Raw genomic sequence first — 143,200 nt, 5'->3', positions numbered from 1 at the left:
GCTCTGAGTGTGAGCTCTGCAGGTCAGTCTGCCATAAAGCAACTTTAACCCCCCCTCCCCACCCTCCTGAATGCAGCCCATAACCAGAAGAGGTCTAATGGGCCACGCTGTAACAATAATCCAGTGTAACAATATCTCATGGGTCTTATGATGCCAGGAATGGCTTCTCAATTCATTGTGAGCCAAATCTCCTCGGAACAAAAATGTGCGAATCGTTTCGTTAAAGCGACAGCAGTTCCAAGGGTTAATGCAGCTCAGCCTTGATGCTGTTTGTGAATGGCTTATTGTACAGCCTGTTATTGAGTCCTTGTGTTAAAACTCCACTCCCCTTTCTATGGCCCCAGCACTGAACATGACCGCTAGTAACCCCCCTCCCTTTCTCCCTCCTCTCTCTCCATGCCTGGCTCCTACTGTCAACATTCTCACCATAACAGCGCAGGAAAATCACATGCAGAAATAGCTGCACTCCCAACCCTCTCTCCCCGCAGCAGAGTGTACAGCAGCCCCAGCCCAGCCAGCCAAGGTCCCTGCATCCCTGCTAAACTGCTATTTGGGCTATTAAAAGAGTCACAGCCACTATATACAATCCAACAGTTTACACAGCCATTAGCAGGTGCTTTAAGTGCCGCTAAATAAAAAAAAGCCAAATACATACAGAACTACTGCAATTTTTGTTGATTGTAAGCTCTTGGGATCAACACCGTCTATATACTTCAGTTTGCTACAATGACATCTATCTGACAGTGTAGAGCTTTAGTATAAAATTCCAGCACAAACCAATCCAACATTCAGCTGTAGTTCAACTATAACTCTCAGCAGCCCCCAACAGGCTGTATTTGTAGCTGATAAGTAGCCAGGGGGCTGTAGTTTGGACATCTGAGATCTAGTGTAATAGAAATATACAGCTAAGAGTGATCAGATTCACAAGGGTACAGAGAGAGATATATACATCATACAGAAAGATATATAGATGACAGATATATGATATTCATTATACATAAAAGTGACAGAACTGAGCAAGGTAAGGAAGGTAAGGAAGGTAGGGGAAAGGGAAAGTAGGTCGCATTACATAGGGTGCGGGTAGGAGGGATAGACAACATTCCTCTCTCCATTCTGTGAAATCTATAGAAAAGAGTCGCAGCTCACAGCAGAAGAAAGACACGCAAAAGTCGCAGTTGCACACTTGCAACCCACTCAGCCCAGAGGCATATGATAAAGGCAGTACAAGGTGCCATATAGCAGATCCTGCGTCTCAGAACAAAGTGCATATAAATAAGGCTGAGCAATAATATCATATGCAGTTATATCAATCATCATCAATTTCTTATTTAACAAACAGGTTGCTATGGGTTACTAGACTAGTAGCAAACTTAGCACTAGTCACTGCATTACCGCTAGAGAATAGCGTTTAACATGTAAACAACATGGATGACATGTCACCATATGGCAAGGGCAGCGCTGGCTGCTGGCTACACTGGAGCCCATATGGCGCAGAGCAGGGTTGATGGTACATACCCGGTGCAGGGGTGCAGGGTCCCGGGCAATAGCTCACGCAGTGTTAGTAGCTGTCTCCTTGGTGCCCTTGGGTTACGGGAGCGCAGTGAGCAGCAGTGGGAGTCCGAGTCTGTGCCTGCCCGCAGCTCAGCAGTACTACTAAGGGGCATCACATGATCCGTGTGTGGAACAGGGGAAGGCTGGAGGGAGGCTCGACCACTTCTCGTCCGCTCATTGGCCCTGGAGAGGAAAGAGGCGTGGCCTACATTTTTTTGTCGTCAATGGGAGTATCCTAGGCTCTCCCTGTCAATCTGCCCTGCCAACAAAATGTACGGGAATGTTTCCTTAGCCCGTACCGCTGGGTTTAACCCCTCGCTGAGCGGGTACGTCTTTGTAGCACTCGCTGCTACTGTGCAAGTCACATTCAGTGCATGCAGCAGCCGATCCTGTTACTGAGAGAACTGTTAGATCGTCTGTCTGTGAGTAGTCGATTCGAATTAGTGGATTATAACACGGCTGATATGGGTGGTTGTACGGGGCAAAGTCACCAAAATCGCACCAATGCTAGTGATGAGCGAATTGTTTCGACAGGCATGGATTCGCAGCGAATTTCCGCATTTCGCCATTGGCGAACTTCTGTGAAAAGTCGGCGTGGAAAAAATCATCGCGCATCAAAAAAAGTTGCGGTTGCGTCAAAATTGGGCGCAGTTGCTTAAAAAAATGTGGGCAACAAAAAAATCGAGTGACAAATGCGTTTTGCACATTTTTCGCCGTTTCACAAATTTTCTTGCCATTTCGTGAATTTCATGGCGAAGTGAAACGGGACAGGTTCACTCATTACTAACCAATGCACAAAAGTGACATATACATTTCCCACCAGTGTCCGTGGGGGGCTCTCCCATGCCTCTTACACCCTTTTCTACTTGCGGATTTCTGCCTCTATTCCTGCACCTACCTGTGGGTCACCGTCTGACGGGCAACATGAGCTTGGGTGCAAGACTCTCCTTCCTCTCACTTACTATATATAATGTATTTGGGGGGCAAACACCCCCTATCTCTCACTACCTGGAGTGCCAGGGCCAAAGTCTTGCACTGTGTATAGGGGATATTGTGGTGCCATACCTGGCTGTCTCTCACAAAGTATAATAAATATCTGGGGTGTCAGGACCCTTTGCCTCTCATGGAATATAAGGAACTTTGGGGTGCCTGCCCATGTTGCATTCAGGCAGGGCTGCTATCAGTGATCATGGGCCCCCATAGCTTTAAAACCCACACATAAAAAGCTGTTTAATAAAAGTCCTACGGGGCAGGCAATATATGATTGACAGCTCAGATTTTTAATTACAATTACTTTATCTTCACATTCAGCACTTCCTAGATGGCAAATGCATAAGATTTTGGGGCGATACAAAGCTTGCCTTAATAACAGTGTACCCAAAATGGCGCCGGCCTGCTGGCTGTGACTGTTAATTCCAAGACTAAAGGGAAATAAAAAACATGTAATTTATATAGTGTAAGTAAAGTTTATTTTGCTCAACTAACATAATAGAAAAGGATTTGGAATTATTTCTTAGGGTGACAGGTCCCCTTTACACCAAACTCTGCTCCCCCTAAAGCCCTGCCCCCGTTGCGACTGGTGAATTGCATCCTTCCATTTCACACTCCGGCTGCCATAGGGCTCCTGACTGCCGTAGTTCTGTATACACTGTATATTTTGGGGTGCCAGAATCCACTTGGGCTCATTTTGCACCTGGACAGTAACCCATAGCAACCAATCAGTGATAAGCTTTTTTCAACCAGCTGCAAGGTGAACAATGAAACCAAATATTTCATTGGTTGCCATGGGGTACTGCCCAGGTGCATATATGGCCAGTGTTTATAAATGACCCCCACTGTCTTTTAGTTTATATGACATATATTGGGTCAGTGCTGGTGCTTTCAGGTATCTAATGCTACGGGCAGCAAGAAGGGGGGGGGTTATAGGCATCAAAGCTCTGCTGGGTAGGTGAACTGTTGTTGTATGAACTGTTGTATGTTTTTGATGGGTTGATGTCTATCAACTATTCTTGTATTTGAATGAGCATTGCCAGCTTGGGTGCTGTGATGCAAAATTGGTCTCTTCATGGGATGCCTGGGCTCAACCCACACAATGCAATCCATAGCTAGAAGGAACCAAAAAATATGATAAAAGAACGTAGCCTTGCCATAACTGTGTTCGTATTTAAAATGTCAGTGGTAACTGTGTCAGTTTTAACATATCAGCAGGAGATGAGGTATCAGTTACACAAAATATGTAGATGCAGGAAAAGGTGATGTACCGTGTTAGCCAGTCAAAAATGTTTACAGGGTAACCCTTTGAAATAAAAAATAACAAAAGTGGTATAAAGGTGATACCTTTATTGGCTAACTAAGATAACCATAGCAAGCTTTCAGAACATTTTAGTTCCTTTTTCAAAATATGTATTAATACCATCTGGAAACATTAACACTGACCACTTCAACATGAACACTAAAGAATGGCAAGGCTGCTTTTTTTACCCATTCTGTTTCTGGCTGTGGGCATTGGCATGTGGAAATGATGAGTGGGCAAAATCCCCTCAGGGTGACAATGCTTGTATCACAGATCTAAAATCTGCAGATGATTTAGCATAGCTCAACAAGGAGAGCTTGGAGGCAATGGTTAGTAAAATTGGGCTGGAAGGTAATGCACGTTGGTAATGCTCATAAGGATGTCAAACCTCAACTTATCAAGGATGTACATCAATTAATCTGGTAGCACAAAGTCTAGCAGGTAAGGTGTTGGTTCAGATGTCCACTGTAACCAGTGTTCCAACAACTGCACCCAACCCCACAATCAAGGGCAGAACCTATAGCACTATTATTTTGCCAACTGCAATCTATGCCAGCAAACCTGGAACCAAAAGAGCAGAAAAACAATGTGCTCTACCAGCAAAGTCTAAAGCTGGCCATACACGCACCAATGATATTGTAAGAAACCTCATTTAGTACGATATTCGGTGCGTGTATGGCGGCTCGACAAGGCGACCGATATCGCAAAAGGCTGCAGATATCGGGTGACTCGTCAATCGGCCAGGTTAAAAGATTTTGATGGAGCACCATTGAAGGCGCCTGAGCAAAATCTACTTTCAGGGCTGAATCAGCAGAAGGAGGTAGAATTCCTATTGTTTCTACCCCCATATGTGACGATTCAGCCCTGAACGTCATTGAAGGGTGGGAACGATTTTTTGTGCGACCAATGGTTGCATGAAAGATCGAAAATTGCTACGTGTATGGCCATCTTAAGAAGGACACTAAAGTCACTGTGTTACCAACAACAAGATCCTAGTTCCTTGCCCAGTCTGCAGGACATTGTGTTAGAACCCAGGATACACCTGTAATGGAGACCACCTGGAGGAAAGAAAACATTAGGCAGGTCACCTTGCACATGGTACATGACATACAAGTAAGACTTGAAAAACATTGGCAGAAACTGTTGCAGCTGACAGAATCCATCAGAGGACATTTAGTTCCCATAGTGCCATGCTGAAACTTAGTCTAAGTACCACCTGGAGCATTGGTGACACTTTTTATTTTGATGATAGTGTATCTTTGACAAAGGCAGCTGCATTATCCCTGATACACCTTTTGGGTACTGCAAGCTGAACGGAGGGGCACACCAACTGTATTTGCCCTAAGGTCATCTATCGTCGTTTTGAATCCACCCCCCCTGTCTTCATACACTATGCAGAGGGTACTGAAATCATTTAGGGCAGAATGTTATCCACCATGCGCAGGGGCAGCTGTAGGGGTAGCACTAACTGAAACACAGAAAAGTATCTGAAGTTACTGTGTAAGCCACAGTTACCATTTGTGCTGCAACAACGCAGAGATAATATTCTGTCCTAGGTGATTTAATATCCACTGTGTCGTCAGGTGACCGGTCGGTGAGTGACCTGTAAAAGCTGCACAATGCAATGTGCTGGGGATAACCTATAAAGCTCATGTTAATGGGTCCTCTTAGAGAAGGAAAAGTCACATGTGTGTTCCTGTAGAATAAACAACTTGTCTCTAGTGCCTTAACATCAATTAATTGGATCCCACAGAACAACCGCTTTAAGGGGCCCCACCCTATCCCATAAACCTTGGGGAAAATTATGAGATATAATGAATGAAATATTATGCAAAAACCCCATCAACCTCCCACTTCCAGTAGCCACTGAATCTGATATGTCTGTTGTTACACCCTTGCTTTTCCTGTCATCCTCAGTCATGCTTCTATGTGCAGCAGTGGCCGGGAACCTCCCAAATTACCACATTTAAGGATTATCAAACAACATCCAAAAATACAAATCTACATCCCATTGTGCCTACACTGATTTTACCTACTTCATGTTCCATACTCTTGTATGTAGAGTCCATTTTTCTTGCCATTACCTTCACAGAGCAATTTAAAACCTCTGAAATTGTCTAAAAACGAAAACTTGTTAAACAGCTTTGTTTATTCTAAACATAACCATAACAGGGAGCCACAGCTGTAGATAGTAAGCATTGGGGAATAGGAGGCAAGATGTAGTACAGCAGGACAATATGGTAACAGTACGGAAAGGAGGTAATAGCAATAGAAGATGGTGACAGTAGGAAAAAATGGTGGCAATAGGGCAAGTTGGTGATAGTAGAACATGTTGGTGATAGTAGAACATGTTGGTGATAGCAGGACAAGATTGTGACCGTAGGGGAAGATGGTAAGAGCAGGGCAAGATGGTAATAGCAGCAAGGTGGTGATAGTAGAACATGTTGGTGATAGCAGGACAAGATTGTGACCGTAGGGGAAGATGGTAAGAGCAGGGCAAGATGGTAATAGCAGCAAGGTGGTGATAGTAGAACATGTTGGTGATAGCAGGACAAGATTGTGACCGTAAGGGAAGATGGTAAGAGCAGGGCAAGATGGTAATAGCAGCAAGGTGGTGATAGTAGAACATGTTGGTGATAGCAGGACAAGATTGTGACCTTAGGGGAAGATGGTAAGAGCAGGGCAAGATGGTAATAGCAGGACAAAGTGGTGACAGTAGGGAAAGATGGCGAGAGCAGGACAACATTTTGACAGTAGGACATGATGGTAAAAGCAGGACAAAATGGTGACAGTAGGGCAAGATGATAGTAGGACAAGATTGTGACAGTAGGGGAAGATGGTAAGAGCAGGGCAAGATGGCGATAGCAGGACAAGATTGTGACAGTAGGGGAAGATGGTAATAGCAGGACAAAGTGGTGACAGTAGGGAAAGATGGCGAGAGCAGGACAACATTTTGACAGTAGGACATGATGGTAAAAGCAGGACAAAATGGTGACAGTAGGGCAAGATGATAGTAGGACAAGATTGTGACAGTAGGGGAAGATGGTAAGAGCAGGGCAAGATGGCGATAGCAGGACAAGATTGTGACAGTAGGGGAAGATGGTAAGAGCAGGGCAAAGTGGTGACAGTAGGGAAAGATGGCAAGAGCAGGACAACATTTTGACAGTAGGACATGATGGTAAAAGCAGGACAAAATGGTGACAGTAGGGCAAGATGATAGTAGGACAAGATTGTGACAGTAGGGGAAGATGGTAAGAGCAGGGCAAGATGGCGATAGCAGGACAAGATTGTGACAGTAGGGGAAGATGGTAAGAGCAGGGCAAGATGGCGATAGCAGGACAAGATTGTGACAGTAGGGTGTGAGGAGGGCAAAATGGTAACAGTAGGGCAACACAGGAAAAACAACACTTTCTATACTGTATGCAGCCTGTAGCCCTTAAGTTGTTGTTAAACCACAATCGCTAAAGAGATAACAGGAGACAACGTTCCCCCAAAGGCTGTTTTTCCTTGGCCTCCTTACAACAAAAGATAGTCCTGTCTGGCATCCCTGCCTCATCGTATATATAAAAAAAGGCCAAATGTCTTTGGCAACCTACTAATAAAGCATTTCCATGTTTCTTACGCCATACTCCCTTTTTGCGGCATCGCAGAGTTACATTGTTTGCCAGCTCCTGTGTTGGGCAAGAGTGCAGGGCACTGATTTCATAACCCACTATGGCTTCAGCAAATAAGGATGAGTCTGGTTTTTATTTACACAGCAGTAAATGAATGACAGCATTGTATGCTCAGGCCAATATGATATATAAGGCAGATGTATATACAGTGTAGTGGAGATGCAGAAGAGAAGGTATAAGAGCTTGCAGCCTATAAAGAATAGAACAATATACACTTAAAGCACAGGGAGTATGTGGGAAATATAAGCAGACATATTGCTTTATACAGAAGTGTATAAACAGAGACATATCCTGAAGCCAATGGGTCCTGGTGCAAAATTCAGCATAGGGTCCCCCCCCTCTTACCACCTCCAAACATCTATAGATCCCAGATTACCCTCACACAGAATTTTCAGTTTGTCTTTTTTTATAAATATAGTTTCTTCCTTTCTGGGGTTAAATATGTAATTGCTTCCATAGCAGTTGAGTCTGGGTATGGTTGCAACCCTTGTAGCTAGGGCTTGGATATAAAGCTATCCAGGGCTGGTTTAGATCAGGGAACAGATTGTATTTGTACTGGGCCTATGAAATTAGAGCGATCAGTGCCTGGACCTAAGGGAGGCCCTTGGGAAGAAATTGGCTTTCTAAAAATACAAATTAAACACTACTACATTAGCTAGACTTTACAGTTTTGTATTGCCTAGTGCTTAGAAGAGCTATTGCATTTGACCACCACTGTGTTCTCAGGCACAACTATGGAAGTCCAGGACTGAAGACACTTCCTTTGAACAAAAAGGTCTTTTATTAATGTAAAGTGCTGTGTAAATTGCTGGCGTTATATAAATAATGATGATGGCTCTGGCAGAAGCTGCAAGTGGAGATCAACCAAAAACATAGCAAATTTCCGTTTCAAACTGGAAATGGCAGCACGAAGAAAGGGTGTCTCAGTCAAAATGTGTCGTGTGGTATTAGCTTGAGCATAGGCAGGAGAAAGGATCTCTCACTTGGGCTCCAACCATGGAGAAGGTGGGTGCACTTGTAAAGACCAGTACAGGAGGCTCAGTTTTGCAAGTATTAGCTTGAGCATAGGCAGGAGAAAGGATCTCTTACTGGGGCTCCAACCATGGAGAAGGTGGGTGCACTTGTAAAGACCAGTACAGGAGGCTCAGTTTTGCAAGTATTAGCTTGAGCATAGGCAGGAGAAAGGATCTCTTACTTGGGCTCTAACCATGGAGAAGGTGGGTGCACTTGTAAAGACCAGTACAGGAGGCTCAGTTTTGCAAGTATTAGCTTGAGCATAGGCAGGAGAAAGGATCTCTTACTTGGGCTCCAACCATGGAGAAGGTGGGTGCACTTGTAAAGACCAGTACAGGAGGCTCAGTTTTGCAAGTATTAGCTTGAGCATAGGCAGGAGAAAGGATCTCTTACTTGGGCTCCAACCATGGAGAAGGTGGGTGCACTTGTAAAGACCAGTACAGGAGGCTCAGTTTTGCAAGTATTAGCTTGAGCATAGGCAGGAGAAAGGATCTCTTACTTGGGCTCCAACCATGGAGAAGGTGGGTGCACTTGTAAAGACCAGTACAGGAGGCTCAGTTTTGCAAGTAAGCTGAAACTGGTGAAACGGAGATCCGACAGGAAATCCATTTGTTCCAGAGTAAATGCCTAAAAATAAATCAGTTTGGTGGTGTTCTGGGTTTTTAGGCCTACCATATGTTCCTGTCAAGGCTTAATCATAGCAGAACAATGTTTTGCAAATCTTAATGTCAGTTACTATGTTGACATCCGTTGTAAAAATACAAAAATGTTCTGCAACAGATTTAAGAGGTTCCAGATGCTGAACAATTCTGTTAACAGAAAAATCTACCTGTACCCTTATGGAGGTCTCAGATAGAGCCCGGGGCTCAGTAAAGGTAGGCAGCAAAAGAAAACAAGGAGAGTAGAGTTGCTTCCTAGTGTTATGGCCTGTGAAGGAACCCACATATTATAAGGGGTCTCAGCAAACCTGGACTGTGTTTCAAAATGATTTGGATATTTTAAGTACACTGAGTCCCAAGCAGCCCCCACCAGCCCAATAAATACTGACTATGGCATCTTACAGCAGCCCCTCTGGCATTTGCCAGAACCCATAGATTGCCAGGACTGGGCCTAGGTGCCAGTCAGTGTTGGTAATGGTTTTCTAAGGCTGATTGCCATGATCAGAGCAAATTGCTTCTCCTGTTTGGTACCTGTAAGATCCAATTTCTCAGTGCTGAGACTCGTCTGTGTTACTGAGCTAAGAAGCAGCTTCTATAACGGCGCCAATAAATAAGTGTGCAGATTAAGTGTTCTGAACTGTGTTCTGCTCTACCTGCCCTGGGCAGCTGTGCTAGAGAAGCAATTGACAGGGGTCCTCTGTAATTGGCAATTCCATTTTTAATAAACAAGTCAACTGTTACAGGATCTCTGGCACTCAGCCATTTGGGTGCGATAGGAGTTAAGTGTGCAATACAGAACTTCATATTAGAGTCCTATGCAGCCACTTACCCACTTTCCTATCCCCGTGGAAGCCCACCCGACCCACTCCCGCAGTAAGCGCCACACTGACCTGAAGTGATGCCACATAAACTAATCACACGTCAATCATTTTTACATTTCAAAAAGTAGATTTTAATTTGTTATTCTGTAAATGGCCACCCCACTGCAGCGGGTCAGGTACCCGACCCAACTTGATGCAGGACTCTACTTCATATTCACTCATCAGATGGAAGTAGTTAAATATGGCACAGTCAGGTGTGGAATGCCACAGAGTATAGCCATATAGAGGTACCCTAGTCCCTCGAAAAGTATTTGTTTCCTGGAAGAACCAACCCTATGAATGTACTCTAATGTATAAATAGAGGATATGGATATAGTATAGACTTGCAGAATGTGATGTATCTATCTATACTGTTATAGAGATTCTGGGGAACAGAGAACCAGAAAGGGGCCGCCAACTTTCCTGGAAAAGCCATCCTTCCTATCCCTGTTGTGTTTCTTCTCTATGAACAACATTGGCACCAAGTACCGTTTTTGCTGGCTAGGCCAGGAAAGTACCAGCCAGGTGACAACCCTAATCCGCACAATTCTACAAGGAACTAATAGATGATGTGCTAAAATACAAAAAAGATTGCTTAATTCCAGCTTGGTTGAACAGACACAAAACAACGTCTGTTTCCATCATTTTGAGTCATTTATTTTTGAAGGATTATCCTCTGATGATGGTTCCAGCCTTCTTAATGTGCTGAGATGCAAAGCTGCCAAACTCAAACGTCCAACTTAATCTACCTGCAGTTTTTTCCTGTTTTTAGAATAAGCCAAAGGATTTTTCATGCCATTGTACAGAGGGTAACATTCAGTGCCATATTTTGTAGACATAAATCAGTGTTTCCCTAATTGTGGGACCCCTGGGGGTGGGGGGCTTGGAGCAGTGGCGGGGGGTTCAGCCTGAAAGTCATTTACAGTAAACTTCGGCAATAATGCCTATTTCTTCTCCTAGTTAAACCTGAAAACCCAGCTTAAAAGACATTTACAGTAAGATTTGGAGCAAAAATCATATATATGATATAATAATCATATATGATGTTGTAGATATTCTTGTAATTATTGATGAATGACCAATACAGTGATATTTTTTTCCAACACCAATAACCTTGTTATCAGGTAATGGCTGAACCACCAAGGGTGGCTTGAAGCGAACACAAGTGCCATAGCCTATTACATGCAAGAGAAGAACAGTGTAGCCAATTGCTTGTAGAAGCAGCCATAGTAAATATAGAGGGTACAAATAAAACTCTGATTTTTGCTGCTGCTTTGTGCAGCACTGAGCAGCACCCACTTATAAGATTAGATAGATATAAGTGGATAAATTACATGCCCAATGCCAACATGTTTCACTGGACATTTACAGAAAAATAAAGTGACTATAAACCTTCCGATACATATTAGCCTAAGGCCCCTACCACATTCACACACAGAGTAGGGTCAGTTTAGTCAGAAGCCAATTAATCTACCTGTATGTCATTAGTCATTTATCTACCTGTATGCTTTAAGGAGTGTGTTTGGAAACCAAAGTACCCAGAGGATACCCACGCAGACACAGGGAAAACATATAAACTGCTTGCAGATAGAGACCTGGCTAGAATTGAACTCAAGACCCCAGGAGGGAAATAGGTCCACTGGGCTCCTTTCAATTTCAATGAATGATTACCTAACGGAGCATCTTTTGTGATGTTGATGTTTTGTGTGTCCTAAAATGATTTTCTGTGTGGTCCAGCAACACCACTGATTCTGGCTTCTTCCTATTTTTTTCCCAAAATGGTGCCTAATGATGTCATCAGTCCCAGTCAGTGCTTAGTGATGTCAGTTGCGTTCCCAGGATGGATAGCAGTGGTTGGCAAATGGGCACTTAAAGCCGGCCTGTGGTCCTGAGCCAGTGCGTGCTTTTGGTTGCCAGTAGCCTGAGGGCCACAGTTAAGTTAAAATGTAGATAAGAACCTTTTTTTTTTTTTTTAACCTGAAGCAGAGCTGGGCCAAGTAGTAATGGCACCTGAGGTAACTCATACCACCACCGTCACTTGCTCACCCCCAAGAACCTCCCCCACATTCAGTCTGCACATAATCATCATCCCAGGTCCCCTCACCTTCTCCCGGTCAAGATCTCCTATTACCCTCCCATAACATCCCATCCCAATTGCACTCTGAGCCATGTGCCTCTTATGCCTAGCCCTAGTACCAGCCCTAATACCAGTCCTAATACCAGCCCTAATACCAAACCTAGTACCAGCCCTAATACCAGCCCTAGTACCAGCCCTAATACCAGCCCTAGTACCAGCCCTAATACCAGTCCTAATACCAGCCCTAGTAACAGCCCTAATACCAGTCCTAATACCATCCCTAGTACCAGCACTAGTAACAGCCCTAATACCAGCCCTAGTAACAGCCCTAATACCAGTCCTAATACCATCCCTAGTACCAGCACTAGTAACAGCCCTAATACCAGCCCTAGTACCAGCCCTAATAACAGCCCTAATACCAGTCCTAATACCAGCCCTAGTACCAGCCCTAGTAACAGCCCTAATACCAGTCCTAATACCAGCCCTTGTACCAGCCCTAGTAACAGCCATAATACCATTCCTAATACCAGCCCTAGTACCAGCCCTAGTAACAGCCCTAATACCAGCCCTAGTACCAGGATGCACAAATAAGTTTTAGCGCAACAGTGTCCATATTAGGGAGTGGGCTCCATTCTGGGACAGGTCTCATCAGTCCTTTTAAATTTCCACCATGAGCCTACATGGGCCCTAGAGGTCAAGGTGTGACACCTCCCAGTAACAGCTGGAGGGCTGCAAGATACAATGTTGGCTCTATATAAATAAAAAAAAATAATTATAATTCAAACCCCTCAAACAGCATTCTACCAGGGGGCCTGACTACCCCCTGAACAGAGGACATAGACTTGCCACAAGGACACTGCTGCTGAGGAATGTGTGTAGCATCTGTGCTAAGGTATTTGCTGCCCTCCCAGAATGGCGAGCATGCCTTTTTACTAGATACTTCCAAAGGGGCCCTGTGACAGAAGCATGCACAGCACTCGGGGATTATGTAATGCTCTATATTACCCTATCTATGGCCCAGCACAGGTCACATAAATCAGCATAACATTCACTGAATAAATGGGCACTTCCTGGCACTTCCTATAATGCTATGCAACCCTGCACTGACAGCCCACCTATAATATAAAACACCTGTCATGGAGACACCTGGGTATAATAAACATATATAATGTAAATGCATATACAAAATTATAATAATAGGTGGCATATTCTAATATTAGAACAGGTATGGGACCTGTTATCTTGAATGCTCAGGACCTGGGGTTTTCCAATAAGAGGGGCTTGGATGAGTTCTTGAACAAGCATAGTATCCAAGGCTATTGTGATACTAAAATCTAGTTAGTTTTGATGTTGGTATATATGGTTTATGTGTGGGTCTGTATGTGAGTGGATAGATAGGTCAGTGTGGGTCTGTATGCGAGTATATAGATAGGTCAGTGTGGGTCTGTATGTGAGTGTATAGATAGGTCAGTGTGGGTCTGTATGTGAGTGGATAGATAGGTCAGTATGGGTCTGTATGTGAGTGGATAGGTCAGTATGGGTCTGTATGTGAGTGGATAGATAGGTCAGTGTGGGTCTGTATGTGAGTGGATAGATAGGTCAGTATTGGTCTGTATGTGAGTGTATAGATAGGTCAGTGTGGGTCTGTATGTGAGTGTATAGATAGGTCAGTATAGGTCTGTATGTGAGTGGATAGATAGGTCAGTATGGGTCTGTATGTGAGTGGATAGGTAGGTCAATATGGGTCTGTATGTGAGTGGATAGATAGGTCAGTGTGGGTCTGTATGTGAGTGTATAGATAGGTCAGTATGGGTCTGTATGTGAGTGGATAGATAGGTCAGTATGGGTCTGTATGTGAGTGTATAGATAGGTCAGTATGGATCTGTATGTGAGTGGATAGATAGGTCAGTATGGGTTTGTATGTGAGTGGATAGATAGGTCAGTGTGGGTCTGTATGTGAGTGGATAGATAGGTCAGTGTGGGTCTGTATGTGAGTGGATAGATAGGTCAGTGTGGGTCTGTATGTGAGTGGATAGATAGGTCAGTATGGGTCTGTATGTGAGTGGATAGATAGGTCAGTGTGGGTCTGTATGTGAGTGGATAGATAGGTCAGTATGGGTCTGTATGTGAGTGGATAGATAGGTCAGTATGGGTCTGTATGTGAGTGGATAGATAGGTCAGTATGGGTCTGTATGTGAGTGGATAGATAGGTCAGTGTGGGTCTGTATGTGAGTGGATAGATAGGTCAGTATGGGTCTGTATGTGAGTGGATAGATAGGTCAGTATGGGTCTGTATGTGAGTGGATAGATAGGTCAGTGTGGGTCTGTATGTGAGTGGATAGATAGGTCAGTATGGGTCTGTATGTGAGTGGATAGATAGGTCAGTATGGGTCTGTATGTGAGTGGATAGATAGGTCAGTATGGGTCTGTATGTGAGTGGATAGATAGGTCAGTATGGGTCTGTATGTGAGTGGATAGATAGGTCAGTGTGGGTCTGTATGTGAGTGTATAGATAGGTCAGTATGGGTCTGTATGTGAGTGTATAGACAGGTCAGTATGGGTCTGTATGTGAGTGTATAGATAGGTCAGTGTGGGTCTGTATGTGAGTGGATAGATAGGTCAGTGTGGGTCTGTATGTGAGTGGATAGATAGGTCAGTGTGGGTCTGTATGTGAGTGGATAGATAGGTCAGTGTGGGTCTGTATGTGAGTGTATAGATAGGTCAGTGTGGGTCTGTATGTGAGTGGATAGATAGGTCAGTGTGGGTCTGTATGGGAGTGGATAGATAGGTCAGTGTGGGTCTGTATGTGAGTGGATAGATAGGTCAGTATGGGTCTGTATGTGAGTGTATAGATAGGTCAGTATGGATCTGTATGTGAGTGTATAGACAGGTCAGTATAGGCTGTAGGTGCTGGGTTTACTTGGAAGAGTTGAACTTGATGGACTCGTCTTTTTTCAACCCTTTATAACTATGTAACTATGATAAATCATAGATAGAGCCAAATTATGAATCTTTTTGACTGATCTAAAAATAAATTCAGTATTTAAATGGCGGTATATTTTCCCATAAAATAAGATGAGCTATAAAGAATATCTAACCAGTCACAGAATACAGAATCTGTGGAGTGCGGAGCTACGTGTCTGTAATGCATCTTAGCTGTGATCTGGAGAATTACAGCAGTTTATAAATAATTTATAATAAACATCTCAAAGTCCTAAAATAGCCGGGCAGCAAAGATTGTAAGCCAGCTAGACCATGCGCAGACTGAACCTCATTGTACCCTGAACATGAATATACAGGTATCGGACCCCTTATCTGGAAACCCATTATCCAGAAAGTTCCGAATTACAGACAGCCCATCTCCCATAGACTCCATTTTAATCAAATAATTCACATTTTTAAACATTATTTTGTTTTTCTCTGTAATAATAAAACAGTACCTGTACTTGATCCCAACTAAGATATAATTACCCCTTATTGGGGGCAGAACAGCCCTATTGGGTTTATTTAATGGTTAAATGATTCCCTTTTCTCTGTAATAATAAAACAGTACCTGTACTTGATCCCAACTAAGATATAATTACCCCTTATTGGGGGCAGAACAGCCCTATTGGGTTTATTTAATGGTTAAATGATTCCCTTTTCTCTGTAATAATAAAACAGTACCTGTACTTGATCCCAACTAAGATATAATTAATCCTTATTGTAGGCTAAACAATCCTATTGGGTTTAATTACTGTTTAAATAATGCTTTTAGGTAGGAGATCCGAATTACGGAAAGACCCCTTATCTGGAAAACCTCAGGTCCCAAGTATTCTGGATAATGGGTCCCATACTGTACGAGCTCTAAAGCAGGCAGGCCCAAGCATTGAGTTTCCACACACCAGTGAGCTGCAGTTACATCAGCACCCAGAATGATGCAAAGCAGTCAGACAGCTGATGCAAAGTTTTAGGGCAGTTACAGGGGAACAGTGGTCAGGCCAGACATAGCAGTCCCACGCACGGATTCCAGGTCTGGAAAGGAAATTAATAAACAAGGAGGAATGTAGAAAGATACATAATCCCACGGCAGACATTCCCTGACAGTTCTAATACTGCCACTGGGGCTGCCGCCCTAGGGGCCCCCACACCCCCCAGCGTATACAATATAGTTTCATTCGCAGTAAGATCAGCAGCCGGGGGAATGCAGGGGGATCAGTCTGGGCAGCCCAGATTATATGGGCATCAGTGCCCAAGAGCTAAAGGATGCAGTTACCAAGAAGGTTATTGTCCATGTTTCAGTAGCCATTGCCTGCATGTGGGTATAAGGTAGGAGACAGAATAAACCCTAAGGTTCTACTACAGACTCTCCCATAGGATCTTGTGAGCCAGCTTGTTATGTAACAAGAATCTATTGGGCCCTACAGCAAAATCCATATAGGTGCCACCCCCACCAGCCTTAAAGAAGCTGATGAAGTTGAGAAACGTGCTTCTGGTAGCACTTTGCCAAAAAAACACCCATGGAAACATTAATGGGGTTATGTAATAAAAGGCACTAAGTTTGCCCAGGTGCAGTAACCCATAGCAGCCAACAGAATTTACTGGTCACCTGTTTGAAAGCAATAATTTTATTGGTTGCTATGGGTTACTGCTCCTGGGCAAATGTAGTGCCTTTTATTAGTGTGGAATTTCTAGAAATTCTTGCCAGTTAGTGTAGAACAGCAAAATGACGCTTTCTATCCCACCCCCCTGCCCTATACCAAGCGCAGGAAAGGTAAGTGTCTGTAGGTCTCTATTGTTAAAGGGTTTCTGTTATGATTTTTATGGTGTAGTTGTAATGACACTGTGTACATTGTAAATAAATTATCATGTCATTTAAAATTTTATTCTTGAACCAACAAATGTATTTTTTTAGCTGTAATATTAGTGTGTAGGCGCCATCTCAGTGCATTGTGCCTGAGTCTGAGCTTTCAGAAGGAGCCAGCGCTACACATTAGAACTGCTTTAAGCTAACCTATTGTTTCTCCTACTCCCATGTAACTGGAGCAGTCCCAAGCCGGACTTGGATTTCTTACTATTGAGTGCTATTCTGATACCTACTGGGAGCTGCTATCTTGGTCCTTTCCCGTTGTTCTGCTCAGCAGTAAAGTGAGTCATTTTTGTTGGATTTTCCATAAGCTCCTTCGAAATTAGCAAATAACCTGAGTGCGCAGATTTTGCTGTCAGACCCCCATGGAATGCAGTTAGACAGTCAGACTCCCTGGGAGGTGAGAACCAATTTCCCAAAACACTCGCTCTGTTTAATCACTTGCAGTCAGTGTTCGGGACCACTAAAAATGTATTTCTCTAAACACCATCAAGACTCTATGTGCCATATGCAACACCTCGGAGGGTTACATGATTTCTCAGAATATTTCCGTAACTCTCATAGAAATTCTCTTTCTAGGGCTCATTTACATTTTCTGCAGAAACCTAATATTGGAGTCACTGAAACGAAAGCCTATAGCGTCGTGCTGCATCCTCTGCTGACAGCTGCATCCGCTCATGTTATCAGTCACAGGGAGAATCCCTCTCATCTCCAGCCTTCAGGGCAGGGGTTTATGCAAGTACCACAGTCACCTAAGGGGAGGTTGGTGTAACAATGGGTTCTTCTAAATATAAATTATGAAGAAATCCCAGTACAGATCTACTTCCTTAAAAGAACTTGGATTCTGGCAGACATATAATGCAAATACTGTATTGCACATTAAATATGTTGAAAATATGCTGAGTGTTGATATCTTCTTCTTTTATTTAATTTAAGTATATAAATATATATCCCACAGAAATGGACCTGGTTTCTTCCTGTAGAGGCTATGGACTAACTTTGGGGTATGGGGTTTGTTCCTGCTGCTGTACAGCAACTCTTTCTGACTGTCCAGCTCTATCATCTCATGTCCCCAGGCAGATCCTTTCATCTCCAAACTGTGCAGAGTGCCCCACTAGGGGATCCAAAGCATTGCATTGGGGGAACCCAGTCTATATACCAGTTGGGTGAAACTGGGAATATAGAAAAATATTGGTCCAACAGTCATTCAAACTTTGTTTTAGGAATATCCCCAATTATTATCCTAACTGGCCTTGATGATGTATGTATTTATGTATGTATGTATGTATAACTTTATTTATAAAGCGCCATAAGGGTACCCAGCTCTGTACAATCTTACAGAATACAAAATTACACACAAGGAGGACAAGTGTTATAATAAATACAATAAATATATATAAATGCACAGGGAATAAGTGCCATGTGGTATGAGACACAGTAGGAAGGAGGTCCCTGCCCCGTAGAGCTTACAATCTAAGTGATGATAGGCGTTCTAGGATAGCAGAGAGCCATTCTCCTCAGTTCTTGCCCAAACTGGTCTTCAGGCTGAGCCCTGCTGCCAAATCAGATTCGCAGCGATTTTTTGTTAGGCTGCAAATTGGTGGAAATTTCTCCTACACTGACTTCAATGATAATTACCTGAACCACTGGCATACCTTTAGATCAGTGATCCCCAACCAGTGGCTCGGGGGCAACATGTTGCTCACCAACCCCTTGGATGTTGCTCTCAGTGCCCCCAAACCAGGGAGTTATTTTTGAATTCCTGACTTGGTGGCAAGTTTTGGTTGAATAAAAACAAGATTTCCTACCAAATAAAGCCCCTGTAAGCTGATAGTGTGAATAGAGGCCCCTAATAGCCAATCTTAGCCCTTATTTGGCTCCTCCATGAACTTTTATGGTGCTTGTGTTGCTCTCCAAGTCTTTTTACATTTGACTGTGGCTCACGAGTAAGAAAGGTTGGGGACCCCTGCTTTAGAGGAACAGGGGTCTGCTTCCTCTACAATTGTTGGAAATCTCCAACCCCCCCCCAAGCCTCTCTCCTACCCACTGCGGCACAAGCAAATAGGGGACACACGAGCAGATGGGTAGGTAGTAGGGGCTGAGTAAAGCTTGCTGAGTGCACCAGCCTCCTCTGAAATATTTTTGCAGGGGGGGTGCCCAGCACATTGTAGTTATGCTACTGACCTGGACCATGCTAGTGGACTCAAGGGTCAGGCGATTATTAGTTAGAAACACTCACTGTCACATTTCCGAGTGATTATTCGTAGGGTCTGGGGGTTACCATAAAAGTCATTGGAGGGGCAATCTCCGTGCTGTCCACATACCTACCTGGATATTGTGCTAGGAATCTCCCTGACCTTAGGAATGAGGCTTTTCAACAAAAACTAAAACAATTGTGCGCCATGTACCTTAACGCTCTTTAATGAATAACAGTCTATTATAGTGCTATCCTCTGCAGTCTATGGAGACCCCAGGCATTAGAAGAGACAGGCAAAATGGCTGCCGTCGCTTATGGCTATACATCCAAGTGCAATGTTCTGTGAGCAGGCTAAGCAGTGCCCTCTGTTTGTATAAGGGAAAGTAAATATAAAGATAAGCTTGGCTTGTAAACAGCAAATGAATTCTCTCTGTAAAGCTCTGAATACACATGGAACAAGCCGAGGGCAGGATTGTGTTTCACAGTCATTGTGTGAGTGAAAGGAAGAGTAACCTGACACGGTGTATTATTTATTCACATGACTGTATTTACTCACTGCACGGAGATAAGAAGCAGAATAAAAGAAATATAGGTGAGAATCCAAATAAATCCAGCAGGTCCCAGTACTGGGGAGCTGATAGCCGGACTGAAGAGCCCATACTGTGCAGCTCCCTCTGTGTGTATTGGGACTGACCATGATGCAGCACACTGTACCTGCACTCTGCCCCGCTGCTGTGTTGTAATACATGTCATTTCAATAGATAGCAGCTTAAAGGAACAGTATCACCATAAATTATATACCTATTAAATGAGAAGTTAACCTTGAAATTTATTTTAGTATGGTGCAACCTGTGCAATATAGCCTAGCTGTGCAGCTTGCTATATGCTTTAACAATTTGACTACATCCCTAGTCAAGTTCAAACCAGGGCCGGATTTCAATACCCCCTCCCCTCTACCATACGCAATCTCTCTCACACAATCGATCACTTTCCCTAGGCCCATCGCATGATCTCTGCCCTCACCCCCTCCCTGCCACTCACAAGCTCTCTCACCGAATGTCAGAGCTTCCTATTCTGTTGATCACTTCCACTGGGGACTGAGTGGACAGGAGATTCAAATAGCTGTAAAAATCTACTGCCCAGTCCAATTAGCCCCCCCAAAACATGCATCATATGAAAAAAAATTGTCACCTTCAGTTGTCTTGTGGTGTAAAGTCCCATATTAAAGGGTACCCTAAAACTGTTTCCCCCACCAGTGGTCTGCAACCTGGACCCTCTTGTACAAGCTACCCAACCTGAGCAGCAACTGCCTTATCCACGACCGGCTGACCGCCATGAAACAGGAAGGCCTGTTGTTTTTAAACTGGAAGTGACATCATCAGAAGTGGGCAAAGGTAGAAAAAATGTCTAAAGTCTAAAGGCATTCTATTTAAGTACTTACTGCATATCTAAATTCCCAGATCTCTGCTTGCTTCTCTGAGATATGGTGCTGGCAGCCTACAGCAGTGTGAAGCCTACAGTGACATCACTGAAATCTCTCTCCCCTTCCTGTAGGTGCCAGCGGCAGCCTTCCTATTCTCTGAGCATGTGTGTAACTTGATCCTGTCTCCTGTTCTGAGCTACACATGCCCACCAGCCAATCAGAAGCGGATCTGCCAGAGGGGAGGGGGGGGGAGGGAATGAAACACATGTGCAGTATGAAGCAAGGAGGGAAAGGAAGGGAGAATACCTTTTTAGAGATGGCTGCCTGTTCTAGAAAATGTGAAGTAAGTGTGACTGAGTAAATATATGATTAGGTGAGCCAAAAGTGTGGCGTTTTTACTAAACAATAGGAGGACTATTGGGCAGTATGCTTTTTACATTTTGACTTGCATTCTCCTTTAAAGGGATATTATACATATAAGAAATATAGACAAGACCCGCAACACAACCTGTATCTATACCCCCATCCGAAAATTCTACCCAAAACCCACAGGGTACCTACCTTTCTTGCAGGTAACCCAACCTGTTGCTGGCCCTTACCAGAAGCTCCCTCTCAGTGCGGTCGGCCTAGTGCTCACAGAGGGCAACTGGAGGGTGGGCTCTATTCACCTGCACCTCTGGTGGGGGAAACAATTCTAGTGCAACAGGTGCCCTTTAAAGATTGAGAATTGGTTCAGTCAGGATTCTGAAACCCAAGCAGAATATGGGATTTGGTGCATCCCTAGATTTATACAATTAGGGTACTGCTTAAGCAAACCATCTCCTATGAAGAATGGCAAGGCTCTCGATTAATCCTCTTGTTGGATTTCAGAACCTGATGGTTTTGGAGGCGGCGTGCAACTAAATTCTCTCTGCTCATTAACAATAGAGTTGTTTATATATTGCAGCACTCAATATCCTGATGTGGTGCCTGGGGAGCAAGCAGTACGGGATCAGCATTCACGCTCTCGGGTTACTGTGTGATTTATTGGGCTATAAGAGAATAGGGGCTAAAAGTGAAATGAATTCTTGTGGGTTTTAATAACGGCCTACACGCTGTCCCTAACTGTACAAATACCGTGCCAGTGACGTCACAAGCCACAAAGAAAGATAAAGAACAGCTTGGACAAATTCAGGCTCCTGTGGGCGAACGTCAGCGCAGGAGAGGCCCGTAAATTGGGACAAACAGGAAAGAACGCATGTAAAAATCCTGTAGCCGCTATAATGAAAGCCATGTTGAAAGCAGCACAGAGCATGGTATTTAAAAGTGAAATAAAGTCTTAATTAAAGACATGAATGTCCTGCGAAACACATGGGATTTTGAGATCTGGATGAGTTTGTTTGTATTTTTTAAAGGGTAAGTATAATAGTGAATTGATCTTGATACAGGGGAACCTTCAGCTGAAAACATCTACAATAACATGAGACAATGCCAAATACTTTTTAGGGGGCGGTTTATCAATGTGTGAATTTACATTTTTTCCATGATCTAAATTTTCTTGATCTAAAACTGCCACAATTTAAAATATGATTCAAAAACTTGAATGTTCAATATTTATTGAGTGCAAAAAAAAGCTTACATAGAAGTGTACATAGAAGGCAATAGGAGTTGTCCTAGGCAAAATCAAGCAATATTTTCAATTCAAAATTATCAAGTATTTTGAGTTTTTTTCAGGTTTTAAACTCACAAATTCTAGGTATTCAAGTTTTTTTTTATTCTAATGATTTTTCCATATTTGAATTTTTTTTTAATAAATAAGCAAACATTCAAGTTTTTTTTCAAATGCAAGTTTATTCAAAGTAGAAAAAAAACTCTCCAATGCCAAAGCCCATAAATGTAGGTTAGAGGGATTATTAGTCTCGGGCTCCCAGTTCCAAAGGGGTCCATGTAGGGGGCAAAATATCATATGGGCTTATTTACTGGAAATAGTTGCACAAATAACATATGTACTCACCCATGTTTTAACGTAAGAAATAAACCTATAAAATAAGTTAATGTAAAATTCATGAATGTGCATATTGTAAGCATGTATATTAACTGTTCACTTTAATATGTACCGGATAGAATATAAGTGTTGTGTTTTATTTCTTTATGCAGAAATCCCATTTAATATTCAGTCATACCCTCCTTCATTTCTGTTTTCCCTATCCCTTTGAAACACGCCATTGCTTTGTTTAATATTTACTGCCCGCTCATATGAACCCATTCAAACATCTTTCAGTAATTGCCCTGACATCATATCCCCCCCCTTCCCGTGCCATTATATCAAGCTCCGGCGGTCACGCTTCTACATTGTTTACATATGTCAGTTGTGCAGCTCTAAGCTCTGACTTCTGGGCCTCCCTATGTGTACTAACAACATCCAGCGCTCCACTTTCATTTCCCCTGCTCTTCCCAAGCCTTATCTAACCTATCATATCTCCCATACTATGTATTATCCCCACTTGCCCATTATTATATCTCCCTCAATATTCTAGCCATCCTCTCCCCAAAACAGCTGCACCATCATCACTGACGCACAACCCATCCCCGCGCAGGAAAATGAGCCCAATTCTCAAAAACAAACAAACATTTTTATTAATACTAGAAGTCTATTTAAATGTCACATTCAGGACTGAAATCAATTTTACATATTTTTGAGTCAATATATTATGATCCCCAGTTCACTATATTCTGTAAAATTGTAGAATTCAGTGAAAAAAAAGTGAAAAAAGTGAATACAAGAGAACTATCAAGTCCAAAAGCCAAATAGAGAAATTGTAACTAATTCTATTTCTAGATCCTCAGCATGTATATTTTTCCTTTACAATATGTGCCTGCTAACCTTTCTCCTGTTTCACTACTATCACTTGTTTAGAATGTTACTGCAGTAAACAAGCTGTAATCTCAAGGGCAAGTGTCTCCCAGGGCTCAGCCCACCTACTGATGTGTTTCATATGCCACCTAGTGGCTGCTTCCAATAACGCATATTGGGTCATACTGTAGCGCAGTACTGTACTGTGTATATATGGAACTTGGGACACAACCCATAACAATCCAATAAACTTTTGCATGGGATTTACAATACAAATACTGAGTTGTACATTGTAGGTTTTTGGTTATCTCGGAAAATGGGGTTTTAAGTAATGGAGAGAATTGACGTTGGGGTACAAACAAGGAAGGATCCAGTCCAGTAATACTTGGAGCAATGACTCACTGTAATGTTAGACTAATGCCACACTGGGCTGCAATTGCAATAAAAGCTTTTCAGGTTCAGTTGGCATCATTTTCTGGTGTTGGGTGCCAGCAGGTGTGCTGCACCTAGTAACACAAGGCCCTCAGAGGTGGCGGTATATCAAGGGTTTCTCTGTTTCAATAGGTTCAACTACACTCAATTTGGAACCAGAGGCTGAATGGACAGAGCAGACTGTACTTTTCATGCTCGCAACTGACTGCGAGGGAAATCTGCATGAATGCAACTGCACTTACAGTCATATATGACCCCTACAGTCTGTCATTAGCATCTCCTTCATTCCCACCATGCAGCTCATTTTGCTAAACCCCATGTACACAATAGATTTTTTTCCAGGTATGAGTGGGTGACTCAGTGCAGCGACAAATATCTTATAATGCTATTGTCTATGGCTATGCAATACAAAATGTTACTTTTATGGTGAACTTACCCTTTAACCATTTAAACATGCACTCCTTCAACTAAATCTATGCATATGATTAGTACTGATTTCAAATTGCTTCAGCCAAGAACAGCTTCTTTCTAGTGGCTATTCCTTCTACTGCTTCCTTTGAAATTTACATTATTATTTTCGAGATATTAGCACTTTTTAACACTTCTAGTTTAATTAATTTGAAACAACAGCACAATTTATAGTCTTTTTCACAATGTACAATGAAAAACTTGAACTGGAAACCAGTTTTGAATGAGCCTGTAAAATCTCATTTTTATCTTTGATACTTGAATAATACAGAAGGATGAAATTTCAAAATATACCTGTACTTATATTAGAAAACTCAAATTAAAAAAATATTTACAATTGAATCACAGAAAAAACCTGATCTTGAATTTTATTAAATCAGCCCCTATGGAAACTGTAATGCACTTTCCTATTGGGGTCTCTAAGGCTACATGCATAGATTAGGTCATCTCGGTAATGTCAAATGCTCGGTAATGTTATATCTTTGTACCCAAGAACACGGGTTTTTAAGTCAATTTGTGGAAATCATTTTACGAAAGATTTGAAGTTTGGCAGTTTCCAGTTGAAAGACATTTTACCCATTTTGAACTCTTCAAAATGTGTAGGTTCCTAAAATATATGGGATTTTTGGGTAAACTTGCTGTTAGGGGCTTCTACGAGACATGAATTCAGGCAATGTGTATTGTTTGTGGAGGGTTTGTGTGCAATATTTATATTTTGTGGTCTCTACCCGCCAAATATTTGGATATATATAATATCCTGACTTCAGGTCAGGGCTGTCCAAATGGAATCCTAGGGGCTTGATGTAACCCCATAAAAGACAGATATGGCCCCAGGCTCCTAACAAGCACCATAAACTTCTTTGTATGACATCCTCAGTTTACTATAATCTGACCCAAGTACGTGGGGTGTGCCAAACACTCTGCCCACCAGGCCCGGACTGGCAATGTGTGGGTTCAGGCAAATGCCAGAGGGGCTGCTGTAAGATGCCATAGATCAGCGGTCCCCACACTACGGCCTGCGACCCCCTAGAGGAATTTACCCCCCCCCCCCACACTGCGTCCTCACCCCTGGCAGTGGACAGAGAGGACTCAGGGGAGGACGGACTGCAGACTGGGGTGGAACTGGTACAGGTAGGGTGCAGCACTAATGAACGAAGCGCCGGGGGTAGGGGTTGGGGGGTAATGCGAACAGTCGGGGCCACAGTTTGATGGTGGCGGGGGGCGTGCGGTATATGAAAGAGGATTTCCACAGCAACAGTCTGCTGACCGGGTGGGGGGGTGCTGGTGATGGCATTCCGGAACAGTCTGAGGGGCCCTTGATACACCCCTTGGGTCAGAAGTTTGAGGACCCCTGCCATAGACAGTCACTATTTATTGGGCTGGTGGGGGGGCTGTTTGGGCCTCTGGGTACTTGGAATGCCTGAAATCTCATATTGAACCTCCTGCCCTCTGCCTAACAAGACTTTTAGCAGTGTGATTTTGGAAGAAGGCCAATCCCACCCCTTTCATAGTCGTCCTACATCTAAATATATCCTGCAGATCTGTTGCCCTATTAAAAAAAAATAACCTGCAGGGAAAGATGTTCTTAACTGCAATCAGCCATAGGATGCTACTTTTACTTCAGTAACCCATATGACTGAAGGTCCGCACAGCCCACTGGGATAATTACAAGTAGTCAATTAGATTGACTACTTGACTCCCTTCAGCACCCAGACGCCCTTTTAGCGCCTCACTTTCCCCACCCCTAGTCCCTTCCGTGTGCGACCCCTGTCCCCCCAGCTCCGTAACCCACACCTCACCCTTATCATTCCCCCCAGCATCTCCCCAATCCCGCCGCTTTACGCACGACAGGGGCGGGGCCTGTGCGATTCTGGAACGCCCCGTTACCGTGGAGACGGGAATAGCGGTCTCCTTAGTGATGCAAACACTGTAACCGTGTGAGTGCGCTGCACATGTGGGGGTCAGTGTGTAAGTGCAGGTAAGTGGCACACTGTAGGCAGGAATGGGCTCTTTATATTGTGTGGGCACTGGCACCACATACAGAAGGTGAGTGTAGGAATGGGGCATTGCTGGAAGGGGAGGGTACAGACACTGTGAATGCTGCTGTGTATAATGTGCATACAGGCACTGTATATGAGTGTGAGGGTGTATAAAGGCTTACTACTGGCTGCCTGCAGTGAGTATGCGCATAGGTACAGTCTATGCATCCTTTGGTTCAACTTCAGGTTAACTTTTAGTTGTCATAGAATGGCCTATTCCTAGCACCTTTTCAACTGGTCTTCATTTTTTTATTGTTTATCGTTTATGAATTATTTGCCTTCAACCTCTGATTCCTTCCAACTTTCAAACAGGGGTCACTGACCCCAGTAGTCAAAAACTATTGCTCTGGGAGGCTACAATTATTTTTGCCATTGTTACTTTGCATTACCTGGCCTGGTTGCTAGGTTAAATTGGACCCTAGCAACCATATAGCCGCTGAAAGTCCCAACCCAGAGAGCGGCTGAACAAAATAATTCAGAAATTGCAAATAATAAAAAATAAAGACCAATTGCAAATTGTCTTAGAATAGCACTCTCGACATCATACTAAAAGTTAATTTAAAGGAGAACAATGCCCCGAAGGCCAATTATAGCTATCACAGCAAATCAATGTTCACCCTCAGTCTCACGCTAAAGGTTTTAAGGCAACAAAATAGGAATTCACCCAAATCTCAATAACACATGGTTTGTAGCTGCCCCCCTACGGGCCCAGCACCACAGTTCGGGGCACCACTGCAATAGATTATTGGAGAAGTTGCATCTCCTTTTAACTTGTGAACTGGGTAGAATTACTGTGTGTGAATGAGGCCATCTGATTCCCTTCAGGCTCAGACTGGAAACCTGTGGATTCAGGCAAATGCCAGAGGGGCTGCTCTAAGATGCCATAGACACTCACTATTTATTGGGCTGGGGGGGGGCTCTTTGGGCTTCCCTTTAACATTAATGGGTACAATGGTGATCAGAGTAATCAGTTTGTAGCACCCATGATGATGCTTAAAGGAGCCTGTGAATACAGACTTGGTTTGGGGGTATAAGAGTAAAGCATTTAAATGCCCCCTACCACCTGCACTGTGTAAGCAGTCTGCCTTTGTACAATACACAGTAAGAATGAAAGGCTGCAGGCTGTAATTCTATGTGAATATTCTTTCTTTACATAGAATCCACTCATGTTTCCTTCTCCAAATTGATAGCAGCATTTCACTCTTCAGCTCCAGTATCGTGAAGCAACATGTCTGCCATGTCACTGGAACGTTCCATCGGCTCCCAGGAGGCATCTATGTCGGCTGTGGGATCCAGTAAGTTAATATCTGGTCTCTCAATAAGATCCACGGCATCTGAAGCCTTACTGATTCTGGGCTTTCTGTTTGGTGTAGCTGTAACTAAGGAGAAATAAATTGCCTCTATAAATATGTTTACTGTTATTACAGGTATGGGATCTATTATCAGGAAGTCCATTATCCAGATTAAAGAAAGACCCCTTACCTGGAAAACCCCAGATCCCAAACGTTACGGATAATAGATTCCATACCTGTAATTATATATTAAACCAAATGCCTAAGCAGTGACGTAAATAGACGTTATTGGACCCCACAGCAAAATCCCTTTAGGGGCCTCTCCTTAACAACTTTGCTGTATGGGTGTCATTCATACAGATAAGGAGGAGTTTATTATACAATTAACATGGGAAGGAAAATCTTATTAAATATTTTGCGGTACTGCTCTGAGTAACCAATTGATTTTTACAGAGTAACCTTCATTTTCATTCTTGGTTTATTACACAGGAGGCCTGCGATCCAGCTCCCATCTTTCTGCCACACGTTCTGTTTTAAACTCAGCCAAAACTGATGTGAATGTAAAATCCACAGGTTCAGGTACTGTTTAAATGACAAATGAAGTAGTATATCACTACTTAGAACATATACCTTGTCACACCAGTGACCCAGTTGCAAAATGATTTCTATTTATTGAGTTGCATGTATAATTTCATTATGGTAAGGGTACTGTTTAAGTAACATCTCCTGCAGGAGGTCCTTGGGTGTCTATATAGAAAATACGCCCATGGGTAAGAGGTACATTTATGGAATGTTATTGAGCTGCCCATACTTTTCCTACCCACTATTGCTTTTCGTTTGGGTACCACTATGTTTAGGATCCAGAAGGAATTCCTGTTTCCTTCTTGGCCTATCATGCCCTTCCTTTATCCTAATTATTACCCAATTCACTCTTTCTACTCTTCACAGCTGGTGTAAAGAAGAAGAGCCAGGTGGACCAGAATCCTTTCAAGATTCCTCCAGATGTTGATTTTTTTCTTCTTAGAGACCAGGAGAAACTGAAGAAAGAAAAGGTATTAAGGAAAGAACAGAGTGACATGGGCATAATTTAATTTCAGATATGACAGGCAATTGGGAACTGCACTTTATGTTTCTCAGGCGCCTTTATTGGAGTTCCTCAAAGAAGCAGGACTGTGGCAAGAGACACAGCAGCCATATGCCATAAAATACATTGATACAATATAAGCCAGGCTATCTTAGGGCTTTAATTTCTTTTAAACACTATGTCTAGTGCTTAAATGCAGTTTAATTTAAAGGTATGTTAAGCTTTACTTTCACTACAGGAGAAGGAGCGCAATAAGAACCTGAAAGTTCATGAGAAAACAACATATACGACAAGAATGAATGCAAAGCTGGCTGGGTTACGCAAAGCAATAGAGAACGAGGAGGCAGAAGAAAGCACAGATAGAGATCAAAAAGCCATGGCAGTACCAGAAAATCCTTCATGGAAACTGGCAGTTACGAGAGGTATGTGCAAGTGCAAAATGCACACACAAACCAGAAGGGACAGAAATGACATAGCACAGTGCATAACCCAGGTGTTTCTCTTACAAGTAGATCACAGTAACCCTTCCCTACTCTCTCATTGCACTATGCTATGAATACCCACTTCTACACTTAGCTTTTGACACAAGTACCAAATGAATGGAATATTTTGTACAATGGACCGTGGGGAAGTTTGTGTGATTGTACTAGCCATTGTAAATGACCCCTCCGGTGTTTGATCCTTACACAGATAATCTTCAGCAAAGAAAGGATTTCTTAAGGATGAGAACGATTGGATGGGTACCAATGTTTCTCATCTTCATTAATATATTGATCTTTTCTGTTTTAGATGGACTGGCACAAAGGGAGAGCCTGCACGAGTATATTAATAAAAAACGAGAGATGTTCCTCCTGGAGGTGAGCTGGAACTGTTGCAGTTTAGCATTTGCCTTTTGCATGGGAATAGATCTTTTGCTTTCTGCATCATTTACCCAGTGTAATAGTATGGTTACTACTGTATATAAATTACTTTTGTTATACTTTTCGCTGGCTTCCTGTGGGTAAGCAGAGCAGGATATATAACTGATCCTAGAGCTACTGGTACAAAAGCTAGCTAAAATAAGCTAAAACAGCACATGGATTATATGTCCCTTACGTTTTAATGAAGTATTTACAAGCAGAAGGCCCATTTATGAATGCAAGTGCAACTTAATGAAAATTTATAAATGCAGGAGCAAATTAGCAACTGCTGGGAAATTGCACTCAAGATTCGGCACAAGATTTTCTTAGTGCATGAGAGTCATGGCACACCACTGTATGTGGAGTTTTAATTATAGCATTAGTATGTTACTCACTAGATGCAAGTAATTTGTGCATGCATCCGCAACACACTAAGGGAACCCTGGAACTCCCCAAGGCAGCTAATAATTCCATGGCTTACATTTGTCTGCGTGCCCTATACTTTGCACCTTGCATGCATCACTGGTTCCCTCCTGCGTGGGAACAACCCGTGCTGTATTGAAGTTATGCACAGAATAATTCCACGAATCCCAAATGACTAATACTTTGCATCCCACATATTAGTATTCCCTCATAGTTAAACGAGATGAAATCCAGAAGCTGGAGACCATGGCGGCAGCAGAAGAGATGAAGTTGGAGAAGGCTGAGCAGTATTTGGAGGAAGATGCCGTGAGGTTCGACGAGTTTTTGAAGCAGAATGACCGGAACTCTGTGGAAGCCTTAAAGCTGTGAGTGCAGAGTTACTTGCAGTGTTCCAAATATCTTTTGGGATGGTTCACCTTTTAATGCAGCAGTACAGAGCTGCAAGTTTTGAAGGACCCAGAGAAATGATCAGAACCATTGATTATAAATAGGGGTTGCAACCCCTAGACTAATACTCTACTTCTAGTAGAAATCTTTTTCAAGATTAGTTGTCCTTTAAGCACACAGCTCTTCTTGGCTCTTTCTTTTAGACAAAAAATAATTTCTGTTGAATGGCTGGAGCCTATACCCTCTGTATGCTATACGTGTAGGTCAGAACCTACACCCTGCTTAATCCCTGCTCTCTTCTGTGTGACTCCTTTCTCAGGGCTGACAAGGAAACCAAGGCAAAAATGGAGAAGGTTGCGCAAATCAAAAGTCAAACTGCACTTATGATGAATACAAAAAGGTAATAACTGTTATTTGCTTTGCTTTCCCCAGTCAATTTAGTTTAAAGCCTAGCTTAAACACAATTAAATTTGCCTTTAAGGCCAAGTAAAACTGTAGCATTTTCTCTGGGAAGGGACTGTGGCTGTGGGATAGCAGGTATAGTAGGGAGAGATGTTGCCTATTGTAGCAGTGGGGGGATAACAGCCTCTGGGAAGGGACTGGGGCTGTGGGATAGCAGGTATAGTAGGGAGAGATGGTGCCTATAGTAACAGTGGGGGCATAATAGCCTCTGGGAAGGGACTGGGGCTGTGGGATAGCAGGTATAGTAGGGGTAGATGGTGCCTATAGTAGCAGTGGGATAATGTACTCTGGGAAGGGACTGTGGCTGTGGGATAGCAGGTATAGTAGGGAGAGACGGTGCCTATAGTAGCAGTGGGGGGATAATAGACTCTGGGAAGGGACTGTGGCTGTGGGATAGCAGGTATAGTAGGGAGAGATGGTGCCTATAGTAGCAGTGGGGGGATAATAGCCTCTGGGAAGGGACTGTGGCTGTGGCATAGCAGGTATAGTAGGGAGAGAAGGTGCCTATAGTAGCAGTGGGGGGATAATAGCCTCTGGGAAGGGACTGGGGCTGTGGGATAGCAGGTATAGTAGGGAGAGATGGTGCCTATAGTAGCAGTGGGGGGATAATAGCCTCTGGGAAGGGACTGTGGCTGTGGGATAGCAGGTATAGTAGGGAGAGACGGTGCCTATAGTAGCAGTGGGGGGATAATAGACTCTGGGAAGGGACTGTGGCTGTGGGATAGCAGGTATAGTAGGGAGAGATGGTGCCTATAGTAGCAGTTGGGGGATAATAGCCTCTGGGAAGGGACTGTGGCTGTGGGATAGCAGGTATAGTAGGGAGAGATGGTGCCTATAGTAGCAGTGGGGGGATAATAGCCTCTGGGAAGGGACTGTGGCTGTGGGATAGCAGGTATAGTAGGGGGAGATAGTGCCTATAGTAGCAGTGGGGGGATAATAGCCTCTGGGAAGGGACTGGGGCTGTGGGATAGCAGGTATAGTAGGGAGAGATGGTGCCTATAGTAGCAGTGGGGGGATAATAGCCTCTGGGAAGGGACTGGGGCTGTGGGATAGCAGGTATAGTAGGGAGAGATGGTGCCTATAGTAGCAGTAGGATAATAGCCTCTGGGAAGGGACTGGGGCTGTGGGATAGCAGGTATAGTATGGAGAGATTGTGCCTATAGCAGCAGTGGGATAATAGCCTCTGGGAAGGGACTGTGGCTGTGGGATAGCAGGTATAGTAGGGAGAGATGGTGCCTATAGTAGCAGTGGGGGGATAATAGCTTCTGGGAAGGGACTGGGGCTGTGGGATAGCAGGTATAGTAGGGAGAGATGGTGCCTATAGTAGCAGTGGGGGGATAATAGCCTCTGGGAAGGGACTGGGGCTGTGGGATAGCAGGTATAGTAGGGAGAGATGGTGCCTATAGTAGCAGTGGGGGATAATAGCCTCTGGGAAGGGACTGTGACTGTGGGATAGCAGATATAGTAGGGCGATGATCAGAGCAAATCCATGATGCCCCTGCATGTGCCCTATCAGTTGTTCCAAGCACTTAGGCAAAGAGTCTGTCATTGCATATATATATATATATGTGGTTTTTGGTACCATATTAATATTACTAACATTACTTTTCCCCCTTTCCTCAATGCCAGTGACATTTCCAAATGTGAAGAGATCCTAAGGGAATATCTGATGTACAAAGAGTTCCTCTACAAACTATCCCCCAAGGAATGGAGAGAAGAGAGGGAAAGGAAGAATTTAGAGAGAAAGAAACCTCCTGCTACTCCTTTGCCTGTGGAAAAGGAGAAACAAGCTGGCTCCCTATCTAAAGTGTCCATGTCTCCCGATATGATAAAGAGTAAGCTGAGTGGGGGGGCAACGTGGTGCCCATGCATGATAACATTACGCTAAATTGGAACCCCATCAGCCTTTTTGTAGCCTTACTGAATTGTCTCTTGCCATGTAATAACCCATACAAACCATTCCCCAGAGGCAGAGAGCAGATCGTCAGTACAAGGCATGCAGAGCAGAGACTCCACTAGAGATGGCCGCCGACTTTCCAGGCAAAGCGTTAAAGGACCAGCAGCTAAAAAGATGTGAGTGTGAAGGAGTCCTTACTTTTAGCATGTTAGTGATATAGCAAAGTTTGTCATCAGTGTTGTAGTGGACATTTAGGGTGTATTAGAGACCCGGACATTTAGGGTCCCCCTGGAAGCTGATGGATGGAAACAGTGGTCTAGAGGTTATAGTGTATAGGCTTATGGTTGGGCCCACTGTGTACTGTCAAGTCTAGTCGAGTAATTGTAAGGGGGCACAGCAGCAGGGCTCAAGGCTAGCAAGATTGACAAGCTCTCAATCCTAACCACATGTATTTTAATGAGGATGTCTATCTTCCAACTTGAGGTGATCTGCAACTCAACCCAGCTTTCCTTGACAGACAAATTCTAAAATCTGTAGTTTAAGTTCATCTAAAGGAATTCAGGCTGGACACCCCCTGGGTATGCAACAACCTAAAATTAAGTGATATCCAAGATGATGGAGGGTGAAAGTCCCGCTGATCTAAAGTTTAGGTTGTGTGGGCGGAAGATTTTTAGATCTTAATACCATTATCAGCCTCTGCATTGAGCTCACATCCTCCTTTGGACATACAGTGGCCTACAGCGGCAGCCACATATTTTTAACCTATGTTGTCTGTTTCCACAGGAGTACCCCAGCACAGGCAGAAGAAGAGAAGGATGCCACGGACAGCTTGATATCCTCAGACAGCGAAGAGGTTGGCATCACATAAATAGTAAATATAGTAAATGACTACTGTGTAGCAACAAAGAGCAACTGTGCAGGGATCAGGGGTAAAGGTACAGAAAACTATAGTGAATGCACTGTTGGCTAAACATTTCCTCTCCTTGCACTCAGTATACCTGGATAATATATGTATATTTATTTTCAAGCTTTAAAAATACATGCAGGGGTTATTTCTAAAGATCTGTTGCGCTAATATGGCAGATAGCAGCCTACACCCGGAGCCACTGCGTTGGCTTGAGTGCAGGCACACGGAGCAGATTTTGACCTTATAATGCACAAGTTTGCATTTAGGAGCCGAAATCCGCTGATTGTGGCCCTTCACACTAGGGGGGAGATTTACTAATCCACGAACGGACCGAATGCGTTTTTTCGCAATAATCTGTATTTTTGCGACTTTTTCGTTGCCGTTGCAACTTTTCCGTATGTCCCGCGATTTTTTCGTCGCCGTCGCGAAAAAAATCGGATTGGTTTTGCTGCCGTTTACTATCGCTCAATACGAAAAAATCGCGACGAATTAGTCGCGCAAAATACGATAAAGTCGCGACGGCGATGAAAAAGTCGGAAAATTATCGTTTCCAATACGATTTTTTCCCTTTCGGGATTCGGATTCGTGGATTAGTAAATCTGCCCCTAGGTGTCCACTCACACAATAAAAGAGATCTATGGACTAGCAGAGCTTATTTGGTTGCCACCATCAGGACATTCACACAACCCCGTAGTTCCCTACTCGGCAGGCTTACAAACACTGCCACCCATACACTATTGTTTGCAGAGCCTTTAGACCAGATAAAGGGCAGCAGGGTAGGTGCAACGGGATTTCTTGATTGACCTTATATATATATGCCATCTTCTATGTCCATTGTTATAGCGTTACACCTCCATCAAGCCGTATCCTTTCTTGGTATTGCATGTTCAGTATGTTTGCCATATATTGGCCTGACAGTATATAAGGATGTGAAGCTGAGCTATACCCTTGGGAGGTGTCATAACAAACTGTGTCTAACTGGACTCACTTTCCGTTCCCCAGGAGGCCGAGCTGTATTTCAATGATCCACAGCAGCTGCTGGACATTTTCTCTGAGCTAGAGGAGCAGAACCTTTCTTTGATCCAAAACTCACAGGAGACAGAAGAGTCCCTTGAGGAAATCAAGCAAAATATTGCCATCACACAGGATAAAATGTAAGCACGGCAATTGAAGTTTCAGTGCCAAATACTCCCTAGTAGCAGATAATGCTGGAGTGAAATAATTCAATTCAGGCCTTGCCAGACATATATAGATAAGCCCTGAAAGTAAGCCTGCCCTAAGAGCTTGATGACTACCAGTACCACAGGGACCATCAAACTTGAGAGGGAGCTACAAGAGAAATGCCACCAGTATATGCCAGAGAACAAGATCAACTTTCACCTACAGCAAGATCTTGTTTTCTATACACCGAACCCAAAACAGTAAAAACTGTAAAAACCAGTACAATATGTGCAATAATAACGCTGGCTACTAGTCCATCTGTCCTGCATAGGCTGTTACATTATGCCAGTATGCCAGTGCTGCCCTAAAGTATGTATTCTGACAAACTGATGATTTTTTTCCTCAGGGAGAAGGAGACGCGGCAGCTAAAAGACCACATTGACCATCTAAAGGCTTCTATTGTTAAAGAGGAGGAGAGGGCAGCTGAGCTGGAGCTGAAGTCTCGAGTGTTTGCTTTTGGGCAGTACAAATCTGAAGATCAGGTTGGCAACACAGTTATACACCAGTTACTCCCTTTATATTTGCATGTGTACAGCCTTAGCTGAGCTATCCTCTATAGATCACAATAGAAGAGTACAGTCTTTATATTTTGTAGACATTATGGTAGAATAAGCACTGTGACTGCATCATCTGTTTTTGCCACTTGGGGTGCTAATTTTTGTGCTTAAGGCCTCAGCTTTACAATCAATATGGAGTGGCCTTTTCCTATGTTAATTGAAAAAATACTGAGAAGTTACATTACACAATAAGCTATGACTCTTTGCTGGTAATGTCAAACCAGGTAATTAGACCACCCCACAGCAAATAAATAGCCCCACAATTCCTGCAGCTCTTCCCTATCATACTAAATGGAAAACAAGATATCACTTGTAGGACACAGAATAGCGCCTGTCTTCACCGCAATGTTATATTATTCTCAGGAAAAGATGCTGGCAGCACTGGGAGAGAAAGTGGAGGAAGTGTACCGAGCGTGCATTGGGGAGAATCGCTCAAACTACAATGTCCTACAAATGCTGATGGCAATAGAGCATCAGCTGGAAGAACTGCTGGACAATATTGAGATGATCCCTCAGAAGAGGCTGGAGATTGCAGAGAAAGCCAAAGAAAAGGAAAGGAGGCTGAGGTGAGGACAAGCAGGCCTGAACCCAAACCTACCCTGAGATATGGATAGTAGGGAAACATGTTACTCTCGTCTTGTCTTGTGTTAGGTTCTTATGCTCTAGTACTGGTAGAGACGGCATGGCAGCACCTAGGTCCATCTCATAGCGAGCCTAGTGCAACAGTTAAACCTATTTATACTAAGCAAAAAGACTTAAAAATCTGGAATTTTATCATGAATAAAGCGGTAATACATTACGTCTAGGATGGCACCGCATTGTGGATTTGGTTTTTCTACTTACTTTTTCTACTTGCAGGTTTTTTTTATCACCCCGGGATTTTGCTAATTTGCTTTTTCAAACAAGGCTTTGGCCGAATCCTTCATGGAAGAAGCATAGTTCACATATCGTGGGCTATAGTAGTCACTATATATATTTGGGGGCCGGATTAAAATAAAATAATGTCGTTCAAAGAGGTCATTAAAGACTTTCCTGTTCCCACTGACTTTATTTTCTACCGACTTTTTTCAGTTAGCCGAAATGAACAGCAGGTGGCACTGTTCAGTTAACTTTTCCTTTAAAATAAACATCCCTTGGATTTCCTCCTTCTTTACAATACATAAAACCCTTATTTCCAATGCTTTTCCTCAGGTTGAGAGAGGAGAAAATTAAACAGCAGAAGCAGCATCAGGAGGAACGCTTGCGGAAAGCTCTAGAAAGAGCCCAAGCCGATCCCAAGAAAACAGTAAGTGAGGTTACACCAAAATGAATGCAACATGCTGAAAACCTATATGTGGGGTATATATACACTTTAACTGCCTGCGTTCTCTCTTACAGACTGGCAGGAAGCTCATGTCTCGCTCAGACCCTCCGGCCCCCAAGCTCAGAATAGACAAGGACCAGGATAAGATTGACAAAGAGAAGGAGGAAGCGTTGCTCTTTTTTAGTTAGCCACAAGGAGTGAATGTTTGACTGTAACCTTATTGGTAACATTGCTAAACTACTGGGATGGCAGGCATGGCAATTAGAGATTTATTAGGCAAATATACTCTTCCACTACAGGTACAGCTGAATGTCAGCCAGGGACAGACTATCATGGTTCCCAGGAATACATTTATACAGGTATGGAACCCATTATCCAGAATGCTCTGGACCTGGGGTTTTCCGGATAAGGGATCTTTCCATAATTTGGATCTCCTACCTAAAGTCTGCTAAAAACATTATTTAAACAGTAATTAAACCCAATAGGATTGTTTTGCCTCCAGTAAGGATTAATATCTTAGTTGGGATCAAGTACAGGTACTGTTTTATTATTACAGAGAAAAGGGAATCATTTAACCATTAAATAAACCCAATAGGGCTGTTCTGCCCCCAATAAGGGGTAATTATATCTTAGTTGGGATCAAGTACAGGTACTGTTTTATTATTACAGAGAAAAGGGAATCATTTAACCATTAAATAAACCCAATAGGGCTGTTCTGCCCCAATAAGGGGTAATTATATCTTAGTTGGGATCAAGTACAGGTACTGTTTTATTATTACAGAGAAAAGGGAATCATTTAACCATTAAATAAACCCAATAGGGCTGTTCTGCCCCCAATAAGGGGTAATTATATCTTAGTTGGGATCAAGTACAGGTACTGTTTTATTATTACAGAGAAAAGGGAATCATTTAACCATTAAATAAACCCAATAGGGCTGTTCTGCCCCAATAAGGGGTAATTATATCTTAGTTGGGATCAAGTACAGGTACTGTTTTATTATTACAGAGAAAAGGGAATCATTTAACCATTAAATAAACCCAATAGGGCTGTTCTGCCCCCAATAAGGGGTAATTATATCTTAGTTGGGATCAAGTACAGGTACTGTTTTATTATTACAGAGAAAAGGGAATCATTTAACCATTAAATAAACCCAATAGGGCTGTTCTGCCCCCAATAAGGGGTAATTATATCTTAGTTGGGATCAAGTACAGGTACTGTTTTATTATTACAGAGAAAAGGGAATCATTTAACCATTAAATAAACCCAATAGGACTGTTCTGCCCCCAATAAGGGGTAATTATATCTTAGTTGGGATCAAGTACAGGTACTGTTTTATTATTACAGAGAAAAGGGAATCATTTTTAAAAATGTAAATTATTTGATTAAAATGAAGTCTATGGGAGATGGCCTTTCCGTAATTTGGAACTTTCTGCATAATGGGTTTCCGGATAAGGGGTCTGATACCCGTATTTATTTCTGTAAGTTCAGACTGCATTTATGCACCTTTTCTACCTAAGTCCAGCTGAATGAGCTCATACCAGAAATGGAGGTACAGTAGAGAGGAGGTACGCTTCTTTTACATTTTTTCTCAGAAGCCACTAAAAATCAACGTAACTCCCAAGAACACATAAAATGCAGGAAGAAAAGAAAGACTCTTAACTGTTCAGGACCGTTTATAAACTACATAATTTCCAGGAAAAAGTCATTTCTGGGTATGTAAAAGTGGAGTTTTACTGTATATTTTCTTTATAAAGTATAAGTAGGCCTTTTATTTTAAAATCCCCTAAAATTACTCCATACAGCCCCCAGAATAACATACCTTTCTCCCTGCATTCAGATTTATTTGATTTCTCTTTTACAGCCAGTACAGTTTTTTTTTTACTGATGTCCTTGTCTAGTGTGAAGCTCCGCCCCCTTTTGCTTTCTGAGCACTCCTCTAACTATGAAGACCTCAGAGAGGTGCCTACTGGGCATGCTCACTGACTCAGCTCCAATTAAAATCAAACAGGCATGGTCAGTAGGCTCCTCCTTGAGGTCATTACAGTCAGAGAGAGGGAGTGCTCAGAAATCAAAAGGGGGCGGAGCTTTACACTAGACAAGGAAGTAACAAAAAGAGCTGTAGTTGAACTGGCTGTAATAAAAAAAAAAACAAAATAAATCTGGATGCAGGGAGAAAAGTATGTAATTGTGGGGGCTGTACAGAGTGATTTATAAAAAGAAAAAGTTTACTTATTCTTTAAAGGCAAAGGAAAGTCATATTTTTTGTTAAGCTCACTAACCTAGGAGCACATCTTCATCTTCTCTAAACAACAACCAGCTTACCACTTCGCTTAGACCTTTATTTCATTGGCACTTGAAGACGATATGCTTCATTTAAGGGCTATGGCGAGCTACTGCCATCTGGTGGGAAACCAGGTGCCTGTTATTTACTAGCAGTAAAAGTAAAGTGTGCGATTGGATGCTCACAGGGTGATGATGGACAGAACTTGCTGCTCATGGTTTGGCACAGAGAACAAATGCACTGTATGGACTTCTCTGTGTCAGTGCTGACAGTATATAAATAGATGAACAATGATATTTGGACAGAGGTAGAAGCCAGCTCCAATCAGGCACACTAAAGATAATGAGCAGTTGCTGATAGAAGGAAGCACACACCACTCATTTTGCCTCTATTTAAAGAGATACTGACACCACAAATCTATCATAACATTGTCTTTACATGTTATTTATAATTGTGCCTAGAAAGTATTTGCCTGATGCGTTTACATTGCCTATCTGATCCCCATGTACCTTTTTGAGGGGGCGGCCATATTTGTGCAGTAGTAGTGCATTAGAAACTCTGACAGGTTGAGAAAGGACAGTCAGGTTGGCAAAACAATCAAAATTACTTACAAAAGCAGCCCTATCAGTGAAAAAACTATTAACATGATCTATAGGGAACTATTAATGTACATTCATATTTTAAAGGAGAAGGAAAGGCAAGAACTAAGAAAGCATAAGAAAGGTCTATGTAAATACAGCCATAAGCACTCACAGAAATGCTGCACTGTGTCCTCTGTCAAAAGAAACACAGGATTTCTTATCTTCTTTTGTGTACGTTTGTCTGTGTCAGTAAAAAAAATTCCTTCAGGGGATGGCCTGAGCCTGCTCAGTTTGCTCCTCTCTCCCCCTCCCAACTGTGCTGTAATCTGAGCTACCAGCAGCCACAGCTGCAGCATGGAAGCTAGTGAGACCAAGCTAAAATGGCCACTGCTATCTTAACCAAACACGAAGCTTTTAGGGCTGTTTACTCAGGTACAGTAATGCTTTCTACACAGTAAATATAGCCTTCTGGATTGCACTATTGGGATTAATCTATTGATAATAAAATGCCAAAATGCCTTTCCTTCTCCTTTAATATCAGTATCACTAAGTCTCAGGAGTCAAAAAAAACCTCAACTGGGGTCCCAAAATATAAAGTGGCCCAATCTAAAGATCAGAATAATATCCAAGCTGATTTCTGTTCATGATCTTCTTGTATACCTGTATTATGGCAATGACTTATGGCAATCTCTGAACCTATATGCAAAAACCTTTCCTCTAACAGACCTGCTGTACAGTTTTTCTATTACACTATATTGCCCCTCCCTTGATTAATATGTGGAGCATATTCTGCCGCAGTCAAATATTATTTGTAAAGCTGTACAATTAAATATGTACCATACACAAGAACCATGCACAACCTGCAAAAATATATTCTTATAAATGGTGCATAGTGAGGTCATTTCCATGACAACTATAAATTGTGTATTATTAAAAAATTATGTATTGTAAAATTAATGAACTGTATAAAAACAGGAAAAATATAAATGCAAATAAATGTATTTTAATACAAAAAAGCAGTTTTGCATCTGTATGTATATTCCTTAACGGTGTCTCCATGACAAAACGTAGTGGAAACAGTTAAGTGTTGGGGTAAAGCCAGAGTGGACCTGGCACGCCTCCTTAATTTGTCATTCAAGTTCCCTGTGTCCCCCGAGAAATTACTGTATGGGCACTGGGATGTACATCTGTGTAGAGCAGTGATCCCCAACCCCTTGGATGTTGCCCCCAAAGGTAGTTATTTTTGAATTCCTGACTTGGGGGCAAGTTTTGATTGAATAAAAATAAGATTTCCTACCAAATAAAGCCCCTGTAAGCTGATAGTGTGCATAGAGGCCCCTAATAGCCAATCTTAGCCCTTATTTGGCTTGTCCATTAACTTTTATGGTGCTTGTGTTGCTCCCCAAGTCTATTTACATTTGACTGTGGCTCACGAGTAAGAAAGGTTGGGGATCCCCTGTCTAGAGGTACCTGAATAGATCCATGCTTTAAAGAAGTATAATTAAAGTAAAGGAAAGCTCATCTTAAACAAACAGCCAGTAAGTGACTTCAGGAAGAGCTTTGTTATAGTTCAGGTACCACCAGGTGTCAACAAGGAACCCCATATGTAGTAGATATTCAAATACACACAGATTATAAACTTAACAGGCACCTATCATAGTAAAATGATTTTCCCCCATTGGAGGTGCACACTCTGTTTGGGGAAAACAATACTATTTGGGCCAGAAAATTCTCCCAGTAAAAAAAATGCCACCCCCACCAGGAGGGGGGCTCTTGGTTCAGGCGGCCATGCTGGGATTCTAAAGCATGTGAATAATGAGAAACGCTCCAGCCTGCTTATTACAAAACATAGCTGCCCACACTGCTAGTGCAGTAGGAGAATTACCTTGCCCAAATAGTACTATTTCCTAACCGGAGCTCAGACTATATTAGTCTGCACCTCCAGTGAGGGAAACACTTTTACTGTGATAGATTCACTTTAAAATACATTTAATAGACCTAACATGGGGAAAACCATTTACCTTCTCTTCAAATTGCATAATGTTAAGGACAAACACTAAATTGCTTGATAAACACTTTTATAACAATACTCAGAATATGTTTTCTTAGAGCCAGAAAAAATTCAGAAGGTCATGTGATGTAAGAGGGAAAATACGTATATATATATATTTATGTACAGTCATTTACAATTGTACACTTTTGTACAAAAAAAATACAACACAAGAACTGGAGTTAAGAGAAAGGTGCCCCAGCAATGAAGGATGGTTTAGGCCCATTCTGAGAAGAGAATTTTACAGTCAAGAGATATTAATTGTGGCCCTGCTGTGTTGGGGCTGCACTGCTGCAGCAGCGAGGGCACCCCTATATTCAGAAACATATAAAAATGAAACCACAGTTTAGGTCCTATGTACTCTGTGCAACATCTGTTCAATCATGGGGACCCCTCTGGTTTTGGTACCCCACAAACCGGCCAAACAAAGCACATGGGCTCCAGCAACATGCACTCCAATAAATATTAGCAATTATTATTTACAAAAAAAACAATACATTCTTTTTTGTAATGGAATCAGTGGTGCCCGCAGCTTGTACTTTGTGCACAATCCGGAAACTTAACACTGGGAGTCTTTATAGGAGGTAGATAATGCAGTCTCTAACGAGATCTCTTATTAATACCTACAGAGCATCAGGAAATCTTTGACTTGAACCATGATCCATTTTGGGAGATTGGGGACATCACAAGTAGGAAACAAGAATATTTTGTTCATTAAAAAACAGGCAGTAAGTTCTGCTTAGAAATCCATTCTATTCCACATTCGCAGTCTTTTCGGATGGGTGATGAGCAACCACAAAAAAAAAAACAGCCCCCAGAATTCTTCCTCAAAAATAAACATCCCGTTTATATGAAAACCATCTGGGTAAAAGCATAGAATATAGTGCAATAAGAAAATGCCATCATTATAGATTTATTGGTCCAGCTTGAGGAATATGCTGCAAAAAGGCAGCACTAGATACTGGCAGCTTCATTGTCCCGATACTGAAGTTTAATACCCCTTATTCCAGGTCTTGCAGATTTATTGTACTTCCTGTAAACTGAGAATTATCTGAAGCCACGTCCTCCTCTGTTGAAGTGTGAGGCTCCTGAAACGAAGGGACAAAAGCAGTGTGTGAAGGACACAAGCAATAAAGAATGGATGCGTTTGGGTTTCAGAACTGAAAGGAGGAACAGCTATGGGCGCTAAGTAGGCATACCTGCAGTATATGTACTGGCAGATCAACAGTGAGCTGGGCATGTGATGCTGGAGACTGAGCGTTCAGCTGGAAAGGCAGGTCTCCATCTCCTGGAGGATCATCCTGAAAGCAGTAAAGCAGCAGTACAGTGAGAACAAAGAAACCAACTATGCCAGGGGTGTCTGATGGTTTATTTCTTATATAGATTATTTATTATATAATGTCATTCTAACAAAGGGAACTGCAATTGTCCTACAAGCTACACAAGACTAAACACCATAAAAGGCTTCATGATTCAATTATCTCTGGGCAGCGCTGTGCAGTGTAACAATGAAAAACAATCTCCATCTACTGTAAGCATTTGAGGATGTGTGTAAGAACAGTGACATTCCTGCTCTAGGTAATAAAGGCCAAGGGACAATCTACAGCAGGGATCCCCAACTTTTTTAATTGTGAGCCACACACAGATGTAAAAAGTGTTGGTGAGCCACACAAGCATGAAGAAAGTATCTTGAGAATTTAAAATAAGGACCGTGATTGGCTATTTGGAAGCGAAGTGAACTGCTGGCCTGCAGGAGACTCTGCTTGGATTATAGTCTTTGTGCTTCCAAAACTTGCCCCAAGCCAGAAAGAGAAATATTGGCACCTACTTTGAGGCCACTGGGTACAAGATAAGCAGGTGGCGGGGGTGAGCAACATGTTACTCATGAGCCACTGCTTGGGGATCACTGGTCTATAGCAAAGCCCAAAGCTTTGTCAATGCCATTTACCTGTAGAAGCTGAATCTGCACATACTGGGCCCCAGTAGCAGGGTCTCGTAGCGTCAGTCCGCCATTAGACATAACTGCGTTGCTTCCAAATCTGCTGCCACTGGAGGATGCCACTGGGCTCTGCTTTGCACTTTTGCTCTTCCTCTGTGTAGGTGAAGTCCCTTTATTTAACAAATCCAAATAGAATATGCAGCAGTCAGAACAATTATTATTATTAACATTTATTTATAAAGCGCCAACATATCCCGCAGCGCTGTACAATAAGTGGGTTTCATACGTTGGACATACAGAGTAACATATAAGCCAATCAATAACTGATACAAGAGGTGAAGAACAATCATTCTTTTACGAAAATTATTTCAGTTGCGTAACAAATCTGTACAATTTATTGGGCTTATTTGTTCACCAGGAAAATGGGCGTTTCATTTTTATAACACAACTATCATAGGCATTCAAGCTACTCAGTATTACAATCTCTCAGCCACTTTAATTCTCCACCCCTTTACAAGGTTTTCCCTTACTGCCCCACAAAGGAAGCACCACTGGTTACACATAATGAGCATTTCCTACCTGCACCGGCAGAACCCCCCTTCTTTTTGCTCTTGGCTAGTTGAATGGCTCTGTAATCTGTTCTCGCTGAACCGCCACTCTCCTGTTTAAAAGAATTACATTTCCAATATTAATCCTCAGAATAACAAGGCTTTTCAATGCTTTTAACACCAAATACAACATATAGCTACTTACCAAACTGGAGCTCCCAGCTGTCAAACTGTAATCCATCTCTTTCTGTGCACTATAACTACCAGTGGGGTTGGAGAATGCAAACTGTGTTACAACTTTACTTCCTTCCTGTTCTCCCACAACCTCAGGGTTTGGAATCAAACTCCTGTCCGTTTTTGGTGGGGTCAGCAATTCTGGCACGGAACTGCTAGCTCCAAGGCTCACTGAGGGCGTTAAAGTGGAGTCAATGGTCAGACTATTACTGGATGTCAGACCTTGAATATCCTGGCTTGAACCTCTCATGGATAAAGATGCCAGGGAACCCAAAGCTTCTGCATTCACTGTCTGCACATCATCTAACTGTAAGGTGCCCTGCTGAAGGATCGAGGCAGCAGCTCCCAGCAGCAGAGAGCTTTCCAAGCTTTGTTGCGTTTCACTGTTAGACACCAACACCAAAGGGTCCACCGGATGCACCAGAGAACTGTTGTTCACAGAAAGGTTCCCTCCCAGCGTGGAACCCACCGATGAAACATCAATAGTTAGTATTCCAGAGTTGACAAGTGTCAGATCAGCGGAGATCCCTGGGCCATTAGAAGACACGTTGGTGAAAAGAGATGAAAGGTCCAAGTTACTGAGGTCATTCTGGCCTAAGCTTGTGAGTTCACTGCTTGGGGTGAGAGAGCTGCTTGCTTCCAGCTGGGTGAGAAGATCTATAAAACAAGAACAAAATGAGTATAAAGTCAGCGGTATTCATGCACAGGTTACCACTCAAAGCGGATTTCAGTAAGATTGTGTCTTTACACCCGGCCACTATCAAACCATAAAGAAGATATAACTGTGCTATCTACAAGAATTTCTAAGTTTATATGTTTTAGTGTCAATTTGCCAATTAGATTTACATAGTGGGAATACCATGATGACTTAAAGGGACAGAATACATCTACAAACACCTTTGCTAAAAATGAGCACATTAAATAGGAATAGAGTTGAATGTACATTCTTCCCTTTTTAATTCATATTTTCCAGCTATGTTTAAAATCACCTCTACGTTCCTAGAGCTCCGTATTTGCCTTTAAACAAACCCCTTCTTAATCTAAGAAGCAGCCTTTGAACAGCTCATAATCTGGAGCTTCTCAGTGGACTGGTAATTAGTTCCTTGGAACCAGAAGTGCAGAAGTACTTAAGTGAAATCAGCTTTAGTGTCAGAAATAACAGAAACCATTGAGATTTCTTAATTAAAACAATAGGCAAAAGTATGTTCAGCACAAGCCCTTTTCATTCAATGCAGTGTACACTGTCCCTTTAACTTGGGCACCCCTCAGCAAAGCATAATTTGAGCAAGCTGAACAAAATTGCACTGTTCTACAGTCCAGTCGGCAGGCTAGAAAATCAACATCCAAATTAATATCTATTCTTTCCATTCACCTGGGCTGAAGTTGTGCTGTTTCACCATGTGGGATTTCATGCTCTGCTTGGATGTAAACATCTTGTTGCAGCTGGGCACAAGGCAGCGAGTTTTTGATGTTTCCACATCTTGGAGGTGCTTTTTGGAGTGGATGTACAAACTGCTACGCGCAGAGAACTTGGCTCCACAGCCTGCGACAGAAGTGGGGAAAATAACATTTCAGTTACGGATTTTAGGTGGTCTGTAGTTTCCAGCAAAGTGGCATAAAAAAAAAAAGGAAATAATTGTGGGTTACAGTGACACTAATGCCCCATTTCAATGTTAGTTATCCCACTGACCCACCAACACTTCATGGCAAATCAGAGCTAACAACTGCAACTGGCATTAGGGAACAACTGGAAGTGGATCACACCAACATTTTATTTTTGGTCCTTGGCTGATGGGATTTTCTAACCTGCCAGTAGATATTAGTCAAAGTATTGCCACCTTAAGGTTTTGCTGCCTCCTTTAACAACACTAGGTTCAAATATTTAGGGTGAGGGGGGGGGGAAAAAAATCAGAGAAACTGATTACCATCAATGGGACACTCAAATGGCTTTGTCCCCAAGTGCGTTATGCTGTGACCTTTCAAATGCTCTGCTCTTGTGAAGGATTTCCCACAGCCTTCCACAGGACAAGGGTATCTCCGGTCATCTTCATGTTTCCTGGCAGGGGCAAGAATAAAAGATTGTTTAAAAATTGTGCAGCCTAATTATATCTTATATTATGGTGACAAAATGTATCCCAGATCTTGAAGAATATTGCGATATATGGACAAACAATATCTGTTTTGCTTAAAGGGGAGGGCATTGCTTGGAAGCTTAATGCACAGAATGTCTTAATGCCCTATATATATATATATATATATATATATATATATATATATATATATATATATATATATATATATATATATATAGATAATGGGTGCAGACAACCTTTTGTTTCTGTCTGTATGTATTTGTGGTCACAGCCTCACTGCACCCCCGCCTAATGGTTTAAAACATAGTGATGAGCACAACTTTCCCTTTTTTGCTATAGTTTATACAGGAGCAGTGCTCTATGTTGTAGCCCCCACCCTTCCCAGTTACAGTCAGGTGATCCCAGTGGAGCCAAGAAAAAATTCTTAATGAATCGGATGAAGGTAAGTGTAGGACTGGCCAGACCAGGGATGACTAACGTAGTTGGCCAGCTTGAATATATTGCAATATATGGATAAATAACCCCTAGTTTGTTTAAAGGGGAGGGCATTGCTTGGCAGCTTAATGCACAGAATGTCTTAATGCCCTATATATATTGATAATGGGTGAGTGCAAAAGGGCCTCTTGTTGCAGTTTCTTTAAGGTTTGCAAGTGTAAAAATGTATCTCAGTAGTAAGAGTGGGGGAAGTAAGTCATTGTATTACAGCCAGGAGGTGACCACAAGACTTCTGTTTAACCCTTTCTCTTCGCATTCTGGACCATTCTGAAAAAATGTAAACAGTCTAAACTCACACTTCCATAAAATGCCTTATTCCTCATCCTTTTATATGTATATAATGCAGACATATTCCAAATAGTCCCTGTGTGCCACTGTGGTAAGGTATTTAATGATTACTGAAAAATGCTCCAGGATAAAGTTTCATATAGAAAGTAAATACCTTTTGTGTCTTAACAACTTGGACATGCTTGTGAATGACCAACCGCAGCCATCAAAGTCACAAATAAAAGGCCGTTCACCTATAAAATAAAATACATGGTCACAAACATCTGTTTATAAATAGTGACACCGATGATTTGCACAGAGTTAAGTAATACAAGAAAATTTACAAAATGATAGCAGCAGTATATGTATTACATAAGTACATAGCAAGTCACAAAATGTACACATATGGACACTTCCCTGACCAATACACATAGCAGCCAATTAGATATTTGCTTTTGTTCTCTACCTTGTAGGTGACCGTTCAAATCTATTTGTTGGATGGACGACACTGTATGATGGTGCCCTATTTTTAATGTTTGTTGTTGATAACATAGGACATACTCAAACTGGTACGGAATACAGTTACTCCAATGAAGGACAACTCAGCGCAAATTTAGCAAAAGAAAAACACTTCTCTATATTTCAGCAGAAGGGCTGATTATTGACTATTCCACTGTTCAGCAACCACAACTTTTCCCACTAGCCTATTGACCCTTCCTTGTTGTAGGCCAGCCCATGGCAAGCTACATGGAGTTCACAAGATCATTTTCATACCATCATAATAAATATCTTGGATCAGTGGTCCCCAGCCAGTTCACACCTCACAAGCATGTTAAACATGATATACACACCCCTATTTGCTGTCTATTCTAGTGGTCTCAAGGCTGGTCCTGGCTGCAGGTCACCATTCAACATGGGGCTACCAAATAGCTAATCAAAGTTCTTCTTTGGCAACTTTTTCATATTTGTTGGTTGAAAGACTGAGGACCCCTGCCTACAGCACACATTGAGAGCTGACCTGTATGACTGCGCAAGTGGATCTTCAGCCTACACGCTTTATCATATTGCTTGTTGCATCCTGGGAAAGAGCAGATGAACTGTTCTTGCTCCCGAACATGAGCTCTATGGTGCGAGAAAAGGGCGGTGACTGTAATGAAGGTTTTGTCGCAGCCTGTAAAAACAACAGAAAATAAATCTCAAGTTAATATCAACATACAGCATTAGGAGTAGCCTGCAATAAAGAACCACTGCTGCCGTGAGCCCGATAAACAAGACATATCGTAACAGCCTATTGCTTGAATTAAAGGGGATCTGTCACCTTAAGAAATCATTTTTGGTTCCTTTATTATTTTGGAATGCACAATTAGAGCATACAGGCAAGAGGTGGGGCAGGCAATATATGACTGACAGCTCAGATTTTTTAAGAGAGTTTATAGAAGGTATAGATGTTTTAATTAAAAAAAAGATTTTTTTATCTTTTTTTTTAATTAAAACATCTATACCTTCTATATCGTTGATGCGGTCCCTGATCTGGTCGGATCGGGGACCGCATCAACGAGCCGATGCGGTCCCCGATCCGACTGCCCCATTGCCACCCACATAATCCGATCGTTTGGCCCCAGGGCCAAACGATCGGATTATTTTATTTTTTTTACCTAAATGCTCCCCGATATCACCCACCCGTAGGTGGGGATATCGGGGGAAGATCCGCTCGCTTGGCGACATCGCCAAGCGAGCGGATCTGCTCGTGTATGGCCACCTTTAAAGCTGGCCAAACACAAGCCAATTCAGTAGCTTATCTGCCTGTGTATGGGCCGTGTCTGACAGCCTATCTGATAGATATCTGGTGAAAGTTGGGCAGATATTTATTAGACAGGTTTAAAAATCCTGTTGGGACAAGGACTGCATCAACCCACTTTGCCGTCCCCTTGACCAAACAATCAGTTTAACCCAATATCACCTACCCTCAACGTAGGCATATCTGTTAAACATCTGCATGTTTGGCAATTTTTCCATGTACAGTTACTTTAACTAAAGGTGCCCATACACCTTCAGATCTGCTCGCTTGGCGATCTTCTCCCGATATCCCCCACCTAAAGGTGGGCGATATCGGGAGAATCCAGGCTAATTCGGTCATTTGGCCCTGGGGCCAAACGATCGAATTATAGCGACGGGTATAGGCAAAGCCGGTTCGGGGACCGCATCAACAAGCCGATGCAGTCCCCGATCCAACTAGATTTTTTAACCTGCCCGATCGATATCTGCCCGATTTCAGGCCAGATATTGGTCGGGCAGGCCTGTCGGTAGTGCCCATACATGGACAATTAGCTGCCAAATCAGTCTAAGGGACCGATATCGGCAGCTAGAATCAGCCCTGTGTATGGGCACCTTAACAGTAGGGCCAACATTTGCACAGAAAACAACAACTAAGCTGTTTAGAATACAATGCTTTTAGCTCACAAGTGGAGAAAACAGGGGATTAGATGTTGTTCATGGTTCTTTATATTTTTATAAGATGAAAACCCTCTAATATTTTCTAAGACTGTTGCTGTCAAGAAAAAGATGGAGATGCTATCCCAAAAACAAAATGTTGCCTAATAATAAATACACATTTATTTTTCAATGGAGTTTTTTGTAGAAGTGTTATGTGTCTGGCCCTTTCTGCACCGCTGGTTCTCTCTCCTAAAGCAGTGAAACAGGTCAGCTGGCTACTGCTACATGGTTTCAGAAGTCATAACCACCAGGGCAGAGAATAGTTTGACAGCAGCTATATTTACAAATAATGCTGAAACTATGCAACATTCCCATCTAAGTTTATTTTTGCACAGAAACACACCAGGGAATTCGCACTTGTAGGGTCTCTCGGGCTCAAAGTGCATCCTGCGGTGGCCACTGAGCTTGGTGGCGGTGGGGAAGGACTCGCCGCACGTGTCGCAGCGAAACAGATTCTCCTGTTCGTGGGCCTTCAGGTGGGCCTTGAGGTTGTAGACGGTGGTGAAGCTCTTGCCGCAGCCGGGCACGTCGCAAGAGAAGGGGCGCTGCTTGTCGTGGGACTGCAAGTGGCGCTTCAGTTTGTACAGGGTGGTGAAGGACCAGCCGCAGTTGGCCACGGTGCATTTGAAGGGGCGCTGGCCCTCGGTGTGGCTCAGCAAATGGACCTTCAGCTGCTGCTTCCGGTCAAAGGCCTTGGCACAGCCTGGCTCTGGGCAGCGGAATACCAGCAGCACCCCCTTCCTGGCAAGGTCCAGGGCCTCCCCCAAATTCACCTGCAGCTCCCCAATCTCCCCAACCAGGAAGCCGGCTACTTGCTCATCCATACTGTCCCTCAGAACCAAATCCACATCCTCCAGGTCCTCAGGGAAGCGCTGTGCGGCCCCACTGCTGCTGGCAGCCTCCAGCTCCGAGGCCCAGGCCGGCTGCGCTTGGATATCAGACACCTGGTTACTGACTGGGGGCTCCGCAGGCTCAACGCTCTCCGACCCCCGACCCCCCAGGGTCAGGACTCCATTCTCCAGCCGTACAGTCACGTACCCCGGCAACCCCAGCTCTGAGGAGGAGGAAGGGCTAGGCCGCACCAGATCGTGCTCCCCAGTGACTGCCGGGGCCGCCGCTTCCTCGCTGAGGTTAAGCACCATGTACACTGGCGGCCCATCTTCCGCCTCATTAACGAGTCCGGGCTGCTTCTCTTCCTCATCAGGGCTCTCATCCAGTGACTCCTTAGTTTCCTCCTGTGCGGGGATCCCTGGGCCGCCATCTTGCTGTGGCTGATCCGCCGGCCCCTGGATTTCCATCTTGGAATCCCTGTAGCATGTAGTCCGTGCGGAAGAACACAAAAGAGCAAGCGATGCGCTTTACTCGGCTGACAGCATCGCAACGTGTATCCATCCGCCCCTATTTAGTTACTTGGCGACGCTCATCTAGTTCCGTATGATCTTTGGGTCCTTCTCTGCTTATAAGTAACAAGTCCCAAGTTCCGGTACTGACAGTCTAGTATGTTAGAAAGAGAGTGACAGTCTAGTTAGTGACAGTCTAGTATGTTAGAGAGAGAGTGACAGTCTAGTATGTTAGAAAGAAAGTGACAGTCTAGTTAGTGACAGTCTAGTATGTTAGAAAGAGAGTGACAGTCTAGTATGTTAGAAAGAGAGTGACAGTCTAGTTAGTGACAGTCTAGTATGTTAGAAAGAGAGTGACAGTCTAGTATGTTAGAGAGTGACAGTCTAGTTAGTGACAGTCTAGTATGTTAGAAAGAGAGTGACAGTCTAGTTAGTGACAGTCTAGTATGTTAGAGAGTGACAGTCTAGTATGTTAGAAAGAGAGGGACAGTCTAATTAGTGACAGTCTAGTATGTTAGAAAGAGAGTGACAGTCTAATTAGTGACAGTCTAGTATGTTAGAAAGAGAGGGACAGTCTAATTAGTGACAGTCTAGTATGTTAGAAAGAGAGTGACAGTCTAATTAGTGACAGTCTAGTATGTTAGAAAGAGAGTGACAGTCTAATTAGTGACAGTCTAGTATGTTAGAAAGAGAGTGACAGTCTAGTCTAGACCCTTGTTACGCCCAATGGCATCCTTATATTTTCATAGGGTACAGTATAATGAAGAATGAGGTGTTTTCCTTGTCTCTTCAGACATACTATGGAATACCTAAAGAAGCCCCTAAAGTCTGTGTGGCTCCTGTGGCAGTCAGCCCATAAAACATATGTGGCTCTGTTTAGCCTAACAAGAAGTAACTGCATTCCTCTATTTTTTAGAGGCAGCCTGCACCTTCTCCTCCCCTCAGCAACGCTCCCCAACCTGGATCTCCCAGTAGACTGGTTCCTCTGGTGCCTCTAGTCTTCCAGCGTGTCTGAAGATGGAGCTGCAGCCTGCATACCCCAGGTCATCACACACTTATTACAAATACGAGAAACTAAATGGCCAATCATAGCCCTTTCATTCTCCAGCCATAAAGTCACAGTCATTCTCCATCATGCTTTTAATATGGGCAACCCAATTGGCCAGAAAGACAGTCATTAGGGGATCAGTTCAGGGAACAGCTGGATCTTAATTTGAGGGGCTTGCAGAACACATTCTTATAAATGAGGCATTCATATATATGGCTAAAAGTGGCAGGATAGTGTTGGACACATGTAATTGTTGTTAATAGCTACCACCTCATTTTTATTACCACCATTCATTTTATGCAGAATATTAAGAAGTGGAATGTTTTAATAACTTTCATTGATTTTCTCCAGCACAAGCATCAGAGGGCGCTAGAGCTCTGTAGCAGTTCTAAAGCTCTCAACAGTGAGAGTCCACAGCACGCCCAAACCTACATTCTCATGTGTTTACATATATTTAAAAACACACCCAAACCACACCTAGAATAAAATGACATGATGTTCGTTTTACAACTCAAAAACCAATAAAATCAGGGTGTGTGTAATATGGAATAAAATGTACATTACAACTAGCCAGTAACTGTATTTCCCAGTTTAAAAAAAGCCACTATATAAGACAAATATAGTTATAGCAGCACGGTGGTTATTGTGTAATTAAGTAAATACATATAATAACATAGGTGCTAAATTATAACAGTGCAGTTACCAGTTGCAACTAGTTTTGATCAGTGTAGCTCAAGCTAGAAAATGAAAAGCAGAGATATCATTGGCTGCTATGGGGAACCCTCTAGTTTTCCTGGAATATAAAATGTTTGCATGCTTAAAATTTGTACCTCAAATATAATTATGGAAACTCAAGGGAACAGCTAAGGACAGCCTCAGCTATGAACGCAGAAAAAAAAGGACAGACCTTCCATGCATTGACGCAATTCAAGGTACTTGCATCCATATCTAATCCTTTCATTTCCAAATAAGTGCACTGCCTTGCCTCCTCTTACAAATCACGAGTAAGTGCATTTACTTATGCTGGGGAACCCTGGAACTACTGTCATTCAGTGGTAGCGGTAGCACCAGGGTTCCACAGTGTGCAGAAGCGCACATTCATTTTAGGGAGGCAAGTATATATTTATTTTATTGAAACCGGGCTAATTTTTTTTCTGGAGAGAGCATTGACTGCCCTAAGAGAAATTTGTGATAGAAATACCTGCAAGCATGTGAAATGGTCTGTGCTTATATAAGTAGACATGATCCCCAGGTAAGCTACTCTGGAACAACAGTTATGGGAACAGATAATTGACTGGATATCTGGATGCCAGAAGAAAAAAAATTAAAATATCCACATTGTAGATCTCTTCCAGTTGATTAAAATGAGGGGTCATCTCTGTGGAATATTTCTATCAAAAGTTATATCAGATGAAATGTGTGCTGCCCCTGATCTTACACAACATAGGGTATAGTTATTGAAGTTCTCCACCAGCAAATCTAAAAATATGGGATTGGTGATGGCAGTGAGGTAACACTTAAAATTGGCCATATTGTACATTGCCAGAGCTGCTTCTTTGGTGAGGTTGCCAAATAAGTGGATCTGTACCCAAGTGCTGGGCTAAATTGGGCTAATTCAATGGTAGGCTCATGGACATACACTGGGGTCTACAGAAGCCCGTCAGATGAATCTGCATCAATGCACCAATGGGGTCCTCATCTGATGGCATTTTTTTTTTTTGCTCAATGCGTTGTCTTTTATTAAGCAGTTTAGCAAGGTACATACATACATACAGTGAATATTGTACAGTGGTATGAGTAAGCTTATAGTGGTACAAATTACATACATTTGCATTATTTCCATGGGGGGTTTTGCACTTTTGGAGGTCTCCCCTTTTGGGGTCAGAGTTAGCCTGCTTTAGGTTAGGGTGTGTGGGTCAAGATACATGGGGGGCTAGTTATTGTTAGGTACCATCTGCCCAGTGACGCCAGATTTGTAGGAATTTTAGCATCTGACCTTTTTTGTACAGTATAGTTCTTTCAAGCGATGCCAAGTCCTCCATTGCTTTTCTCCATTCTTGAATAGAGGGAGGTTCAGTGTCTTTCCAGTGTAGGGTTAATATCCTTTTGGCCTGGAACAGTGCCTTTGTAATAAATATTTTTGTATGTAGGTCTAGGGAGGCATTGAGGTCGAGTGCCAGGAGACATTTTCTAGCGTCACCGGGGCCCCATTCTGGAATTTTATCCATTAACCAGTCACATACCCCGTCCCAGTAAGTTTTAAGGTGTGTGCATCCCCATAGTGTGTGTACCAGTGTGGCTATTTCGGTTTTGCATCTAGGGCAATAAGGAGAGCTTAGTACCTTCATTACATGCAATCTTTGAACTGTGTAGTAGGCCCTATGTATTGTATAGAGTTGTAGTAGCTTGTGCCTTTGGGAGAATGATACTTTCTTTGGGGTATCCAGTACCCAGTCCCATTGGTCATCCGAGATTGTCCCTAGCTCATCTGATGGCATTTTTACACCTGCCCAGTTGACATTTGGCTGGTAGGCCATTAAGCTTCCAACTGAGTCTGGTGAGACTTTTATTGGCCTGTGTTTGGCCAACTTTAGACTGTTTCAAGCATTATTAGGAAAGACTTCAGTTGCCATCAGTTTGTAAGGCTGTTTCACCAAGAAGCAATGATCTTCTCCATCTCAAGTATTGGGGGTTCCTCCTTTGGTCTTTGCGCATAAGAAGTAGAGTGAAAAGTCAAACTATAACAAAAAAGTCGGCTTCTTTGCTCAACTGCGCATGCGCGGGCAGTGTTGGACTGGCCCACCAGGATACCAGAAAAACTCCCAGTGGGCCAGGTGTCAGTGGGCCCTCCTGCTCCTGACGATTTGGCCTGTTTCATGGTCATTCCCTATTTCAGAATGGGAAGGAAGAGGAGAAATAGATGGAAGAATAGATGCTAACATGTAAATAAAAGAGACTAGAAGAATAAAGAGGTTGGGTGAGGAAAAATAGTTTGGAAAGCAGGCCTAGGGTTTAAGGTTTTCTGGTGGACCCCTGTGTGCTGTGCGCAGGCTCTGGCATTGCTGCAAAAGAAGAAGGAAGGAAGAGGATCGCTTGGCTGCACTTACCTCGGGCTAGTGCAGTTATCTCCTAACAGGAGCAATGGCCAAGGGTTTCAGGTGGGTGATTACAATCACTGGGGAGAGCCTAACATTTGACACCCCCTAGTGATTTAGCCTTTCCTTCTCCTTCAATGTGTCTAATAATAAAAGATAAAAACATAGGTGTGTATGTATCTTACTCAGCACATGAGTTGAATGGCCTGGAACTCTCACAGTGCCCAGCTGTGTACTCCCAAGGCTGCTTCTCCTGGTAACATCAGCAAAGGTCATTTGGATTTTCCTTTTAGCCAATAAATAGCTAAACTGGGTAATTAAATAAGCATCATTCCCATCCACAATATCTTAAATTTAATAAGCAACATTCTGCTTTATTTTCCCATGATGTGCTACACTGTGCTGTCTAACTTTTTCCATGTAATGAGCCAATTATCTCATGTCACATGCTCTCAGTCCAAAATGTATTCAAAAGGATATCCTACAAAAAGTCTTTAGAGCCATTTGAGAGGCCATGGGCTGTATCAGTTCCTCAGAGGGCCCCATATAGCCCGTAGTCTCCCGTTGAACAGTTCTAGGCTAGGATATTTTAGGTTGGTATAAAGTAATAAAAAGTAGCTTAGGATAAAAGTGTCTTGGTGCTCAGTGGGTGCTATCCTCTAACAGCACTTCATTCTATTCAATTAAAAGAAAAGGCAAAGCAAATAAGGTTTTTATTCACTGTCACCATGGCTGTATTTAGGTCCGGTGCCACCCTAAGCACTGGACCTAAAGGTGCCCCCAGGTTGCGGAGGTGCATGACATCACATTCTGGCCGCAATCGCCCCCAGGACCCTCACCTACCCCCCCCCAGCTTCCCTGCCTAATTTGCATAGATATCATCTGGTGGGTACCACATAGACACCCAAGGGCCACCCCCCTAAAGCTGTCACCCTAGGCAGAGGCCCTCAGGTGCCTCTCTATAAATACAGCTCTGACTGTCCTCAAAACACAGTAGGGGTGGTTTCCATTCCCATGGAAGGAAGTGCAAGAGCGTGGTCCTTAGTGCTTACTTACATACCAAGAACTGCAGCCCAGGGTTTAGTGCAGACAGCAGCGTAAGGGGCAACCGAGGCAATACTACCTGGATCCCTGCCAGCCTGCAGCCCCTGCATGGTCAAACCTCGCCCCCAGCTGGCATAGCTATCGCCATAGCTAATGATACTTTCTTCTCCTGCTTTACCATCTTATGCCAATTTTGCTCAGTGCTCAGATTTACCTCCAACCCATCGCAGTCATTGCTGTAGCCGCTAAAAATGCTCCTGCTCCCACTTGTTACTCACATCTTCACCCTCTGCTGGACTGCAACTTTATTCAGACTTGCGCCCCCCACCAACTGCACCCCAGGAACTTGCCTACCCTAGTTCTAGCCCCAACTGTCCTTACTGCCCGCCGTAAGCAAAGGGCCCAGTTGTGGGCTGTGCCTTCTGACGCTCCCTAGCTAGGGGGCAGAATTCCGCAACTTCTGTTAAAAATAATTTGTGCTTGCGTTTTAACACGTTTATTCCCCATTTAACATGAGAAAGTATTTTCCCCAGTAGTAATGAGACAATAAATGTAAGCAAATGTCATGAATATTGGTGCACACAGCTTAAAAACACTAGTGCAACACCAGGTTGTCCAAGTTCTAAGGTTTAATCATTACAGTTCTAGGTACCAGTATGTGCACAGGCATTATAGATCTAGACTAACTGGAGTGGGTTCACTGGGGGAGTTAGACCATAAATGCATAAGTAATCCATGCACTGAGCGTCCCTTCTGATGCACAACAATATAAAATGATGATTGACACGTGCTAGATTATATAATGAGTGGAAGAGGATGCTTAATAACGTGATTTCTATAGCATAAGAGGTAGACAGATGGAATAGGAGTGTTAATTAAGGGACAGAGCCAAAGCCAGAACACTTTTGTCCTTCACTGCATGGGGCAAAGTCACTTTGAGATTCCGGTTCTCTTCCATGGTTCGGACAATTGTATCATAGGCATTTTGGTTCCCCGACCAGCAGCGCCTCGCCACCTGCAAAATAAGCCAACATGTTTTATACATTTTTAAGAAATGCTGTGTGTTTCCCATTACGTAAAAAAATAATAGCCAACTCCTAAATGGATACTGGAAAAATGAATCAAGGAAAAAATATCTGATTGGCTGTTATTGGTTACTGCACTGTGGCAAATGTGTCCGGTGTTCGCAAATAAACCCCTCCCTATATATATATGAAAGGTTACCGTAAAAATAGAACCCCTACCAGATGCAGTTCCTAATTGTTTGTAAATCTACCTGAATTCTAGCTGCAGAATGGGGGTTCCCTCTCTCTCATGAGAGAGATTAGGGTAACCCCTACTACTAATGTAATGTCCTGTCTGGGGGGATAAATGTTTATACACACAGGACCATGTTACCCTTTCCACCTTAAATATATAAGTAGGGGAAGTGGACTAGATCTTTCTCTTGGGTATGTAGGTCTGTATCCTGGGTGGTGTACACTACAGGTTAAGGTCCCCATAAATGCGAGATAGTCAGAACATTATAATCCTTTTTTAACATGAGTTCATTTAATTTACCTTTGCCCATTTTTTTTAATTAAAAAAAAAAAAAATCAATAAAATAAATGAATAAATAATATATATAGTTGCTTGAACTAAACAGGGCAAATGGGGAAATTGATGCTGCGTACAATTAGATACTCCATGCCCAGATAATCTTCCTGCTTAGGGCAACTAATCTCCCCAACATGCCATCCCACCGGCAAGCATGTAAATCACCGGCGGGATGGCATACGTGTCGCTTCGGTTTTCTGAAGTCGCCCAAAGTTTCTTTGCGAGCCCTTTCCTAATCTCCCTGTGTGCCACTGCCCTTATAGACTCTTTGATAACAAAACAGTCACACCTCTGACCAGACTCCTGACTGCCCCTCAGTGATGGAGGCCCTGCTCCCTGCTCTGTTATAGATATTGCCTGACAATAACATAAATCTTCATTACTGACTAAGGAATATGCTATCGTTTGCTGAATAATCTTTGATATCCAAAGTATTGGCATCCTAATAGTTAAAGCTAAATACTGCTTTCTCCATTAATAATATACGGGCCACATCTGGGTTTAAATGGTCTCTGTGTAATCCCTGCGCTGGCAATCCGCAGTCCCCGGGGTGGGGTGGGAGTTGGAAACCCTTTAAATATAGTGTTACATATGTGAGAGGGAATGTCTCATTTGATTGCACTGTACTGACACTGCCATCCCTAAGTATGTGTTAAAATAAGTTTAAATGGAAATAAAGAAAATCTTATCAGTAGTAGACAATTTGAATTTTCTTTAGCTGTTTCCCCTTTTTAACCATTGGATACCTGGAAAACAGTGGAGCATTAGGTAAAAGGGGGCCCCAGGCTATGGAGGGCTAAGGGTTAATGCTAATAAATCAGGTGCTGTCATATCTCTGTGGTTTTGCTACAACTCTCAATATACCTCTGAAACCCAAAGATAGTTACAGTTCCAACCACAGCTGGATGGCTACACATTGAATGCTTCTCATCTAGAGATACCTATATGGATACTGGACCCATTTTCCAGAATGCTCAGGTCCTGGGGTTTTCCAGGGATCTTTCTGTAATTTGGATCTCCATAGCTTAAATCTACTTAAAAATCATTTAAAGGAGAAGGAAAGTTACAATCACTGGGCACCCCACAAGTGATTGTAATCGCTTACCTGAAACCCCTGGCCGGTGAAGACTGAACCAGCTGGGGTGTATGCAAGCAAATGTTTGGCACCCCCCCCCCAGTGATTTAGCCTTCCCCTTCAAACATTACCTAAACCCAATAGGATTGTTTTGCCCCCAATAAGGATTAATTATATCTTAGTTGGGATCAATTACAGGTACTGTTTTATTATTACAGAGAAAAGGGAATCATTTAACCATTAAATAAACCCAATAGGGCTGTTCTGCCCCCAATAAGGGGTAATTATATCTTAGTTGGGATCAAGTACAGGTACTGTTTTATTATTACAGAGAAAAGGGAATAATTTAACCGTGAAATAAACCCAATAGGGCTGTTCTGCCCCAATAAGGGGTAATTATATCTTAGTTGGGATCAAGTACAGGTACTGTTTTATTATTACAGAGAAAAGGGAATCATTTAACCATTAAATAAACCCAATAGGGCTGTTCTGCCCCCAATAAGGGGTAATTATATCTTAGTTGGGATCAAGTACAGGTACTGTTTTATTATTACAGAGAAAAGGGAATCATTTAACCATTAAATAAACCCAATAGGGCTGTTCTGCCCCCAATAAGGGGTAATTATATCTTAGTTGGGATCAAGTACAGGTACTGTTTTATTATTACAGAGAAAAGGGAACCATTTAACCATTAAATAAACCCAATAGGATTGTTTTGCCCCAATAAGCATTAATTATATCTTAGTTGGGACCACGTACAAGGTACTGTTTTTTTTATTAAAGGGAAAAAGGAAATCAGTTTTAAAAAAATTGAATTATTTGCTTATAATGAAGTCTATGGGTCATGGGTTTCCAGATAACAGATCCCATATCTGTAATTTTAAACAATAGCTGCACAATATACTATGGGTTTTTGGTCTTTCATCCGCAGTTCCGGGGAAAAAAATGCCCTTTCTTGCCTATCCAGAAACTGGTCCTGGGAACCACAGAGGAAATTCCACAATGCATAGCTCCAGAACCGCTACAGGCAAAGTGGTTAAAGTTCAAACCTACCCCATTGGAAACATCCCAGCTCAGCATCCTTGTAGCTCTCTCCTCAGCCTCCTGGGAACCATCCAGAACCAGGCCAAATCCTCCATTAATTACCTCACCCCTAAAAATGAAAAAAGGCAGAGTCAGTTTTGACCTTAGAAGGCCTGTACAGGAGAAGTCGTGACAGTAATAGCTCTGGAATAGGCACACTGTACACTTGGCCTCAAAGCAAAAGTATTTGAGTTATTTTAGCAATTTGGGAACATTCCCATGCAGCATGAGGTTATCGTCACTCGTCATCGGATGTTACAATGTAATGCCCCAGACAGAAGCAATCCCAAAGATATTAGATTTGATTACAAAAAGCCATGTATGGGTTTGACCCAACTGAAAGTACTGAATTAGAATTACTTAGTAATTCTCTACTGTTTATGTAAAAATGTTTTGTAGGTTTTTATTCCTGGAGTTTGTTGTCAGCTCTTCTATGTTCTTTCATCTTATCCTAGTTGTCCAAAGAAATGTACTCTTGGTTTATTTATTAAAGGACAAGCAAAGCTAAAACTTAAGGGTGAAGACACACAGAGCTACTAGTAGCAGCTACATGTTGCGGCTAGTAAAACAGACAATGCTGATCATTTGTTGATAACGTTCTCCCTGTGTGTTTTAGAAGAGGCTAGTCTCTTGTCAGTACGGTCTATGGCAGGGTATTTTCTGGAGTAGCTGCTACTAGTAGCTCTGTGTGTCTTCACCCTTATAGCTACCATTTTCCTAAGGCACCCCTAGTAACTAACTTACCTGTCCCTGCCTGGATGCCACCACTACCTACATTTTTGGCTTTATGTGTCTTTGAAGCCTTAGTGCACTGGCTCCCAAAGGAAAGCTCAACAAATTAAATGGAGGCCTAGCCCAGGTAAATTAGTGTGAATTTAAAGAGGTAATAAACCCACCCATAATGATTTCCCACTGCGCTCCCTAGTTTTTCTATAGAAGTTGCTGAAAAACTTAATTAAAGATGCAAGAAAAATCCACAACCTGTTGCTAATACTGTATAATGCACCCAAAGCCTGTGTAATAGGCTAAAATTATCACTACTCTTGTACTCTATGTGGGTTATGTAATAAAAGGCACTAAGTTTGTGTAGGCGCAGTAACCTATTGCAACCAATCAGCAGGTAGCATTTACAGGTCATCTATTTAGTAGCAAATATCTCATTGGTTGCTATGGGTTACTACACCTGGGCAAACTTAGTGCATTTTATTACATATGGGGGTATTTATGCATATTGTGTTAAATAGCTAGTAAGCACTATCTTCTGATACCAGGAATGGGCACTGCTGGGTTTACTCTGTAAACTGTTAACTGTTTTTGCATAAAGAAAACACAACAAACTCTTCATTAAATGCACAAAGCATTTAAGGTGGGTATAAAAATGGGTAATTATGTTCTGCTGCTCTTCGTGCAAGCTACCAAAAGATATAGCAGGACAAGTAATTGTGGCAAATTAGGCTTACTCCAAAGAGAGAGTTACTGTAAATGGGAAAAAAATGATTGAATGACTGGGAATTAAGACTTTTTGTACTGCTCTAAACATATATCCAGTTTTGACAAGGAAGTTTGGCACTGACTTCATGATGTAAGTGATGCAAGTAAGGGACTGTGGGGGCCATAAATGACCTATGATTTATATTACAGTTTAGATCAGTGATCCCCAAATAGTGGCAGGTAAGCAACATGTTGCTCACCACCACCCTTCATGTTGCTCCTACTTGCCATAAAGTAGATGCCCATTTTTGAATTTTAAGTTTTACTCCAAGCAGAGCCTTCTGCAGGCTAGCAGTCCTTATGGGGCTACCAAATATCCAATCACAGTATTTATTTAGCATCCCCCAAAGGGTGTGGCTTACCAACACTTTTCATATCTGCGTGTGGCTCACAAGTAAAAAAGGTTGGGGACCCCCGGGTTTGATGATGATGAATTCTCTTTCCCAGTTCATGACAACAGCCGTCACGCAGTGGCTGAAGTAGGAGAGTATATGCTTTATATAAATTGGTATATTGTGTGCTACTTAAACCTTAATTCAAGCCACAAATATGAAATGTCTTTATTTGATCATGAAAGAGAATTGCCCCCCCCTCAGCTCCCAATCCCCCTGTAGCACTGCTAACCCTGCTTTAGGATCTTAAAGCTACTAATCTTTAACTGCTGTAGGTCCCACACAGGGTCAATAAAAGCCATGCACAAACACCAGGCATTAAATCCTCCCAGAATGCCGGAACATTAATATCTGCTCTAGTTTGTTAGAAACAGATGTATAGTGTTGGTATTGTTACACAGCATTTATTTAGTAATGTAAGAATTGATTCAAGTCCTACATAATCATTTTACAAATAAAACGTTCATAGCTCACATAAATGCCACAAAGCTAATCATTAAAGGACAGATTCATTTTTGCTCATGCTATGCAAATACAGGCAAGGCTAAACTACATTCGGCCCAACAATATTGGTCAAACTGCAATGTACATAATCACCTAGCAGTGTGTAACTGTTTAGTAGCAAGCTCCAAAGGAGAAAATGATTCATTTCCAATAGCTTTTAGCTGCTGGGAGATACTGAGAGCTTTAGTTCTGATGCCTGAGATGCACAGAAGGTAGACCTTTTGTTTTACTTAATTCATTTCCATTCCCCACCTACCAGCCAACACCTCCTCCATTATGCAGAGCAACCCAGGTCGCTCCTCGGAATGAGTCTCCCACAAAGTTCTGCACGGCCATATCTGGGGAATTCAGAAGAAAATGATTCCATAGTAAGCCAGACACCATTCGGGTAAGATGAATGTGGGATATTTAATGTAATGGCGGAGATGTGTCTTCCCTTTTCTCTTCTAATGCAATATTATTTTTATACAGAAGAAGATGAAAAACCAAAGAACCAAAGCATGGAGTGAATTATAAGATGGCAATATATGTTACGGCTCATTTACTGAGAACATTGCATGCAGAGTACAATACAATAATAACAAAAAGGACAATAACAACAACAGCGATAATTACACAAATTATAAAATACAAAATATAACACCTAAGGGAGACACACAGAGCTACTAGTAGCAGCTACTTGTCACGGCTACTAAAATAGACAATGCTGATCATTTACTGATAATTGTCTCTTCGTGTGTTTTAGCAGAGGCAATTCTCAGTATTGTCTATGGCAGGGTATTTTCTAGTGTTTAGTACTTGTGACAAGTAGCTGCTACTAAGTAGCTCTGTGTGTCTTTACCCTGAAGGTGCAGAACTCAGGCCAGATGTTATAAACTAGTAAAAAAAAACACTGCATTATCTAATACCCAGCTCACCTGCGCAAAAGGCGGACCCATCATAGATATTGGAAGTTTCTCTGTAGGGACTGTCTGTGCCACTGACATCATGATGGTCCCGACTAATCACCACAGGACCCTACAAAAGACATTATACATGACACAGATTTTAGACATTAAGGTGGCCATGGTATTAATCTCTTATGAAGGTTACACCTATTAAACTTGTACCTCAGAGATGAGCAATCTACAGCATGCCACTGAATACAACTCCCAGAACCCCCTGACAGCTTTTAAAAATGCCTTTTCTACAGTACCCTAAAACCAGCCTTATTTGAGGCCCTGGAATTTCAAAGTACACAGAGGCCTCTCACCAGCACAATAAAAAATAACTATCTACAGGTTGCCAGTCTGGGCCTTCCTATATGGACTAGCAGCCTACAAGAGACTTTGTTTGGCATTTCCCCAGGGATTTTATGCAACCAAAACTTGCCTCCAAGCCAGAAATGAAAAGATAAGCACCTACTTTGAGGCCACTGGGAGCAACATCCAAGGGGTTGGTGAGCAACATGTTGCCCCTGAGCCACTGGTTGGGGATCCCTGCCTCATGGTAAAGTAAATAGCTAGAAGAAGATATACTGTAGTGCCCTTTGATACAAGGCAACAGGTGCTGTGTAGGGCAACCTGCTTGTACAACTGTACCTGTACAGAAGTTTCAGAAGTTGTCCGAATGTCAATGTCTCATTGTTCGAATCCTGTATTACTCACCTTGACCCGTCCTGCAGCCACAGCCCTGTTGATAGCCACAGCGATGGACACTCTTCCCTTCTGGTCTGAATACAGAATTCGAGCCTGGGACCCTACAACCTTCAAACGAAATCAGAAATACCACAGTATAAAGTAAGCATCACTAAACACGAGCCAGTGTGGAACTCCATTATTATTTATTAGTATATATATATATATATATATATATATATATATATATAGTCCAACATTTACAGAATTCAGTGTAATCCCAATGGCATGCCTGTGAACTTTCATGATTATCCCGTATACCCAAAAAGGTAAGGAGCATCCAAGGGGCTTATCATCACAAAAGCACAAGTCTTTAAGAAAGAATGAAGCTATAGAATGCCTGCAAGAGAAGCTTCTACTGTGGAAATATCATATAATAGCACTATTATTTATCAAAAGCTGTAAAACGCATTAAAGGGGGATTCTGACACTAACACTTGCATGGTAGATTTACATTTTACTGATACCTATGGTGGGGCAGATACCAGGCTAGTGTTTTTCAGATAATTAGCACTTTTAATATCCTTGTTTTTTGAGCAATGTAATATATATGATTTTATAGTTTATTGTAGCACCTATATTTCACTGTATATGTGTCATATTATTATCACTAATAAGAAATATTACATATGTGTGTGTGTTTATTTTTAAAACATTCATTGTTGTACATTTGTAGAAACATGATGGATGGGTAAGTACTAAAAGGACACTGAAGTCCAGGTACGGACTGGAATTTAAATTAGGCCTTGGTATGATAAGAATATCAGGTATGTGGCATTTTTTATGGCATTTTAGAGCAGCCCTCTGCAATCAGTCCAGACTGGCTTAAGACCCCATAGGTGTCACCTGAAAGAAAACCTAAGGGAGGTGAGATATATTGGGATACTTAAGGGTGCCAAAGGTGTTGCAAAAATAATACAAATACATAAACCATTCCTTGTATAGGCATAAGATGTACAGAACAAAAGATGACTTAGCTTAATTCCCCTTATCTCTGCCCTGCAGTTATACGGTGGCCATACAGTGTAAGATCCACTTATATGGCGAGGTCGCTAAGCGAGTGGATCTTCTCCTGATATGCCCACATACAGGTGGGCGATATTGGGCTAATTTGATAATTTAGCCTGAATTAAAATGGCGGGCATAGGCGCTGTTGGTTCAGAGACCGCATCAACCAGCAGATGCGGTCCCCAATCCAATGGAAAACAGCTGAATGCTTCCCAAGATGCAGTATTTTTGACTTACAATAAAGCAGCCGTTTTTTTGCTAAACTACTTTCTCTCTGAGTTTTGTTATACAATACTGGTATAATGGTATATATTCAGCAGTCTGCCACCATAAAGTTAGTATATGTGAATGGAAAGCATATATGTAGACTCTTTGTATTATATGAGTATACAAAGCACTAAAGAGGGGTTCAATTCTGAGAACTAAGGGATGCCACAGTGAGCCTATGTGCCTCTCCCAGCCTTTCCCTCATAAATACAGAGCTGCCAAACGCAAACAGCACTGCCATAGGGCAGGTTGCAAAGAGCAAAAAACATGGCAGCTTGCACCTAGGAGCGGGAACAAAAAGAGGACGGACAGAAACATGAAAAGAACAGGGCCTGTGATGTCAAAGGGGTGGGGCTATAACACACAATGGCAAAAAAGCAGGTTGTAGAGTGATCCAGCAAGGTAAGGTTGGATTGGGGTCGGATCAATGGCAGACCAGGGGCTTATCTTAAGGGTGGTACAAATTTAATGGCAACTACATTGCCGTTAAATTTGTAATACCGGCCCCATCCTTGGCTGGTGTTTTAGTGGCTAGGCTAGTAAAATACCAGACAGGTGGCAACTCCAGTGATATCAAAAAGGGGAGGGCACAGGTATATAAATAAGGACAGTGTGCCGGGTCAGTTGGGTTTCAGGAAGGGTGATTAGGGTTGGACGTAGGCGGAATTCTCGGCCTACAAATTACATTTCTCAATAATGGAAAGTGTAAGAAGTGAATTAGACACAAGTAATATGTTTAGAGAATGTACATATACCAGATCATGTTTTCCAGCTTCTCGAATCCATCGAATGTTATCGTTGTACTGTTTCTTCACAGCGTCACTTACTGCAATGAGAAGAAAGAGACACTCGCCGTGACTGAGAATTAGTGCCATAAAGGGGTTTTTTCATTATCATTGCTAATTTCCAAAGCTCTTTTGTGCCAGCTACGGATGCACTGAATTCATCATTTTAAGATTCACTGGAAAATCAAATCAATTAATGTGATGGGCATGGGGGGGGGGTTTCTCATCTCCAGACATTGCAGTACCTCCCTGAGCGATGATATCCTCCAGAGCACAGCTTGCAATTTCATCAGTGGCAGCCAAGTCAGAGGGATCAGCGGAGGTGCAAACCCACCGGAACGGTCCGAATCCCAGAGAAAAGATGTCCCTGAAGGAAATAAGAAACATCTATAAAAATACATACCTGATCTCTTAGCTGATTTAGCCTGGTAGCCCAAGATGAGGGAGCAATAAGCTGAGAGATTTAATACCCTGTTAAAGGGGAACTCCACCCAAAAGTAAACATAAATTGAAACAACTTTACATTATACATGAATTAAAGAATATACAGCCTTTTAATGATTTTTAATGTAATAATATGGTTTGGAACAGTAACAGTAGTCGCCTGTCCTCAGCCTGCATCCTCCCAATCCCACAATTCCCTGCACACGTGATGCCAATAAGGAAAGGAACATCACAGTGCAATGCATTGTGGGTTATTAAGTTATTAAAGTGTATGTATAACATAACTGAACAGAACTACAAATCCCTATGGATGTACCAAGGCCAATTTATGGCAGAAGTCCCCCTAGGATTCTTACCCCATAATATGCTGGACGTACGAAGGGTATCGGAACTCCGTGTCACGTCCTCCGTGTTTCTGCACATCAGCACCTATAGAGGACATAATCCTGATTAGGATAATATTTATAATTTATATATATATATATATATATATATATATATATATATATATATATATATATAATATTAATTCTGCATTAAAGCATTCATTTTTTGTATTTGAATTAAGCAATATGTCTACCACTTTTACATAAATAGTACATTAAGCTACATGTTAATACACAACACTGACCAGATGTAAATTTGCCCAGTGTTTATAAATGGCTCTGTGTGCCTCTGGCCAGTAGTAGGAGCTCTTCCCTAGTTCTTATGGATTCATGGATCTTCAACCTGTTTTTCTATACCTGCTGTGGAGCTACATCTCCCTACCACACCCCATGACAAGGATTTGTGAGAGATTCTCAGCCAGTCCCTCCTTTTTACCTAAATGCAACAACAACTCACCAGCTCTCTGTGCCTCCAGAAGAAAAGCATTCCCATAATCCCAGAAAAACATGCCCTTGTCACCCAGTTTATTTATGGCCGCCACCTGCCGTTTTAGACTGGAATACAAAGCAAGGGTTGTTATTAAAAGGACATGTAAACCTCCCACAAAAAAAATATAGTCAGTGTACAGCCTACCTGAAATCTTTAAATACCTGCCACTCTGGTAGTTAAAAGGTTAAGAGAAGATTCCTTCTCCTCCTGTAACCCACTCTGCCCCTACCTTAGGAATTTACTTTGGCTGTTGGCTACTGAGCATGCTCAGTTCTCCTCTGTCTAGCAGCCAATGAAGAGATGCACTGCTGGCTTCTACAGAAACTCTGCTCTAGCTGTGCACTCTGCTGGAGAAACATATTTTTTTCTACTAACCTCCTGTCCTGAGCTCAGATTAACCAGACTCAGTCCAAGCAGAACTTTTTATTAAAGTACGTTCTGCCTGTGTAAGCCTGCATTCTTCATTGAATGAACACACTGTGCACATGTTTGCAGATGTAATCATCACTGATTATGTCAGAGGGAAAATGGCCACCGGGTGAAAGCTGCTATTTGTTTTAGGAAAATGTGATGGTGCTGGTGAACGGAGGGGTTATATGCAGTAAAAATGATGAGCTGTGGGTGGGGGCGATGTACCCAACTTATATACATGGTAGAAAAATGCCCTTTAACCATATTTATGATCTAAGAACCAATGCATGGTTGCATTATTAGACGAAGAAAAGCTTCCAAGCACTCCGAACCTTCTGGGTTTAAAATCTCATCTTTATTAGTCCATTAAAATTCAAATGCCTAACGCGTTTCGTGCGCGTGCGCACTTAATCATAGGCCTATGATTAAGTGCGCACGCGCACGAAACGCGTTAGGCATTTGAATTTTAATGGACTAATAAAGATGAGATTTTAAACCCAGAAGGTTCGGAGTGCTTGGAAGCTTTTTTTCATCTATTATTGGAATGATCCCCTTGGCTACGGGTTCGGGGCTTCGAGCACCCGGACCACTTTGGGACCCGGGTGAGTGTGCCTTGATCGCTATTTTGACTTCACAGATCTTTGTGTGGCTTATAACATTTGTGTCAGGCCCGGGGTTTTTACACCCGGACCTCACCTCTTTACTTGGTACAAATTTTTTGTTTGTAGATTTAAAGATTTAGCCATTCTTCACTTTACTTTTGTGACTTCTCTTAGTTTATTATAATCAATTAACTTTGTTATTTTGTTTTCGCATGGTTGCATTATACTGTAATACTCACCTCTCATGGACCAGTTGATGGAAAGCCTGAGGGTCCTTACACAGCATTTGATTGGCCTCTGAGAATGTGAGTTGCACGGGGTAATAACCCCCACTGAAGGGGTTGTGACAAGATGTTTGGTCTGATCCCAGATCTACTAGAAGCTCTCCTGTTTTCTCATACTCCTCCACCAGCCTTTCCCTGGGATGGAATCACAACAGACATGGAAAACACAATAAACTCGTTTAGTGACGTTTTTACATTTATATTAAAAATAAATATTAAACACACATCTCCGTACATATGCACTTGCTACAGAGGGACACGCATTACCAAGTGTCCAGCTGAGCAAGATATAGACATAGGATTTAATGGCTAACTCTATGAACACAACGGAGCAATGGGCTGTTGTCATGCACTTGAAGGGACAAGGGGAGGCTGATGTATAAGGGAGGGGGCACTGAGGTAGAAGTAGAAAGAAACTATGAAACACAGGAGGAACCACCCGTAGCCTGAGATGCCCTTGAAGGACACTGGAAGCCTATGAAGCATAATTGCCAGGGTGATCCTTTGACTACTTGGGAAAAATGACTCTAGAGGTTGCAGGGGGCCCAGGCCGTGGGGTCTGCTTGCTCTATAATTATAGAAATCCACCCTCCCCAGCCGCTCTCCTTTGTGAGAGCATGTGGGGAGCAGGAAATGCAAGCAGCTGGGCAAGGCCAGGATGGGGTGGCTGTGGGTGCCGGGCCCCTCAAATGATTTTTTGGGGGGGCCCAATGTCATGTACGTATGCCACTGGCAGAATAGCATTATGGTATATATTCACTTTAGGGCCACTATATTTATGAAGCACAGGAGGGAGAAACACATTATTTCAGCTGGGGGGGGGGGGCTATGATGCACTGAAGGGGGTATAAGATACTGCAAGGACACTGAGGGGTATACTGTACAGTAGCAAAATTTGGTCGTTTCAAGTCCCCCTGCAAAAATATTTTCCCATGGGGCAAACTGTCCCTCCTCCCGACCGTACCACGCTGCTATTTTAAAGGTATATGAGGGGCCGGGGAGAGAAGAATATGGTGCCGCAGACCCCGTACTTCGAGCCCCCCGTGTTGTCCGGGACCCCCTGTGGGTTCTGCTGTAGAGACAGTTTCAGCACTGATTGTGATGCATTGTGATACTGATCTGATGCTTTCATGGCTACAAGTTATTGAGGTTTTGTATTTGTTTTAGGATTATGTACTCTGAGTTGCTTTAGTGTGTGTTATTTGTGTATTATTGTATTATCTGTCATTACAAGGCTTTGAAGTGCCTGGAAAATGGCTTAGTGGGGTCAAGACAATGCCCTGCTGTATCGGAGATACTTTATACTGAGAAGTATGACACCACAATGTAGGGAGCACCTTTAGGTCCGATGCCTAGGGCGGAACCGCACATAAATACAGCCCTGATTCTGGTCCTGAAATCATGAAGAAAAAGCCAGCTGAATAACAGACCTGGCAGAGAACTTAACTTCCATTACATATAACTTTAAAACCATTGAACCTTGAAGTTAACATGCATTAGAAAGTTGCTTAGAATTTTATTTCCTTGTATTATGCAAGCAACTGTTTTTGGGTTAGTTTCACCTTTAGTAACGGCAGTAGGTATGATAGAAAAGCTTGGTTTTATGTTATCTTGTTTGCAAAAAGATATAAGGGGAAAACCTTGTATCAGACTTTTGGACCCTACTATACATGTATATCTGATATTCATATATATCTGAGGTTTATAGTTAGTCAGCTGTCAAAACAACCCCCAGCTTCTCCATATGTGGCACAGGATAGAGGGACTTACCAAAGGTCCACGATATTCCCATGATATCCCAGGCTCAGCATCTCTTTGTCCTTTTTTGCTTTCCTGTATAAAGAAAAACAGAACTTTAAAGAATATAAAGCCAGAAAATGTGCAAAGGCTTAAATGGCTAACTTGACTTTCATGTTCCTCTCGACACGGGCTCCGATTTCCACTGAACCACAATTAAGCAATGGGCTCTGGAAAGTGATGGCATGTACAGAACATAGTGCATACGTGTGGTCTAAAACTGAAATTTAAGGTGATACTGGATACATTTACAGTGTATGTGATGGTGCTACTGAAATCAGATATTGCTGGAAATTTGGTTTTATTATTTCTTAAAGGAACATTAACCAATTAAGGTGACATTACCTGAATATCACAACACAAGAACTGTTCTGTACTCCACATAGTGTCATAATCACTTATCTCAGACTCAGTGCTAGTGCCCCGCTTTGCTGAAAAACGCACCAGCTAGAGGCTCCTTTTAGGTGTTTATACACCTTGTTTTATAAGTACAGAGCTGCCATTATAGTAATAAGCTGGCAAATTTCCCACCCCCAGGGCCCAAGTTATTACCCTACTGGTAACCTGGGCCCTGCCAACAAGTAGAATTGGGCCTCAATGAAAAATGAATGGCCCATGCATCACTATGCCACTGGGGGGGGGGGGGCGGGCACCCCAGCTCTGTTCCATTATGACAAACCCCCACCCATAATCACCCCAGCCACACCTCTTCCCCCCCCCCCCCACCAAATAACACTTTTTACCCCCTGTTGGCCCTTGTATGAGTGTCTAAACTTGTTAAGGGGGTTGTGTCTTTTAGCATAACATCGACTTTGATATTCTGAGACAATTTCCAACTGGTTTTTATTATTTATTTATTTATTTATAGTGGCTTTTCATTTATTTGGCTTTTTTCAGTGACTCTCCGGTTCAAAACTTCAGCAGCTATGTTAGCTTACCTTAGCAACCAGGCTTGAATGAGAGACAGGAATATGAATAGAATAGGATCTTAATATAAAAGATAAGGATTAAAATAATGATAGTAAAATTGAAGCTTCATGGTGCAATAGTTTTGTGGCTGGCGGGGTCAGTGACCCCCATTTTAAAGCTGGGAAGATAAGGCTAAACTGTAGGTATGAGAGTAGAAAGTGATTATATTAGTGCAGCAATGAGCTCAGATACTAGATATACTGACAGACTGAAGTGTTCACACTTAATTCATTGATCTCATCAGAAATTCCCCTACCTGATTCTTTGGATGCAGCCATCTAGGGAATTGGTAACTTCCATCAGCCACCCCTGCTGATGCCTTTTCATCAGTGCACTTTCATCCACCTAACAGAAGGGACAGACAAAAATGGCTGGAGCTGGTAGCAACTAGCAAACATAGGCAATGTCTTCAATAAATATTCAGAACAAGGGTGCATATACATTATTACTTTTAAACGCTTAAGAGAAAATAATAGAACACCTACAACATTTAGCCAATGTGTTTGGAATGAGTTGGGCATTTGCACTGTACTGTGAGTTCACTCTAGTACTGGTGTAAGCAGGGCAATGGAGATTCTTGGCCGCAAAGAGACCCTCGTGGTCATGAAATGTGGTGGTGGAATTTAAAAAGGAAAACTCTACTGTATCGTATTTTTAACATCTAGTTGGTATCCAAACTGTTTAAGAATGATGCAGTTGCACACTGCAGATTTAAGCAGGTTTTGAAGGCCTTGGCCCTTCTAAATTGTCCAGGGCCTATCCCACCTCCAGCCTCCAACTCTAGCCTTGAGTGTAAGAAAAAGTCCATGTAGATTTCCTACATTGTAGACTCTACTGTAAACTAGAGAAGGCATCCTAATGCCTAATGCCTAGTGGGGTGTTATGGGCCATTTCTATGGCATAAATCTTGCTTTAGTTCCAAAATCTATCCCTTTAAAGACTGCTCACTTTCTTTTCAATGCCACCGAGTCATCCCTTCCTGCAGTCAGGAACGTACCTCAGCAATGACCCCCACGCAGCCCACTATGGAAGCCGCTTTTGCCTGAGCTCCACTCATGCCTCCAAGACCTGATGTGACAAACACCTTTCCAGAGAGGTCATCCAACCCCAGGTACCGTCGTCCGGCATTCAGCACTGTCAGCTGAGGAGAAAGAGAGAAGGGCAAGGTTAATTGACTAATATTCCATAAGACCAAGAAAACAGAAAAAAAAAAATAAAGAACAGTTCCACATTGACTTATAATAACAATATCTAACAATATAATTAAACTAAACTTTATAGGACTCACCACTGTGCCATGCACTATGCCCTGGGGTCCAATATAACAGTAGCTCCCTGCAGTCATCTGCCCATACCTGCCAAATTAAAAGATAGCCACAAACAGAAAATGAAAACTAAACGTGAGATTTGTCCTCACACACAATGACTGTGGGTAAACCCAACTGTCAACCATGGGCAATTTCTATCATCACTGTAGTGTAGTACATGACTTTACCCAGCCTAGAAAGACATATTTCTGCAACATAAGCCTTATCAGAAAAACTGGCAGGATATTCTAAGTTCAATGTGGGCAAAGTGTTAGGTCAGAAGAACGGATTTCCAGATTTGTCTCAAGGATTTGGTAACGGATAGATTTTAGTCCCAAAACAAGTTCTCCATTCATTTAGAAAAACTAGAGAAGAAAGGTCAACTGTCCTGAAGCCTTGGAATGAAAAAGAAGGGAGCCTGAAAGCTTGGAGGACAAATAGGCAGTGATTTGGGATGTTATAACTGTTGTGGATACTCCTAAAGTGCTGGGGTAGTAGAGGGGAGTATTGGAGTATAGCTCATCTGCAATGGAACCACTACTGTCCAGCTCTAAAAAAAAAAAAACATGTAAATAAAAAGATCTCAGCATCTATAGATGTTCGTCATACATTGTGACTCCAAGGGCAAACATCTTCTCATAATCTCTCCTAGATGAATAGTTGGGAATAACCTAAAATGGAAAGTGAGATGATACTAAATTAAAAACTATCATGAAGAACAATGAGGTATGTACAGAAACATTTTAGGTGAAAAAGCACAAAATGAGGGCCAACATGAAACAAAATACCTACCATGCCATTAGTGATTACAACTCGAGGGGCACCAGAATGACTTGGGAAGAGACCAAGGGGGTGTCCACTGTACATCACTAGGGTTTGTTCTTCTGTCATCTCAGACAGATAGTGCATCACAAGCCAAAACTGTGGGTACACAAATATTCTGGTACTTAAGGTCAGTGATACCCATGTCTATACAGCCTACTCCAAAAGTTGTAGCCTTTTCATTCAACGGCTTATGCACACCCTTATAACAGATACAAGTCCTGGTGCTAACAGGTACATAAATGTAATGGAGTGCAACAAACTAATGTTTGGTACAGGGTTAAGGGCATTATTGTAGCTTATAGGGGATTCCTGAACCCTCCAGTCCCACAAAGCTTCAGTAATTTGTTTCTTTAATAACTGTACACTCATCCCCCCACCGAGATATGTCATGAATCTGAAGGCAACACATTTTACTTATAAATTCTGAGAACAGCTGATCAGACCCAGCAACTCTTTAGTTGGAAGGAGTAAAGGGAGATGGACCAAACCTTACCAGAAACACAGGGGTTACACTAACCAACATTCATATTTGGTTGTCTTTTGCAGTTCTGACCCAGGAGAGTTTATAGAGCAGTATATATTGGCATGTCATTTGATAAGGAATGAAACTAAGCAAATGTTTTGCTTTCTTTGCTAAACCAGAGGTCTCTCTAACATACTGCAAGTTTGTGGTTGGCATCTGCATGAGAAATCCAAGAAAGTATTTGGGAGGTTTTAAGCTATTTGTTTTCTTAGCTTATGCCAGCATTTAGATGTCAGCACTACATCTGGGAAGTATTTCAGCTAAAAAATGATCAGCTGGGAAGGCAATTTAATGTCAATTCATCTTCTAAAATATTGATAGCATCTGGGCCCACCTCACCTAGTAATGCTCTACATCTACTGCCATTGCTTTCCCATGCTTGATGTTGGTTTGTACACTATACCAACAACTCTTGGGCTAGACCTTGCTCACCGCCACCTTTGATGTTGCTCCTAGTGGCTTTAAAGTAGGTGCTAATTTTTAAATTTCTGGCTTGGAGGCAAGTTCTGGAGGCACAGAGACACAGTTTTACTCATACAGGCCAGCAGTCCCCATGGGAGTACCAAATAGCCAATCACAGATCTTATTTGGCAACCCTAAACAACTTTTTAAGTGTGGCTCGCAAGTAAAAAAGGTTGGGGATCCCTGGGCTATACCAAATAGAGATACAGGTCACAGCACTGCCACATGGCTAATGAGGTTGCATCTGGAGATAGCATGGATGTGCTTTCTTCTGAAATGAAGCCCATAAATCAACAAAGAGAAGGACACGCTCAACCTACCTGAGCCCAGTTACTGAACACCTGCCCGTTTCCTCCGTAAGTCACCAGCTCTTGGGGAAACTGTGGAGCCAAGATTAAATAGACAACAGGTTAATATGAAGGCCAACCGTATGAAGCAGAGGAATGATCATTAATGATTTATACTCTAATAAGGTTTGGAAAGCACCTGAAGGTGTAAAGACCCAATAAACCATGAGGGCCCATGTATGTTTGCTAGTGCCCCCACTGTCATTTGTGTGTGGAACCCCTTTCATTAAAGGAACTTGTGTCAAAGTGTGCTCTTTTCAAGTGCTCCTGCACCCACTGGCACAGTGGAACCCTGGCGCTACCAACACCTTACCAAGCAGTAGCTCCAGATTTCCCTTTGCACCCTGTATTTTTAGGTGCAGCACACTTGCATGCCGAACACTGGAAATGATGCCAGATGGACTTCCATTCAATCAAATCCAATTTGCAACAAAATGGCTGCACAGTTTTGGTAATTTTGGCAAATTGGATGCAATTGCAGTAGGTGCAGTGCAACTGTGTCAAGTACATCTCCCACTAACAACCACAGTGATACTGGAATCCTGGGAAAAACACTGCATTGTGGGGAAAAACATGACACTTGTGCTTGAAATTGCACTTTGCTCACTGCACTTTGTGGATGAACAGGTGCCTAGCGCTTCAGACTAGCAGGTAAAGAAAAGTATAAACTGACGTGCCTACAGAACTCATCTTGTACTCTTTTGATGAATGATCTTAAACTCATTTAAAAAACCATTAAAAAGATGATGGGGGGAAAGTATCAAGGCCATTATTTGTTAGTCATTGGTCATTAGCCATTGTCGGTGGTTTCAAATTATTTATAAATAGTTATTAAAAGCTGTATCTGCCTGGCAGCACGCAATTCTGGTTCTGATGCCTGAAGCAATGTAGCAGAAGCCAGCTAATTAATAGACCCGTTACAGAGTTTCAGAATCAGGAAACATAAAATTAACAGAGCATCAAATTACACTGACAAATAAATGTATAATGTGAAAATTATGTTGCTCAGAATAATGATTCCAATATGGGAAATCTTTTGTCCAACACCACATGGTTTAGTACATTACCTGAGCCACAGCCGGGTCCAAATTGTTCATGATCATATGCATGATGGCTGCAGCGTGCCGCGTTTTGCAGGGATACTGAGTAATGGGGTACGCCCTAAAACACATCCAAATAGGTGTCAATTTATACAATAGGATAGACACAGGGATAAACTATGATAACGAGCAGAGGGATGCACCAAATCAACTTTGTGGCCCAATCCCGAATCTTTTATAAAGGATTCAGACCATTCAAACACTGTATTAACTGCACATACTGACCAATAAACACCAACACACATTTTGCAGTTCATATAGAATATTAATTCAACCACATTCAGGCTGATGAATTGGTAGCACAAAACATAATACTAAAATTGATTAAAAAAAATGCATATTTTGATCCACTTTTCCTGAAAACCCAAAGTACCCTTGATGTTTATCTGCTCTGAGCAGTAGCCCTTTCTAGTGTATGGGAACTGAGACATAGCTAAGGGACTGGGGGTATCTGTAGGCAGGAGTTGGACCACATTCTAATTACTCTTTAGTGACAGTTTCCATTGGACTCACTTCATCTGAATGTTGGGGTAGAACCTGTACATGTAGATGTGTCCATAATGTCTCAGCTCATCTGCAAACTCAGGAGCCAACGTCCCGTGGAGCTCAGGGGGGAAGTAGCGCAGAGCGTTCTCCAAAGCCAGCTGCCGTGAGAGACACATAGAATAGTTACATTGCCATCATGGGCTTCACATCCAGTCTAATGGTAAGAAACACAATAAGTCTTTAGAGTCAGACAGATCAGAGTGTGGCTTTGCCTTGAGCACCTAAGCTCACAGAAGGGCCCTTTGGCTAAAAATGGAACTGTAAAAAAATGTATTAGGCATGCAATAAATCTATATTCGTAGATTTGGCTAAATACCAATGGAATTAGTGTGGAATCTCAACTTTTTTTTTAACTTTAGAATATTGCAGCTGCCCATAGCCTAAAAGTCCCATGAGGTTAAGGGTTTGGATTCAGCTGAGCTGAACTCTTTAGATTTGGATTGGGATAAATCTGGAATAAAAGTGCTGAGATTCGACCGAATCCTGAATTGAATCCAGAAACTGGTACAACCCTAGATATTATTAGATATTATAATGAATTGTTTTTATTCAATAGGTAGGTCCAACCTGTGGTTGCCAAACAAAGAACAAGAGTGCCCAGGGGCATACCTATAGAAGAAGCAGACCCTGCAGAGGTATAACAACAGTGCTTCAGGCTGCCCTGCAAAAAAAGCATTCGGTGGCATAACTATGGATGAAGCAGACCCCCCAATCTGGGCCCCATGTCACCAAAGCCCCCCTCCCTGCTTCCTCTCTAGTTATGCCACGAGACCCTCTGACCCTCGGAGCCATTGAACTATAGGAGTCCAATTGGACACTGACTGACAAGCAAATTCAATATATGTATAAAATATATGTGTATAAAATGTTTTAGTCCCAAAGTTTAGGGATGCCCCAAAATGAGATTGCTGTAAGGGGGGGAGACTGTAACTCCTAGTGACACCCCTAAGAACACCTGATTTCTCTCTTTGGACAAAATACAGTTACTGTACGACTGTGCCCTAACTCCCTGCTCCCCTTTACTAAATGAGCCCCTGTTTATACATTCCTACAAGAACTTTGGGTTCAGACGCACAAACACGTCCCAGAAACAAGTCATTTATTTACAGAGCCAGTGGAAAACACCAGTATGGGCAGCGTCTCTCTCCCGGCGCTGCTGGGGGGCTGGGAATCCTCCTGTGCTTGTCTTGAGACTTACAGGACAACAGCTTGCACAACCCTCATAATGATTAACCTGTTTGTGAGGTTAACCTTGTACCATTCACATTTGGCCATTACTTGTTTAAGAAGTCATAGGGAAACCTCATAAGAAACCTTAAGCGTTAATATTAGCAATTTCTGTTGGTCTTTCCAGCTTTCAAACCACCCCAACCACCAAATAAAATATGTCCATGAGTCTGCAATGTTATTGTTATTATTATTGTTTCATTACTTATCTTTATATTCAGGTCCTCTCCTATTCATCTTCCAGTCTCTCATTCACACTGTTGTCTGGTTGCTAGTGTATATTGGAGCCTAGCAACCAGATGGCTGCTTAAATTACAAACTGTAGTTTCCTATATGCCTAGTTTTAAAGGGATAACGAGGCAACCTTAACATAAACTAAGCTTATAAACCATCTAAAACATGCCAATTCCATAAACAAAGAGCTCCGGGGATGTGTTTAAATGTCTTCCTGTGTAAAAGTAAAGTCTGATTTCCTACCCTAGAGCCCTCCATTATCCTGGCTACTTTCTATCAGAGCTAAACACCAGCTGAGTTATGATATATAATAAGTACTCAGCCATTCTGAAGGCAAATACAGACTTCTGCATGTAAATGTACTCATTTCATATTAGGTTATTTACTGATTATTACCGGGCATTCAAAATGTATTTGTGTAGGTATGTGAATCGAAACCTTAAAAAGCCTAAAAGAGGGCCCCAGGCCCCTTATTTAACACTGGATGAGAGAGGTATTTAATGCACACCCTGCATGGCTAATTAGCATTTGCTTTATGCTGCAGCCCACACTGCTTTCTGTGTAGCCATGCAGCATGCATGCAAATAAAATATTATTTATACTAATTATACAGTAATGATGGTCTAAGGCCACTCACCCTCTCCTCCTCTGCAGATAACTGGGGTGTGCGGTTCGGTGCATGTGGTACCCCATTATTTCTTCCTTTATTCTGGGGTAGGGGATTGAGAGGCAGCCCAGCACACAACTCCTGCAGGCTGGTCATGGTGAGTGTCGGAGGCAGACAGGTGCAGAATCAGACAGTAAGGTTAAAAAAAAAGAAACACCCATTACTTCCGAGCATTCCTATTGGCTACCATGACTCCCCCCTTCCTTTAATGTGTTACCTGGCCCCTACTGACACAGCCAAAAATGTGCATAGTCCTGTCTGTATTTACAGGAAAGTGTTGCGTAGCCACTAGCAGATAAGGAGTTAAATAATAATGTAGGTTTTTGGTTTCCCTAAAGATAATTTCTAGACTGCGAGTCAAAGAAACAGTTAAAGGCCGAAGGTGGGGTGCACTGGGGCACGATACCCTGTGTTGGAAGCAGATATTAATAATCATACCTGCAGTTTTCCAGTTGTTGTTGAACTACAACTCCCATCTTCATTTACCCACAGCCACTGGATAACAGGCATGAGTTGCTGGCTGCAGAAAACGCAAAGTTTAAGCTTTTTTTTTTTCACTGGGGCACATATGGATTAAGGGACATGGAAACCCTCAAAACAAATGACTGTAAAATTGCAATTTACATTAATTTCATGTGTCTAGTGTTCCAGATATTAGCAGTTCGAGCATCTGATATAATGAATATGGAATAACAGCGCCACCTGCAGGTTTTTCAGCCAACAGGACAGAGTTGGTAGAAAATGAAGTTAGTGAGAAAGGTTTTGTGATGTTGCTCTGCTTAGCACTGACCACAGAAACGACAGATGGTTCTGAAAATTCATTTTCTAAACAGAATAACATCACAGGACTTATTTCCCTAGTAAATTCAAATATCACCACAGGACTTATTTCCTTAGGAAATTCAAAAAACATCACAGGTTGCAACCAGTCGCCCAAAATGGCCTGCAGGTGGTGCTGTTGACTCCGATTTATTATATTGGCAGTATAGAACTGCTGATATCTTAAAAACTAAAAGAGTATTTACAATAATGTGTTTTAAAGTTTTCTATTTCTTTTACAGTAATAAATATAGAGCATCTCCATGTGTCACGCCAACATTTCCACTGGTTTTACAGTTCTTTGTAAATATAACTACTATTGAAATCAGTGTCTGTCCCTTTGTACTTAGTGCCCCGGTAGCTGAGATTCAAAATGGGCCTTTGCATTTCAAGTACACAGAGGCCTAAACAGCCCCCAGGCCACTAAATAGTGACAGCAGCCCCTCTGGTATTTGTCAGAATCCACAGACTGTCAGTCAGGGCCTGCCCCCTAATTCTGCCAGCTGATTTCAGAGGCCTATGAAGAATCATGCCAATCTGACTCCTGAGTCAGTCCTGACTCCTGCTATTAATCTTCAATAGTCAGAACCAGCAGCGCATAAAACGACATACAGACACTGCTTTCAGTTGCAACTACATTTAAAACCACTGAAAATATGTAAAGTATGTTAGAACGTTTCTTAGAATTCTATTTTTTGTTTATGGTGTTTGTATCCCCTTTAGATCACAAAGTATTTTTTACTCCCTGACTGGTTATAAATATCACCCTCACTTGGGAGCCCTTCCTGGCGCTAGCTATTTCTCATTAAGCAAAGGCATAAATAAATAATAACAGTAAATGCACCGTAGCAACAGAGATCATTTCAGCCCAACAATTCGCTTTCCCGTCCGGCATCATTGGGTGAATGAATCCCAAGTGTCCAGCAGGGGGCGCTGCCCCGTCACACATCCCATTTCTACTGGGCGGAAACGTCACCGACTCTCAGGTATTTAATTGAAAGCAGCAGAGAGCGGTGTGAGAGCCAATCAGCGAGGGGAGTGAGGGGATGAAGCATCTCGGAGGCAGTAGCGGGGAATTAGAGAATCATTAGAGAAGTCACATTTGTATTGAAGAGAGACGTTATTGTGCACCGTGCATGGCTGATATCGTTATTGTGGCTGCTCGGTCGCTTACGACTTTATTGTGTGCAATTTTGGGCTAATATAGCGATGCGCTGGGGCTCTCCTGCCCCAAAGTGACTGCTTACTGTATCTGTGCGATGTTTGAAGTGACCTAGGGCGAAATCTCTATTCCAGTGCTGGAGAGATCTGTATCGCAAGCAATACACACACAGTGCGATCCAGTGATGCGATCTCGGCGCAGGGACCTGCTGATTGAATGGGAGTGACACTACATAATACCTACAGCAGCACCCTCCCTTCTCCCACATTTGGCAGTGTAACTGCAGGGCGATATGGAGCAGCAGGGATTGGCTTTCATTGTGTTCCTAAAGTGGCTCCTCTATGTACCCCCAGGGGCAGGTAAGTTACCCCACTCCAAGGGCAGTGCTAACTGGAATGCAACTTTACAACTCTATACTTACTACAGTTACTCAGGCTATAAAGCCAAACATATCTCCCACTATACATTCATTAAAATGCTCCATAGTTTTCAAGTTGTCAGTGTATTTGCAGCTGAAAGCAGTATTTGTTTATGACTTTCTCTTCTCTAATTTTGATTCATGAAACAATAAATAGTAAAAAGGTTTCAGAAAGGGAATCTATTAGTCATATCCCACTGATAAGTCCTGAATCAAATCTAAGAATAAACAGCAAAGATTTCAGTGGAATAAAAGCAACAACATTTATTGGCTCAAATTAACAAAAGCATAACTCATATAAAAAGCATACTATACCAAACAATGACCAGGTGCATCATAATCTCCTAACGCGTTTCGCACCGTGTGGCGCTTTTTATATGAGTTATGCTTTCGTTAATTTCAGCCAATAAATGTTGTTGCTTTTATTCCACTGAAATCTTTGCTGTTTATTCTTATATTTGATTCATGAAACAATGTAGCAGAAGCCAGTTTTCCTCCAGGTTTTCCTCCAGCCTTCTGCTACAGTAAATCAACAGTCAGAAGCAGCAGTGTGTGGGATATAAACAGGCGCTGATACTGATTTCTGGAGCAACTACACTTGCAAATAACATCAAACCCATTGAAAATGCAAAGATGTGTGTTTATTGGCACCCTGGGCTGCAGCTTCCCAGTAGGCACATACCGGTGCTGACCATCAGTACAGGGGGCACTAGAAGCTGGAGGTATGAGCGGAGGGTGGGGGAGAATATTTTAAATTGTTTAGGTTTAATGCCATCAGACTTTATTATTATTAACATTTATTTATAAAGCGCCAACATATTCCGCAGCGCTGTACAATAAGTGGGTTACATACATTGGACATACAGAGTAACATATAAAGCAATCAATAACCGAAACAAGAGGTGAAGAGAGCCCTGCCCAAAAGAGCTTACAATTTACAAGACTTCTGTGTTATGATTAGCCACCTGGCTCATTATTCTATTCAATGGCCCCAAAAGTTATGCCCAAAGGTAGTCCCTGGGTCAACCTTGTACTAATGGCAGCAACCCTGGCATTGCTTTACCCTCTATCAGGGTCGGACTGGGGGGTGCAGGGCCCACCGGGGATTCTGCCTCAGAAGGCTGCTGTAAGATGCCATAGACAGGCACAATTTAGTGCATTTGTGGGGTGGGGGGCTGTTTGGGTCTCTGTGTGATTGAAATGCCAGGGTCTGAAATGTTTTATTGACTTTTTCAAACATTGTAATACAGCAGAAATAAGGACTTTCGGTCCCAGTAAATAGAAACATAAAGGGATAGTAAGCATAAGCAACAGCCAGGGTCTATTTTAAATTCCAGTCTGGATATGACATTTACTAGTTTGTTGCTTGGAAGTTCATTTAGTAATTGCCCTCGGGGCTTGCAGAACCTTTAGTTCTCTTTATGCAATGGGGGTGCATAAATGGGGGAAATGTTGTATATTATGTTTTGGGCTTCTGTACCAGCCCAAGGCACCCACAGCCCTTTAGCAGGGAAGATCTGTGCCCCCAAAGATGCCCCAGTAGCCCCCATCTTCTTTTCTGCTCTGTGCTGCTGGCACTTACCTGAACTTAGGGACCGACGCACAATATACTGTATATACAGAATGTAAATGTCACAATATAAGCCTTTAATTCAGATTACCACTAGACAACAGTTTAGAAACAAGTGCAATTAGTATCAGACTATAATAATCAGACCTGTAGCATCAACTTATATGGCCAACCTCATTTTCTGCTTGATAATTTGCGATGACCCCTAAGCTTCTCAACAGCTGTGCAGAGCCCACGGAGCATGTGCAGTGCCACTGACACTCCTAACAGAATCCAAGATAAGGCACTCCTGTGGCAACTGTAAAGCCCTGGGTCATTAATACTATCAAAGAGAAGACTGAAGTTATGGTGAAGCAGGGCTCTTCCACTTTTGTTCATGACCTTGCCTAGCCCTTGGGTTTGAACAAGCAGCAGTACCTTGCCTTGTGATCAGCAAATTAAAGTCACCCTTTCATCTATTTTTTTTTTATTTACCTGTTCAGTTGTGACCCAGACAGCCTGGGTTTCAGAGGGGCTGTCTAGGTCCAAACTGTCTGCCCAGTTTTCCAAATTAGGAAAGACAGGATTCTTCTTGATTGGCACAGCAATCGGGCAATTGCAACATTATATTCCCACCCCCACCGATGGCATGCCCAGAAGAAGAAGCAACAAGGAGGGGGATGATGGCTTGGCTGGATCCAGGAGGGGTGATGGGTGATCTGGTTTATCCAATTGGCATTTGCTGATGACTTTTATGCCTGTATTGTATTGCATCTGTAACGTTGCTATGTAGAAGCCCCAGAACAAATAAGGTATAAAGAGGGGCTTTTCATTTGTTAGGAAACACTAAAACCAAGACACTTAATATATTTATTTCTTCACTAGACTCAGCTACATTATACCCCCTGAGATGTGAGGGCCATTCCTGCAACCCCCCTGTTGTAAACCTGGCCGCAGGCAGAACCCCCCTCACCCTCAGCACATGTGGGAAGAATATCACAGAAACATTTTGCTCCTACCCCGAGCAGCCCCCATCTGAGCAGGTTCCATCCTACTGCGGGCAGCCCAAGTGCGACAAATGCAGCGTTAACCAGCTGAAAAATTCCCACCCACCTTCCTACATGACAGACGATGTCTTTTCAAAACCTGCAACCTGGTGGCAGTCAGAACAGGGCATCCAGAGAGAAGAAATAAGGCTGGATTTTGGGACAGTGGTTTACTTAACACATGTTATTATGGTTTTCAAGTCTCCCCGACCCGCAGCCATGATTCTGGAGAGGTCTCATGATAACGGGAAGAACTGGAGACCCTATAAATACTTTGCCACCAATTGCACAGCCACGTTTGGCCTTCAGGATGATTTAGCAGAAGAAGGAACTCTTTGCACTTCCAGGTACTCAAGTGCCTGGCCTTGTACCCGGGGGGAGGTAAGAAGTGGTAAGACTTTAGTCTTATAATGTAATTATTTTCATTTTTAACATTCTGCATTGACCATCCCTTTCCTACATCTCATCCTTTAGCCACCAACCTTTTGTGTTTGCAACTTTGTATATATTACCACCTTTCAGTGCTGACCAAGGTGTTGTGATGCCCAGGTGAAAGGAACCAGAAAGCTAACATGGTCAAGAGGCAATTGGCAGCTTTTAAATGGACATATGGTCGAAGGTCTCAACCTATGGGTTGGGACTAGGGATGCTCCAAATGTATTATTTTTAGGTTTGGCCGAACCCCGAATCCTTCATTAAAGATTTGGCCAAATACTGAACTGATCCCAAATCTTAACTTGAATATGCACATTGGGGGTATGGAAGGGTTAAATAGAAAGATTTTTTTACTTCCGTGCTCACGTACGATTTTTAGGATTCAGATTTGTTTCGGCCAGGCACTTGGATTCGTCTGAATAGAATAGAATGATAGAATCCTGAATTTGGTGCATCCCTAGTTGGGACCGAAAATTGGGCAGTCAGGCTGCTTATGTGAGTCTTGGGTCATTAAACTAACTTCCATATATTATCTGTGTCCCATTAGTGTGAGTAAGAAATATTATTGTTAGGGAGACTGGATACTGTAGGGTGACTTGCTTGTCCCTTATGTCCCTTCCTGCAACATCAAACCCTAAGATGATGCTTACTCTGCCTACTCCTCATCCTGGCCTCAAAGAAGATTCTTGCTCCACATCAACAAATTACCAGCCTTCATTTAGTCAAAGGCAGTTGCATATGGTTGGAATTAAGGGTTTGATAAATTACTTACCTGTCTCCATCATATCCATTCAATTTATATGCAACTTAGCATAGTCAGAGGCTGTAAGGTGATGGTCTAAAGCAGAGTTGTCCAACTGGAGGTCCATAGTCCCGAAGTGGCTGTCCAAAGGATTTTTATGGCCTCAAGTCTGATTTGGGGCTCCATAGACTTCACTGTATGACATCATCATTTCAATATAATCTGGTCCTCGAACACGCTGTATGAGGATTAATCGCCCCTCTGAATCTAATAAGTCAGACACCTTTTGGTCAAAAGTGAAAGTCCTTGCCTCCAATATTGATCCCTGTAGCTCCATACCTTTCTAATGGGGCTTTTCTAATACCTTTCTTGAAGGAAACACTCATGAAATGTCATATCATGGTAATGATTATTAAATCTATGCATTAAGACAGGTTTGGTTTGGGTGATGGACACTTGCCCAGGGACCCTGGTATCAGAGTTTCTTATTAGCAGCTTTTCCATACTCTGTGAAAGAGTTAACATTTCTTTCTGTACCTCTGGGGCCACTACTGTCTCTCCGCTCGGTGCTGCCGCAATTACCAGACACAGTACAAGGGTTCAGGAATTTATTAGGTGTTATGTAGATATTGGCTATTCAGTCTGGAAGCAATCTGGCTCAGACTTAGGGGTGTCCTTCAGTGGCGGCAGGGCCCTCGGCAAAATAGTTGTAATTGAACCTGCAGCTTTTATTCAGCAACAACAACCAATTACAGCCATCCTGGCTCTTCCAACATTAAAACCCAAATCCCGTCTCCCTCTCCTGAGAGTAAAACAGTTCTCTCCCACTGAGCACAATACCTATAGTTACAGACTTCAGATACCACTGACAAACAGTGAGTGTAAGTATATAAAATAATTATAAGTAAAGTTCTGGGCACACTGAATGAATGTTTACAGTGACATCTCTACGTTGTTTAGATCTTCTTCTTCAGGACAATATCAATTTGGATTAGAATACAAGTTAGTAAAAAGTACCTGCCCTTTAGGCTGTGGTTGGAGCAATGGTTTGGAAGCTCAGTTAGGGCAAGATTTGGAAAAACTTCTTCCTCTTCTAGATACTACTGAAGGTCACAGAGAGTGGGATTTGGGGGTTTTATTTGCTGTTCTATATATTGTTGTAACTATGGCTAAATAGCACTCACCATAGGTTGGACCTCCAAGGGAGGCTTGCTCCAAAAAAGGCCAACAGCTACTGCCCAAAGGTAGGGAAGTCCTCCATTGCCCTCTACCCAGTGGATCCAAGCAATAAATTCGGACATTGTCCATTTGTTAATTAAAAATATTCAATGACGCCAAAGTTATAACTCTTTTTTACCACATACAAAGTTGTGCACAGGAGCTCCCCATCTTGGATTCTGTTAGGAGTATCAGTGACACTGCACATGACTTTTTTTCGACGTGTCATTTTTTTTGAAGTCTACCATTTTTTTGATGCGCAACAAATTTTTGGCATTGCAAATTTTCATAATCTTCGAAAAAATCTGCCAATGGCAAAAGCGGAAATTCGCCGAATCCATGGCTGGTGAAAAATATTGCTCATCATATTGTGCGGTGGTGCCTAAGCCCAGGTAAGTGCCAGCAGCACAGAGTATGTGCAGGGAATCAGCAGAAAAGAAGATGGGGGGCTACTGGGGCATCTTTGGGGGTACAAACCTTCCCTGCTAAAGGGCTGTGGGTGCCTCAGGCTGGTACAGAAGCCCCAAACATAATGTGCAGCATTTCTAGCTTACTTCTTTGTTAAGCTTTTAAACCATTAAAAATGTGTAACAAATGTACAGTATATTGGAAAGCTGAATAGAATACTATGTTTTTATATGCAAAAAGCTGTTTTTGGGTAGAGTTCCACTTTAATTCCTTCTTTAAACTGTGAGTCATTGGCTGGCTGGCCTGTAATAACACATCAGACATAATCCTTTTATCATTAACTGACTCAATAAAAATGTGTTGTAGCCAATAAATATCAGTATAAGCAAAATGCGCCCCTCCCCCTTATTTATTTGGGTGAAGTTATTGTGGGAATGGTACCTGACACATTAAAGAAATCCTGCAGTTTGGCTTTTTGCTTGTAGGTGATATTTCGGGCCCTAACCCCAGCCAATAGGATTGAGGACCCCTACAGTCCCCAGGCACAGGACCTCCTGAAAATTACCAACCTTCGGCTGCTTCTCTTAAAGAGACAGGAGTGTCCCTGCCTGGCAGTGCCTGAAAGCCGCGAGAAGCCACACTGGTTTGCCCACTATGCCATCTATGATCTGATTGTGCGAGGCAGCTGCTTCTGTAATGGGCACGCAGAGCATTGTCAGCAGGTCACACATACCCACGGCGCACAAACTGTGGTAAGTAACGTGGCTAAGGACAACTCCATTCGAATTGAATCTTTACTAGTGAAAGTGATTAATGAACTGATAATTAATTTGTTTTTGTTAATGCAACTCCATGATTCAGTGGGTCAGTGGTGCCTAAAAAATGTTGGTGCAAACAACTGCAGGACTTCACTAAACCAGGGTCTGAACTAGGGGTAGCAGACAAGTGGTACACACCTAGCACCCCGTTGCCATTGTGCCCTAGGCACGTGCCTAGTTCCAGGCCTAAATACTGCTTGTAGAATCCCATTCCAAATGATGGGGTATGTATTAGTGGTCCGGGGGAGTGACATGACAGAGTAGCAGTCTATATGATAGGAACAAATTTGTTTATTTTCTCATAGCCTGTAGAGAAAGACACCATTACTCTGCTGTGGCATAGATTATTGTACTAAGCTCACTTCTGTAGGAAGATTTTAGAGCATAGTGGCCCATAAAATCACTATAATCACTATATACCTGTACACTTGCCTTACAAAGCTGGGCTTCTTTGGATCAGCACAGGCAGCTAGAGTTGCCACCTAACTGGCCTAGTTGGTAAAAGTGATACTTATAATGTTATTGATATAGAGTAGTGATCTCCAACCAGAGGCTCGGGGGCAACATGTTGCCACCACCCCCTTTGATGTTGCTCTTACCAGGTAGGTGCCCATTTTAAAATTTCTGGTTTGGAGACAAGTTTTGGAAGCCCAGAGACACCGTTTTACTCCAGGCAGAGCCTCCCCATGGGGCTACCAAATAGCCAATCACAGCCCTTATTTTGCATCCTCAAGGAATATTTTTCATGCTTGTGTGGCTCACCTACACTTTTTACATCTGATTGTGGCTCACGAGAAACAAAGGTTGGGGAGCCCCGATATAGAGGGTGCCTCGATGGCTGATGTGTGATTGGCTATTAGGTCACCTAAGGTAAAGCTTGCTTTTGCCCACATTCCCCCTGTAACCCCCTCTTGCCCAAAATCCATCTCCTGTCCAAACAGCTTGCGCCTTTCTCTTTTTAATCCCCAGCAGAACGTTCCAGTCTATCTGATGGAAGCCGTGCCAGGGTTGGTGACCGCCAGGCACATTGTTGTTAGGTCGGCAATTCAAAGAGCAGCTGGAGGAAGGGAAAAAAATCCTTCTGTGCTGGCAGATGAAAGCTCCCCAGACAGAGGCACATGTGTCTGTAATACCCTGCCCCGAGGGCTGCCTCCCCCAATGGCTGCCGCTCTCACTTCTTTCTTACTTTACAAGCGGCTGCCATAAAAGCACAAAGGCAGAATAGGTCAAGTAAGTAACCAAGAGGGGTTGTTGGATATAATGAAGACAGCAGCACTCTGATTATTTCAAAAAGTGATGGCTTTACTTGTGCAAAAGGGGGTTGTTTGGCACATTCCTGAGTGTCTTTTTTTCTTGTTTTTTAAAATTTATTTAAAATTTAAACATTAAAATAATTAAACATACCCCTTTAGTCCAGAATTCTCAAGATAGTCCAAAAATGACAGGGCTTGAATTGAATTTAGGGCAGAACAAGGGCATATCTGGGCATGGTTGGGGGGGGTCAGACCTGGCATCATTGTTCACACTTGTAAGCCCCCTGTATTGTTCACCAACTCAGATCTATGGTGCCTGTGTGTGTCATACTCTGCCTGCCCTATGCTGTCTGTGTGTGCCATACTCTGTCTGCCCTATGCTGCCTCTGTGTGCCATACTCTGCCTGCCCTATGCTGCCTGTGTGTGCCATCCTCTGACTGCCCTATGCTGCCTGTGTGTGCCATACTCTGCCTGCCCCATGCAGTCTGTGTGTGCCATACTCTGCCTGCCCTATGAGGCCTGTGTGTGCCATACTCTGCCTGCCCTATGCTGCCTGTGTGTGCCATACTCTGCCTGCCCTATGCTGCCTGTGCGTGCCATACTCTGCCTACCCTATGCTGCATGTGTGTGCCATACTCTGCCTGCCCTATGCTGCCTGTGTGTGCCATACTCTGCCTGCCCTATGCTGCCTGTGTGTGCCATACTCTGCCTGCCCTATGCAGTCTGTGTGTGCCATACTCTGCCTGCCCTATGAGGCCTGTGTGTGCCATACTCTGCCTGCCCTATGCTGCCTGTGTGTGCCATACTCTGCCTGCCCTATGCTGCCTGTGTGTGCCATACTCTGCCTGCCCTATGCTGCCTGTGTGTGCCATACTCTGCCTGCCCTATGCAGTCTGTGTGTGCCATACTCTACCTGCCCTATGCTGCCTGTTTGTGCTATACTCTGCCTAACCTATGATACCTGTATGTGCCGTACTCTGCCTGCTCTATGCTGCCTGTTTGTGCCATACTTTACCTGCCCTATGCTGCCTGTGTGTGCCATACTATGCCTACCCTATGCTGCCTGGTGGAGGTTTGTTCTGGGAGTTTGTTAGCATTTGGAAATAGTTGTTAGAGGGTTCCTAAGGGGTGTAATTATTATGTGCTGGGGGTTGCTGTGATATCCATAGGGTAGGAGGTGACATATACATTTAAGGGTGTGGCTTATTATGACTAAATGAACTTATTTCATATATGCGTCATGAGTTATATCCCTGCAGTGAGCACCAACCCTTTGTCTTTTTTGGTGTGCTACCAGCATTAATGTGGATATGGTCTTTAAAATGTCTGTGTTTACTCGCCTAGGTAAGTATGAGTTATTAACACCAGGGAAGACTGATAATAAGAGTTGTTGCATGTAGCAGTTGATAGATAAACCATGACATGAATGTTCTTTTGTGTCTACACAGGTCCATGGCAAGTGTGTATGCCAACATAACACAGCAGGAGACCACTGTGAGAGGTGTGCCCCTCTGTACAACGACCAGCCATGGAGACCAGGAGATGGGAAGACAGGGGCTCCCAATGAATGCAAGCGTAAGTGTGGCTGACTGAGCCGCAAGCTACTTCATTTATGGCACAGAAGCAATAGAGGGATAGGGCAAGAGTCTGTGGGCAAAGAGTAAATGGTGCTACTCTACTTTCCAGGTTGTCGCTGCCACAATCATGCACATAGCTGCCACTTTGACCTCAGTGTCTGGCTGTCCTCGGGCAGGACAAGTGGAGGAGTCTGTGAGAACTGCCAGCACCACACTGAGGGAGACCGCTGCCAGAGGTGCCAGCCTGGGTACTACAGGGATCCCAAGGAGCCCATGGCATCACCAGCAGCCTGCAAGGGTAATAGAGGGGTATTGTGTTAAAGCCCTTAGCTATGGCAGGACAACATTGCAGAAAAGCTATTCCCAATAAGGCTTCCAGTCTGATCATACCCAGGCTGATACATAAGCTGCCCTTCCGGCTGAGCCAGCAGAATGTAAGCCTATGAATGATGCCTACCCTACAGGCAAGAAAGTTTTTTGCCTCTTTGACTTTTACCGAATCAGTAATGGCTGTATTTACAGCCACTGGGATGCTATGGGGTGGTGCCAGCACTATGCCAACTCCTTGGTGACACTCACAGCGGTGTGGAACAGCAATCCGACAGTTGCCCTCCAGTGCCCCACACCTCCTGCCCAGCTATATACCAATGTCAGATTCCTGATTTTGTTACGGAGTGATATGATTCCAGCGGATCTCTGCTTTGCAAAGCCAGTGGCACTGCTCATGGGCATGTGATGCCAACCCATTGTTCCCCAAAGCCTCTCTCTCCTTCTGCAGTACATCTGGGCTATTAGGACTGCTCATTCAGTAAAATCTGGCCTTTGTGGTATATTAATCCCCTAGGCCTGGCTATGCAGAAAGCAGCTGTGAGAGCAAGTAGGCGCTGGTTCTGTTTCTGCCTCCTCTTTCTGCTAAATGTCAGCCTAAAGTGACCTTTGCTTACAACTCATAGGAAATGCTGAGACATGATACATAAAAAAATGTCAGTTTATTCAGTATAAATGACATTCAGTTATATTTTAAAGTCTAAGTAATGGGCACTGAATTAGTCACTTAGTACGGTATAGAGGACTGATATACAAACCCCTATGTACAGTAGCCCTGTCCTTGGAAAGATATCTGTGTGCTGTGCTAAGTGCATGTTTAGTACAACGGTGGCCTTTAGTTACCTTTAGATCAGACTTACCAGTCCCCTCCCCTTGCCAACGTCTTTATTGTTGCACAGAATGTTTCTGCCACTCGACTGGTTCTGCCCCTTTTGCACTGAATGGGAGCTGGAAGTGCCATCCCAGAACAGGATTCTGTTACTGCAAACCCGGTGTAGCAGGACCCTATTGTGATGCCTGCAGGAGGGGATTCTGGGGATTCAGCGAGAGAGGCTGCCGCCCTTGTGACTGTGCCAGCCACTGTGACCCACACACAGGAAAATGCCCACACAGGTATGCTGGCAGCAAGGCAGCGATAAAGCCTATCAATGTAAATCAATTAGAATTTAGCTTTAATATATTGCTACAGTTTCTAGTTTGGTTGTTATTGGTTATTAATTGTACATATTATTCAGGGCCATATTTATATACAGGCACCGAGGGATCATGCCTGCAGTGGCAGAGCTATGGGGGTGCCCCCCCAGGTGCCTATATATTAAAGTGGTGGTGTACCTTTCAGTTATTTTTTAGTTATAGAATATCCAGTTCCTAGAAACTTCATTATTTTATAGTTTTGTAATTATTTGCCTTCCTCTTCTACATCTTTCCAGCTTTCAAATGGGGGTCACTGACCCCGACAGCAAAAAAAAAAAACAAATTGCACTGTGTGCTTACAAGTTCATCATTATTGTTACCTTTTATTCCTTTCTATCCATCTTATCGTTTCCTCCAAAGCATTTACAGTTTTCCAAAAGGGGTAAAGGTGAATCTAGTCATGTATAACACACAGTGAATATTAGATGAACTGCCCTTCCCTTAGGTTTCAGGAACTGTAACATAATTATTTCTCTCCTTCTAACACTACAGTCAAAAGAATGAGCACCTACTGAGCATTCCTATTGGTGGAAAAATATATGATGTTCTTGACGCTCCAGCCAATGAAAGTGAGGGAGAGTGGAAATGGAACGGCGAGCAAGGCTTTTCCGCCCTGAGATATCCAGGTACTGATTCATTCTTAGTGAATCCAATGTGAATGTATATATTGCTTATTTGTGAGTAAATCACTGCTTAGCATACATGGGAGTACATGGGCCTGCTTAGACTGATTCATATACCTCTGCCTTTATTTCTCTCGCCCCCTAGAGAAGTGCATCTGCAAGGAGCAGACGTTTGGGCCCATTACAGAACTCTGCAAGGCCCAGTATGCGTATGGTAAGTGTGGGAGCTTGGGAGGAGCTAGTTTAGAGTGAGAAAGTATAGTAGCTGCTGTGTCTCAGAATGATTTGTCTGAATAAAACTCAGCTAAAATTTTAACCAATTGACAGTGATGGCTCAGTGCACACAGATGCTATATATTGTTTGTACTAAAAGGGTCATTATACTACCTTGTTTTCCCCAAAATAGGACATCCTCCAAAAGTAAGGCTCCCCCCCGATTTTTCACCCCCCTCGGAAAATAAGGCACCCCCCGAAAATAAGACACCCACTCAAACGATGGAATAAATGTGTACTGTATTCTTCTTCATGGAAAAATAAGACATCCCCTGAAAATAAGACCTAGTGCATATTTTGGAGCTTAAAAAAATATAAGACAGTGTCTTATTTTCAGGGAAACACGGGTATGTGTATTTATCCTCCCAAGCATTTGCAATCAGACAGTGAGCTCCTCTCTGAAAACGATCCTAAGACTTTATTAACATGATATAAAGCGCAATGCGTGAGGCGTCCCAATGATTTAGGTAGCATCAAGATTTTCTGTTTGGTCAGATAAGTCTTGCGCTATTTTATAAATACAATAGAACTCCAAGGCGTTGGGAAGACTGTCATTAGAAGTTATGAGTTTGAGTAAAACTGGACCAATTGGATCAACCTGATGTAATTTATGTAATTTGATGTCAGAAAGGGTTGGCCTGGGCTTCAAAATAGGCCCAAACAGCCCCCACCAGCCCAATAAATAGTGAGTGTCTATGGCATCTTACAGCAGCCCCTCTGGCATTTGCCTGAATCCACCGATTGCCAGTCTGTGCCTGGGTCCTGGCATTCCAAGTACACAGAGGCCCAAACAGCCCCCCCCCACCAGCCCAATAAATAGTGAGTGTCTGTGGCATCTTACAGCAGCCCCTCACATTACAATCGCAATCACTCACATTACATATAGACACTTATTATAGGAACTCCATTGAACCCACCTCATGGATAGCCATACAGCACAGTTCTGTTTGTTGTACTGATGGTCCAAATAAATAAATAAATAAATCTGAATGAACTCTTTGCCCTCCTGCCTGTCTCTCATCCGTGCAGCTAAAGGAGTTACCAGCAGATATAGTTTTCAGACTACAGTACCACCCAACCAATTCTACCCATATATGGTCTGTTTTAGTGAAACATCTTTCAGGCCTTTCTTTGTATTATTAGTGATAAAAGCGAGGATCCTTTCGGCACATGACAAGGGCACGCACGCTGAAGTGGTGGTGAAAGTGAAAAAGGTGCTGAGATATGGAAAAGTCACTATAGCCCGAAGCAAAATGAGCATCTACCCAGAATCCTGGACCAACCGCGGCTGTACTTGCCCAGTTCTGAACCCTGGTATGTAGTAAGGGAAGTACCCACAGCAAATCTGAATCGTTAAAATCATGTGACTTTTCATGGGAAGTCGAAAATACGTAACCCTTTAGGATCCGGTTCAATATTTGCCCGAATCTTTCACAAATGATTCAGGGTTTGGCCGAATCCCAAAATAGTGGATTCGGTGTATCTCTGATAAATTCTCATTTTCTTCCTTAGCTTTGCGCTGTGGCTTAAATGAACCTGCTAAGCATTTCAAAGTTTACATGACTTTAAAGATTTGCATTCAGTTCAACTTAACACTGAGGATTTAGGCCGAATCCTGCAAACAGTGCTGCGATTTGACCAAATCTCGAAACAAATACAGCATTTTGATGCATATGGAATAACGGGAACTTTAGTTGAAATGAATAATTTTCACCAAAGTAAAAAGAAAAATGAATCCAATTTCCCCTTTATTTTAGGTATGGACTACCTCATAGCCGGGGCGGAGGACAAGCGCAGCAATAAGCTGTTGGTCAACATGAACAGCCTGGTCAAGCCCTGGAAAGCAAATTGGGCAAGGAAGGCAATGGATATGATTCAATCAGGTTGCAAGCAGGCCAGTCGGGCATAACGCAACAAAGGAAGCCATTGTCTTTATCCATCATTGTTCTGTCTCTCCATGTAACAAACGAACGTTCTAATAGCCTTCTGTGGTTGATCCCCATCTCATGTGCGTATGGACTATAAATGGTGGGTCCAACAGTTCCCAAAAGTTTGTGAACTTTTTAAAAATCTTATATATTTTTCTAAAAATGTGACCTAAAACATATGATGAAGAAAACCTAGTTAAACAAATGAAACTAAAAATATTATATTTGGTTGTGTATTTATTGGAAAAAATGATCCAATAACATATCTGCATGTGGCAAAAGTATGTGAATCCTTAGTATTATCGTAGAATTTGAAGGTCTGGTGTTTTTAGGCAATGCCAATGACAATCAGGTGTGAGTGAGAGACCCTGTTTTATTTAAAGAACTGGATCCAACAAAGCCTGATCACACACACGACACATTTGTGGATGGGTATCATGGCTCGAACAAAGATGGTGTCTGAGGACCTCAGAAAAAGAGTTGTTGCCCATAAAGCTGGAGAAGGTTACAAGACAGATGGGGGAAATTCAAGTTTCCCTAACCAGAAGTGATTGCCCCTCAAAGATAACTCCAACTGCAAGGTGGCTAATAGTCCAAGAGGTTACAAAGGAACCCAGGGGAACTTCTAAGCAACTGAAGGCCTGTCTCACATTGGAGAATGTTGATTTTCATGAGTCCATCATCAGGAGAACACTGAACAGCAATGGTGTGTATGGCAGGGTAGCAAGGAAAAACCACTGCGCTCCCCCAAAAATATTGCTGTTTATAGTTTGCTAAAGGTCATGTGGACAAACCAAAAGGATACTGGAAGAATGTTTTGTGGAACTTTTTGGCTTAAATGAGGAGCGTCACATTTGAAGAATGGTTTTCACCACTGCATAAGAATCTTATGCCATCTGTGAAACGTTGGTAGGAATGCTCTGGTTTGGGCCTGTTTCTCTGCATCTGGGCCTGGACGGCTTGCCATCGATGGAAAAATGAAATCTGAACTATACCGAGAATTCTAAAGGAAAACGTCAAGACATCTGTCCATGAACTGAATCTCAAGAGACAGTGGGTCATGCAGTGAGACAATGATCCTAAATAAACAAGCAGTTCTACCAAAAAAATGGTAAAACAAGAATAAAGTGACTGTTCTGGAATGGCCAATTTAAAGTCCTGACCTTAATCCAGTTGAAATGTTGTGGAAACACCTAAAGAGAGCGGTTCATGTGAGGAAACCCACCAACATCCAAGAGCTGAAGCTGTTCTGTAAGGAGGAGAGTCAATGTACAAGTCTATCAACATTTACCATAACGTTTAGTTGCAGCTATTGCTGCACAAGGGGGTCACACTCGGAACACGATTCACTTAATTTTTTTTCATCTTTTAGGACTTGTTTGAAAATCAGATGGTCACATTCATATAATGATATAGAACATTTGAAAGGGTTCACAAACTATCAAGCACCACTGTATGTCAATAAGGAGAATGGCAGCAATATTAATTGCAGAAAAACATTCCTTTCTCAACTGTTGGGATTCACAAAGACTTCTGGCTGTTCCATTCACCAATAAACAGGGCCAGAAATAGGCCTCCAGGATCCATTTCCAACGCATATTACAATAAAGGAACATCTATTGCATTTATACGACTACAACTCTCTAACCCCATCCTAGAAAAAAAACAAACCTTTTGGACACCGTGTAAAAGAACTGAAAGCAGAGTGCAATGATTTGCTCATCATTTAAACCCTTAATTGTAAATAGTACAAAGATTTCTGAAAAAGATCTGCTCATTTTGAATTTGATGCTAGCAACATGTTTCAAAAATAGTTGGGGCAAATTTCCTACTGTGGTGCATCCCCTCTCTGTTGGGAACTGAGGAGACTGAATGCTATAAGTTTGGAAGTGAAACGTCACAATCTTGGGGTCTACATTACTGTATTTTTTGTTTTATAATGCAACAAATATTTCCAATGGGTGACAGGCTGATAAGCAGGGTCTTCTTTGAAAAACACATCTTCTGGATGGCAGCATATGTTGCTCCAAAACCTGTATGTATCATTCAGCAGTAATGGTGGCGACTCCCCCTGCTATGGGCACTAATGCACCCCCATAACATTACACACGTTAGCTTTTGTACAGTGCGCTGATAGCGAATATAGTCATATGGACCTTCTGCTCTGTAGCCTGGAATATGTGACATTCATGATTTCCAGAAAGAATTTAATCAGACCAAAGCAGTTTTTCACTTCACCTCATTTTATCTTAATTGTTTCTTCTTTTCACATTTCAGGTTTAAAGTGGATGTTCACTATCAAACAATAGTGCTAATTTGAACAGCTCGTCAGAAAAAACACTTTTGTAAATGGAAAATGTTTAGTTTTGAAGCTACAGGGATTTCCAAGGACTAGGCTGGCAGCCAAATAAAAACAGTTTACACTGAACCAGTTTTGCTGTGTCTTTGATACCATTGGCTGGCAAGATTCAGCCAATCTGACCAATGACCAATGAAATGTAAATGAAGCAGGAGAGAGCAGGCAAGTGTAGTAACCAGTGACAACTTCCTGTTTGGGCAGAATGTGAGTTGGAGTCGGCGATCCCTTCCAAAGACAGATCAGCAAACAGAGGAGAGAGCATTTTAGCAGCGCTGATCCTGGTCTGTAGCTTTAAAACTACAATTACAAAACTATGAATAACAAGTGTTTTTTTCTGACAGGGGCTCTTTAAATTCAGACTAAAGGTGAGCTTCCCCTTTAAACCTCTATTGTGCAAAGAAGAAACCATATTAGAACACAATCCAGAAACACCTCCCCCTTCAGCAGTTTTACATTGCGAGGCCCATTTATCAACACTCTCGTTTTAGGGTTTTTTTTTTAAAACCGTGATTAAACTCACTTTCTCTAAAACCACGAATTTCAAGTGATTTATTAAAACAGCCTTTTAAAAAAAAAAAAAAAAGGCACAAACAAAAAAACCCAAAACACTGAAAAAGTGTGGGAAAAAATTGCAAAAACCACACATTTTTAAACAAATGGAGCATCTGTAAAATCCATAACCCTCTAATACGACGAAGCAAAGGAAGATGTTTCAGTTGGAAACAGGACAGCTGCCCATTAACGTCTACATGACAGACAGCTGGTAGATGGCAACGTTTTGCATTAGTGGTTTTTGTGGTTTAATAAATCCTGAAAATGGTATTACATGAGTTTTAGCACAAAAAACAAATTGTGAACAAAATAAAACATGAATATTAGTTACACACTGCAGGGCTTACGGCTCCAGTGGAGATTTCTGCATTAGGCTCTGCAGGCACTTTACTGCTGAAATGCCAATGGTGAGTGGCCAGTCTTGCCCCTGACAGAGCAATAGAATACAAAAAATATTGCTATGGCAGAAAATATTCCATGTTCCTGACACCGTTAGCAGCCAATGAATTAATAAAGCTTTGTGTTGGATACAGCTGAGCCTATAAATATTTCACAGCCTCTTGAGTATTGCCATCAGCCATTAATAGGCTGGGTATATTTAAAGTTGTTTCTTGATTATACCATCTAGCCACAGTTGTCATATTTACTGTTGCACTTTTTCCTTATGTACAGAATAAAGCTTGGGCTATGGAGGCAATGACAAGAAGCAGGAGACTCCATTCAAAGTTGAGCCCAATTTAAAGGGGCAGTTCACCTTTATATTAACTTATATCAGTGATCCCCAACCAGTGGCTCAGAGGCAACATGTTGCTCCCCAACCCCTTGGATGTTGCTCTTAGTGCCCCCAAACCAGGGAGTTATTTTTGAATTCCTGACTTGGGGGCAGGTTTTGGTTGAATAAAAACAAGATTTCCTACCAAATAAAGCCCCCTGTAAGCTGATAGGGTGCATAGAGGCTCCCTAATAGCCAATCCCTAATTAGCCAATAGTTTGCTAATGCAGCAAGCCCAACCACCATATGTATTAAAGCAGTGATCCCCAACCAGTGGCTCAGGGGCAACATGTTGCTCACCAACCCCTTGGATGTTGCTCCCAGTGCCAAGTTTGGGGCAAGTTTTGGTTGAATGATAGTGTGCATAGAGGCTGCCTAATAGCCAATCTTAGCCCTTATTTGGCTCCTCCATGAACTTTTATGGTGTTTGTGTTGCTCTCCAAGTCTTTTTACAATTGACTGTGGCTCACGAGTAAGAAAGGTTGGGGATCCCTGACTTATAGTATGATAAAGATTAAGTCATATAGTGGGACAGTTTGCAATTGCCTTTTTTTTTTTGAAGAGCAGGCACTATGAGCAAATCTTCAGGCAGATTGATTGAGTGCCTGCTTAAAAATAATGGTGATATCCGTTCCCCTAGCTGAAGTGTCAGGGCAGTGCACTGGAGCCTCTCTTCTCCTGTGTTGAGTTGTTGGACATATCCTATAATTTTACACTTTGCAATTGGTCTTCATTTATAATTCACGTTTTTTATTAATTGTTAAGCAGTTGTCAGGGCTCACTGACCTAGGCAATCAGGGAGTGGTTTGAACAAGAGACTGGAAGATGAATACGAGAGACCTAAACAGAAAGATAAGCAATAAAAAGCAACAATGACAATGAAATAGCCTCACAGAGCAACAGATTTTTGGCTGACCCAAATTTAAAAGATGGAAAAAGATAGAATAAAAACCTTCTGAAAAGCTGCTAAGAATAAGGTATTCTTTAAGATACTGAAGTAAAAGTTAACTCAAAGGTGAACTACTCGTTTAGGAGCCTTCCGAGATTCATTAACTCACATTTCCCTAAAATCAACTGAGCAAATTAATCACATTGAAGGATATGGAAAGCAATAACATTAGATGTATTTCCTCCCACCGTGTTTGCTATCCAATCCAAGAAATCTGAACTGGGTCGATTCAATTTGTTCTGTCATACAGTAATTTCAAAAACTACTGCTTAAAGGAACAGTAACACCAAAAACTGAGTGCACTGTTGCCCTACACTGGTAAAACTGGTGCGTTTGCTTTGGAACGACTCCTAAAGTTTATATAAATTAGCTGCTCTGTAGCTATGGGGGCAGCCAATCAAAGGAAAAAAAGGCTCCGGTTACATAGCAAATAGCAGATAAGCTTAAAGAATATAATGCTGTTCTAAAGAGCATATCTGTTATCCACTATTAAACCTGTGTCATTTAGCCCTGTTTCAATTGCCCCCATTGCTACACAGCAGCTTGTTTATATGAACTATAGCAGCCTTTCTGAAGAAATGGATATCACTTACAACATGAATAACAAAAAAAACTAATTATCTGACCAATCTCCAGCTCTAGCCTATGCCAGAAGAGGAGGTGGCCCAAATAACAAGCACTGATGGGGAGGGATACGATACATAAAATCCAACTGTAAAGCAATAGCAACTTGGTATCCTATAGCTATGGTCTGTGTGCTGAATAGAATGAAAGCTGCAGAATAAGTAAGTCATAAGGTAAAAAGGTCTTTAATATATTCTCTGATCACCCACATCCCAGAGAAGGGCAATCTCACAAGGTCAGTGCACGTGTCACAAGTATGAAGTGGCACCACAAGGGCTGAGGCACAACAGAAGGTAAGGAACTCTCTCAGACTTGCCTTCTTCTGACTGGCTGGATCAGGGAACCAATCATATCTCACATAGTGGTTACCATGCATAGCCGCTATCATTCAACCTAAAGAGAATAATCAGGCACAGACTGGAAACTTTGTACAATAACAGGGTTGCTTCTAATCTCAATTACAGGTTTTTTATGGTTGTTCCCTTTTTATAGTAACAGAAATAAAAAAGTTAAATTAGAAAACTGTGACAAAAAGGGCAAGTGAATTGGACTTGTTGCTGCTTATCCAGAGACGGCTTCTATAAATACATGATTTCAAAGTATCATAGGACAGTCAGGCCACAGTGATGTCACATCTCTTGCTAATTGGGCTGAGATTGGGTGTAGAGCTGGATTTCATGCTGCTATAGGTCCCTCACAAAGACAGATTATATTGTGATTAGATCTTGCTACGGTGTTAAGACACCTCTTTGCATATTATGGTCCATGGAGCAACAGAAGGTGGGAGATAAAGGGAGGCCCATTTGCCTCCTGTCCTCTATTAGCTGGAACTCTCTTCTTTGGTATCAGAAGTTTCTGTACTAAAAGCTTCAGCTTCTTTATTCTGCTTCTCTTTTTCTGCCTCGTCCTCATCATCCTCCTGTGGATAGATGTCGGGGTATTTCTGCATGCATTCCTGCATCGCCCGAAACTGATCCAGGCAGTCAGAGCCCTTTATCTCCTCCTGACTGTAGTGAAAGCAAGAGAAAGCCGACTTAAACTGCTCCCCACAAGGCCCGCTGGCCATGCCTCCAAGGCACGGGCAGTTCCAGTTGATGTCTCCATTTGGCAAGATGAGCCCTTAAAAATAAACACAGTAGAGTTCGTTAGGGCACTGCGCCGCACAGGTCAGCACCGCAAGATAATATACTTGATATTAATAGGAAGATGCTGTTACACAGGCAGATACTAGCTGCTGACCAAACTGAAGAACACTTAACCAGGACTTGGCCACTATTCAAGCAATTACCATTAGGGGTTACCATTAGCTATCATGGGAGCTGGGTGCAAAACTCTTGTTTAGAAGTTGACTACATCAGGCTGTGTGTTATCCGTGGCTTGGATTTTTACTTAGATCAGCCAAATTTGTCCTACTTTATAGAAGAGAATGTCTTTTCTATACGGTCTATCTGCAAACATCAGTTAGGTGTATATAAGGTGCATTATCCTGCCATAGCCTCCCTTTCGTCATGCTGTAACTTGAAGGCTAATGGCTCTCTGGAACAGTTTGTATGTGCAGTAACAACTGGAATTTGCAGGAAATTTTACTTTAGAAATGGTTTTGGACAGCAGTTAGTGATCCCTGAGAAATGACTGAATCTGGGGGTGCAGTGGAAATGAAACCTGGGTACAGTGTGTTTTTATAGATTAAAAAACTTGTCCTTTAATGGGGTACTTAACGTTTGCTTACAGAGGGCCCTAATCTTAGCAACTTTTCAGTTGGCCTACATTGTTTTGTCTTAGAATACTGCTGTCTGTATTCATTTAAAGGTAATCTACTACTTTAAGAAAAGGACTATACCATTCTATCAAATAACAAGTGTTTGGTGCAAGAGGGCTTATTATTGGCTGCTGATTTAACAAATGGCTTTTATTATGCATATGCCCTCTTGGCTACACCTCAGGCTAAGCTGCAGAAATGACAAACATCAGACTTGTGCGGCTCTAAGCCTTAGCTGGACAAGCGCTATGTTGTCTTGGAATTTTATTTTTGATCTTAAGGGCTGACCGCTCATTCATTCAATTCAAATAAAAGGAGATCCAATTATATTATGCATTAGCCTGATTAATGCCAGAAGCTTAATAAAAGCCACTGTAGGCCAGCCTTTAGATCAAAGGAAGAAAGGGTGGAATGTTACATAATGAGAAGCCTGTACAAAACAGAGGCTAAATGAGAAAAATGTGTCGGCACCAGGCTGAAATCCCGGGCAGCCTCATATCCTTGCTGTTAATCTACGGGGGTTCTAAAACCTGTTTCTGCCTTTGCTGTATCTATAGTCCAGATAAATATAAACCTGGCTAATATATTATGCAAAACATTCACACCCAGATAACAATTAAGAAATTGTGTTTTGTGTAAATTTTCACTTGATACAGCATTACAGTAAGCTAGGGCTCAACCAGCTTGCTCACCATTCTGCTACAATGGCCCCGGAATCTACATGTAGACTGGGGTAAGTAAAAATATCCAGTAGAGTGACAAATTGGTTTACATCACAATTTCCACCAATCAAATACTTGGATCACCCAGTTGATTAGACATCATGCACAGTGGACACTGGATCGGATGTGGCCAAAGAGGGGGGCTTCTAACACTGGCTTTTACAGAACAGGTACAGGGGGCCAGGGAATTTTACAGGCAGGCACTGAGGAAATTATGGAGAGGGCAGTGGAATGCTTGGTAAAGTGTAAAGTGGGGGGTTTAGTCCTCCACCCTCCTGCTCTGCACTGTGGTACACTGGATACAGGCGGAAGAGAGCTGCACAGGAGGATCCTGGAAGAGGGAACTGAACAAGACACTGTCCTGATGAGAGTCAGATTCTAAGCAATGTTAATATGAATGCATTTTGTTACAACAGCGCCACATGCTGGTCACTTTCTGAACCTAACGTAGTCAAGGGTGCTGTTGGGGGGGGGGAAGAAAGAGGTGACCAACAGGTGGCGCTGTAACAAAATGAGTACTTAATCCCTTAATATCTTGGAACTAAAAAAACAATGAATGTAAATTGCAAAAGTGCTTACAATAGCACTCTCATCAGTTTTACATCAACTACAACAACTAAAGGATGACATATTCTTTGAACTGAAACAGGCCCATATTTGTGTAAGTTGTCACTTGCTGTTATTTGTAGCTGAATTTCCATAAAATGTCATATAATCACCTTAACACCACTATCTTTCACCTAAACTATAGCTGTCTATTTCACACAAAGAAGCAAAAGAATATGTAAACCATGCTACATGTAAAAAGTCATTTTGCATAGATTTAGGCTACTGTGTAAATATGCACCTTTACATCTATTAATGTGTTTTTATGTAGTTTCCCCTGCAGCCCCTTTGCATAAAGCTTCTAACAGAATGGTTACCCTGGATTCACATTTAATTCTACAACAGAATGAAACATATTCCGAGTCTCTGAACCTCCTCCATCACAGATAAGCATGCAAAGATAATCGGACAGCGTTGGCTTCCGAAAACTGGAGCGTGCTTAGAGTTATTCGCTGACACTGCATGCTCAGTTAATCTAGTTTGGATCCACAGCCTTTCCACATTTAACTGTTTGGAACCATCGGCCACCTGTATGAGAACCACATCCAGATACTGAATAGAAACAAGAGGCAGCAAATAATAAAAGAATACACTGAGCTTGAGTGCTGTATTGTTATGGACTTTATAAAGGTTGGGGGAAAACAAAAACAACCAAATGAATGCTTTAGAAAAAAATGGCAGTAGATCTGTGGGTGTCAGCCCCCAAAGCAATTATACTGGAGAATCAGAATTCAATATCATGTACAATAGTATTCATTGCCTAAAAGACAAAACATGATTGGCCAACAATCCCTATTAGTGAAAATAGCATTAAAAAAAATCAGCAAGTGAAGGGCTAGTTTAACATTCATGGTTTAAAATGGAGACAACAATAGAATTCTAAGGTAATTGGTAGTTTTATAAGTATTAATTAAAACATAACCTTTTTTTTCCTTCTTTGAGACTATATTGATGAATCATGTGAAGCAATAACAATAACTTTGTGAATATGATCAAGTAAAATCATGTACCTCTCTGAAATAATCAAGTTACTCTTCACTAACCTCCTTTTAGCAATCTGTCTCTACATGCAGCTTTGTGTCCGAGTTGGTTATTTTGAAGGAAAGTTAGCTTTATACACTGTCAAGGCAAAGGGAAATATTTGACCTATCGACCAAAATGTGACTGACCCTTGTCTGAATAAAGACAGATTGCTGAGGGGGAGAGTGAACAGTAACTTTTCAGATACAGTACATTATTTTAATTGATTATATCCATCAAGTTCCTTATTTTTCTTGTGATACCTCCCCTTAAAGACCAGCATTGATTATTTGCAGTATGTTATTTGCCTGCTGTTTGCTCTTAAGATGCTGCAGTTCACTCTCCGGCCAGCTGAGGGAGCTAGCACCCCACCACATTACTTTAAACTTCATACTCTGACAAAAATAGGCAATAACAACCTGAAGCCACTGCAGTGCTTCAATATACAAGTGATTAAGACATAATACTTTTTTAAGTATGCCAGTAAATCACTCGTTGTTTAACATTGATAACTACAGTGTGACTTTGCCTTTAATATGTTGATCTGTAGGCATGAAGTAGACCCCAAGAGTGTTGGAGCCAGCACAGCATAAGTATGAGCAGCGTAAGCATGACCGATAGCCCATAAAAAACAATAAAAGAATTAAACGCCCATTCATCTCTAAAGAATGACATGGAAATCTAATACAAACTGATTTCCATAAGACAATATTTTTTTTATACCACTGTTGCACTCATGATGTAGCTCCCATCAGAAATGATGGCGATTTATGTGAAAAGTCTTAAAGCTTCTAAAATTATCTTTTGCACCTATGACCTTGCAGTTGTTGTAGAACAAAGACTCAGCTGATGTAAAGTGCAGGCAACACACTACTATCTATAGCTCAAGCATTATTACACAGCTCACACTCTGGCTCTTACTGACCATGGTCCTCATAAGGGTCATTTGGATCATCTGCGATCAGCTCGGCGCTACTGGGAGTTTCATGGTCCTCCTTGGTTACAAAAATGATTTTGTCCTTTCCTGAAACGTACATGAGAAACAATTAGGCTTTAGAATCACAACAATCCATTCTATTTGGGAACTGTAAATTAAAATAGTTACTATGCTATGATATCTGCACATTGTTTGGTATTAGGAAATTAAAGTTGCTTTGTAAGTTGCTGCAGGAAGGCAAGTGTTTATGTGCTAAAATATCTAGCAATGGTATTCTTGCCATTGTACTAATGAAATAAATGCAGGGTTACAGTAAATACCATATAAAAAAGTTTAATTGCCTTCAAAAATGAACACAGACCAATCAGTATAACACAACTGCAGTCTATTATTTGACATTTCAGCAATAATTGGTTTGATATAAATATATATATTGTACAAATACATAGAATAGCAATCACACTTTTACATTGAATATTACAATGCCCATACCTGGTGCACTCTAACCTTCCAGTTTGTGCCTGTATGTTAGATTGTAAGCTCTACGGAGCAGGGACCTCCTTCCTACTGTGTCTCATACCACATGGCACTTATTCCCTGTGCATTTATATATATTTATTGTATTTATTTATTATATCACTTGTCCTCCCTGTGTGTAATTCTGTATATTGTAAGATTGTACAGCGCTGCATACCCTTGTGGCGCTTTATAAATAAAGTTATACATACATACATAGACATAAACCCTTTGCCCTGATTTTAGAAGCAGAATTCTGCAATAAATAACACATGCTTTATACAATTAAAAGGGATCTATATCCAAATAGAAAGCTAATGTATGCCTATGCCATGCCTTCATAGTTAAACTGCCCCCTGGGTTGCTGACATTGATCTAATGAGCCCAGACGTAGAGAAAATGACTGTTAAATGCTAAAGAGTTCAGAGGAGGACCCTGGGTAAGTTTCCAGTAATCCATTTCCTTGGGTTTAGATCCCCACTAAGAGGCTCAAACAGACATAAGTTCCCAATGACCTTGCAAATAGCGAACTCATTGCAGGCAGCAGAGAGCCTTAGCAGGGGATACTGTCCCTTTAAGGAACTCCGAGGCCAGGTTTTCCCTTGTATAACCCTCAGGGTTCGGTTCCATGCCCAGCCCCTGTGTCCCTGTGCCCTCTGTCACTTTGTGCGGCCTCTCTCCCCTCCAGTTCTCCTTACTGCCAGGCTGCCCCCATTGCAGCTCTTCTCTGGCCCAGTCCCCCTGTGACACAGGCAGCTCGGCTCCCACCCCGTACCCCGGGCACATTCCCACTCACCTTCCTGCCTGCAGTAGGACATGGCTGCAGCTCCACAACACGGCGCCCGGCACAGCACCGCCTGCGCACACCAATCACGTCACACTGCGCGACTCACACAGAGGACCCCGCACATAGGCCTGCCCTCCTAGCTGCCTGACAGTAATTCATAACCTCCACCCTCACCAATTCCACCCTAGTCTCCATGCGTAGTATAGCTCATAGGATATTACTGACAATAAGCGCCACTGAATAGAACCAGGGAGGCGTTAAAAACTACATTTCCCGTGACACTGCGCGGAAGGCCAGCTACGCATGCGCAGAATGTACTGACGTGTCAGGGAGGCAACTTTGTAGCAAGAAGTTCTGGTAGGAGATAAAGTAGAGAGCGTCTGCGGAAAAGTTTATCATCCTAAGGCAGCCAGGATGAAGGGACATGTAAGTGACTTTCATTTCCATATACATCCTGTAACATTACTGTAATAGTAACCCCAAGGTGCCACCATATGTTTTATAGTGTGAAACAAATGCAGTAATAACTGTAGGGCTAAAAAATTGTGTTAATGCCAATTAAGACTCCTAGCCTATTGCACATTGTTCTCATCACATTATCCTTTTATTTATTATTATTATTATTATTATTAATAACATTTATTTACGTTTCCCTTTTTCCCTTTCCCTTTCCCCCTGGTTCATGATGTTGAAAAAAAAAAAATCTTGTAAACATTATAAGTAAAGCTCAGTATTGGTATTGTACTAATGCTAGATTTTGATGCAATCTTGAAAACTTAAATAAAGAGTTTAAAAAAAGTTTGTTAATGTCCAGCACTTCATAGTGCTTGCGCCCCTAACGTACTTTATTAAGCAGACTCTAGTCTACACTAAAAAAAATGGCTTTTCTTGCAGGGTAAGGAACAAGTTCCCCCGCTGCAAAGTTCATGTAGGAGATACTATATAATTCAGTAAAATAGCTTCCAACATAAACAGCTGATGTCCCTCTATAATAAGCAGGGCATATTAATAGTTAAAATGAATAATTAATGTGCTAATAAGTCAGTCAGCTCATTGGGGGCAGTGGAATTTACCTTAAGTTTTTTAATTCATTGGTGGTCAATTGAGTTTGTCTCTGCCCCTGGGAAACAATCTCCCGGGTTTGACAGCTCTGAATATGACACATTTTGTGTCCTGGACTGGCAATTTGTCCATTCTGGCCAATGCCAAAGGGCTGCTGTAAGATGCCATTGATAGTCACTATTAATTGGGCTTGTACTTCAAATCACCTGTACTGACCAATTATGAACTGAGAGCACAAAATGTGCTGCATGGCATGTATTGTTGATTAAAGCACGTATACTACTATGTCTGAGCAATTTCTTTACAAAGTTAATGTTTGGTTACGCCGAGCTTGTGTACTATGCTGAAACATATTTGAATATAAATGCAGCTATGCAGGTAGAAGGCCTCAGAACAGCGCATAATCAGGTTTAAATAAATATTTATAGAAAAATAAATTGAGCAGAATACTTACATATAGGCAGGGTGTGTTAGTTTGGAAGCACAATTGCTGTTTCCAAGTAGCATCATGGTAATAACTGCCTTTTATTAATCACAGGACTTAAGGCAACAGGTACAATTATCTCTCCAAACGTGCTTCATGGGTAGATGATTATGTTCAGATCTGTCAACGCAGGGAGTTTTCTTTTATGGAAGTGACGGTATGCGCATGTGCAGGTGGCAGGGAAATCAGGATACTCCCGAATTTTTTGGGAGGGTTGACACCTCTGTAATGGCACATAGTAAGTTAGGTTGAAAAAAGACATATGCCATAATGCCTATATATAACCTGCTAGTTGAGCTATGTCTGTGTGCTTTAAAGGAATCACATAGTATAAGTGAAAACTCTCATAATATGAGAGACAAAAGGCATCAATTCTGGACCAGCAATGCCTGGAGATGGGGTATACAATGGTTAGAATGTGCTCCAGTGGTAAAATGGCTGTGGCTAAACCTCATCAGCATGCAGTGGATGTAGGATAATTAGTTACATTTAGGTTGCAGTATAATTTATGCCACAGGCCACATACAAGTTAGACTTCCTACTTGTGTAGCAGGTATGGCAGGTGTCTGTTTCACAAATCTATCCAGGATGGGCTATTTTCATCAAGTGTCAAGGTCTCCTTGCCTGACCTGCCTACATTATTAGCAGAATTCTTCTAATGATTGTTTTCCCATTTGCCAGCCCAGGGACAATATGAAGGAGCACACTACAGTGAGGAGTGAACAGAAGCCTGGATTCTTGGAGCGTCTCAGTGACACAGCAGGAGGGATGCTGGTTGGGCTCCTTGCTTTCTCCCTTTCCTTTTATCTCCTATTTACTAATGAGGTGAGTACATTAAGAGGGGAATACATTCATTCCAGCCTGGTGCCATTCAGGGCTATGCCATACGGTGCTACTTGTCGCAGCTACAAACCACCAGAAAACACCCTGCCATAGACAATACTGAGAACTGTTTCTGCTAAAACACACGTAGAGACGATTATCAGTACTGTCTATTTTGTAGCTGCAACAAGTAGCTCTATGTGTCATTGCCCTTAGGGCTGGCAATACTGCTAATTGCTGAGGAGGGCCGTAGCTAATGGGAGATTATTTGGTGTTTCTGTCACTATAGCATTTACACCTAATTATTTTCCACTGATTGCTGCTCCAACACAGTAGATAGGAGTCCTGCTTACTAGTGATGAAAAATTTTTTACCCACAACCAACCCATACCTGCTCTTTAGATACCCACACCCACCCGGCCTGCTGAGCTGCATCCATTTATATACCGGCCCAACCCACCCCGCCTCTGTCTTATATACACTGCCGGAGGTGAAAATGGGGCACAGTTAGGTCGACCCGAATAATTGCTGTGTGCGTTGGCCTGAACTCACCCGACCTGAGGGTAAACCCACACGTTTTGGGCTGTTCCACTCGGCACTACTGCTGAACATGAGTATATAATATTCTTAACCTGTGGGTGAAGAATAAGCTATTTTATCTTGGAAACATCATAAAAAAATATAACTAAAGTAATATACATTAGTATGAATTAGTACACTTATGTTATCTATGTTTTTTTTTTTTTATAGCATCAACACATTTTATGCAGCACTTTACAAAGATTATACATCAGTTACTGTCCCAGTGGGGCTTAAAGACTAGGGTCGCATTTACACAAATTATTGAAAGCTTCAGGCATCAATTAACCTGTCTGTATGTTTCTGGAGATTGGAAAGAAACCCATACATACAACTTACAACTTACAAACTATTTGTAGATAGTGCCTGGGCCAGAATCAATTTAAGACCCCAGCATAACAAGGCAGGAATCCATCTTACTGCCCTGTGATCATAGATCCTCTTTAACACTTGGCTGGTGTACAGCCGTGGACCCACGAAAAGTGTTGTATCATAGTGTATGTTTTTAATGCTGGATCAATAACATGATGCAACTGAGAGAGAGATTGTAAAAAAGAATTTGATCCTAAACCTCAAACCTTCTCTTATCTCAGGTAGCAGTACCCCTGAAGTTACCAGGGCTGGCAAAAAGCCACTCCTGGTAACTTCAAGAGCCGAAATTCCGATTTTTTTAATTTGAAATTTCATCTTTCCTAGTGCAGAGAGCACTATTGCGCACTGTGCACTACCGATGTGGCCCCCTCCAACACAAAAAACCTAAGTGCGGAGGGGCAATTGGGGCAGAATCCCCTAGGCTGCCTCAGGGTGTCACTAGGGGCTGAAACACCCCTGTACTTAGCACTGCTCTACCGTATGTTCTGTTATCAGTCCCTTATCTGTATCTGGTAATGCCAATCTCTTTCTTGTTTTCTCAGGGCCGAGCTGTACAGACAGCAACTTCCCTTGATGAAGGGCTCTCCATTGTTGTTCCAGTGGGCAACATCCACTCAATAGACCATCAAAATGAAGCAAACCTGGTGCATTTGTCTGGAGCACTTCGGACTTCTAAGGTAGTCATTAGCATATAAATTAAACTTTAGTTACCAGTATAACCAGTACTTCACCAGGAAGGCAAAATAGTGACAAGCTGTGTTCTATAACCTTGGTGTGTCGTACCTGGTTTGGAGAACTCATACTGAACATTTTAGTCAGTCTGCCCTACTTCCACTGTTTCTTGCATAAGTAAAGAGAAATCTGCTTTTTCTGTGTTGATTTTTATTTCTAGTGTAGGTATCGGTGTATTCAGGTGTGTAATAAACATACACAGAGTCTGTGCACTACTGCTAATTGTGCTGCAAGATGGCCACCATTTGCATCTATATAAAATCTCATGTTCTGTGCTGCTTATCTTTTGATGTAATGATATGTTTTGACTTTAGAAACTCCTTACACCTATAGGACAGTGCAGTACTGATACACCTTCGGTTTTATTTTCCCTATCCCCATGTAGCCATTGTATGATCCAAATTATGGCGTTTCCATTCATTGTGTAAAGCTGAAGCGTCAGGTTGAAATGTACCAGTGGATTGAATATGAAGAATCAAGGTAAGATTCTATCTTCATTGCTGGACCCTGGATCAACATTGTACATTTGAAATATACTTATATTTTTTCTCTGGGGTCCTTGCCCAACAGGATTTTCAAACCTGCCAGATAGATACTTTTCTTGATTTTCACCCAGATATTGGTCAAGCAGTCCCAATCACCCCAAACGCAGGTCAATTATGTGTCAACTTGGTCTAGATGTGCCAAGTCTTCAGCTTGTATCAGCTCAGTTGTGTAACTCTAGAGGAAAGCAGACTCTGAGGTTGCAGGGGGGCCCAGACCACAGGCTCTGCTTTCTCTATAGGTCTAAGAAATCCCCCCTACCTACTTGGCGCGAGTGGCCGGGGAGCAGGGAACACTGGCGGCGGGTGAAAGGAGGGCTGGGTAGGTGTGCGCTGGGCCCCTCTGAAGATTGTTTTCTGCGAGGTGGGGGCCGCGTGTCGTTGTTATGCCGCTGTATCAGCCTATATATGCCCAGCATAAAAACTACTTGAAATTATTTTAGTAATTCGTTCATATCATATAATTTAAGTTGAAATAGTTACTTCGAATATGTGAGAGATATTTCTGACATACACAGTTTTGAATAGGCACACCAGAGTTTTTACAAACAGAATTTACTGTCAAACTGGCAGTTACATTTGCATGTCACACCTATATAAATATGAATTTATTTTGAAAAAGATTTTGGGCCTTTTTTTCATGTAAAATAAACAACCCAGGTGTTAACTAGAAATCACCTACCCTATTGCAGATTCCCTTCTGCTGAATTGCAGCACCTCCTGCTGGAATATTCTGGGTATTGCAGTTTATCCACAGCTACAAGCTTTATAGGAATTCTACTCAAAAGTTTTGGGTAGAGCAGTCTTTATTAGTGTGGGGATGCAAATAGTGGTGACTTCCTAGGTCCATAAAATATATGTGTATATATAATATTATTCGTTATTATATATATTAGTGATGAACGAATCTGTGTTTCGCTGAAAATTTTGCAAAACAGCAAGAAATTTGCCAAATGCATTGAAGTGAATTGGTAACACATTTTTTACGTGTGACAATTTTTTTTCTCATGTGCACAGTTTTTTTCTAACTCCAAATGCATTAAAGTCTGTGTTTTTTCTCACTTCTTCCCGCACCTTTTCATGCGCTCAACTTTTTTCTGATTCCAAATACAAAGTCAATTGGCATTTTTTCTCTGTGAACTTTTTGCCACAGCAAATTTTTGGTGGAGTTTTGTGAAAAAAAATTGCCTAAAAAATTGGCTAAAAAAAATGGCTAAATGCAGAATTTCGCTGTGAATCCATGCCGGGTGACAAAATGTGCTCATTACTATATTATCATATATTTTTTATTAACATCATTCATATTACATTAAGTTGTATTCAACTTTGTAAAACTCATATTTGCAGACAGTATGAAGAAAATGGAGAACAGAAAACAGAGACAAGATACACCTACAGTGAGTAGCTTTCAAAACTAGAATAGAAATAACAAATCCTTCTCCCAGTAAAAGTGGCTAATGCCATTGACTATTTTCATGGGATTTAAAAAGCTTGTTCCTTATTTAATCTGTTGCCATTACACTTAAGTTAGTGGCAAACTATACTCTTTAATGCTGAAAAGCCTAGAAAGAATACATAATGATTTAATTGCCTACCCTTGTTCTACTTTTTGTAAAATGACATTTAAGTAACTGTACTTCCTAGATACTGAATGGCGATCGGAAATTGTGAGCAGCAGGCATTTTGATCGAGAGATTGCGCATCAGAATCCCAGGTGAGTGGCACACAGTTTACAAAACCACAGAAATATCATTGGAAAAGTCAAATCCACTTGTTATCTATATTTCATTGTCTGTTCTTGCTACATGCTGATCTAATAGCCTACTGTATTGTAGGAGACTTGTATTCTTTGGAGATAAGGGTACTCCCTTTCCTTAATTATACTCATTAAATAAGTTACAGTAGAGACAAGGTGTCATCAACGAAAAGATAGAAGTGCTTGAGGGTTTGGATTTAGTTTTACCAAATATATAAATTTCCTGGCACCATAGACAAATTAAAATCCTTCTGGTTCTTTTCTTTTGATTGAGGGTGACAAGTGACCTCCGTTGGGAATCTGCACATTTTGTTCTGTATATTCTTACCCCAGTGGCTAACAAGCTTACGGAATGCCTACAGTGAGATGTGGAGAAACAGTGGGGCAAACAGTGATTTGTATGTTAAAAAAGTGGTGGAACAATAAATGTGTTGTCATAAAATTTCATTTGTAGGTTATGAGGGATAATGTACCCCCTACTGTCATTTGTATGGATATACTAAGTCACTGAGGAGTTCTGTGACCTTTATAACAACTGAACCTTTAAAAAGTCACATAACCTCTCAACATTATACTCTGTATAGCCCTAACTGCTGGAAAACTGACAGTTGGTCTCTTTCAGTGCCATGGCTGTGGAATCTTTTACTGCTGTATCTTCAGATGTACAAGTTGGAAGTTACTACTTGTCAAAAGGTAAGACGCTGCTTCTGGTATGGGGAGATTGGGTATATTTCAGTGCTAGAATGCCAGCAACGTGGCTATAAGTATTTTCTGTCATATTTATTGCTTTGTACTGGAGCACAGTGCACAGCGTTACAACAATCAATTATAACTAGAACTTGGGAATAAGCCACCTGATACATGTGTAAATACTGCCCTAGATCCCAAATAAAAAACATAATAATAAAGTAGTAGGCAGTTTCACACATGAATCATTAATTTGGTGCACCAAACAATCATAGATTTATCCAATATTCAAGTAAAAAATGTCTCTTAGTAAATGTATACCTAGAAATGCATAGAGTCCTGCACAGCAATCCTCTAGCAACCTATTTATGTCCACTCCCCTCTTACATTTTTCAGGTCTTGTTGATAAAATCGATAATTTCAAGCAGATGAGCCTGTCTCAGTTGGGGAACCCACATGCTGATGTGATTGCAGATGGGGGTTATTTCTACCACAGCGCCAACCCCAAAAGTCCGGAGGTATGTTGTGTTCCTTGGATTAGTAATCTATTCTGGTACATTTGAGTGAGTCTGGAATAAACTATAGTCTTTTTCTTTTACACTCAGGTGGGGGACCTGCGCATTTCTTTCTGGTACGCTGGCGTGGCCCTGGGTGGTGCCCAGTTTGGGCAGCCAGATATGGTAACTATTTAAGTTACAGGCTAATATTAAACAAACGAACATAATATGCTTCAGCTAAGGCTGGGCAAATGTGTTGTAAGCCATGAACAACTGTCTCACTCTTATACAGTAACATCATTAATGGGACTGGGCTTTGGCTCTTTCCTTTCAGTTTTAACCTGCACTGAGAGGCCAGTGGTTTTCCTTATCTAACTCTGCCTCTGGGAGAGAAGTTTTCTGCAAGTGTTTTTTTTTTTTTTTTTTACATTTCTCCACATGAAAGTGTTCCCATACATTGGGTGGGGTAAACATTATATCTTATAGCAAATTCTAAAAGTTTTTCTCAATCTATACAAATATCAGTTTAAAAAGTTGCTGAAAATGTTTCCAACTTTCTGGCACAGTTGTGGCTGATGGGTTAAAACGAATGCAATGGTGTTCTCACTTTGACATGAATCCTGCAATAATTTTCTAAGTGCGATTGGCATCATTTCTGCCGTTCGTTGTGAGAGTAACATGTGTGCCATATGCTTTTGGGCATCTGTGCTGCTCCTATTAACAGATCTAATGGATCCTTCCAATTGCATTGGGTTGTATTCTCAGTTATCTCTCTGTTTGGGCTTCAGGTCAGTGTGATTGCTCGGCAGAGAGGAGGGGAGCTGGGTGCCTATAAAACTAAATCTGGGGATGTGCTGGAGCTGTTACACATGGGGACCTACAGCGCTCAGGTGAGTAGCCTCTTCTCTTGCTCATAATGACAACAGAACAATGATTGGTGAAACTAGAAAACATGACATGGAACCCACAAGCTGTACTTCTTATTAAACCCCAGTATAAACATGGCACACAGATTTACTTCATATGTGGAGAATGGCTGCACAGCTTACTCATCCATGCAGTAGTCTAAACTGGGCATGCTCACTAGGTGGTCTCCTATAGGCCCATCAGTACCAGCTGTGATTAGCCCTAATGTAGCTGAGAGTCTGAATGGTCCCTGCAGTTTTTTCCTGGACTGAGGCCTGATTGGTTCTTTGCAGCCTGCCTTTGTGATTGGCTGATGGTATCAAACCTTGTTCCAAATTTACGACAGGGGTTGATCTTACTGTCCTACAAAGTCCAGCGCCAAATATCCATTTTAGCTAGTCTTGGCATAGAAGTCCCGCCACCAGGAAACCAAGAGACTGCCCAGCTGTAAGCCAACGCAGCTGAACAGCAACACCAACTGTCCCATTCCTGGCACATACTAGGAACAAGACAGATTAGAGCAGGCTGGCTACTATTCAATTGCTGGTGGAAACATATGGATGTGTAGTTGCCATTCTGCAATAAATGCCTCATCCTGTTATATGAATTGTTTGTTTAGGTGGTACCCTATGTCTGTGCCTTTGTCTGTGACATTTATACAGGCATGACTTTAGTTAATATGCTATTTAGCCATTTTCTGTAGTGATTATTGTTATGTCTGGCTTTAATATATTCCATTTTCTGCACTAGTGTATGTTTTCCCCGTGTCTGTCTGGGTTTCCCCATTTCTCCCATGCACCTCAAAAACACACAGACAGGTTAATTGATTCCTGAACAAAACTGACCATAGTGTGATAAGGGGCTATAGATTGTAAGCTCCACTGGGGCAGGACTGACATGAGTGATGTATAATCTCTGTAACGGGCTGCACAATATGCTTGTGCTATATAAATAAAGGATAATAATAATTATAACTGAGATAATGAAAACACACATTACTACTACTTTTCTTCTGGTCATTGCATCCTGCAGTAATACTGTGATCGAACCTGTCATCTCATGACTAGATAAAACCTATTGAAGGGAGGCAGACCTAAAGGGCAACATAACCCAAACATCTTATGTCTTTTAGGAAATGTTTGAGGCAGAACACAAGAGTAATAATCTAAAGACCTGGGCCCTGCGTGGCGCTGGCTGGCTGATGATGTTTGTTGGCATAAGCCTGATGACCAAAATATTCTACACACTGGGTAAGCTGATTTCAAGTAAATATGATGCACATGTAGGCCAGAACCTAGCAGAGTGGCTTCATGCACAGGAAGTTCCCTATATCTAGAACAGAAATATTTTAATCACATCTTGGGTAACTTATTGTAAGGTAAGATCCTAACGGGCGAATACAAATCTAACCTATAGAAGCTGGGTATATTAGCCTTTAGCCTGTACTGGGCACTCAGGTAGATTCCTCAATCCAATGAAAGTACCACAACAATATTTCATTTATAAACTTGTAGGGCAGTGGTCTAGGTCTGGATCATTGGTGGCTAGTTTTTGTGAGAATTATCTCTTGGCCATTGTAAAAGCTGAATGCCTTAAGACAGCCACACTTAGGGGCTGATTTACTAATCCACGAATCCGAATGAGAAAAATTCGGATTGGAAAAAGAACATTTTGCGACTTTTTCGTATTTTTTTGCGATTTTTTTCGTCGCTGTTACGACTTTTTCGTAACCGTTACGACTTGCGCGAATTGTCGCGACTTTTTCATAGCCATTACAAATTTCGTGAATTGTCACGACTTTTTCATTACCATTATGACTTTCGTGAATTGTTGCGACTTTTTCATAGCCATTACGACTTTCGCGAATTGTCGCAACTTTCGTATTGAGAGCTCGAAAAAGTTCGCAAATTAGCGATCATTACGAAAAAAATGCATTCGGTCGCTTTTCGGACGTTCGTGGATTAGTAAATGTGCCACATGGTGACCCCTTTGACCAGGATGATCAAATTCATACAGTATAAGCAGATATATGGTATATTTAATGGGCACCAAATTGGTTATGCCATAGTCTTTTGGCTGCAAGAAAAAAAAAAAGACAACTTGCACTTAACCCATTACCACATGTGGGGGTCATCAGCGTGTCTGGGTGAACGGGGGCTTTTCATACTGATATAATGTAGAACACTAAGAAATGAGTGGTTGGATCAGTGCTAACCAGCCATAGACTTGTGGCACATTCTGAAGGTTGGGCAGGCATGGTCAGCTTAAAGCAAATGGCCATTGAGTGTATTTACCAAGGCCATGAGCAGGTGATGTAATGGGAAATTGCTGATAGTTTGTGTAGCTACATGTTTTTAAGGCACCTGTGTTTGTTTTTGTGATGGGTTGTGTACTAACCTGCTGTAACCTCCCTACAGTTGACTGGTTTCCTCTGGTGCGGGACCTGGTAAGTCTCGGCCTGAAGATCTGTGCCTTGTGCGTATCCTCGTCCCTCTCCCTGCTGACCATCGCAGCTGGCTGGATTTTCTATCGTCCGCTGCTGGCGTTGTTGCTGAGCGCTGCTGCTATTGGCATCATTGTACTTGCAAGGTCCCGCGTACCTCCCAAAAAGTATCAATAAGTTTATGTTGCACTCACCCAAAGGGAATTTCTAATATTATCTTTGACTTTATCAGCACCACTGATTGAAAAAGGACAACCCAATGGGACAGTAAATATCCTACATTGGTGCTATTTTAGTGCATTAGACATGGGTATGGGTTGCTAACTGGAATAAGCTCTTCCTATTCTCCTTTAATGCAATGCAATAATGGTGTAAAGTTACATTACAGAAGCCACACACTGAAGCCTATTGTACCTGGCAGCATCTCCATTAATCATTGTGTACATTTTATGAAATTGGTAATTGGGCATTAAGTTAAATATCCTTCTGAACTGAAATTTGCCCCAGGTTCTGTCTGGAAGTAACTGGTGTCTGAGTAACACAAAACAAGTAGTGTTACACTTTGCCAACATGCTCCCTGGAATCTGGGTACTGGGCAAAAAATTTTTCTCTTAGGTAGAAAAGAGCTGGGCAAAGGTACAGTGCCACATAACTCCTGTTGGGGTTTTATGGCTGACATTCCTGACCCTTAGTCTTAAGCCACACAGGCCTGCATTTTATTAGAGAATCCGTCCCTCTGCTCCAACCAGCTTTCCCATGTTCCTAACCCAGAGTCATTTCATCATCCCAGGTGCAAGCACATGAAGCAAACTTGGGCGGCAAAATCTCCTCTGTTTGCCTTCACCTGGGCTGACACTAAAAGTTTATTGGAACATAGGGGCTGATTCTCGCCCTGCATTTATGTCCCATGTGGCTTAAGCCACTGGCTCTGGTATATACAGTCTGAAGGTAACCACAGCCGCTGTGTTATCAGATCTGATGGTTTAGCTCTCCCATTACAGATTAGCCCATTTCAGTCAATCCCTTTACAAAATACATCTGTGTTAACTGACCATTTATACAGTCAGACATTCATTCAATGATGTTTGCCATTAGCTTCCACGTGTATTTATATTCAGCTTTTGAAAGCATTACTGAAAAATCTCCTACCCGGAAGGTTAGCCAAGTGCCCCGATTAACCATTTAACTGCTTTATATTTCCTATTCTGCCTTCTAAGTTTGCCCTTTGTGACTGCACATATCATTGTTAAAGCACAAGACCAAGGGAAGCATCATTTGCACTAAAGTAGATTGCTCACCCACTCAATTTTTGCATTATATAGTGGTTGTATTGACATAAACCAGTTATTTAAAGTAGTTTAGTTATAATCAAATGTACCCACAATGGGCAGCAATATGTCCCAATTGGTTTTGTACTGTTTACAGCACTGGTGAGACACAGCAAGGCCTACTGACATTCTATTCCCACTCTGGCACTCAGATGTCACTTGTGACATCACCATAATTGGGTTAAATACGCTCAGGTGACTCCTTGTATGGTCACAGTTGGGGAGGAGCCACAAGGTCCCAATATGTCTTTACCAGTGCTTCGTAACCAGATTTGTTTTGCTTTTATTATTTTTTTTTTTTTTTCTGAAAAACTATTGAATAAAAATAAAATGGCCTAACGGGACAATTTTTTTCCATGCCAGTGTGGCCTGAACTGTTTCAGATATAGGCTGTATTATACAACATTAAAGGATAAATAAATGTAAAACTGATGAGAGTGCTATTCTAAGCACTTTTGCAAGATTACAAGATAGTAAGGGATACATGTAACTTTTGTCACATCTTATTTAACCAGAAGAACATCAGATCAGGCCTCTTTCTTTCTCCTGACAATATCCTTGACTGGATCAGTGTAGAAAACTGACCAGCAGGTGTCACTGTTGTAACAAAATTCATTCATATTAACAGTACATATATCGCTTAATAATGAATGTAAATTGCAGAAGTGCTTAGAATAAAAGGTTTACTTATCCTTTAAATATAGAAACTGTAACACATGGTCACATTTAAAGCTATGGCAACTGTAGAATTTTGGGTACGGTCTGCTTTTTATAGTTCTTATGTATAGCGTATGTCTACTTGCAATATCAAACCCTCAAGTTGTATCAGTGTTGCAAAGCTACTTTTTCACGCACAGAAATAAAATGCTATTTATACACATTTGTATCTACAAAATTGTATTTTTCTGGAATGAAAAATTACAAAACACGTTGTAAGAAACATTGCTGTGTTTATCTGGAAATGCTCTTGGCTTTCAAGGTCCCAGAATCCCCTGCAGATGTCATCATATTAAGGAATATTGCAGAACGGGGAGATTAAGGCATCTTGGTCCCAAACCACATTGCTTTAATATCAAAGCTTTTCAAAGGGAAATAAGTGATTCTCTTCCCCTTTCTTCTGCTTCTTGCTCTTCCTCTGTGTTTTCTCTGCTTGTGTGTGTTCAGCCTGGCGATTCTGTGGCCAGGAGACAGCCATGTCCTGAGCAGGGGTCTCTGTCTTTGGTTTCTCCTCTTCATCTGAAGAGAAATCATTTGTTCCAGTGGATAAGCCAGGCAGTTCTGTGTCCTGTAAACAGAAAGAAAAGGACTTCAGGCTTAAAGGGGTGGTTCACTTTTAGTATGTTATAGAATGGTCTATTCCCAACACTGCAATTGGTTTTCATTATTTATTTTTTAGTTTTGAATTGTTTATCTTCCTCTTCTGCTTTTTCTAGCTTTCAAATGGGGGTCACTGATCCCGTCAACCCAAAAACAAATGCTCTGCGAGGCTACAATGTTATTGTTATTGCTACTTTTTATTACTTATCATCCTATTCCATCCCTCGCCTATTCATATTTCATCTCACATTAAAACCACTGCCTGGTTGCTAGAGAAAATAAGAACCTAGCAACCAGCTAGCTGCTGAAATATCAAACTGGAAAGCTGCTTAACAAAAGGCTTAAATAACAAAAAAAAACTCAAAACAATTAAGACCAATTGCAAATTGTATCTGAATACATCTGGAACTATAGAAGGGGGAGCTGCTACAATACTTGTTTTGTTAGGGACGTAGCCTTTATGTTCCAACAATTGGTCAGCCTCCCCAGTGTAACGTGGGTATATATATATATATATATATATATATATATATATAAAACACTACGACAAGTCACCCCTCTACAATTTCTATTCCAGTCTTAACACCTTGCACACTAGTTCTGCCGTCTGAAGCAATCAGACAACTCTGTAATCTGGCGTATCTATATATCTAGAAAAAAAGTAGCAACTCTACATGACTCAAGTTTATTTGGTGCCTTCCATTGTGATCTGGAGTAAAATGCTCATCTATATATCAGGGTTAGCCTTGAGTAAGTAATTGTGACCAACTAATACCTTGTTGCCATAACGCGCTTTCAGTCTCTCTCGGATCAGAAGTCCTTTTACCAGCAGCTTCCAGTTGCCCAGAGCTCGTTTCTCACGTTTCTGTGACATAGAAAAGCAACAGTGAGGCAAAGAGAAAGCTTGGCACTGTGTGACAGGATAGAGATGGCACCCAAATCAGCTGCCCACAAGCGCCCATTTACTTTACTCACCTCTTTTTGCTTTTGCTCTATATCCGCCTGTTCGTTTTCCCAAGCAGCGAGAAGGATGTCCTTGTGTTCTTCGCAGACTACATAACCGTCATTTCTGGAAAATATTTAATATTGAATGTACAGTAGAATAAGCAGATTTGCAATTGTACTGTTCTATTGTGCCTGACAGACAAGCATCATGGAAGCACCCTCCTACGTAAAAGTGCAAAAAGTAGCTGCTTTTATATCTGTCTCCTCATCTAGTCTATATCTTACTGTGACTAATGGAGCCTTACACAGGGTGTGAGTAGCCACCATGAAAGTCAAATCCCGTGATGGCTTTGACGCAGTCAATGTCCAGCTTCCTGGCTACTCTGTGCAGGTTGGGGACACGTAAATGGGCACAGCCAATCGGCAACATGCAGGGTTGGAACAAATACACATTCCCGTATTCATTGCGTGGAACCTGTTGAACAGAAAGTCAGGGCAATGATCAACACACTGTAAACCAAAGGGTAAGATCACTTTTAAATAAATCTTCACTGTGTTGTAGATTGACCTAAGCAACTAAGAATCTAAGCAACTTTTCAATGGTTTTAATTATGTATGATTTTCAAACCATAAGCCTTTCTATTCTGCCTTTTTCTGGCCTGCAAGTGAAAATGGTATCTGGTTGCCACAGACACAGGCAACCAAAAGAAAAAAAAAAAAAGTGACTTCAAGGCTTTAATTTTATCATTTTAATTATAGCTGTATTCTACTGCAGGTATGGGAGCTGAAATCCAGATTGCTTGGGACCTGGGGTTTTCTGTAATTTGGATCACCATCATTTCTAGTCTAGTAAAAAGTAAACCCAATAGGATTTTTTGCTTCCAATAAGGGGTAATTATATCTTAGTTGGGATCAAGTACAGGTTCTGTTTTATTATTACAGAGAAAAGGGAATCATTTAACCATTAAATAAACCCAATAGGGCTGTTCTGCCCCCAATAAGGATTAATTATATCTTAGTTGGGATCAAGTACAGGTACTGTTTTATTATTACAGAGAAAAGGGAATAAGTTAACCATTAAATAAACCCAATAGGGCTGTTCTGCCCCCAATAAGGATTAATTATATCTTAGTTGGGATCAAGTACAGGTACTGTTTTATTATTACAGAGAAAAGGGAATCATTTAACCATTAAATAAACCCAATAGGGCTGTTCTGCCCCCAATAAGGGGTAATTATATCTTAGTTGGGATCAAGTACAGGTTCTGTTTTATTATTACAGAGAAAAGGGAATAAGTTAACCATTAAATAAACCCAATAGGGCTGTTCTGCCCCCAATAAGGGGTAATTATATCTTAGTTTGGATCAAGTACAAGGTACTGTTTTATTATTACAGAGAAAAAGGAACTGCATTTTAAAACTTTGAATTGCTTGATTAAAATGGAGTCTATGGGAGATGGCCTTCCCATAATTTGGAGCTTTCTGGATAACAGCTTTTCCAGATAATGGATCCCCTTTATGCAGGTTTGGGGCTGCAGTTAACAGTATCTCTAGCCAGTCAGACCCCTGAACCCACTGCAGGCCAGCAGGAAGGCTCAATGCACATTGCAGCCCCAGGACAGGAAGAGGGGCAGAGGCATCCTAAGATAAGCTGGGTTTGGGAGTTGTGGATTTATACTAGAATCACATGATTTTTGTACACAGTATCGGTTCCTATTGCGTGACCAGTAAAAAGATTGGGCAAAATGAGAGCTATAATGTTTAAGATGCTGATAAGGGATGCTGAGGGGACCCACAAGAAGCCTTTGCTGACAGTAACACAGGGATATAAGTCTTACCTTCCCATCAACTGCAAGCGGGGGCTGATATTCCTCAGTCTGCCAAAGGCCATACAGACCCAGGTCATTATGGTCCTTCTTCTGTGGATCACTACTACGCGCTTTCCTCGCACGATTCGAGTATCCTTTTACCATCTGTTCAGAGAGGAAGCTAACAAATGAAATAATACCACTAACACTAAGCTAACTTTCAGTATGTTAGAATGTCCTATTCCTAGAAATGTTTTCATTGGTCTTCATTATTTTTTTTTGTTTTTACAGTTTTTTTTTTTTATCTGCCTTCCATATTCCAAACTATTGTTCTATGAAGCTACAATTTTATTCTTATTGTTACTTTTTAGCCCTTTGCCTATTAATATTCCAGTCTGTCATTCAAATCATAACTTCGTTGCTAGGGCAAATAAGACTACAGCAATCAGCTGCTGAAATATCTAACTGTAGAGCTGCTAAACAAAAAGCTAAATAACTGAAAAAAAACAAAAAGTAAAAAATGAAGACCAATAGCAAATGGTCTCAGAATATCAGTATCTACATCAAATTAAAGGCAAAGCACCCCTTTAAGCTCCTCTGCGTTGCTTCTCAGCATTGGTGGTTACATTCTCAGCCCGTTGCTGTAGAGTTCTGCTGACCCCCAGCTTATAATGGAGTGGGGAGTGGGAATCAAACTAAAAATACTGATTGGTATGAGTGGGCTTCCTGTATTCCTCAGTAACTGCTGCAATGCTCTTACTCCTGAATGTGCTTTCAGCAGCGCAACGGAATGGAACAACATACCACAATCTATGGCTGAATTCAAAGAGAATTGTAGCACAGCTATTACCTTGTAGGGCACTTCTGCCAACCTTACAACTCGGGCTTCTTTCAGCCAAGTGTCACTTGAGTGCAGGGTATGAACACAGGATCTACAGAGAGAAGCAGATTGTATTCAATGCAAGAAGAAAGCAAAGTTGTTCGATAGAACACATGCATAGGGCCAGCTAAAGGTATGAAAGTGAACTGATTTCATTGTGTCAGTTAACCCATAATCTATTATAAGCATTTATCATCTGACCACACCCCCCAATGGTCCATTTGTTATGGTCAGTGCAATATATTCCATGATGTGGCCACTAATTAAGCGGTTTCCTTAAAGGGAAATGAAAGGCAAAATCACTTGGGGGTGCCAAAATGTTAGGCACCCCCAAGTGACTTTAACCGCTTACCTCGTACCCCGGGCTGGTGCCCCAGTTAGGAGAAAACAGCACCAGCCCGGGGCACCTGGAGCGGATCGCTTCCTTCTTCCGGCTTCCGTTGCTGGAATGCCAGCGGTGGGCGCATGCGCAGTAGAGTGAAAAGCCGACTTTAATGTTTAAGTTCGGCTTTTCACTCTACTGCCCATGCACGCGCAGCGAATCAGGAAAAGGAAGCGCCGGTGCTGTTCCCTCCTCACAGGGGCACCAGCCCGGGGTAAAAGGTAGGTGGTCAAAGTCACTTGGGGGTGCCTAACATTTTGGCACCCCCAAGTGACTGACTTTCTTTTTCCTTTAAACGACCAGGGTTGCCAGATCTGCTATGTCATCTCAAGGGTCCATGCCAAAATGAATTTCAGTGCTTACACACCTTAATAAGGGCCATAAAACACATATACATGGCAATTTATTTTAGATTTTAAAGGACAAGTAAACCACTGACCACTTCCAGGAGCAAGAAAACTGGTTTATGTTCCTGACTGGCACAGTGTCCTGCAATTAGTATTCTGATATTTGCCTCTGTACCTGGAATAGACGGCTTCCCCTCGGCAATAGCCCAAGATGGCAGCAGTCTCTGGATAAATAGCCTCATATTTCAGCAGATGCCTCTTCAGCACATACAGTGGATGATCCTTGTATCCGGTGATGGATGTTGGCAGAGGCTGATCAAGTAGCTTAAATTCAAGCTTAAACATAGAATTTTATAATTTTAGGAACAGGTTTTGTTTAGCTCTGGTCACAGCTCAACTCGTGCATTCAAAACATGGTTATCAAACCTACCTCACTAATCCTACCTAATCACACATTAGAGATACCGGTACTTGTACTACAGCAGTAGCTTAAGAGGTTCAAAAAAAGGGCAACAATAATTTAATCTAATTCAATAGATTATGAAATCCCTCAGGATATATTAAAGTGATACTGACACGAAAAAATGACTTTTCAAATTATGAATCTACATAAAAAGTTACCTATAGGTCATGTTGTTCTTTTTTCACTGTTTGCTGGTTTTGTATGTAATTGTTGCTTGAAGTCCCTAAACCTGACAGTTTTGCCAACCTGACTGACCCATCTCAGCCTGTCATTTATTGCTTCTCATGCTAACAGCCTACTGCTGCTCAAATATGGCCGCCCCCTCATAGAGAAACACGGGGGATCAGATAAGGAATGGATAAGCATCAGGAAATACTTTTTTGGCAAAATTATAAAGCTCATGCTAAAACAATGTTATGATAGATGTAAAAAAGGTTTCATTTCTGGTGTCAGTATCTCTAATTTTATGATGGTCTTACTTGTTACTTTACTGCTCTGTAAAGCAGTCAGATCTAACCGGCAGCCCTCCAACAACTACAGAACTAGAATATGCAAAACAAATGCAACCCCATAACACACCATTAAATTGATCAACAGAAATTACCTCGACTTCCTCTCTGTCCTCGCGGTCAGCATCGGGGTTCTTATAGGGCATCAGTGTCTCTTCCCACCAGTCAGGTTCCACGCGACGTTTCCGTGTGCTTGTCATCCAATCAACATCATACCTGCGTGTCACATCCTTTACACACCCAGCATTGTCAATCCCCACCACGTAAGTGACTGGCTTGGTGGCAGTATTAAAGCACATTTGAGGTTTCCCTACAGTCCAATGCACACAGTCTACACACAGCCACTTCCTCTCACTTTCTAAATAAACTTCTACCCATTGGTCACAAACAATAGGGGACACAACAGAAGCTTTCTCCATTGTGCCCTCATCGTCCATTTCTGACTCGTCAGTGGAGATGATTTTGCCTCTTCTCTTTGGCTGTGTGCTGCTAAGAGAATCGGTTGGGTTTTTAGCTCTAGGCTGTTCTTTGGCAACTGGATTGGTATTCCTCTCCATCTTAATAATCTCCTTTACAGGCCCAGATGATCTTCTCCTTTTACTATCCAAGGGTTCTTCCTCCCACTCAGAACAGTCACTGTCCTGGCTGGCAGAAAGGCAAAAGTCTGAATCACTACTGTGACCACAGCTCTCACTCTCCTCTTTGTAAGTGACTTTTGATGCTGCCTTCCTCCTGAGCTGATTTTTGGGTCGGGCCCCTGTGCAGGCCTCCTCTTTATCTGCACTCTTAACAGCCTTTTTCCCCTTGGTAGTTTTGCCTTTTCCCCTCCCAGATGTAGTGCAATCCACTGGATACTCTTCCTCTTCTTCACTTTCCCCTGACAAAGAATCCTCTTGCTTTACCTTCTTCTGCCTAACCTGCTTCCTGTTATTACTCTTGGACTTGCCTTTGGCTGTTTGTGGTTTAGTACTGGACCTCGTGGAGGACTTTTCTTTTCGTGGTTGTTTGGTCTGGAAATACAAAAGTAAATTTAATAGGGAATAAATGGTCTGGTCCCCTGTGCAATACAGCCACACTCCCTGTGTTCCCTGGGTCCTGTCCATGTGCAAAGTTCCAAATCACAATGTAGGTGCCCACATGTGCGAATGCCATATACAGCCCTAAAGCCATATTTACAAACCCAAGCAAAACTGGGAACGGTATGTGCACCCATACATGCTCCTTTGCAACAAGCGCGAGTGCATCAGTTTGCTTTGATGAATTATAGGCACACAGGAATCCAGAAATTACCGCCAGCCTGGCTGTGTTGGGTCAATAGCTGCAGAAAGTGAATTAGACACCATTCTAAAACAAATGCTGGGGAAAATGTGAGAGCAGCAACTTGTACATAATATACCAAAATGGATGCATATTAACATTTGTAAATTGCGTGCATGTTGGAATCAATGCAGCTACTTGTAAATGATGTGCAGGGCTATTGCTCGCTGATACCTTTAAAATTTGTTGCTTTTCCAAGGCTGTAGACGTACACATGTTCTTTCTCTCAAACCAAGGAAACCCTTCCATACTGTATATATGTGTTATCAGCTCGTAATTTAGTACCACACAGTCCATCCCAAACCTCTCACTTTGGGATGCTGCTTCAAATTTAATTCAACAAGCTTCTCAAGCTTGAGAAAAGGCCAGATGTAGGCCTGAAACGTCGCTATATCCAAAAGCCATGTGTATTAAATAAAGGCTTTTTTAATAGAGACAAGAAGGTGCTGTTTGCTATTTTTCTATCATGTACAGGTATGGGATCCCTTATCCGGAAACCCATTATCCAGAAAGCTCCGAATTACGGAAAGCCTGTATCCCATAGACTCCATTTTAATCAAATAATTCAGATTTTTAAGATTGATTTCCTTTTTCTCTGTAATAATAAAACAGTACCTTGTACTTGATCCCAACTTAGATATAATTAATCCATATTGGGGGGCAAAACAGTCCTATTGGGTTTGATTAATGGTTTACTGATTTTAGTAGATTTTAGGTAAGGAGATCCAAATTGCAGAAAGACCCTTGGTCCCAAGCATTCTGGATAATGGGTCCTATACCTGTAAATGTTTGTACAAGTTTGTGCACCTGCAACGCAAGTACTAAACAATTGTGCTACCGAGTGCAAACATATCTGTTGAGTTACAGCAAATTCAATGTGAAAAATAAACCTGCTTACCTTTGCAGGTGGGTCCTTTAAAGGAATGGGCTGCAGAGACAGCACCAGACGGCTCAGAAGCTGCAAAGCGCGCAGGAGGATGAGAAATACCTGTATATTTAAATGAGGAGGGCATAAAAAGAGTAAGGGTTAAAGATCAGAAAGAAAATGCCTGAGAATCTGAAGTTGTTTCAGACTAAATGGAGCAGAGCTATCTTACATGGACCATCTCTGCTTCATCTCTCACACCATAGACTCCAAATCTTCTCTCCAGGGTGGCTGACATTGACTCAGACTCATCCAGAGACATCTCATGGCTCAGAGTAAAGGTTCCACGAAACCTAAACAAAAGATGGAGCATTAGGGATTACTTAGGAAACAGCCAATTTACTATGAATACAGAACCCATACCTGTATTCAGTACCCTGTACAACTTCCAGCACCCACTGCGGACAGGTGACCATTACAGTTCAACTAGGTCCTGTCACCACTAAAGATGACATTGCTTCAAGCAGGAGCAGACAACTCTAATTACATGCTCTTTTATAGTCACTGCTGATCAATGCATTAATCTACTTCTGATGCTAGATCCAATAAAGCATTTACCACTTCGTCAAGTTCGTCAAATAAACCACATCTACACGATCAGCAGGAACACTGGTGAATTTCACAGGAACCACAGACAGGGCAACAGCCTGGAGATCTGGCAAGTTACAAGTGTTGCTCCGATAGAAGCCATTTGCCAACAGGCAAAGCAAGTGTACCTAGAAAAGGAAAATGGCGGCATAATATCATCACCAGAGCAAGTGTATGCTTAAGCACAGCACTGGGAAACAGCATGTACATGCACGGGTTAAAGAAGAACTAAAGCAATAGGCTAGAAATGTTGTACATTATGTTTTGGGGCTTCTGTATGAGCAAAGACAATCACAGCCCTTTAGCAGGGAAGATCTGTGCCCCCAAAGTTGCCCCAGTAGCCCCTCATCTTCTTTTCTGCTGATTCACAGCATATGCTCTGTGCTGCTGGCACTAAACTAAACTTAGGGATCAACTAACAATATACTATAAAGAATACAATACAAAGCTAATAAGCATGTGCACTGTCCCAGACACTTCTAACAGAATCCAAGATGGGGGAGCTCCTGTGACAACTATAAACACCTGGATCATTACTACTCCAGGGATGCTGAAACTTAAAGTTGGTGCAGTCAATTTAGTATTTGAAATATGATGGGGAGAGGGAGGAAAGGAACAATATACAAATTAAAATCGCCAGTATTGTGTAAGGGCCTTGGTACAAGTTGCATTTTTATTGGAGTGTTGACGACTGCTTATGTGTGCAGGCCATCTGCAATAAGGATTTTTCCTCCTTTCTTGTTAGACAGATTATCCAATCTGCTCATGTTACACTATATTATATTTAACATGTTTTGGAACATTTAAAAAAACAAAACAAAACAAAACTGGGTTATTACTTCTGCAAGATTCCTGGAGTTGCTCATTACCCTTTTACGGCTGAGAAGAACCTTGTCAATTTGAATCACTGATCTGGATTTACCTTGTGAGTGTCTTCCCGCACCTTTTTCATTAACCTGCGCAGGTATGCAGCAAACTCTTCCTTCCTCTTCTCTCTGTAGATAGTATAGCGGTTTACTCTTTGCTGCCAATCATAATGACTGCAGACTATAGGGGCCATTTTCTTTACAGACCGCAGTATAGAAAGTGCAAAGAAAAATTCTGCAATTGCCCATTTCTTCCACTCTGCACACTGTTCTGCTTTTCTGGTATTGCTGTGGATCTCTGCACTCTGTTTTCCCCCATGATGCTGATCTCTGCACAGAATCTCACATTTGTAATCTGGCACTTTGTGCAGAGTGCAGCATTCCCAAGGGCTCAAGTGCTAAGGGAGCACTGGCTACACTGTGGTATAATAAGAAGTTGCCCCAAGAAATGTGTTTACCTCCTAAGTCTTTTCTTAGCGGCTTCTGCTGTTTCAATCTCTATTTCAACAGGCTGTGTGGGGAGAGGAATATCAGCTGAAGTTGAGGCTTGGAGGTCATCTAGCACTGACCCGTTCAATTCTGTGAGGCAAGAATCAGCACAGTAAGGCAGAAGGTCACAAATTAAGCAAAATGGAGGAAGCCAACAGCACAGCTGCCCAGCAACTGATGAACTGAATTAATACACACATCTCTTTATGGTGGGAGTCTTGCTAGCTATTTATTACACAATACAATACAATACAATTCAAGTGTACACACAGAACCATATCCCACTGAAATGTTTTACCTTCCACATCTTCCCATTCTTCATCGCTATCCTCTGCCTCTTCCGACTCACTGGATTCTTTAACAGTGGCACCTTTTCTCGGTGTCTTTTTCTCCAGAGCCAGCAGATCACTAATGGAACCACAGGTGCAACCAGAGGTGAGAAAAGATTGTTTAGATGCACAGAGGTATATAAGGCACATAAGGTGCCATCACACACAGCTTGTGTTCAAGGAATGAAATGCAAACATGCTGAATTATTTACTGACCTATTGACCCATTTGCATCCCTGTTCATTTTATTATTTTCATTTTTTAAATAAATTTGCCAGTGCAGCCACAGCAAATATTCAGCATTTGTATTTACCCCAGGTTATCTCTGGGAAGTGATCTAAAGCAAGCATTTATGAGAACCAAAGCACTGCATGCATGACTGAGCAGCACAAATAAGAACTACTCAGCTTTACCTTGGGTTACACCAATAGCAGAGGGGTATGCAGGTCATACATATTGTCTAAGATTGCACACACTTAAATCCTACTCACAGTATCTCAGTCTCTTGGGTTTTTGGTTCTCTAACAGCTGATTTCTTGGCTCGAGGTTTCTGGTTTCCTGCACAGGATGCATTGCCTGCAGGTTTAGCAGCTTTAGTTTTGCCTTTTACACCTGGGACTGTGGGTTTCCTTTTCTTAACTGAACTTTCTTCTTTAAACCCGTCTTCACCATCTGCTTGTTTTTACAACAAAATAAGAAAAAAAAAAGTTTGTTTGTTTTTTTTTAAAAGAAGAGAAAAGACAGCATGTTGCAAAGACACATCAATTTACAATGGACTAGGCCACAGAGACACATGCATTTTATCCCTTCAAACACATTCCCTGTGTAATGGGGTTTAAAGTAGAAGGAAAGTCATTTTGGAATTTTACTGGCAATAGATTCACCACAATAGTGCCACCTAGAACACTATATTTATTCTGCAGAAAGCTTTACTATACCTGAGTAAAGAACCCTAGAAGTTCCCTTGGTTTGTTTAAGATTGCAGCTGCCATTTTAGCTTGGTCTTTGTAGCTTCTTGCTGTAGCTCTAGCCTTTGGTAGCTTAGATTACACATTCCTAAGGGAGGGGGGAGTGGGGGCCCTGGGAATGAAGGAAGTCAGATACCAAAGAACATGTTTACAAAAAAGACAAGACAAGAAATCCTGTGTTTCTTTTGATAGAGGACAGGAGAGTGCAGCATTTCTGTGAGTGTTTATGGCTGTATTTACATAGACCTTTCTGATAAAGCTTACTTAGTTTTTACCTTTCCTTCCTTCTTTCCATTAACTGTGATGAGTACAACAGTGGATTTTTCTCCAGTTTAGTGGAAATTAGTCATAATGTTACAATGACTTAAATGGTTATTAAACCACTTTACTAAGTCACAGTGCCCAGTAAGTCACCTGAAACCGACTTGTGTTGAGATAAACATCAAAAGATCAAAATGCAGAAGATGCCTGCTAATGTACAATAAAATGGTGAGGTTTAATTTTAAAGTGTTGCAGACACTTTCCAGTAAAAAAAAAGAAAAATGCCAGTTTCTCTTATAAAAAAAATATAGCACCACCTGCATAACCATAACAGCAAGGCTGATATACCTTTTACATGGACATTCTTGCCCAGAATTTTATTTCCCACTCACCATCCAGATCACCAGGCCTGGACCGTTTTCTTATATTGCTCTTGACTGAGAGCCTTCTTTCTTTCTTCACTCCTGCTTTTGAATTTTCAGACCCTGTCCTCTTAGTTTTCCCAGTCTGTGGTTGATTGTTTGCTGTAGGTAATATAGCACAAGTAAAATGGAACAGAAATCTCCAACCTGTGGCCCCACATAGAGCCCAGATATAATAAATATTGTACATGTATTTTCTACACAGCCTAGTCATTTTAGATAATGATTGTCTCATTTAAGATCCTCTTTAAAGGGCACCTATCACCCCTATATTGTTTCCCCCACCAGAGGTGCAGGGTAATAGAGCCTGCACTCCAGATAGGGAAAAAAAATATTTTTTTTCGCAATCAAGGCTGCAGGCTTCCAAAACCAGAAGTTACTTTGGTCCTGCTTGGATTCAGCATTGTAATTGTTAAGGTGAGCTCAGGAGAAAAAATAGGAGCAGACAGCTAAACAGAGTTTCTATGGGAAGCAGCTATGCCAATATCTTCATTGGTGGCTAAACTGGAGGGGGTGTGTTTAGTAATCTGAGCTGAGAAGATTCACTCGAGGAAAAAAAGATGTACAGACACTAATATATTATCTACTGTAGAAAACTCACCAATGTGAAATAGTGGTCCAGGTGCTCCAGCCCCAGACCCTCATCTCTAAGTGAGTGACCAAGTCCCATTCATAACAGGAAGGAAAAATGGCCTATGATTAAATGTCATTTGGACACAAAACACACAAGGCTTGTGAGATGAAGGTATAAATAAAGTTTCTCTTGATTTTTTTACTCTTTTTTTGTTGGTGTATACGCAGTTGCCTTGAGTGCACACCCATTTTTCCTTCCTGAGAAGATTCGCTGCTATAGTTTGGAACTGAGCATGCCCAGTACCCAACAGCCAAAGCACATTTGTGAGGTAGAGGGGTGAGTGGATTAGAGGAGGAAAAGGAATCCTAAGTGATTAAGGGGATGCCTTACTATTAACGTGTAAAGATTTGTAAAGGTTTTAAAAAGACTGTTCACTGATTACATTGTTTGTGGGGGTGGTTTACATGTCCTTTAGGGCTGTGGCACTTACATGATTCTCGCCAGTGGGATGGCATTTTGGGGAGATTTGTCACCCACGACAACGGAGATTTGTCGCGGGCGACTAATCTCCTCGTGTGCCACAGCCCTTAAGGCACCAAGTTCATCTGCCCACAAAATCAGATGGGTGTCTTTCTGGAGCTTATTTGAACCATGAATGTGAAAGACTGGAATACTGCAGATTGAATAGTGTCGCTGGACACTATATCGTGTCTGGAAATTTGGTTCCCCCTCATCATCCCCGCAGCCAAAGTGCCCTAAATATGGATCAGTCAGACTGTAAATGGCTCACTAGATATATAAATTCATAAAAGTCCATTACCTTCCACATCCTCCCACTCATCTTCACTCTCTTCTGCATCCTTCGAGCCACTAAACTTTTTAACAGGCGTCTTGATCTTCAAATTTGGTGGATCTCTGTAGATTGCACAGCAAGAATTAAAAAGACTAAAACTCAAGAATGAGGCCATGAATGATAATCTAAATGTTTTTTATATAAAACCTTAGCCACATTTGGCAGAAAATTGACTTAGCAAGCAGACAAAAGTCTTGTCGCTAGTCTGACTCAGGAAATGACTTTTGTGAGCAGACGGAAGTCTTGCGATGAACTGACACAAGAATTGCTAGATGACTCCTTTCTTCTCACTAAAGTGGATTTTTTGCCAGCTGATTGGCAGAACTGAACAGCAGGCAGGGACACTGTTGTTTTAAATTCATTATATGAGAAGAGTAAAAACTACCACTATCTTGAAAACTAGACAAAAATAATTATGTAAATGGAAAAAATGATGAGTAATTTTATATTTATTTGTATTAAGTGCTTACATTTGACTTAAGCACATATACTACTGAAATCAGTACAGATCTGAGCATAAATAACATTGCATAAGAAATTTCTTAATTAAAGTGGGTTAGTAAATCTGAACTATAGACTAATAAACTACAGATATGAGCATGTGGGCTTATTTATACATGCATGTAAAAGCTCCAGCTACCTTGTTGTGCGCTGCGCTAAGACCACTTAAGGTGGCCATACACATAGCAATTTTGATCTTTCGATCGTTCCCACCCTCCAGTAACGTTCAGGGCTGAGTCGTCAGATATGGAGGTAGAAACAATAGAAATTCTACCTCCTTCTGCCGATTCAGCCCTGAACGTAGATTTTGCTCGGGGTGCCATATCAAAACCTTTTAACCTGGCCGATCGACTAGTCGACCGATATCCACAGCTTTTTGCAATATCAGTTGCCTCGTCAAGCCCCATACACGCACAGAGAATCGTATGAGGTTTTGTACAACATCATTGGTGTGTGTATGGCCGGCTTTATCCATATTGGCCATATTGACACAAGAATAAGCAAACATGGAGCAGACTTAGTGCATCTCTCCTGCATTGTTGTAAAACCAATCAACTCAACCAAGATGACTCACTGTGTTTGTTTTCCAACTGTTTTCCCATCATTTACAGTCGGTCTCTTGGCTACACAACTTTGCTTCGTCAGACTGTCACCGCAGGAATCTTTACTCTTCTTAACTGGGGGTCTCTTCTCTTCATAGAATTTATCTTCGTCATCTACATGGTTAAAACAAGATGCCCCTTTATTAAATAGGAAGGATGAAGAGCTAAGTGCAAACGACCTGTAATGTTCCACCAGAGCCCAAAGCATTGGTAGTTAATCATTTAGCACAGAAATAAAAGCCCATGCACAATTCAAGGGCTAACTCTGCCTATCTTTTAATATTGTCCAGATGGCATAATACTAACACAATCTGCAACTGGTCTTTATTTTTTATTTCATCTGGTCTCTGAATTATGTTGTCAAGGTTTGTATTTAATTTATCTGGTTTCTAGGGGTTACCTTAGCAATCATAGAAGAATCTTAAAACCAGTATAGTGAATAGTACAGGGCTGATGCCCATAGGGTTCAATCTGCACTCACTACAGTATTATTCCCAGCCTATTTAGAAACTCTGCACAGTGTCCCCATACAGTACCTATAAGAATTAAGTCTATTTAAGTCTGTGAATTAAGTCTGTGTTTAGATTTCATTTTACGTGTTACTGTATATCATTCACAAGATGAATGAAAATCTCTATAGACATGCAGACCCCATAGAAACTCACCACCATGCAGGGAGTCTATTGCCGGGCGGTTTCTCTGCTTGTTCCCCGCTACCGCAGCACCCTCAGACCCCCTCCGCTTTGCCATCTCCCCACAATTCTACCTCACATGTCCCCTCTGGTTGTATAACCCACACAACAGGAAACAATCTGTCTCAGACAATAACATTAACGCGTCACTTCCGGAACATACACATGTGCACCCCGCTGCCAGGCCTCCGCCACTTACTGCCCATACTCTCACATTATTGGCTGAGCTTCACATTCCGGCCTCCGACACTTACTGCCCATACTCTCACATTATTGGCTGAGCTTCACATTCCGGCCTCCGTCACTTACTGCCCATACTCTTACGCTATTGGCCGAGCTTCACATCCAGGCCTCCGCCTCTTACTGCCCATACTCTCACACTATTGGCTGAGCTACACATTCCGGCCTCCGTCACTTACTGCCCATACTCTCACGCTATTGGCCAAGCGTCACATCCAGGCCTCCGCCACTTACTGCCCATACTCTTACGCTATTGGCCGAGCTTCACATCCAGGCCTCCGCCTCTTACTGCCCATACTCTCACACTATTGGCTGAGCTACACATTCCGGCCTCCGTCACTTACTGCCCATACTCTCACGCTATTGGCCAAGCGTCACATCCAGGCCTCCGCCACTTACTGCCCATACTCTCACGCTATTGGCCGAGCTTCACATTCTTCCTGTGGCACATAAATATCGCGATAGGAGAATTGTCAGGGTTCTCGGCTATTTCCTTTGCGCGGGGTTTTGAAGATGGCGGACGACGGAGAGCAGGTAGGGATGTGGGTTTATAAGACTGGAAAACAGGTTCTGTTCGGTTCTCGGCGCAGTGCGGCATAAGGGGTGCTCCTGGCCCGGTCTCGCTTGGGAACGCGTATAGGGTTTTTTTATGTTGCGGGGAATTAAGTGAATGTTTATTCAAACTGGACTGTTTTCTCTTTTATTTCAAAGCCTTTTTTTTTTTTTAATCGTGAAGCACCGGTGGAGTGTGTTTATATTCATAACTAGCGATGTAAATCTGATTAAAAACCCAGTTGTTGTGGTCAGGAGTAAAATGAAATGTATGTTCTGTGTGGCTGATGGCGTCAATATATTCAAACAATAGAAGCACAAGGCTTGTTTTAGTTTCTATACCTCAGATTTCTGAGTTTATCTCCCAATTGACTCTTGACTCCTGTTTTTTAGGGACACATCCTATAAAATTTAAGAATATACTAGTGAATTATACTCCTAGATATAGGATTGTGCTTAAAAAAAAAAAAAGTTGTTTCGGACTGATTTGAGAATCCCCCCAAACCCCACTAGCCCCGCCCATCTGTTCCACTTCCTGCTGGCTGAATTCTCTGGATGTGCAGGGGAGCCGGGGCACTCTAAGATAGGAACCAATCAGCAGCTAGGCTGACCTGATAGGGAACTGAAGCCTGTCTGTGCTTTTGTGAGTGCAGGGCTGTGATTGGCTCTCCCCCTCCTACTGTTCTTCTAGCAGGGACCGTTAGGACACGCCCACCCCTCATTTGAAACACAGACAGGGACCTGAGAGGATCTATAGGGAGCTCCAATAAAGGGGCCATTGTTACAGATAGGGTTAATGTTTAGCCCAAAATGAAACCAGCACCGGATATTATTCATAATTGCCTACAAAATGAGGGGTTTTCCCATTTATCCAACATGTCTCCTAATTTACTAATGTGTCAATCCATGTTGATTGGAAGAACACAACATACATTTCATCACTGCCAAAGCTCAGCAGTTTGAAAGCTGTATGGAGGTGGTGCATGTTTTTGGGAGCAAACTAAATAACTACTGGCTAGGCAGCTGGTTCACTACCCTATTGGCTGCCCAAGCGGGTCTAAATCTATAACCTAAGTCTGTCATTTTGGCTTTTTATTAAAGACACCACAAGCATTCCTTAAATCTAAAGTTCAAACAAGACAAAAAATGAAAACTGTAAGGTTTTAATAGCTCAGGTTACAAAACAAAAACTGTAGTACCGTGTTAGCCAGTGTCAAAAATAATAATAAAAAAACAACAAGACACAAATACAAGAGTATTGTACTTCACACTAGTGAAACTACACTCTGGGCTTTATTTATAATTAAAATACAAATAGTACAGTTACATTAAAGGTATAGTGCTAAGTGTCCTAGACAAGAGGAAGGAGGTCCCTGCCCCACAGACCTTACAATCCCATGCAGGGGAGAAAAGAAATGCTATTTGGTAACTGTAGATCAAATCTGACTGCTCAAAACAATAAAGGTGCCCATACACAAGCAGATTTTGTCATGTGAAACAACCAGTTTTAAGGTGGCCATACATGGGCTGATTCTAGCTGCCGATATCAGTCCCTTAGACCAATTCGGCAGCTTATTGGCCGTGTATGGGCATTAACGACAGGCCTGCCCAACTGACATCGGGCAGATCTCGATCAGGCAGGTTTAAAAATCAGTCTGATCGGGGACTGCATTGGCTCGTTAATGCAGTCCCCAAACAGACAGACGCCTATGGCCGTCGTCCTAATTCGGACATTTGACCCTGGGGCCAAACGACCGAATTAGCCTGATATTGCCCACCCATAGATGGGGATATTGGGAGAAGATCCGCTTGCTTGGTGACTTCGCAAAGCGAGTGGATCTTAGCGTGTAAGGCCACCTTTACAGTGAACCAATAAAATTTGCTTTATTATTAACTTATTGTTACATTCAGGGGGAAACGATTGTAAAATATACGATCATTTCAACTGCATTGTCCCAACATTTGATCAGATGGGCTTGACCGTTTTTGTCATTAAATCAGTCAGTGGATGAGAGGAACAGATCACAATCATTAGATTAACATTCCCTGCACAAGTCTTTATTTTGATGGGCTAGGTTAAGTGCAAAAGTAAACAATGGAACAGACGGGCATTGGCTAATATATGTTCTTGGAGCCAGCACAACAAAGATATGACAAGTCTTCTCATATATTGACAAATGATCAAGCAAGCTTGAGTTTAGTTGCCTGAGGACCTGCTGCCCTTCACACTTCCCCCCCCCCCCCCCCCCAAAGGTCCTGTGGATGCTGAGTTACTAAACTCATGCAAATACTCTGTACCCCTGCAAGCACTGACACTTGATTGTGTGGCTTAAAAGACTGCTATTGCTAAATATTTGCAACTTATTCACTGGAATATAGAATCAGAAGTGCCATTACTCGTTTAAAGGAAATGTAAACCTTCGAAAGACATGGGGGGGAAAAAAGTCAACTGCAAAAGTGCTCTGAATAGAGTGCTGGGCAGTTTTGAGACTGTTTTCTTGGGTTTACATTTCCTTGAAAGTACTTTTTATAATATCATAATTATAAGGAGGCTAATATATCACGGCACCATCTGCAAAAGAAAGGGGACCAGAATTTGTGGTAAAAGCAGATGATTATTACTTTGCAGCTAAGGGGTTAAACAATATACAGGCAACTCTTATGTATCCAGCAAAAACAGTTTTAAGATAGAGGCAGAAACACAGGACTAGGTTTAAACTGAAAACTATAAATTGAATCATACTAAAAAGAAACTACCGCTCAAACACACAGAATAACTTATTAAGCAGACATGTGGCCCAGTGTTATAGGATCCAAAAATTGTAACTGTCTCAGGGACTGTTAATGTGACACTGTTGTGTTGAATAAACTTGCATGTTTGAGCAAAACTGGTCATGGTGCTGAGTATTGTATTACATCTCTGTTTCCTCCCCTCTCCATCGATCTAGCAACAAACCACAAATACAGTGGAAGAGCCTCTGGATCTGATCAGACTTAGCCTAGATGAACGGATCTACGTTAAGATGAGGAATGACCGAGAGCTGCGTGGACGTTTACACGTGAGTGTTTAGTATAGGTGATTTGTTTTGTGCGGATCATATTTGAAGCGTAAGGAAAACCTGTTTCCTTGTTTGCTCTTTTATACAGGCATATGATCAGCATTTGAACATGATCCTGGGAGATGTGGAAGAGACCGTGACAACCATAGAGATTGATGAGGAGACATATGAGGAGATTTACAAAGTAAATATTATTTTAATTGCATTCCTTTTATTGCATTTACACACGGATTTATTACCTATATATATCTCAGTTACTGGTTGCTTAAGAAATTAAATGAATCTATATTCCGATAAGGTATACCTTTTTAAAAAGGCTTTGTGGCTTAGCCTGCTGAGCAACAAGCACAATAAATATTTGTATTAAAAGGGGCAAATAATGCCATAAAGTGAAAATTCATATAAGATGTGAAAAATTGTAACCCTTAGCAGGGCCGAAACTAGGGGTAGGCAGAAGAGGCCCGTGTCTGGCCGCAATGGTCGATGGGTGCCAAGCAGGTACCTCTACTGCCTAATTACCCTGAGTTCCATCCATTCTGCTCTGAGCCTCGCTTAACACTGCTCTGTCTTGCTCCTCCCTCAACCCATCTGTCACTGTAGCGCTGGTAGCAGGGGCGAATGGGGGAACCAGGGAGGGGTGACGCGTTGACTGCCATGGGCTCAAGCGGCTGTCCCTTGGGGTGCAATTTACTTATCACTCGTCTCTATAGTTGCCATATGTACCACAAGATAGCAGCTCCCTGACACCTTAAAATTGCTGATATCAGAATAGCACTCAATAGTAAGAAAGCCAGTCCAGCTTGGGACTCCTCCAGTTACATGGGAGTAGGAGAAACAATAGGTTGCCTGAAAGCAGTTCTAATGTGTAGCGCTGGCTCCTTCTGAAAGCTCAGACTTGGGCACAATGCACTGAGATGGCGCCTACACACCAATATTACAGCTAAAAATACATTTGTTGGTTCAAGAACAATGTTAAATGGTAGAGTGAATTATTTGCTATAGAAATACACCATAAAATCATGTCAAAATCCCTTTAAACCTAGGCAACGAGGTTTAGTATAGAAATCTAGTTTTCTAACCCATTCTTTATTAAAAAAAAAAGGGGGAAGATAATGGTAAACAAGTGAATTGTAATCTTTAACCCTTAATATCAGTAAAAAGTGCAATTATGGGTTCTCTGGCTTCCTACAGAGTACAGGTATAGGCCCCATTATCCAGAATGCTCGGGACCAAGGGTATTCCAGATAAGGGGTCTTTCCGTAATTTGGATCCCCATGACTTACAGATACTACAAAATCAATAAAACATTAATTAAATGCAATAGGTTTGTTTTGCCCCCAGTAAGGATTAATTATATTTTAGTTGGGACCAAATATAAGGTATTGTTTTATTACTACAGGGAAAAAGGAAATCATTTTAAAAATCTTAATTATTTGATTAAAATGGAGTCTATGGGAGAAAGGCTTTCCGTAATTTGGAGCTTTCTGGATAACGAGTTTCCGGATAACTGATCCCATACGTGTACTGAAAGTAGGGCTGCTACTTGGTTTGGTTTTAATTTTGTCTACCAAAATCAGGTCGGAGTCATTCTAGAAACTTGTCTGAAAAAGTATCTGCTTCCCCTGAACTGTACTGAATGCAGTTTGGCAGGCATTTTACCCACTTATGTGGATTATTTAAGTTTCCATTCTGTAGACAGATGCATAGTTACTATAGATTTTACTGTGTTTAGCATGAAAAATGAAATCAACATATACCATAAAAGCAATTATTTGATGTTTTGCTAACATCTAGTTTATGATGTATGATTAGGGCAGAATCATATTAGACATTGCACTGATCATGAGAATGTGGTATATAGTAGGCCTCGCAAGCTGCTGCTCCTACCTACAATATAAAGGAATTCATGTTTTAGTTTGTCACTTTGTTGGCATCTTTCCCTGATTATCTCCTGCATTAAATATATTCTGCATAATTTTCAGTACCTGTGTGTTAATTTTATTAACACGGTTTGGATTGTTTTGCTTTGCAGGAGCTCTAGTGTAGTGCTGCCCTCGGAACTTAAGGAGAATCAGACAGTATGATTCCCAATTCAGGGTCGGACTGGGCCGCCAGGATACCGGGAAAAATCCCGGTGGGCCCCGGCGGCCCAGACCCGACCCTTGCCCGTGCCCGACCGCTCCTGCCCCGACACGTTAATTTTACGTGCTAGGGGGAGGACATCGGTTGGGAGGCCCTCTGGGGGCACGGGCACCTGCAGGGCCCCTGGGGCGGGACCCTGCCCTAATTTAATTGGTTTAGGTTGAATGTAGGTGTGAGTTTGACACAAGAGGCAGTAATGACATTATGTGGGTATAAAGACTTGCCAGCTGTGAGTTTGTTGTTTAAAACCAGTCCTTTACTTACAGCAGTAACTATTTGTAGCTTCAATAAAAAGGTTGGTTTACCCTTAACTGCACTTAAACCTACTTAAAGGAGAAGGAAAGGCTAAGTCACTTGGGGGTGCCAAAATGTTAGGCACCCCCAAATGACTTAGATCGCTTACCTTTTACCCCGGGCTGGTGCCCCTGTATGGAGAGAACAGCACCAGCCCGGGGTAGCAGCGAGCGCTTCCTACTTCCTATTCGCTTGCGAGCGCATGCGCAGTAGAGTGAAAAGCCGAACTTAAAGAACAAAGTCGGCTTTTTACTCTACTGCGCATGCGCCGGCCGACGGATTTCGCCGGGAGAAGAAAAAGGAAGGAGGAAGTGCTTCCTACAGGTACCCTGGGCTGGTGCTTTTTTCTCCTAACAGGGGCACCAGCCCAGGATACAAGGTAAGCGATCTAAGTCACTTGGTGGTGCCTAAAATTTTGGCACCCCCAAGTGACTTAGCCTTTCCTTCTCCTTTAAAGCTGTGTGTAATTCTATTGTGTTCTAAATTGTACTTTTCTGTAATGCAAAATTTACAACTTTTTTTTTCCCCCTTTTGTTTCAGTCTACAAAGCGGAACATCCCTATGCTGTTTGTAAGAGGCGATGGTGTGGTTCTTGTAGCTCCTCCCTTAAGAGTTGGTTGATTTCCTTCTAACAAGCTGTTGTCCTGTTACACCTCTGGATTTTAATTTGCTATGATTACTGAACCTTTTTTGGATACCCACAGGAACTGCAAGGATCAGTTGGCACTTAAGTTTATCCTTTAAATGGAAATATCTTGTTGCTTTCCTATATTGGTGAACAAATGTGTTTTAATCAAAAACAACCAGGCTAATGGCAGACGCCGTTTTTTTTTTTTTTTATAAATTTGTTTTGATCGTTGTTTATACAAGTGGGGATTGTATAAGTTTTCCTTTCTGTTGACATCAGCTGCATAGTTAATACAGGTTTTACTGTATTATGATCTAATAAATTTGATATTTACCATTTAATCAGTCTGATGTCTGGTAACAGGTTCTGTAATTTATCATTCAAAAAGCCTGTAACCGTTTTCATTGGGCTTGGTGATAATAGTCTGAATGTGAATAGTCTAAATACACACTAGCTGAGGTTCCTGGCATTGCCTGAGGAACTTGATGTCTTTAAAAAAAAGAATACTTAAAAACACGGTTAAACACTTGTACTACACATAGGGGGGAATTCACAAAAGTGGAGAGAGCCTTTTTTGGAGTAAAAGTGATGGAAAACTTTCTCCAGATTCACAAACAGAAATCCGCCTAAGTTCCGACTCAACTACCACTTTTCCGTTTTTGGTGAAAGAAAGACAGTTTACAGACTCTCTTGTGAATTTGTCATTTAAACGTAGTTTTCCTGCCATTTCCAAAATGGAGTAAAGCTCAGTGTAACTCTGTCAGACCAATTCTAAGCTCTGCTGTTTTGCTTTTTCACCCAGTCTCCCTATCCCACCTCTGGTAGGGGCCCCATTGGGGGATCATGAACATGTTAACGGGGATTAGCAGACTCATCGTTAGGGGACAAGTCTCTGTCTAACCCTAGACTATTAGGTGCAAAAAGCCTCACTGACATTTTATAAACAAGTAAAACACTGATGAAACAAAACGTTCAATTGATACGTTGTGTATACAAAAAACTTTTACCTCTTATTTGCATGATTATGCTAGTTTTAGCTTAATGAATGAGGCAATAATAACATTTTGACTGAATATATTGTATACATTTTTATTTAAAGTGCCCCCATCGCATGCCCAGAATTACAGAGCTGTGTGACCGCATTGGCCCCCACCTTTAGCTGTGCCCCTTCTGTTCCCAGCCGCCATCTTGGTGAGCAGCACATGCGCACTGGCACCCAAACTGGGATATTGGGGTACAAGGTTGGACTGGCCCCAGACAGGGCATTGGCTAAAAACCCGGTGGGCCCTAGTCCTGTTGGGCCCCTTTTCGCCGGGCATGTTGGCGTGTGGGCCGGATTGCTGTTGAGCAGTAATCAGTAGGGGCTAGAGAAGTAGTGCGGGGGCAGAGTAGTGCAGGGGGTGGGCCATTGATACACTTTTCCCCACGAAGAAGGTATTTAGACCCTTACATCTTGTTACAGAAATTTAGAAAACGTTAGAAAGCCCGGCTTGTCCTAAAAAAAGTGATGTATAGTTTGCTGGGCAAACTAAAATGACCCTTCAGGAAATGCCCCTAAAGTGAAATGACAAAATGAAATGCAAAATCCTGCTGGTAAAATCCTTATTCCGAGGCTCATGTAGATGTGGGGCCAGGTTTGATGGCACACTGACAGATTTACTAAGAGCTTAAGACAAATTCATACAAAAAATTGTTGGTAAAATGACAAAATCTGAAAACTCTCTCTTTAAAAGACAAATTCACAAGTGGAGATAGGGGTTTTAAATCTATCTCTCCCTTTTATTTTGTCTCAATATCACCCCTTTTGTGAATTCCCCATATGAATGTGTTTAATTTGCT

General features: G+C 42.0%; 9 protein-coding genes across 16 annotated transcripts in view; 4 read left to right on the top strand and 5 right to left on the bottom strand.

Annotated features, from left to right (window-relative positions):
* klf15 (Kruppel-like factor 15) overlaps positions 1-1,667 on the bottom strand; it is an 18,439-nt gene extending 16,772 nt beyond the window's left edge. The window contains exon 1 of the mRNA XM_002938233.5: positions 1,516-1,667. The gene's annotated coding sequence lies outside the window, so the exon portion shown is untranslated. The remainder of the gene's footprint in view (positions 1-1,515) is intronic.
* Positions 1,668-26,222: 24,555 nt separating this feature from the next.
* Positions 26,223-37,222, top strand: cfap100 (cilia and flagella associated protein 100). Of its 3 annotated transcripts, none has more exons than XM_012961780.3 (16): positions 26,223-26,305; positions 27,575-27,661; positions 28,148-28,237; positions 28,607-28,710; positions 28,981-29,164; positions 29,532-29,599; positions 30,266-30,429; positions 30,771-30,851; positions 32,543-32,748; positions 32,881-32,986; positions 33,594-33,663; positions 34,720-34,871; positions 35,285-35,420; positions 35,859-36,061; positions 36,687-36,780; positions 36,873-37,222. In XM_012961780.3, the coding sequence occupies exons 2-16, from the start codon at positions 27,595-27,597 to the stop codon at positions 36,984-36,986; spliced, it is 1,839 nt and encodes a 612-aa protein (XP_012817234.1). In that variant the 5' UTR covers positions 26,223-26,305; positions 27,575-27,594; the 3' UTR covers positions 36,987-37,222. The 3 variants fall into 3 exon arrangements, with proteins under 3 accessions (XP_012817234.1, XP_012817233.1, XP_012817235.1); XM_012961779.3 differs by having other exon boundaries at positions 26,241-26,305; positions 27,524-27,661; XM_012961781.3 differs by having other exon boundaries at positions 26,247-26,305; positions 27,557-27,661.
* Positions 37,223-41,722: 4,500 nt separating this feature from the next.
* On the bottom strand, positions 41,723-51,175 carry zxdc (ZXD family zinc finger C). 2 transcript variants are annotated; one of them, XM_031901170.1, is made up of 10 exons: positions 50,124-51,175; positions 48,306-48,458; positions 47,463-47,541; positions 46,358-46,488; positions 45,805-45,975; positions 44,404-45,089; positions 44,230-44,314; positions 43,660-43,820; positions 42,911-43,012; positions 41,723-42,799 (listed from the first exon to the last, which is right to left on the bottom strand). In XM_031901170.1, the coding sequence occupies exons 1-10, from the start codon at positions 51,076-51,078 to the stop codon at positions 42,713-42,715; spliced, it is 2,610 nt and encodes an 869-aa protein (XP_031757030.1). In that variant the 5' UTR covers positions 51,079-51,175; the 3' UTR covers positions 41,723-42,712. The 2 variants fall into 2 exon arrangements, with proteins under 2 accessions (XP_031757030.1, XP_002938278.1); XM_002938232.5 differs by having other exon boundaries at positions 44,230-44,311; positions 50,124-51,174.
* A 5,746-nt stretch (positions 51,176-56,921) lies between these two features.
* On the bottom strand, positions 56,922-78,913 carry uroc1 (urocanate hydratase 1). Its single transcript, NM_001030473.1, is given in 20 exon segments — positions 56,922-57,322; positions 60,032-60,131; positions 62,705-62,786; positions 63,366-63,465; positions 64,095-64,193; positions 66,155-66,225; positions 66,430-66,551; positions 66,985-67,057; positions 67,472-67,569; positions 68,757-68,936; positions 70,572-70,634; positions 71,824-71,912; positions 72,565-72,708; positions 72,856-72,922; positions 73,484-73,545; positions 73,667-73,795; positions 75,005-75,064; positions 76,099-76,192; positions 76,645-76,775; positions 78,776-78,913. Coding segments are annotated over 20 exon segments (2,034 nt in total). The 5' UTR covers positions 78,902-78,913; the 3' UTR covers positions 56,922-57,178.
* A 1,704-nt stretch (positions 78,914-80,617) lies between these two features.
* Positions 80,618-95,705, top strand: LOC100494394 (netrin-4). The gene is made up of 10 exons (XM_002938224.5): positions 80,618-81,145; positions 83,639-84,180; positions 87,088-87,354; positions 90,123-90,249; positions 90,361-90,549; positions 91,478-91,691; positions 92,265-92,398; positions 92,541-92,609; positions 93,812-93,982; positions 94,426-95,705. The coding sequence occupies exons 1-10, from the start codon at positions 81,079-81,081 to the stop codon at positions 94,575-94,577; spliced, it is 1,932 nt and encodes a 643-aa protein (XP_002938270.2). The 5' UTR covers positions 80,618-81,078; the 3' UTR covers positions 94,578-95,705.
* Positions 95,706-100,014: 4,309 nt separating this feature from the next.
* chchd4 (coiled-coil-helix-coiled-coil-helix domain containing 4) lies at positions 100,015-106,287 on the bottom strand. Its single transcript, NM_203547.1, is given in 3 exon segments — positions 100,015-100,971; positions 104,885-104,983; positions 106,209-106,287. Coding segments are annotated over 3 exon segments (420 nt in total). The 5' UTR covers positions 106,231-106,287; the 3' UTR covers positions 100,015-100,672.
* Positions 106,288-106,498: 211 nt separating this feature from the next.
* Positions 106,499-119,289, top strand: tmem43 (transmembrane protein 43). Its single transcript, XM_002938231.5, has 12 exons — positions 106,499-106,625; positions 108,427-108,570; positions 110,061-110,195; positions 110,636-110,730; positions 112,140-112,189; positions 112,437-112,506; positions 113,171-113,241; positions 113,632-113,753; positions 113,841-113,915; positions 114,521-114,622; positions 115,771-115,888; positions 117,056-119,289. Exons 1-12 carry the CDS (start codon positions 106,614-106,616, stop codon positions 117,256-117,258), a joined length of 1,197 nt encoding a protein of 398 aa, XP_002938277.1. The 5' UTR covers positions 106,499-106,613; the 3' UTR covers positions 117,259-119,289.
* Positions 119,286-134,669, bottom strand: xpc (xeroderma pigmentosum, complementation group C). Of its 5 annotated transcripts, none has more exons than XM_004914165.4 (19): positions 134,646-134,669; positions 133,727-133,868; positions 132,619-132,713; positions 131,195-131,326; positions 130,065-130,248; positions 129,543-129,652; positions 129,214-129,334; positions 128,812-128,884; positions 127,860-128,017; positions 127,474-127,594; positions 127,275-127,364; positions 125,155-126,069; positions 124,263-124,423; positions 123,329-123,410; positions 122,509-122,643; positions 120,977-121,146; positions 120,702-120,795; positions 120,502-120,591; positions 119,286-119,694 (listed from the first exon to the last, which is right to left on the bottom strand). In XM_004914165.4, exons 1-19 carry the CDS (start codon positions 134,650-134,652, stop codon positions 119,482-119,484), a joined length of 3,093 nt encoding a protein of 1,030 aa, XP_004914222.2. In that variant the 5' UTR covers positions 134,653-134,669; the 3' UTR covers positions 119,286-119,481. The 5 variants fall into 5 exon arrangements, with proteins under 5 accessions (XP_004914222.2, XP_004914220.2, XP_004914221.2 ...); XM_004914163.4 differs by having other exon boundaries at positions 134,610-134,667; XM_004914164.4 differs by having other exon boundaries at positions 130,065-130,245; positions 134,610-134,667.
* Positions 134,670-135,186: 517 nt separating this feature from the next.
* On the top strand, positions 135,187-141,702 carry lsm3 (LSM3 homolog, U6 small nuclear RNA and mRNA degradation associated). Its single transcript, NM_001172287.1, is given in 4 exon segments — positions 135,187-135,220; positions 138,187-138,297; positions 138,386-138,481; positions 141,274-141,702. Coding segments are annotated over 4 exon segments (309 nt in total). The 5' UTR covers positions 135,187-135,199; the 3' UTR covers positions 141,355-141,702.
* Positions 141,703-143,200: the final 1,498 nt, after the last annotated feature.

This window comes from Xenopus tropicalis, chromosome 4 (genome assembly GCF_000004195.4).
Source record: "Xenopus tropicalis strain Nigerian chromosome 4, UCB_Xtro_10.0, whole genome shotgun sequence".
Taxonomy (NCBI): Eukaryota; Metazoa; Chordata; class Amphibia; order Anura; family Pipidae; genus Xenopus; species Xenopus tropicalis.
The sequence above is the reverse complement of the archived record's forward strand: the minus strand, read 5'-3'. Positions and strand labels throughout refer to the sequence as shown.

Bases quoted from the DNA above. Each gene is read 5' to 3' on its own strand.
- LOC100494394 (XM_002938224.5), top strand. From the start codon at position 81,079: ATGGAGCAGCAGGGATTGGCTTTCATTGTGTTCCTAAAGTGGCTCCTC. The intron at 91,692-92,264 runs GTATGCTGGCAG...CTAACACTACAG, and splicing joins ACAGGAAAATGCCCACACAG to TCAAAAGAATGAGCACCTAC. The intron at 93,983-94,425 runs GTATGTAGTAAG...CCTTTATTTTAG, and splicing joins TTGCCCAGTTCTGAACCCTG to GTATGGACTACCTCATAGCC.
- tmem43 (XM_002938231.5), top strand. The intron at 110,196-110,635 runs GTAGTCATTAGC...ATCCCCATGTAG, and splicing joins GAGCACTTCGGACTTCTAAG to CCATTGTATGATCCAAATTA. The intron at 115,889-117,055 runs GTAAGCTGATTT...ACCTCCCTACAG, and splicing joins CAAAATATTCTACACACTGG to TTGACTGGTTTCCTCTGGTG.
- xpc (XM_004914162.4), bottom strand. From the start codon at position 134,504: ATGGCAAAGCGGAGGGGGTCTGAGGGTGCTGCGGTAGCGGGGAACAAG. The intron at 133,869-134,419 runs GTGAGTTTCTAT...TTAACCATGTAG, and splicing joins AATAGACTCCCTGCATGGTG to ATGACGAAGATAAATTCTAT. The intron at 131,327-132,618 runs GTAATGGACTTT...TATTACCTACAG, and splicing joins TGAGTGGGAGGATGTGGAAG to CAAACAATCAACCACAGACT.
- cfap100 (XM_012961780.3), top strand. From the start codon at position 27,595: ATGTCTGCCATGTCACTGGAACGTTCCATCGGCTCCCAGGAGGCATCT. The intron at 32,987-33,593 runs GTGAGTGTGAAG...CTGTTTCCACAG, and splicing joins GGACCAGCAGCTAAAAAGAT to GAGTACCCCAGCACAGGCAG. The intron at 35,421-35,858 runs GTTGGCAACACA...TATTATTCTCAG, and splicing joins AGTACAAATCTGAAGATCAG to GAAAAGATGCTGGCAGCACT.
- zxdc (XM_031901170.1), bottom strand. From the start codon at position 51,078: ATGGAAATCCAGGGGCCGGCGGATCAGCCACAGCAAGATGGCGGCCCA. The intron at 47,542-48,305 runs GTCAGCTCTCAA...TTTATTTTATAG, and splicing joins CCACTTGCGCAGTCATACAG to GTGAACGGCCTTTTATTTGT. The intron at 45,976-46,357 runs GTAATCAGTTTC...CTTCTGTCGCAG, and splicing joins ATTTGAGTGTCCCATTGATG to GCTGTGGAGCCAAGTTCTCT.